Below are 105,277 nucleotides of genomic sequence, written 5' to 3' on the forward strand. Positions count from 1 at the left end.
CAAGTAAGCTTGCTGAATTTCTTCCTGTAGCCCCTTTTCCTCATCTGTTTTCTTTCTTTCTTCTTTTTTAAATTTATTTATTTGTATTTCATGTACATTGGTGTTTTGCCATGGGTGTTGAGTCTCCAGGAACTGAAGTTACAGACCGTTGTGAGCCACCATGTGGGTGCTGGGAATTGAACCAGGGTCCTCTGGAAGAGCAGTCAGTGCTCTTGACCGCTGAGCCATCTCTCCAGGCCCCCTCATCTGTTTCCAAAACCTCAGCTCCATTCTCCGGGTTTGGGAGCATCAGGTTTGCTCTTCTGTTTTATTATGCCACCATTTTACCACTCGATTACGCCAAGTCCGTTGTCTTGTTTTGTTTGTTTATTTAAATTTGTTGTAACTTTTTATTTTTAGTAATTTTGCCTTTGTGTATGTGTGTGTGTGTGTGTGTGTGCGCGCGCGCACGCACGCACACACACACACAGGCACACTCGTGACACAGCACTTGTCTGGGAGTTAAAGGGCAGCAACTTTCAGGCATCTCCTTCTAGCCTATTCCGGAAATCAAACTCAGATCAAGAAGCTTGCTCGGAAGTGCTCCTACCCACCGAGTCATCTCACTGGAGCAAGTCTCTCTCTAGTCTTAAAAGTCCACGTTCTTAGCTGGGGATGGAGCCACTTGGGAGGCAGAGCCAGAAGGATCGCCACCAATTTAAGGCCAGCCTGGGCTACAAAGTGAGACTTTGTCTCACAGCAACGACGACGAAGAAATCCACATTATTATAGAGATGACCCTGGGTCTGGTAGTAGGCTTCCCGGTAGAAACATGGGCGCTAGGACCCTAGAAGCTTTGGGGATTGTGGGAGTGGATAGTAGGGCAGCGTCGGTCTGGATTTCTTTCTTAGAAGCTTCATCTTCAGATTTCTGGTAATAAACTACCAGGGTTTGGAGATGGGCTGTCAGGTGGTAGGCATCTGGACATCATAACCTGGATCTCACACACAGACTCACACACTAACAAGCCCCACCCCAGAAACAGAACAGACCTGTAGTGTAGTGTGACGTTAGTGATCTGGAGGGCATGCGCGGCCACCTTGCTGAGGCTGGTTCTCTGGGGGCCACTATCATCCTTTTGCATCTGAAAATCTGAACAGACTGCATGGCTGCAGTGGTACTGGGACCACATGACTGCCAGTGTGAGGCTACAGCCAGAAATTGTTTTTTTGTTTGTTTGTTTGAGACTAGTTTTTTACTGCCAAGCCCAGGTTGGCTTGTCACTCAGGACCCTCCTGCCTCAGCTTCCCCAATGCCAGGATTCCTGTCACATGCTACCACACCTAGTTCAAGCCTATACTGCTCTGAGGTTCTCTCTGGCCCTGAGGAAGAAATCCTTGGACATCAGATCATCTTTCCATCTCACGCTGGCGGGCTCTCTGTCTGGGAAGGAACATTTTCCAGTAAAAATGAACCCTCCATTGAATGGACTGGCTGGTGTAACGATGGCTTAATAAAGGCCAGCTCTGTTTGAGTCACTCAGGAAGTGTTTCATTTTAAAGGAAGTGCCATCGAGAATGGGTAGAATGCAAAGAAAGAGAAGGGAGGCAGAGATGGGAGCGGGCCTGCAAGCTGGCTTTGTTCATCTCTTTATTGGCCCATAAAGAATACACCCATTAGCTGAGGGCCGCTGGGCAAATGTACAGAAACATTACTACAGTCCAATCCAATGAAATTAAATCCAGGGACTAAATACACAAAAAATTCCCTTAAAAGGCAGGGAAAGACAGGAGAATTGCATGAGGCGGGGTGCAGGGGAGGGAGAGGGAGTGGTGTGTGTCCAGCGATGAAGTAACGGCCAAACGCAAAACTTGGAATTGGTCGCCAGCAGACATATGTCCTCAGGAAACCTGGGCTACAGAACATTGTATTTGTCCATCAAAGCTCAGTCTCGAGGCTGTCTCGTCCCCCAAACCAAACCTGGTCCCCTCTGTATCTCGCCAAGCTAACTTTATTTATGTAACCTCCTCCTTTTCCTGAAATTCTTTCCCGTATCTCTAATCTCCATTAGGCTGAGAGTTCCTTGATGGCAGAGGCTGGGTCTTACTCATTACTAGCTGACATAATGGTTAGCACATGAGAACCTGAACTTTGACTAATTGGATTAAGTGGAGCTGGAGGCTTGAAACAGTAACTTCAAATACTCAGAATCTTAGGCAGAATCTGGAGGCCAGCGTTTTAGGGGAGTCAATGGTTTGAGAATGCACAGGGAGATCAGGGAGATCTGGAATGCAATCAGCAGCTAACATATGGAGCCATGGGAAGCCAGCAGAGCAGGAGGGGAGCGGCGGCGAAGTCAGACGGCAGCCATGCTGGAAGCAGAGGAGTTGTTCAGGGAGGCTGCAACAGCATCACTGCACATAAAACGTACAATTAAAGACAGAATAAGATAATGGTCGGTTACAATCCCAGCACTCCAGACAACCACTCAAGAGGATCGCAGGTTCTAGGCCACTCAGACCCAGCCTCAAACAAAACAATGTAAAACCGATCAACCAACCAACTCCCAAACTCTCAACAACATAAAAAAAATTTTGAACAGTCTGATAAAACGGACAACTTACATAAAATAAAATAACTGCATTAGGCAAAACAAACAAACAAAAAAAACCCCAAAAACCTGACAATTTACAAAATAGAACAAGTCCTAGAAATTTGTTGATGAAAGGGAAACATCCAGGGGTGGAGAGATGGCTCAGCCGTTAAGAGCACTGGCTGCTCTTCTGGAGGACCTGCATTCGATTCCCAGCACTCACCATTAGGTGGGCTCTGGGAATCAAGTTCAGGCACACAACCACCTACAACTCCAACCCCAGGGGATCTGATGTTCTCTTCTGGCGTCCAAGAGCACTGCACACACATGGTCCACAGACATACATTCAGGGAAACACTCATAAAATAAAAATCTAAAAAAAAAAAAAAAAGGCTTTTGAAAAAGATGAACCTCCAATTTCTTTCTTTCTTTTTTTAATATATATTTTATTTTACAATACCATTCAGTTCGACAAATCAGCCATGGGTTCCCCTATTCTCCCCCCTCCCACCCCCTCCCCTTCCCCCCAGCCCACCCCCCATTCCCACCTCCTCCAGGACAAGTCCTCCCCCGAGGACTGCGATCAACCTGGTAGACTCAGTCCAGGCAGGTCCAGTCTCTTCCTCCCAGACTGAGCCAAGCGTCCCTGCATAAACTCCAGGTTTCAAACAGCCAACTCATGCAATGAGCACAGGACTTGGTCCCACTGCCTAGTTGCCTCCCAAACTGATCAAGCCAATCAACTGTCTCACCTATTCAGAGGGCCTGATCCAGCTGGGGGCCCAAACCTCCAATTTCTTATTCCCACCTGCCCAATACTCAAAAGCACCAGAGACGGAGAGATTGGAATTTGAAAATATGGGAGAGAAGCCCTCAGTGTATATAACTAATAAATAATCCTAGCTTTCAAAATCAATGACATCAGGACATTTACATAATTAATATGCAAATTTTACATGTGCTAGGCAGCTTCTAAGATGGTACCCCAGTGCCTTCCACCCTCTTTCTCCATGAAATCCTTCCCTCTGGAGTGCTCCTGCTTTTAAGGAAAAGAGGACAGCAGAAGCAATAGGGCACCCCAATATATTGTATACCCTAATAAACTTATCTGGGGATCAGAGGACAGAGCCAGACACTAGATTAGACATAGAGGCCAGAAAGTGGCAGCGCACATGCCTTTAATCCTATCACTCGGAGGCAGAGATCTATCTGGATCTCTGTGAGTTCAAAGCCACGCTGGGAACAGAGCCAGGCGTGGTGGCACACTCTAATCCCAGCACTTGAGATCTAACGTCTTTGCTTGGGAAAGACACACGCTTTTAATCCCAGGAAGTGATGGCAGGAAGCAGAAAGGTATATAAGGCTTGAGAACCAGGAACTAGAGGCTTTTTAGCCACAGTTCAGCTGAGACTCATTTGGGTGAGGACTCAGAGGCTTCAGTCTGAGGATTTGTGGAAACAGGATCGTCTGAGGAGTTGTCGAAGTAAGGTTGGCTGTGGCTTGTTCTAGCTCTCTGATCTTTCAGAATTTACCCTAATATCTGGCTCGTTTTATTATTATTATTATTATTATTATTATTATTATTATTATTATTACCTTTTAAAATTCTTGTTACAAAGATTCATTTTTAATAAATTATTCATAGATGTGTGTCTGTGTTGGGATAGGGTGGCCTTGAAGGCCAGAGGTGTTGGATCCTCTGAAGCTGGATCCATGGAGTTATGAGATAGCTGATGTGGTGCTGGGGATCAGAGGGAGGGCCTCTGCAAGAGCAGCAAGTGTTCTTAACCACCCAGCTGGCTCTCCAGCCCCCCCAATGACAGGCTATTAAGAGAGCTAGTGTTGATGGGTTTTGAGGTTGCTGTTTTTAATGGTGCTGCTGGTTGAGTTTGGGCAAACACTTTATCACTGAGACACACTCTCAGACCTAGTAACAGGCAGGATTTAGGGAGCCTTAGTTATGTTCTGGGCTATGCTAATCGTAATCAGTTTCCAGGAGGTCAAAAAAGAAGGCGACACAAATAACAAGAAGGAAAAAAGAGGAGAGAATGTGACAGTTTATTTTGGAGTGGAGTTTGGATCTTTAAGTTGCCAAGTAATTACTATGGATAAATAAAATTATTTTATTCATTTAATAAACAAGAGGATTTCTATACACTAGCTCTATTGGAATATAGAAGAAATAAGACACAACGTTTTGTTTACATTGCTTGCAGTTTTTAAAAAAGGTTTTTATTTATTTGTTATTATTGTGTGTTGTGTATGCATGCCACAGTTTGCCTGTGGGGGTCAGAAGCAAACTTGCAGTTAGTTCTCTCCTTCTACCTGGATCATGGGGAATTGAACTCAGGACTTTAGGCTCACGGGTCAAGCACCTTTATACCCCCTTGAGCCCATCTTCCCGTTCCTAGCTCCTAGACAGGATTCCATGCATCCCAAGCTAGCTGTACAATTGACAGTACAGCTGAGACTGACCTTGAACCCCTGACCCTCTTGCCTTTACATACCTTGTAGTGGGATTCTAGGTGTAAGCAACCATATCCAGCGTTGCTTACAATTCTGTAATGAAAGCTGTGGAAATGCTTTTTATGATACAGATTTCTATTCTAATGACTTGGCCTAGATATATTTCTAGAGGAACAACGGGTTGGAGGGTTAATAAAGGTTAGGAGCCGGGTCTTGGGTTCAGCACCACAATAACAACAAAAAAGTTGAGCTGCCGAGTGGTGATAGTGCACACCTTTGATCCCAGCACTTGGGAGGCAGAGGCAGGCGGATCTCTGTGAGATCAAGGCCAGCCTGGTCTTCAGAGTGAGATCTAGGACAGGCAGAACTGTTACACAGAGAAACCTTGTGGTAAAATTAAAATTAAAGTCTGGTTGGTACTAGCCTATGGGGCTTTCCTGGCTGGCAGAAGCCTTGCTCTCTTCCATGCGGTATTTCCTGCTGGTCCCCGGGACATCTGATAGCATCGCTGTGTATTAAAGGGAACACTGAGAACGGGACTAAGATGCTTCTGAGGCTTGGCTCCAGAGGTTCCACTGCCCAAGATAAGTCACAGAGTCCAGTCCAGTGAAAGGGAAAGAGAGCTAGATTCTCGCCCTTCCTGGGAGAAAGGGTCCAAACCACACTGGCATCTTTGGTCCATCAGAGAGCCTCTTAGGTTACGTTGACTCTTTCAACAGGCTGGGGTTAAGCGCCAAACAAGGAATATTTGCATTTTGCCCGTTCTCTGAAACCAAATTCACCTCTTCCCATAATTCCAAAGAAAACTTAACAAAGACCTCTTTGTTGTTCAATAAAAGGCACATTTCAGTACTATTCTCTTTAGTGCTAGGCACTGCTGGCGGCAACCCACGTCTTGAAATCGCCTCTTCTCTTGAATCAATTATCTGCATCAATTATGTCTTCTGACAAAAACACCAAGTATAAACTGATTTTTTTTCTCTTCCTTTTTTTCCCTTTTGCCCTGGCTGTCTTAGAACTCTATGTGGACCAGGCTGGCCTTGAACTCCCAAAGATCTGTCTGAGCTCTGGGATCCAAGGCTTGTGCCCTCATGCCCAGCCGCATTAAAAAAAAACTTAATGGATGCTGGGCATGGTGGAGCACACCTTTAATCTCAACACGCAAGAGGCAGAGGTAGGCGGCTCTCTGTGAATTTGAAGCCAGCCTGGTCTATGTAGTAAATTCCAAGACAGGTAGGCCTGTTACACAGAGAAACTGTCTCGAAAAACAAAGAATTTGATGGGGGGAAATTTATTTTGCTCAGAGGTAAAAGCCCATCATTGCTGGAGGGGCTGGTGGAACAGAGTTGCTCCCTGCATGGTGCCCAGGAAATAGAGAAAAAGATACAGTGTAGACAGGCCCCAGAGATATATTCTAGAGCCCTCCCTCCTGCCAATAGGCCCCTCCTCCTACTTTCTAGTACATATCATCTACTTTGTCTCCATCCATCACACTGAGGACTGTGGCACAAACCTGTAACCCTGGCACTTGGGAGGTAGAACGGCTGGAGGATCAAGAGTTCAAGGTCATCCTCTGCATAGAGCTTGAGACCAGACTGAATGACATGAGACCCTGTTTCAAAAAATAAATAAGAAAGGCTAGAGTGATATCTCAGTGGTTAAGATCACTGGCTGCTCTTCCATAGAATCCAAGTTCAATTCCCTCCTGTACCAGGGATCCAACGCCCTGTACATGATGCACAGACACACATTCAGGCAGCCATTCGTACACATAAAATAAAGGGGAAAAATCTCAAAATTAAAAATAACCCCCAATAGCCAGGCAGTGATGGCGCATGCCTTTAATCCCAGCACTAGGGAGGCAGTAATTATGACATCCTGTGGTTTGTTTTTCTCTTAATTCCTCCCTGTATTCCTCTTAGATTTCCTTTTATTTTTCTCTCAAAGGCATTTCTCAAAGCATTTCTGTTTTGTTTTTAAGATAGGGTTTCTCTCTCTTGTCCTACAACTCCCTCTGTAGACCAAGCGGGCCTTGAATTTACAGATCCGCCTGCCTCTGCCTCCTGAGTGCTGGGATTAAAGGTGAGCACCACCACCACCACGACCACCTGGCTCATCTATTTCTAAATGTTAGGAAATGCCACGGTCTGGTCCGAGCCTCTTTTCTGTCTCTGGGGTGCAGCAGACTCAACTCCAAGCCTCACACACACTAAGCCTGCATTCTAGCCCTGAGCTACATCCCCGGTCTTTTCCCTCTCTTGAGCAGTCCCATCCCCAACCTCTTCTTGTGCTTTCTCCGTCGTTAGTCTGCTCCCGAGGCTCCACTTGTCCCTGGGGCTGTGGCACCCAGCTAGCTAGCCTCCAGTCCAATCTCCTGGCTTTGGAGCTGAATGCACTGTGGTACTTCCTCACCGTGAGCAGGATCCCTGAAGCAGAGAGGGGAAAGCTAGAGAGGCATGTTCTATGCTGAGCTTCCAGTGAGACATACCAGGAAAAAAATCCGCTCCCTCCGCTGGAGGTTACCCTCCAAATCAGGAGGCCATCACCTGGGCGCTAGAACCTTGGCCTGCTAAAACCCACACTAAGAAAATGGAGTCCCAGGCTGGAGAGATGGCTCAGTGGTTAAGAGTACTGGCTGCTCTTCCAAAGGACCAGGTTTGGTTCCCAGCACCCATATAGTAGTTCACAACCACCTAACAGTTCCAAACTATCTCCTACATCCCAGCCTTCCCCAGCCTGCTCTCCAACATAGCAGAAATCTTTCAACTCGCTTTAGCACTAATTCGATTAAGTTACTCTCTGGTTTAAAATCCGTGAAGACAGCTGGGTATAGGGGTACACATCTTTAATCACAGCATTCGGGGAGGCAGAGGCAGGCAGATCTCTGTGAGCTCAAGGGCAGCCTGGTCTACATAGTGAGTTTTAGGCCAGGCAGGGCTACAGAGTGATAGCCTGTCTCAAAACAAAAACAAAAACAGAACAAAAATTAAAAAAACAAAACAAACCTAAACATCTAAACAAACAACAACAACAAAAACCTCCCAAACTGTAAAGCCTCCTCCTCCTCCTTAGGGTATGGATAAAATTGCTCAGCAGTCACTATATTACATCCACAATATTCTTATCTCACATTCAAAATTTGAAACTATCTACCTCAAAGCCCTAAGCTCAGGGGCTGCAGTGATGGCTCAGCCATTAAAAGCACTGGCTGCTTTTTGAAATGACCTGGGTTCGATTCCCTGAACCCACATGGTAGCTCACAACCATCCCTAATCCCAGTTCCAGGGGATCCAACAGACATACACATGGTGTGCATACAGGCATGTAGGCAAAAATTTATAGAGTAAAAAATAAATAAATCTAAAAATATTTTAAAGGGAAGTTCTAAGCTTTCTCCTCCTTATAAACTCTTACCTATGCTTCCACACCTTCCTAAATTCCCTGGTTTATCTGCTTCGCTAGACCACCTTCGTTCCCTGTCTTAGCTGTCACCTGGCTAATTTATTCAAATCTCTTCTCTCCCATCCCCTCACTTCTAAACTTCTAAGTCTTGTATAGACAAGAATGACCTTGAATTCCCTCCTTTTTCTTTTCTTTCTTTCTTTCTTTTTTTTTTTTTAAAAAGATACGGCTTTCACTGTTAAGCCCAGATCTTTGTTAGCCTGGAACTCTCTATAAGACCGTGCTGGCCTTGAACTCACAGGTACCTAGCTCCCCCCCTTGGATTAAAGGGCTGGCTATCAAATCCTGCTGATCTTGAATTCCTGGTATCTCCCCGACCCCCCTCCGCTTCTCCAGTGCTTACAGAAATGAATCTCCTCCCTCGCTAAACCTCAGCCTCCCATTCTCTCTCTGCTGGGAATTAAAGCCTGAGTGGCGGATGTGCGGTGACTGGTCACATCCTAGCCCAGGGCGAATTTCTACCCATTCTTTGTAACTCCTTTGGGCATTAGTATTTGTTGGATTATTTTCCTAAAAGTCTCTCTACAGTGTGGATTTACTGTAGAGAGGGTATCTTGCTCTATGTGGATGCTCCAAACGCAAGAGCTCAGAGTTTTGTGTACCCAAAAGACACTGTGAAAGCTGAGTGTGATAGTGAACACGGGCAATTCCAGACATGGTGTATTTTGCCTTGTTTTTATTGCCTAAAATTCTTGAAGACCCATAAATGTAACTAGTTTTTTTTTTGTCATTTATGATACATTCCTTATCTTTCACAAAGTTTACACCTGTATTTATGCTAATGAGATTAGATTAGTGAAGTAAGAAAGACCTTTTTTTTGGGGGGGGGGGTTGAGACAGGGTTTCTCTGTGTAGCTTTGCACCTTTCCTAAAACTCACTCTGTAGACCAGGCTGGCTCGAACTCTCAGAGATCCACCTGCCTCTGCCTCCCGAGTGCTGGGATTAAAGGCGTGCTCCACCACCCTCCCAGCAGGAAAGACCTTTGAATGAATAACCGGGAGATTACAGTTGGAATTTGCAGAACTGCCCCCTGCTTTCCACTGGGACGGTCTAGAACAACTCAGGAACAAATAAATTCTGGGTTAGTACTGTATCTGCTTTCAAAGAGGTTGGCAGGCACCAACACAAACCTACCCTGCGTACCTCCCCATCCAACTCATCATCTTTGAAGGGACTGCAATCAACTGATAAGCCAAGACTTCTTTATAAATTCTTCGAGAATGGTGGCAAATTCTCAAAGGCAGGGATTAAACTCAAATGCTGGGATTAAAGGTGTGCACTAACAGACCAGCTGTGATTAGCTTTTTTTTTTTTTCTTCCTTGGTTTTTTGAGACAGGATTTCTCTGTGCAACAATCCTGGCTGTCCTAGAACTCCATCTGTAGACCAGGCTGGCCTGAACTCACAGTGAACGGCGTATGCCTTAAATCCAAGCACTCAACCTGGAGGCAGAGCCAGGCGGATCTCTGTGAGTTCGAGACCAACCTGATCTCCAGAGCAAGATCCAGGACAGGCTCCAAAGCTACACAGAGAAACCCTGTCTCGAAAAACCAATCAACCAACCAAACAAACAAACAAACCCAAATCTGGTATCTTGCAACAAGAACAATGAGTTAGTGCTATGTAGTATGACAGATGATTAAGAAAATGAATATAGAACGCACTGTTGAGTCCAGTGTAGGTTTAACAGGGCAGGTAGAGAAGACTTGTGGAGAATCAGTTAAAAAGTTCAGTTCCTCAAAGTTACCTAGTGTATAAAGAATCCTCCTTTTTCTTTTTCCTCCTCCTTCCTTTCCCTCTCTCTTTCCTTCCTTTTCATTGTTTTGTTTAAAAACTTTTTTCTTTTTTACACTTATCATTGTCTGTGGTTGTAGAGATCAAAAGGTAACCCAGGGGACTTACTTCTCACGAGTTCCAGCGGTGGAACTCAGGTCCTCGGGCTCAGAGGCAAGTGCCCTTACCATCACCATCAGCCACCCTTGGTACTGTTTGAAGACAGAGTCTCATGTAGCCTAGCTTGGCTTCCAACACTTGGAGTCAAAGATGACCGGGAACTCCTCATCCTCCAGCCTCTCCCCTCCTGTTCTGGGATTCCTCTTGTGCTAGGATTGCGATCTTGCACCTCCATACCCAGTGCAAATGAAGAACCTTGAAATTTTCTCCTGGAGGGAGCAATTCCCTTTGTCTGGCAGGAGTCTTTACTTAGCAATTCTCTTCAAGGAGTCCTGGCTCAGGCTTCCCTACTTTGCAGCGTCCTTTCTCAGACTTGAGCAGATGTCTGAATTCCCCAAGGGCATGATAAATACAGATCTTGCCAGACAAATACAAGACGATCAATTAAATGTGAATTTCAGGTAAACAAGTAATGGGGGGGCATGTCTCAAGTAGTGTAATATTTGAGAAATCATCTTTATCTGGGACCAAATGTACCTTCCTGCCACGCATCGGTAAACACTTTCAGATTAGTGGTTTCCCTCTCCCTTGAGGCAGGTACTTTTGATGATTATCTATTTTGTCTTTTTAGGAAATTTCAAAAATACATAATCTTATTAGAGGGTTTTTCTCCATTACTAATTCTCCTATTAGCCTCACAGACAAAAAAAACCTCAGGAGAAATATTATAATCGTTCATATGTTCTGCTCTTTTGTTTCTCTTTAATTTTTAAGCCTGCCTCTCTGAGTTCCTTTTTGAATCCTCAGCTAGTGAGCACCACCATATGGACAGAAGTGGTAGCTCTCTTCTTCCAGACCTGAAGATTTCACTTTTTGTCTATGTGTGTTTGTGTGAACATATACCCCATGTGTACACTTTTTATCCATGTGTGTTTGTGTGAACAGATACCCCTGTGTACAGTTGTGAGCTGGCCAACATGGTGCTGGGGACTGAACTCAGGTTCTCTGCGAGAGCAGGAAATGCTCTTAACCCCAACCGTCTCCAGTCCGCCCCTTCCACGGTGCTGGAAGTGGAACTCAGGGCCTGGCACGTGAGGCCAATGGTCTATCACTATGCAACAGCTCTCCCCCGCTCCTTGGAGACAGGGTCTTAGGTTGGCTGGCCTGGCCTGGACCTTGCTCTAAGGCTGAGGAGAACCTTGAATTTCCGATTCTCTTGCCTCTATCTTTTACAGATAGGCATCAGCATCAGAGCTAGTGGTACAGTGCCGGGAACTGCACTCATGGCCTCCTGAATGCTAAATAACCACTCTACTGGATGAACGACACCCTCCTCCTTTTTGTACTTTTTTAATTTTGAGATGGCAGTTTTACTAACTTGGCCTTGACCTCACTCTGTAACTCAGACACCTTGAATTTGTTGGTCCTTTTGCCTCAGCCTCCTGAGTAGCTGGGATTACAGGCCTTCACCAGGCTGGTCTCCAGACCCAACTGCTTTTCTGGTTTTATCCGTAATCTCAATACAGTGAACTTTCTATCAGGGCCCTCTCTCCCTCTCTGCTTTTATCTTACAGATTGCATTTTTTTTCTTCTGTTTTTTTCTCCCAAGTGCTCTTTAATAAAAAAGAATTAAAAGCTGAAGAAATAAGCCCGAGCAGATTCTATTCGGACTGTCCTTTTGCTAGATTGAATTCCTGGTCCAGGCAAAAGGAACTTCAAGAAACTTGCCTTGCTTGAGGATTTGTCGGGAGATTGATGGATGGCAGGCAGTTAGAACTTGGGGCCGACTGCAGGAAGGAAAGCAGAGCCCAGCCAGGCAGCAGGAGGGGAGGGGGTGTCTGGAAGAAAGAGCCAGTCAGGACGGCTCAGGAAGGGGTGGAGAATGCGTCGCCTGTGTATGCAGCCGGCAAAGACCTTTCTGCAGACATTGTGCCTTTGTGAGCTAACTGCAGAGGTCTTGTGTAGGCAACATGTATTCGAATGTATGCGTTGTTTCTTTCTGATCATGGGTCTGTGCGAACTGCTGACCGCAAGAAACAGCAATGGATTGTTGAAAAGATTTTGCAGTCCGAGGGCTTGTTTGTGGTTCTGTGGTATGTGTGGCTGGCTTTAGGCCAAATGCGCTGTTTCTGGTTCCAGCTCTCTCTGAAAGTTTAGTGGATGGCTAACAGATTAAGCCAAGACACAAAGTCAGAATTTAGAAGAAAATACAGGGGCGGTGTGAGGTGGGATCAGAAGTAGAGAAAGAAGGAGGAAATGTAGAGAAAGGGAATGAGAAGCAGAAGATAAATAACAAGTTCTTTCCTTAGGATGGGGAAACATTTCTGAGTGGGAGGGTAATGAAAAGCACTACACACCAGACAGGGTGACCGACAACCCCAGTTTCCTGGTCCTGGGGGAGGGGTCTTCAGCTCCCTCACTTCTGGGCATGCTTTATCTTGAAATGTGAGTGTTATGTGTATATTTTGGTATACCAGGGTGTTTAAAATCTCCCCCTTCTTCCCCCCGGAGTTGAGGACTGAACCCAGGGCCTTGCACTTGCTAGGCAAGTGCTCTACCACTGAGCTAAATCCCCAACCCCATGTTTAAATTTTTTTTTTTTTTTTTTTTTTTTTTTTGGTTTTTTGAGACAGGGTTTCTCTGTGGAGCTTTGCGCTTTTCCTGGATCTCTTACTGTAGACCAGGCTGGCCTCGAACTCACAAAATCTGAACTCACAAAGATCCGCCTGCCTCTGCCTCCCAAGTACTGGGATTAAAGGCGTGTGCCACCACCGCCCGGCTCCATGTTTAAAATCTTAACAATTATTCTGAGAGGAGTGTGAACAGTTTTTCGGGGATTCCAGATTGTGTTGCTGGTGTTGGGTTGTATAGGAGGGTAATGAGTTGTTGGTTCTGATCTGGGATTGGTGGAAGAGGATTAGAGAATTGCTTTGGTGATAATGTCTGAGGTGCATGGCTAACTTCAAAAGCAGGAGATACTGAAATGCCTCCACATTCCAAGAACTGACATTATGGCTAATTTATTGAAATTTAACAGGGGCACCCACACCTGGAAGGAGATGTTTAAGGAGGTCTAACACCGGACAGATAACCACAGGAAGTGAATTTTTGCATGGGTGAGGGTGGAAGAGAGAAGTAGTTTGTTTTTCAGACAAGGTTTCACTGTTAGCCTTGGCTGGTCTGGAACTGGATCCGTAGACCAATCTAGCCTCAAACTCACAGATCCACCTGCTTCTCCATCTCAAGTGCTAGAAATAAAGCGCCATCGTGACCAGCTAGCTCCTTTTTTTTGAGACAGGATTTTTCTATGCAGCCCTGGCTGCCCTGGAACTCACTTTGTAGCTCAGGCTGGCCTCGAACTCACAGAGATCCACCTGGCTTTGCCTCCCGAGTGCTGGGATTAAAGGCGTGCGCCACCACCGCCAGCCTGGCTTATATTCTTAATTACAAATTCCAAAAGTGTCTTTCTTTTCCAGCACTTTGTTCCCGCCAGTTAAAGCTAGGACACTGGAAACCCCTACAGTGACACACTCAAGATGACTTGCTCTGTCCCTTAGTCTGCCTGCCTCCTCTTTCCTTCAGCTGTCATTTCCTACGCCGCTCCCTTCTAGTCTCCTGCTGTCTGGGCCATCTGATTAATTCCTGTTTTTTTTTTTTTTTTTTTTTTTTTTTTCCCTTCCTCTTTTCTAACCAAAGCTCAACTTTGGCAGGCCTGTCTTTCCCCCATCGCTCTCATGGTATCTTTGTCTTCAGCAGACTGGACTCAGAGGTAGGAAACAGGAAGGCCAGAGGGGGGACTTCTGCTTCAACCATCTCCACCACCAGCCTACAAAGGCTGTCTGAAAGGGGTCCCGCACAGCCTCTCTCTCTGTCACACAGTCTGGTGTGCAGAGTGTCTCCACTTCCCCACCTTAAATCCCACCCCTCCCCCACCCACCTCGTGACATCATTCTCCGCCAGCTGTGACTGTCAGGGACACTGACCTACTTTCCGTCTGTCTGTTAGACACCAGATCCTGGTTTTTCTACTCAGCTGGGTTTTCTGCTGAACCCCTCCTGTTCCCCACATGTCAGTGGGTCCCCTGACACCTTGAAATAGTTTATGGTCTCAGAAAATAGTTTTACTTTGCATATCAGAAGAGCAAAAGCCATAATGATAAACAAAAACTTCTATGACTTTAGCAAATCCACTTATGACTTAAACGGATTTATTTATCATCCATCAAAACAGAGTCTATACAGAGCTGAAGAATCATGCACCTATTAATTGTTGTTATTGTTGAATCTTTATAGGTGATGCTTGGCTAATGGATTCTTAGGTCTTGTGGCAAATCTGAACATACACCACCGTTTTTCATATATTTTTAAATTAAAGAATAGGCCTAAACAGTACGCACAGATGAGACAAAGTTAAGAAGTGAGAAAACCCTGAGACATGAAGTCTACAGTCTTTCGATGGATAGTAAGGAGAACTGGAATACTCTACAACAAAACTCAGCTCTGCCTGCCACTTACTGCTGTGTGACTTTGGACAAGATACTTAACATCTCTGTGTCTTGGCTTCTTTATTTGCAAAAAGAAGGTACTCAAACTCAGCAGAGTTGTTGGGAGACCTAAAGGGCTTAATGTATATGAAAGATTCTTAGAAATGACCATGGGACAGGGATAACTATGCATTCCAAGTATTTCTCTGGTTCTTTTGGTATGCTCTGAGGGAGCCCTTCAAGTGGAGTTACAGATCATTTTAGCCACTATGTGGGTGCTGGGAATTGAACCCTATTTTTCTAGAAGAACAACCAGTGCTCTTAAACACGGAGCCTGGGACTCCCTAGAGGCTCTTGCCTGGGTTTCCTGAGTCCTGAGATCACAGCATGCGACACCTCACCGGCTAATGCTATTTAGTTTTACTACAGTTATGAGTATTTTCCTTTTTTTGAGATAGGGTATCACGAAGTTTAGGCTAGCCTCCATTTGATAGGCAGCCGAGCAGGACCTTGAACTCTCTCCAAGCCCTGTTTTTCTCACTTTTCCTTCTTCCTTGCTATCTTGTCTGACTTTGCATTTGCCTGTTTAGGATAAAACTCAAACTGAAAGAGAAAAGGGGGTGTTCAGGGGTTCTGGAGTTGATGGAAGAGCAGAGGTGACAAATAAATAGCTCAGGGGTGTTTTGAAGCCCAGCAAGTAGAAATGATTTAAAAACAAAATGAAGGGACCAAGCAGTAGTGAGAAGCTGGAAACAGCTTCAGTCCTAGTACCTGGGAGGTAGAGGCACTCAGATCTACATAGTGAGACCCTCTCTCAAAAGAAGAAAGGCTTTGGGCAGAACACATTTTCTTTGCCTGGAGAACAGGGATGTGAATGAACTTCAGCAAGCTGCATTCCCTCATTATATTCTTTTTGTTTGTTTGTGTTTTTTGAAACAGGGTTTCTCTGTGTAGCCCTGGCTGTCCTGGAACTTACTCTGTAGACCAGGCTGGCCTCAAACTCAGAGATCTACCTGCCTCTGACTCTGGAGTGCTGAGATTAAAGGTGTGTGCCACCACACCTGGCTACTACATTCTTTCATTACACACACACACACACACACACACACACACACACACACACACACACACGACATAAAAATATACATATTAAAAATGACAAAGCAGACCTAATACAGAAAGTCCATGGATTACTGATAAAGGAACTATTTGTTGAAAGATTATATTGGGGGGAACAACTCACTAATGCAGGATATGACAAATTCAGTTGCAGATTCCTGCAAGGCTGAGAACTGGTCCCATGCTGCTTCATGCCACCTGATTTGGTCTCCACCCTCAGAGAGAGACAGAAAAGGGACCCTTGTATGTGGTCCCCAGTTCTTAAGCTACCCAAGAGGCCACGCCCTAAGGGCTGGTACCCCAAGGTCATAGGTGGAACAAATACTCACTTTTTTTTTTTAAATAAGAAAGTTCTAAACCTAATACAAACTACATACAATAAGAATGATTATCAAGTTTTGTCCAAGAGAAGGAAAAGGTAATAACATAAACAAAAATGGAAATACAACCAACAAGAACAGCACCTATCAAAAAACACATGCTGGGGCTGGAGAGATGGCTCATCGGTTAAGAGCACTGACTGCTCTTCCAAAGGACCTAGGTTCAATTCCCAGCATCCATATGGTAGCTCACAGCTGTCTGTAACTCCAGTTCCAGGGGACCCTCACACAGACATACAGGCAAAACACCAATGCACATAAAATAAAAATAAATAAATTTTAAAAATTGTTTAAGAAAAAAAAACACATGCTAAATGTCCAGACTATAGCTAAATGGCAAATTACAGAGACTACACCAATAGCTGTCCTATCCTGAAGAATCTAACTCTCCTACCTGATATGTTCTTAGCTAAGATATGAAAGGATTGTAACTGTAACTATCTAGCATTTACTCCATCAAAGACCTGAGAAAGAAATAATATTACCTGAGTAAACAGGAAATGCAAGCAAGCAACTTCCAAAAAATGGCAAGAAATTACAGAGACAGCTGGCAGCCTGGACAGTCACCCAAAGTTTCTCTGCCACGTTGGGGCATCCCTTTTTGGCTACAGGCCTAGAATATCTGACAGACCATCTTCAGAAACAGGGTATTTTGAAAGGCCATCTTACCTTGTCTTGGCAAGGTTCAGCAGTCACTTATCCTTTGTCCTGCTCGTCCGGATAGGACAGCGTGTTTACTGTCAGTAGTCAGGCAAGGGCAGTTCTTTGCCCAACAGGCCACTTTTTGCCAGGAAGAAGACAAATTCCATATGGAGTATCTTCGATGCCCAATATCCTCTTGGGAGTAGATCGGTGCTGCCAGGAGCAATTATATCTCATGTCAACAAAATTCTAAGTTATTAGAACATTTAAATGCCATATTCTCCAGGCTATGAAGTGTTTGAAGATTACCTATCCATCTGACATATTTCTGTATATCTAGGAAACCTAATTAACATGACTATAAATATGACATGGTGACTATTAACCTGTAAATCTTATCAACCTAAATAACTTAAAGACTAAGGCTTCACATTATATAAGAGTAAACAATCTGTAAACAGATGTATAGTATAAGGACAATGACCTTGAAATTGTGACAATATACAAAATATCTTAATCAGAGGTAGAAATGTATAGTGCGATATGACAATAATATCCTTATTATGTATCAACATACAAAATACCCTAAATAGAGGTAGAACATACATACAGTATGACAAATATAATTTTACATTTGTATCAATATACATAATATTTCAAGCATATGTACAATATGGCAAATACAGTTTTGTATTTGCATCAATATACAAGAATCCATACCAATGCAAATTATCTAAAGCTGATAGTTACTGATTTAGTTTACAAGTAGATACAATAATCCACCTTATTAGCCTATCCTATCTATTCCCCATTTTTCTTTCCCAAAAGAGAATCCTGATTCTAAAATTTATTGTTCTACCCCCAACCCTATTACAACTTAAATCCAGCCCCTAACAGATGACAATTATCCATAAGCTTGAGAAAACAAAACCTTTTTGGAGAGGGAACATAGTTTTCTTAGAATTGCTACCTGCTGTCTGGAGGGGGGGCAGCGGGTGGGACAACAGTATCTCTGTGGGATCCTGTGAAAAATAAAACAATGGTTAGGTCTCATAGGAACTGGCTGTAATATTTGTAGTCCATCTCCAAGCTATAGGTAAAGCTTATCTGAAGTTCTGGCGAGAAGTATAGCATGATGGACCATCTCAGTTAGCCATCTTGGAACCGTCCTGAACAGTTTGCAGTCAAAAGCTGATCACTGAGTGGCGTTTATTGGCCCAATGGCATCATTATGAACCAGGTAGAATTTTTGTTGTTGTTGTGGGGCCCCAACTTCCTTCTGGAGGCTTCAGAGATCGCTGTTAGGAGAATTTATTGTTCACTGTGGAAAACTTAAATATTATTAATATCAAAATGGAAAGTTTAAATTTTAAGATGGAAGATACGTAAAGAAGGTTCCAAAGAAGCAAGAATAGGCATGGAGAGAAATAGAATCTTGAAAACAATAGTCCCTAGATTATTTTTTGGCTTTCTTCTGTCCCACACCAGTTGGCTCTTCTGATATGAGACAGAAGCCTCTTAATTTTTTCTTTAGCAACATGCTTGGGTTTAGAGAAGGAGAGAGCCACATTCCAACTCTAAAGCCAGCTTGATTTATAATTGAGTCGGGACCACAACTTTTCTAGAAGTAAAGAGATTAATGTTAGGCAGTGAGATATTACCCTGTAGAGTATATTGGTACCAATAGGTCTGATATTGTTTGCTTGTAAATCTTTTCTATATAGCCTTTCCTTCTGCTTTAGACGTCTAGATGTCCAAGGCCTTTTGACTTCTTGAAGATGGGTATTTCTATTATCCTGTAAAGACAACAAACAGAACCCTGCTCCGAGCCTTGTTTGTTGAGTTTTCATACAACTTGTAGAGTTTTCATGACAGTGGATGAGCTATCACTTCTTATCAAGAGGTGTCTCCTGTTCGAATCCTATTTTTATTCATTTTGTGGGTATCCATAACTTTTCTTCTGCAGAAACAAAAGCAAAATCCCTCCCCCAGCGTAGCACATGTTCTGGTTTCCATTCTGAGGTCAACACATCTTTGACGCCAGATAATGCAGAAAGTCCACGGATTACTGATAAGGAACTATTTATTAAAGGATTATATGGGGGTGGGGGAGAACCAGTCCAACAGTGCGTCAGCTGCTTCACACGTCTCCACCCTCCAAGAGCGCTGGAGAGAAGGGACCTGAGAAGTCTCAAGCTGGCCTAGAGGCCACGCCCTAGGGGCTGGTATCCCAAGATCATAGGTGGAAGGAATACCCACTACACAGATCTGTACAATTGCGGTGGTGCCAGCCCTCTAGGGTGCCTGAATTAATGAAATCATTAGTCATTCCGGGTGCTGCTGGTGCCGTAGGTGGGTGACATCTGCAACAGCACTGTGTGAGAAGAGTAGAATCACTTCCATTCTTTTTTCCTTCCCCCTTTTAGTTGGCATTACCTAACCAGGAGAGAAGATGTTGTCTCTTCAAATTTCTTTACCCCATTGTTCCCCAAATTTCTTTACCCTATTGATCCTCTCAAGTCTTCCAAAATTGGTGTACTTGAGAATACCCCGGATGAACAGGCAGTCAAGAGAACTGGAAATGATCACCAGTGATTTAATCTCTTTGTCTCACCTTTCGGCTGGGGGGGGGCTAACAATGTTTACTCAACTTTATGAGGTTGCTGGAGGCTATAGTGAGTTTATAAATGTTGAGTGCTTTAAATAAACAGCATTTTTGCAGATGGTTATCTAGATCTCTTTAGGAACTTTCATGTGCACACTAATCATCTGGCGTGGTTATTTAAAAAATGCCGAGTTGGGGATAGTTTTAGAAGCTTAGTGGCTCAGGTCGGAGGTGGGGAACCACGCAGCCTGCATTTTAAGCAAGCGTCCCAGGTGATTGATTCCTCTGGGAGCGGGGAGGCGGGCGGGGGGTGGGGTGGGGCGAATCTCACAACCAGATGAAATTAAAGAAAGGAGGGGGGACTTGCCCCGTTAGATTTCCGTTCTCTCAACCGTATCATTCCGTGATTCTGCCGCTACGGGAGCTTTCCTTCCCTTCCCGACCCCACCTCCTTTGTGTCCTCTCTGAGCATTAGCATAGAGAGAGGCACACAGTTTAATGTGTAGAAACGGAGAGGAGAGCGGGGAAAGGAGGAGGGGTGTGGGTGGGGTAAGGCTTGACCAGTGTTTAGCTATTCTAACTGCGAAGTCTGTTGCCTGGCTGGTTCTAGCCGGCTGATTCTGGCAGTGGAAGCCGCGGGGAGAAGTAGATTCAGCCGCTCCTTGTTTGCGGATGGAGGTGCTGACATCAGACACTCGGCACCTTTTCTCTAGCTGCATGAATTTTGCAGTTAGATGCACCATAAAGAGCCCCATTTTTCGGTGTGGCGAACCACCTCGCGATTCAGAGATTGCATTCTACTTTGCAGTTCTCCTTTGCTATTTTGAGTCCTTCATTTTTAATCAGATCCCAGATTGTTTCCTTGTCTTGAACCTCGGATGAAGATTCGCAACAGATGGTGCCTACAGGGCACTTTAAAGAAAGAATTTTACTCGTTTTTACAATCTAGGAAAAAAGGAAAGGAGAGAGAGAGAGAGAGAGAGAGAGAGAGAGAGAGAGAGAGAGAGAGAGAGAGAGAGAGAGAGAGAGAGAGAGAGAGAGAGAACCCACAAATTTTACTGTTGCTTGGTGTGTGAAGTGCGCTTTTGGGGGGTGGGGGAAGGGGGAGCTGATATCAGTAGACATCTATGCTGAGAAGTAGAAACAAGAGTTACCAGGATCTGGGTGTGGTGGTCCATGCCTTTAATTCTTTCCCTTCATAGAGTTGGAGGTCAGCCTAGGCTAGAGCTTGTTCTCTCCAGCCAAACCAAACCTAACCCAACCCAACCCAAACCAATCACACACACACACACACACACACACACACACACACACACACACACACACACACTTGAGCCTAGTGTATTAGGGCACCCCTGTGATTTCAGCATTCAGGAGGCTGAGGCTGGAGAACCATGAGTTCAGGGCCGCCTAGGTTACGCAGTAGTGAGACTGAAAACTGGGCAGATAAATCTTATTTGATATCGAAGAGAATCAAGAGGTCCGACTCTTTGGGTAATATCTTTGATATTAACTCAAAGTTCATTTTCCCCCTGACCAAGCATTTCCAAACTTACTCTTCATAGATCCATTAAATCTAACTGGACAGAGATAGCATTTATTAGTTTCACACCCAAGGACACACATTCAAATATAATTATGTATACTGCTGTCATGTATATCTAAAAATATTTCTTTGCTACTCAGCTATTTTGGTATCAACTTGAATAATAGCCAATATTTACTGAGCTCTTGCTATGTTTGAGTTATGTTAAACTGCGTCAAGTTTGGGTAACTTTATTAATCCTCATAATTAATAAATCAGTGCTAATAAGATATTTATCCTATTTTTTTGGTTTTTCGAGATATTTATCTTATTAATGCAAAAAATTTTTGAGGTTTGTGAAGTTAATAAGCAACAGTCCCGTGTAGCTACTAAGTAAAGCTAGGGTTTAAAATAAGATTTATCTGACTCAAGGGTTGTCGTATTACCTATATAGTATGCCTTTGCAGAACAGTCAGCTGACCTCCAACCTTCAGAACAACATTAATTCACCAGAGAAAATCAAGTTGGGGGCTGGAGATTATTGCTCAGCAGTTAAGAACACTGGCTGTTCCTCTAGAGAACCTGAGTTCAATTCCAAGCCCTCACATGGTGGCTCACAACCGTCTGCAGTCTCATGGGATACAGGAGTGCACAGACAAACAGGCAAAAATCCATACAAATAAAGTAATAGTTTAAAATTAAAAAAAAAAAAAAAAGCCGGGCGGTGGTGGCGCACACCTTTAATCCCAGCACTCGGGAGGCAGAGGCAAGCAGATCTCTGAGTTGAGGCCAGCCTCGTCTACAGATCCGAGTTCTAGGACAGCCAGGAATACACAGAGAAACCCTGTCTTGAAAAAACTAAACCAAACCAAACCAGAACAAAACAAAACCCAGCGGGTGTATAATGAAGTCAAGACAAACTACCTCAAATACTTACAATAAAGCATATCTTGAAGGAAATATGAGACATAGCTGTTTAAGCAAACCAACCATCACGCCTCAGTGTTGTAACTGAATCTGTATGGCTGTTCTTAGCCTTAGCCAGATGGGAATGGTGGAGATTTCAGCCCCATTGCTTTATTCAGCAGAGTTAAATGATTATTTGTTCCTCTAAGTACTTTGGCAACATAACAGTTTAAAATGAGCCCTATCCTTAGGCAAACCTTAAGCAGAGTAATCTTGAGATATCTCTAAAATTCCATTCAGAAGTGCTAGGAATCCAGTTTAAGAGCTGCCTGTTGGAGAGAGCTGGGAACCAGTTTATATGAAGTGTCAATTGCTTTAAGCTTAAGGCATACCTAAGAACTGGAAATGGTCTCTAACACTAGGTTTTTACTTGTAACTTGCTGAGAACATTGAATATCCTGCCGTTTATCATACTTGTTTTTTATCTACCCCTCAAGGAATTTTTATGAACATAAAATGTATTTTGCTGTTCAGATATGACTGAGGAAAAAAAAGTTCCAAAGGATAGACCAGAATGCTGGCATTCTCTTTTAGAACTAAGCTTGGAGATGGTCTTTGTTTTCCTTTTCAATCTTTTCCAGGTCCCTTATGTGTGTCTTGGTTCTTTTTTTTTTTTTATCATGCTAAATACATAAACACACTAAGTATTAAGACAAAAGGCCATGCCATTGCTTTGTCCTTTAAAACAGCATTGCTTTTTGTCCCCTTTTCCATTAGCATACATCACAACCAATACTATACACTCAGACAGCACACAGGGAGTAGCACTATGGTGGCCAGCAGACAGCATTTCTAAATTGCAAGTGGCCGGGGAGTTGATAGAATACCCACAGCTTCACCTGCACAGCCTACTTTTTCTGGAAGGTATGTGGTTACTATCAACCGGATTCTGTTACAGCAGAAGGAATAAGCTATTCATGCTCTGTGCAACTTTTCTCTCTGCCAATGTGTGTGTGTGTGTGTGTGTGTGTGTGTGTGTGTACACATGTGTGTACGTATGCGCACAATCCTACATGTATGCATGTACTTGCTAGATTTTCATTGTGATCAAGTTTCCCTTTATTACAAAATGCTTTAAGAAAGCGTGATCTTTTCGTTAAACTTGGTTTCTGTCCCAGGAGGCTATCAGAGTAGCCCCTTCTGTGTTTTTTGTTTTGTTTTGTTTGTTTTGTTTTTTTCTGAAGACAGTGTGCCATACTGCACATTTGCTCCTCTAAATGTCCTCTGTGAAGAGGGTTCACTATCTTGGATTGCTCTCAATGGCATAACAAAGAATAGATATAGCCACTCATAATAAGCAGCTGCTTTGTCAGGAGGTGTCATGTACAGTCAGACTTCTTTGGTTTAACCAACTGTAAACTGAAAACACCTGAAAAAACTGCATCAGTACTGAATCAGTATGTTCAGGTGTTTTGTCGTTTGTATGGTATTTGTTGTATTCAGTATATCATCTAGAGATGGTTTAGGATGTGTGTAGGTTATATGCAACATTACCTACCATTATACATATGGAGCTTGAATATCCCCTAAGAGAGTCCTGGTCCAGTTACCATGGATATTGAGGAACTGCTGTGCTCACTAGCTCCTTATGACAATTCTAAATAAAGTAGGTAACTCCTTTTTTAAACCACTTTTTCCTTTTTCAGGCAAACAGGGTAAGAGACAGGGAGGTGAATTTACTTCAGAAGATCACCCAGTTAGTGGAACCAGCAACCCAATGCCAGCAGTGTGGCTCCAGTGGTTCCCACCCTGGTTATGGTACAGCTCTTAAAATGTACCTACTCTCTGTATACACACCTATAGAGAGAACGAGGTAGAGATGGGTCACACTTGCGGGAATTGGTCCCACTGAGCAATTTTGCCCAGCCTCTAGGCCAGTGATTCTCAACCTTCCCTATGACCCTTGATACAGTTCCTCAGGTTGTGGTGGCCCTCAACCATGAAATTATTTTCCTTGTTACTTCATAACTGTAATTTTGCTACTGTTATGGATCATAATGCAAATATGTTTTCATGTTTTCCGGTCTTAGGTGATCCCTGTGAAAGGGTCCTTTGCCCCACAGAGGGTTAAACCCATGGATTGAGGACCACTGCCAAGTCTTCAGGACTGATAAAATGATGAAATGAGGCATAGAGAGAAGTTGTTGTTGACATGATTTGAGACGGGGATACAAGCTGCTTGAATTGTAGCTCATGTCTGGGATCTCTCGTGACTGAAGTTACTGGGAATGAATTTTCAATGTAAAGAAGGGCGGTCACTCCTCACCCTTGGTTTCATTCACGGTGTAGAGAAGGGAGTTTAAGTAGTGGAGCATGGTCAAATGTTTAGCCACTTTTTTTGGACAATGATTTTTATAATGAAATGCTGCCAAGCGTATGATCTGTCCATTCTGACATCAATTCAGGGAGACCCTTGTATGTTCATACAGGTTTCCAAGAGGGCGAGCTGGCTCTAATCCCTGTCTGTCTTTGAACCTGCGAAGCCCACAGAATTTTACGATATCGTTTATTTTCTTTTGTGGCACACGGGTCGCCCGTGATGCTCCTGCCTCAGCCTCCCTTCTTAGCGTTAGCACGCTCGGCCGGCGGCCGGCGGAGGCTGCAGTTAACGCGCCTCTCCCCTACGGAGCGGTATTGTCTTCGTTCGGTGCGTTCGCGGATCGGGGCGATCACAGTTCCCATCATCTTTGTCCCCAAACCTCTGCCTTCTGGCGAGGCAGGGCGCCAGGGAGGAGGACGGCTGGCGCCACTGCGGGCCGCCGAGTCCCCGGGCCAGACGTGGCGCGGAGGCTCGGCTCGGCTCGGCGGGGTCGGCGGGCATCCAAGCGCGCCCGGCCGGCCGCAGCCCGGAGAGGGGGCTTGCGCGGGCGGGAGCGGCGCACAACGGCAGGGCCTACTCTCGCGGTGCGGCCGCCGAGCCGAACCAACCTCGCCCCCCTACCCGTTTTCCCGGCTCCCGGAGGACGGTTTGGGGGGGGGTGGGGGAGCTGGGGGCGAGGCGCGTCCTCGGAGCGCCCGCGTGGCTCCCCTTCCCCCCGCTCTCCCTCGCCGCCCCATCGCGAGCCGCGCGCGCGCGCGTGCGCCCCCACCCCCCCACCCACCCCTCCGTGCGTGGCTCGGCTCCGGCCGCGGGGCGGTCTCCTCGCAGGTGTTAGCCCGCGTGGGCGCGCTCGCCGCCCCGCCCCGCCCCCTCCGCCGCCCCCGCCCGCCCGCGAGGGGCGGGGCCGCGCGGGCCTCGGCTGGGCTCGGCTCGGGCGGGGGGCGCGCGGCGCCTCGGTCTGGGGACGCGGGGCGGCCTCGCCGGCGTCGCGCGCTGAGCGTGCGTCTGGTCTGTGTGTGTGAGTGAGTGAGTGAGTGAGTGAGAGCGGGGTCGCGCGCGCGCGCGACGGGCGAGTGAGGAGGGGGAGCGAGCGAAGGAGCGAGCGAAGGAGCGAGCGAGCGGCGGCGGGGCGCGTGTGAGCGTGTGGGAACGAAGAGCGCGGGCGTGGGGGCGGGGGGGAAGGAGGGAGGAGAGGCCGGCCGGCCGACCCACGAGGCCGTGAGAAAAGTGGGCGAGCGGGCGAGGACGCGCGGCCTGGCTGCGGGAGCCGGCGGCGGCGGCGGCGAGGAGAAAGGAGGCGGCTCCCGGCATCCCGCCCCCCTCCCCCTCCTCAGCGGATTTCCCGCGGCCCGCGCTTGCTCCGAGGCGGCGGCGGCGGCGGCGGCCCCGGCCGGGCAGACGAGGGAGGAGCCGGCGGCCAGGTGAGGGGCAGGCGGCCCCGCGACGGTGGCGGAGGCGGCGGCGGCGGGGGGCGTGGGCCGGGGGCGCGCCCTCGAGCCCGAGGCTCCGGCCGCGGCGCGGGGGCGGGCGCGCCGGAGGCCGGTGGTCGCTGGGTCCCCGAGTCGGCGGGGAGCGAGGCGGAAGCCGGGAGTCGCCTGCGTGCGGGAGGGGGCGGGAGGCGGCGATCGCGGCGTGAAATTCGCCTGGTTTCCCCCGTGTCGCCGAGGGGGTGTGGTAAGCCTGGGAATGCTCGCAGTCCTCAGGGGTGTGGTTGTCGCCGCGGTCCCTGGTTCCTTCGAAGAATTCGATGTGACCGAGGCAGGAGGATGCTGTGAGCCTCACCCTGATGCGACTGTGTCCCCTCCCAACGTGTAAAATCGAGAGTAGCGAGCAGCTATTTCCATTTTTTTTTTCTTTAACAGCCATCTGAACAATAAGGGCGACCAGATAATTGAAGGTTTGACTGTAGTAGAAATACTCCCTCCCCCACCCCACCCCCAAATTCCCGATAGAGGACAACTTCAGTCTTAATAATTTGATGTTTCTCATCGCAGGTTTGTAATCCCCGTATTCTGTCTGGTTTGTATTTATGAATAGAGATGAGGTGTTAATTCTGTTTTATCAATGGGGTTTTTATACTAACCAGGCTGTGTGTGTAACTTGAATGTAAATTCTTTCAGTGTAATTTTACTTTCCCAGAAATTGCCTACAGTTTTGTTTTCCTAGTGTTTCTGAAGCTGGGTTAAATTCCAAATCCATGTGGAAAGTGTATCAGTTTACTATGAAAGGTTTTCTTTTTTCTTTCTTTCTTTTTTTTTTTTGTTGCCTTTTTTTCCTTCTAGACATTCTTAATTACTAACCATAACCATGAAGATTTAAATGTCATTTAAGTCTCTTCCTTTTCACAATGGGTAGCTTGAAGGTTATTTCTCCTGTTGTTTTAAAATAATCTCTTAAGCAACTAATTGACAATACCTTTTAGGATACTTGGACTAAAACAAGGGAATTTCAGTCATGGAGATTAGAGATTTAACCCTTTACTTTTTAAAGACGCCATTGTTGATCTTTCCTAGTAGTTCCTTGGTTACTTGTGGGACGTTTTCAAGTAGCATGTTTCTTCATTGTCTGCTCCTTTTTTTGTGTGCCGTTGTTGTGTTAGTTTGGCAGACTTTCCCCCATGTCCCATTTCCTTCTGTTTGTTGGTAGCCCCTGTAGGTGCTGGAGTCCATGTGCTTTGTCTGATTCTGACAAAACAGCTAAGAGGTGAAGAGCAAGTCACATACAGTCCTCCACCAGGTCAAAAGCTACTGCTGCCGAATGGGTTAGGGAGCACAGTACCTAACCTAAATTTAACCCATTGTCCACCAGCTCCCATCTGGCTTCTGTTAGTTTATACGGGACAGTGTTATGGGAAACCATTTTTGAGTCCCCATTGAATATACTCACTTCAGTAGTTGCATGGGAGTTGGGGGGGGGGAGAATGGCAATAAGAAAGTACCCCCTCTCATTTCCTCGTTGACAGTTGGACCACTGGGCCCTGTTGAGGCAGGGGCTGAGGGCAAGGAACAGAGTTTCTCCACTTTGGAGAAGCAGAAGTAGCTTTCTTTACTTGTAGGGAGCAGGCATAGCAAACAAAAACTGAGTGGAAAAAGTGGGTGGAGGGAAAACTATGACGAAGTGTGAAGAGTGAGAAAAGCCAAATATAAAGGGAATGAGTTTTCTTCTAAGTTGTAATTGTTGTTTTGGGAGCTATGTAATAATGTGGACTCCTGGGGAGCCTTTGGCAGGTGAGTTTGTAGAGTATTCTGTAAATGGGATTAAGTCATAAACATTAAAAAATTACAATCGTTATGCTATTTTAAAATCTGAAGGAGAAAAATGTTATCTGTGCTGACATGCAGTTGTTCCAAGAGAAGCTGAGTAAGATTAGGTGCAGATGTTAGAGAAACTGTCTGTCTTTCCTTGGAATTTTCTTCTTGTATTAAGATTAACAATAATAATATGGAACCTCCAAAAATATCTGTACATACGTGCTACATGTATTTGTACAGTTTAGGTTTGTAGAAAGGACTTTATGCTAATGAATGTCAGGCTGTTTAACATTTTCCAGTATTTCCTTCTCAAAATTGGCTTAGACACAAAAGCTACAAGTAAGCTGCCCCATTCCCTTAGAGGCTGGAGTGCATGGAACCCCATGTGCTTTTCCCCCTTCCTTTACAAAAATTTTGGTATTGTTCTTCCAACTTGAACTGTTAAGACATTTCAGGGGGACTGGAGAGATGGCTCAGCAGTTAAGGACACTTGGTTGCTCTTCCAGAGGTCCTGAGTTTAATTCCCAGCAACCACATGGTGGCTCACAACCATCCATAATGAGTGCCCTCATCTGGCCTGAAGGCATACATGCAGGCAGAACACTGTATACTAAATAAATAATTCTTTAAAAAAAAAAAAAAAGACTATTCAGGATCAGATATATGATAATGGATAGTGGCATCAGGCTATTTAAAGAATTACTAATTTTTTTTTGAGACAGGGTCTCACTATACAACTCTGGACTGAACTCATTATGTGGACCAGGTTGTACTTGAATTCTGCCTCACAGGTGCTGGGATAAAGGATGTGTGTCACCATGGCAGCTACATTAGCCTTTTTTTTTTTTCTCCCCCAGTGCTGAGGATTGTACCTGGGCCTTTGTGTATGCTAGGCAAACTATCACTTGCCCCTTCTCATTAAGATAAATTGAAAAAATAAACTATGCACATTGGCAGTATATTATCTTTTTTTGTTAATGTAATACCTACATGAAGCAATTTAAGGGAAGGATTTAATTTGGTTTATAGTTCTAGATCAGTGGTTTTCAATCTTCCTTATGCTGTGACCTTTAATACAGGTTCCTCATGTTGTGATGACCCCAACCATAAAATTATTTGATTGCTACTTTGTAACTGTAATTTTGCTACTGTTATGAATCATAATGTAAATATCTAATATATGACCCCCCAAAGAGGTCCCAACCCACATGTCCAGAGCCGCTGTTCTAGGGGATACTGTCCCTCATGGTGGGGAGGCATGGGGGCATTGGGTCTGAAGTCAGGAAGCAGAGTGCAATGAGTGCTTGTGTTTCTTGTGTCCTTATTCAGATCTGGACCCTAGCACGTGTAGTTTTTCACTTTTCAGTTAAACCTTTTTGGAAACATCCTCATAGACACACTCAGATGCATTTCCAAGGAGATTCTAAATCCAAGTCGACAATGAAGGTTAACCATTTGTCTAGTATTTGATTTGTATTTCACATAGCCAACTCCAAATGGATTTATTTTCAGTTTTTATGTGTCTCTGTGGGTGCTCTTAGAGGCTCGAAAAAGTTGTTAGATCTGGAGCTGTAGTTACAGGTGAATGTGAGCCACACTCCTCCGCATGCATGCTGGGAACCAAAACTCTGGTCTTCTATAAGAGCAACAAGCTCTTGAAACTGCTGAGCTGTCTACAGCCCCCAAACACACAGCTCTTAAAATTTTATCCCTTAACTTGGCCATCTAATGTACTGTGCTCTGTCACCCACTGCGGGTAACAGCAGAGAATAAAACATGTGAGTTCTGTCTTTGGAGTTTGTGGTCTAGTTTCATTGATCACGGTACTTGTTTTTGTTTTTGAGACGGTTTCTCTGTGTAGCCCTGGCTGTCCTGGAACTCTGTAGTCTTTAGACCAGTCTAGCCTTGAACTCAGAGATCTGCCTGCCTCTGCCACCACCGTCTGGCTGATCACAGCACTTTTTAATCTGCCAGTTCTCCCAGTAATGTCAGTAGAGTATCAAATTCTCACAAGCTATATACCAACTGAATCGATGAGTTGGCTAAACAGTCTTATATGTTTATGTGCCTGATTAATTTTACTCCCACAAAATGTCAGTATGTTATGAATTGTGACAAGAAAAATTAAAGCTACTCATTGTCTAAATGCTTCCTACTGTCTTCTGTACCTTTTCCCCCTTCTGATGCTACTAGCTAGCTTCATGCTCTTAACAGCCATAAAGTCTGAAACAAAAACAGGGAATTGTGTGGTGTAAGACTACACACACACACACACACACACACACACACACTATCAAAAAACTGCGTTTTGGAAGCCCGTGTAAATTTCTCTCAATAGTATTGGTAATTCTTCCCTAGATGTTTTGGAGTGCTCAGTTTTTAGCTTATTCCATCGACATATAATTTAGTCATCCTGTTGGACTCCAATAAATGAGTAGCTTTCACATTCCTTTATCAAAGCACAGTAATGTCTGGAAAGGAAATTTGGGGAGGAAGTTTGGCATTTGTCTTAAATGTGAGGACCTTTGAGCTACACTGTGCATTGTATCTCAGAAACTTTTGAAACTCTGTGCCATCTTCTATAGATACTTTGTAACAACCCTCTATTAAGAAAACACATTAGAATCTTTGTTTTGATTTTAGAGATCTTTTATAGTTGGCTATAGATGATAGACCAAAGGCTGGGAATTTAGTAATGAAAGTCACGTACAGTTTAAGTAAAAGGTAATGTTTTTTCTGATTAGAGTTGGAAGTGTGTAAGAACTTGTAGTTTGCTTAGGGTTTTTATTTCATTTTTTTTCTAAATTTCTTGTATTACAGTAAACACTTTATAAACTTTTTAAGTGTAAAGTTTGTTTAAGGGCACTAAGGACATTCATTGTACACAATCACCATTTATTTTCAGGATCTTTCCTGCAGAATTGAACCTCTACCCATTTGATGACAGTTCCTTGTAATGTAGCCCCTTGATAATTACCATTCTGCATTCTGCCTCATGATTTTGACTAGTATCTCATACAAGTAAAACCATGCCTTGTTCTATAATTGTCATATTTGATTTAACATAATATCCTCAATGTTCATTCAAGTTGTAACATTTATCAAAGTTTCATTTTTATAAAGATTTATTAATTTTTTTTATCCTATGTGTATGATTTGCCTGCGTGTATATGTGTACCGCATATGTGTGGTTCCCAGTAGAGGCCAGAAGAGGGTGCCAGATCACCTGGAACTGGACAGAGAGCAGCAAGGGCTCTTAACTGCTGAGTCTCCAATTTTAATTTCTTTTTAAGACTGAATACTTTTTTTTTTGTACACACACACACCCACCCACACTCCTACCCCTTTAGCCTACTTATTCATGTGTCAATGACATTTAGGTTGTTCCTACCATGTAGCTGTTAGGAATAGTGAATGCTACTGTGAGTGAAGGTGTATAGAGACCTATTTGGGATCCCTTTTTTTTTTCTGAGTTGTAGCCTAAGCTGGCCTCAAACTCAACATCCTTCTGCCTTAGGCCCCCTGTGGTGGGAACACAGGTCTATATCACTCACTGTACACACTGCTTCATTATGGTTTGGGCTTGCACTTCCCTTACTGATGTTAAGTTTCTTATTCATAGCATTTAAAAAATGGTTTATTTTAGTTGTGTTTATGTGTTTATTCATGGGCTAGTCAGAGGACAACTTTTGGTTAGTACTCTTCTTTCCATCCTGGGTTCCAGAAATGGAAGTTGGGTCATCAGGGTTATGGCAAGTGCCTTTATTTGCCAAGCCCTTTTGCTAGCCCACTCAATGACAGTGTAACATCAGATTGTGTTGGTCTTTGTATGCTGACACCATGTCTTGTTCTCTGTCTTCAGTTTAGTATTAGGCAGATATTTAGTATCATAGATATTTAAATATTAATATATATTGTGTAATTGACTCCTCACTCTACCCACTTGTTTTCTTATTTTTAGTCTATTTGGAGTTGTGATTAATTTTTGAGATGGAAGTTTGTTCTTTCTATTCTGTGCATATTTGTTCCTACTTGTCCTCACACACCTCCCCCTTCTCTGTCTCTGCTTTCACCATTTAGCCCCTCTTCTGCTTTTATGTCACATGCATTTATTACCCTCTCTTTTCCTTCCTACCCCTTAAAGATTTCATCTTCCCTTCCATGGTCTCCTTTATAGTTCCATGACTCCTCCCATATGTGCACACATAAAAATTAGAACCTTAGATCTTCATACAAGAGAAAACAGTATTTGTCTTTCTGACTCTGGTTTATTTTATATAACATTCTAATTTCCAGTTCATTTTTTTCTGTAAATGCCATTTTTTACAGCTGAATAAAATTCCATTATGTGTGTCTGTATCACATTTCATTATTGATTCATCTAGACTTTGTTCCATTTCTTGCTCCTGTGAATAATATAGTTAATAAACATGGATATGCAGATATCTCTGGTAGGATTTAGAGTTGCTTGGGTATATATCCAGAGTGATATAGCTAGGTCATATAGTTCCATTTTTTTGTTTGGTGGTAGTTGTTTTTTTGAAAACCTTCCTACTGTTTTCTGAGTTGCTGCACCAGTTTGTATACAATAGTATACAGTAGTGAATAACCATTTCTCTTTTCACCTTATCAGCATTATTTGTTGTTTCTTTACTTAATGACCGTTCTGAGTGAGGTGAGCTAGAATCAAAAGTAGTCTTTTTTTGTTGTTTGTTTGTTTGTTTCGAGACAGGGTTTCTCTGTAGTCTGGAACTCTGTAGACCATAGTGGCCATGAACTCAGATCAGCCTGCCTGCATCACCACTGCCTGGTCCTCAAAAGTAGTTTTAATTTGCATTTCCCTGATGACTCACAGTATATTGGCCATTTTTGTTTCTTTTTGAGAACTGTCCTCAGTTCATTTGTCCTCACAACCTCCCACCCCCACCCCCCCTTTTTTTTTTGAGACAGGGCCTCTCATTAACCAATTTATTGATTGGAAAATTCTTTTTGTTGTTGTTTTGCTTTGTTTTTCAAGATAGGGTTTTTTTTGTGAAGCCTTGGCTATCCTGGAACTCATTCTATAGACCAAGTGCTGGGATTAAAGATGTGCCACCACTGCCTGGTGATTGGAAGTTTTTTAAAAATTATTTTTATTTGTATTTATGAGTGCCTGCCTGTATGTATATTATACCACGTGTATGCTTAATGCTGGTAGAGGCCAGAAGGCATCAGACCCTCTAGAACTAGAATTATGAATGGTTGCGAGGCACTATTTGGGCCCGGGTAACTGAACCCATGACTGCTGTAAGAACAGCACATGCTGAGCCATCTCTTTAACCCCGTGTGTGTGTGTGTGTGTGTGTGTGTGTGTGTGTGTGTGTGTGTGTGTGTGTTTGTGTGTGTAAAGAACTTTTGAAGTTCTTTATGCAGTCTAGATATTATCATCTGAAGTATAATTGGCAAAGATTCTCTTCCATTCTGTAAGGCTGTCTTCACTTTGAATGTTTCTTTTGCTGAACTGCTTTTTAATTTCTATATAATCCTGTTTGTGCTACTTCTTGTGCTATTGGAATCCTTGTAAAGTTCTAACTTAATATTTTGAAGTGTTTCCCCTAACATACGGCTCAAGAATTCCTTCTTAGAGCACTGGCAGACCCCAGTTTAAAGATGAATCTGCTGGGCATGGTGGATGCTGAGCTATATCGCCAACTCTGGAATTTTTTTTTCTTTAAATGTTTTCAGTCCTCAGTTGAATCACTAGAATGTGCAGATACAGAGGGCTGATATATTAAAGAACGTTTGCATAAATACAATTAGACCATCTGGCTTAGAGAACCAGTGGAAGAGCCTGGCGTGGTGGCACATGCCTTTAATCCCAACCTGGTCTACATAGCAGTATCCAGGCCAGCCAGGCCTACATAGTGTGACCCTGTTTCCAGGGGGGAAAAACAACAACACATAGTTGGCATGATAAATGAACAGGAAAGGGTGCTTGCTGCCAAGTCTAGCAACCTGAGTTTGATCAGAACCCACATGGTGGAAGGAGAAAACTGACTCTGTCACATTGTCCTCTTTATGAGTGTATTGGCACATTAAATGTAATAAAAATATATACTCCCAAGTTATAGTGTGGTAGTGCTAGAGTATGGATATAAGAGTATACTGGGCATTTCTAATATGATATAGACTGCTAGAGGAAGGAGGAGTCCAGAAAAACAGCTTTGTCAAACCTCTCAGCCCAGAATATACTAAATGGGTAGGTCTAGAGTATATTTTCAAGTAACAGGAAGTATAGGAGAATAGATTAAAATGATTCCAGATTAGCAAGTGTAGGTGGCCCCAAAGCGCAGTACAGAGAAATGCTCGAAAAAAAAAAAAAAAAAAAACAATGAGGTGGTGCCCCAAGGGCAGTGCTAAAATATTCTGGGTGTATGATGAATGAAGAGACTAGTGAAATTCAGGTATCACAAAAGTAAAATTAACATTGTGTGCATGTGTGCCTTTGTGGAAGTAGCAAAGGAAAGATGGAAACAGATGGTGACTAAGCTTCTGAATTGAGTATCATAGTTAGGCTAGGTATGTCAGCCAGTGCTGGCCAGAAGAAAAGAGTAACTACATGAATGGATGATTGCAATGTATTGTAAGGTTGGTAAATCCAAATCTGTAAAGATGGCTGATCGTCCATAGACACATGAGTTGGAAGTTGCTGCCTTAAAGCATACTACGCAGGTTGGAGGTGTAGAGGAAATTTTGGGACTTTTTCTGTGAGACCCAAGTCTTGGCATAGTTTTTTCACTTAAGGAAGGTCTTCTTCAGTGCAAAATTCTTAATCCAGTTGATTGGATGAGGCTTTTTTCACATTTTGGAAGATAATCTTTTTAAGTCAGTAGATTATAGCTGTTAATCACTTATACAAAATAACTTGGACATACAGACCAGTATACGGTCAGACAGATGGGCATTATAACCTAGCCAAGCTGGTCTAGGAGTTTGAATGGTCACAATGGGTGTGTATGTGCAGAATATAGGTACTAAAGCAGACATGTAAATTAGAAAGTATAAGCTCAATGAGGCGAGAGAGGATGGCATTTAGTTAAGGAAGCCCAGTAACTTCATTTCAATGGGATTTAAAATTCAGTCATGAGCTCATAATGGGAATGAGATACTTAGGTCTGTATTTCAATAACTGCTGAAATCTGGATGAAAATGACATTTCTAGGTAGTAGAAAATGGGTTTAGAATGAAAACCTGAGATTTATGAACAGGAGAGCTCCCAGAGACAAAGGAGACTCTTGAAGGAGTACCTGAAACTCAATGAATCATTTGTTAATCTCCACAAACCAATCTAGCTCCCATTTCTCACATAGAAGTGGATGGCATCACTTGGACAAGACGGTAGCCATTTCTGGATTGTTTAAATGGTATTAGAATTTTATTGTAGATTATAGTAGAGTGACATACAAATTCTGTTCCATAATGTACGGCCATCCCTTTCTATCCAGTTGAGGACTGGAAACATTTGAATAAAAGTCTGCATTGAATGTGTTTGACATATACAGGCATTTGGATATTTGGTCCCTAATTGGTGGCACTATTGGGGTATGTTTAGGAGATGTGGCCTTGCTGAAGGAAGTATGTCACTAGGGCAGGCTTTTGGGAGTATTAGAGCCTTACTTTATTATTCCCAGTTTGCTCTTTCTGCCTGTGACCCAACATGTGAACTCTCAGCTTGCTACTCCAGATGCCATTTGCCACTTCTGACACTATGATGGACTCTTATCTCTCTGGAATCCTAAGCCCTAATATACTCTTTCTTCTAAAGTTAGTTGCCTTGGTCATGGTGTTTCATCATAACATAGAAAAGTAACTAGTATACCCAGAAATAAGGTATATGAGAGAATGTTCATTGGTTATATGTAAATACCATTCCATTTTATATGAATGACGTCAGTATTTAGGATTTTGTATGCTAGAGAGTCTGAGTGGTGGCTCCTAGAAACAAATCTTCCTTGGTTACTGAGGGTTGAGTGTATATTTTTCTTACCTAGCCTTTATTTTTAGATTCTGAACTCATGTATTAGAGCATTATATGGAATGAAAGATTCACTGTTTAAATTTATTATTTTTTATGTGTTCTTTGCACCTTGTGTGTGTACCTGCAGAGGTCAGAAGAGGACACCAGAAATTTGGGACTGGAGTTACAGATGATTGTGAGCCTACATTGTGTGGGTGCTGGGAATTAAACCTGGGTCCTCAGTAAGAACAAGTGCTTTTAACCAGAGTCGACTCTCTAAGCCAAGGAGTGAAAGGTTTTTTTTTTTTTTTTTTTTTTTCCTTGTAGAAGTGTTTTAATATCTTTAGAGAGTTCATTATGGCTCTGTTCCCTCTTTTCCTCCCTTCAGCCCCATCCTGAAAGGTTTTGCTAGTGCTGCTGAACCCTGTCATCCTCCCCTTCTATTTCTTTTTTTTCTGCTTGAGACCACACACCTTGGGAGAGGGAGGGGATGTGGTATCCTTGATTTACTTTTTCTTTTTTGTGATGTTACAAAAACTGTCTTATTCTGTAGTGGATAATTGTAGCTTTCTGTGTTCATGAGCTCTGTTTTCATGAGCTCTGTGTGTTTATAAGGTTCAAGGATTTTAACTTTAAATTTTGAGAACATTTGTTTATTAAGGAGATAGTAAGAATTAGAATGCTAAGCTTTAGATCCTAGAGTGTTTTAGTTGAAATTATTTGAAAGCTAAAAAAGAAAGTACTTTTAGCTTTTACTGTAGTGTGAGAATTAAAATTTTGAGAAAATAAAATCATACTCTAAAAATACTTTAAAAAGAGTCTAGAGCTAGGTATGGTGACATTTGCCTGTATGCCAGCGCTGGGAGATGGGGTTGGGGCAGGAGGAGGGTGGATTGAAGTCAACCAGCTTGAGCTACATACTGAGATCCTTTCTTCAAAAACAAATCTAGGCAGTCTTAAACACTGAAACAAATGACTTTCTCATGATGGAGGAAATAAGTGAAGAACTTCATTTCTTTTTTTCTTTCTTTAAGATTTATTTATTTATTTCGTATACAGTGTTCTGCCTGCATGTGTCCCTTCAGGCCAGAAGAGGGCATCAGACCTCATTACAAATGGTTGTGAGCCACCATGTGGTTGCTGGGAATTGAACTCAGGACCTCTGGAAGAACAGCCAGTGCTCTTAACCTCTGAGCCATCTCTCCAGCCCCCGAAGAACTTCATTTCTTGTTTTTTGGTTTTTTGAGACAGGGTTTCTCTGTGTAGCTTTGCACCTTTCCTGGAACTCACTCTTTAGACCAGGCTGGCCACAAGCTCACAGAGATCCGCCTGCCTCTGCCTGCCAGAGTGCTGGGATTAAAGGCATATGCTACCACCGCCCTGCAAGATTTACTTTTTTACTGATGGCAAAGTGTCTTTACCTGCTAAAGCCATCTCACTAGCCACAATATTTACTATTTTAAAAGGTAAGAGTCTCTGTAAAACGAAATGGCTATCTAATAAATGTAGCACGAATCTTAAATGGTCTTATAAGAACCCGGAGACAGGTATTGGGGTGAATGCTAGAAGATCAGAGAAGCAGAACAAGCCACAGTGACATCACCTTGCCAGTTCCTCAGCTGATCTTGTTTCCTCAGACTGCTAGCCTCTGAGTCCTGATCCAAATGGATCTCAGCTGAACTGCTTCTCGAAAGCCTGAAAGCTTAACCAGCTCTAGTTCCTGGTCCTCACGCCTTATATACTTTTCTGCTTCCTGCCATTACTTCCTGGGATTAAAGGCGTGAGTCACTTTTCCTGGCTGTTTACAGTGTGGCTTTAAACTCAGAGAGATCTGGATAGATCTCTGCCTCCCAAGTGATAGGATTAAAGGTGTGTGTGCCACCATTTTCTGGCCTCTATATCTAGTGGCTGTTCTGTTCTCTGACCCCAGATAAGTTTATTAGGGTGCACAATATTTGGGGGAACACAATATAATCACAAATAAAATCTGTGGGAAAATACAGGTATAAGGTAAATGGGATGTCAGCAAATGTCTATAAGCATAGTAGACCCACCCACCCTTTTTTTTAAAACAGAATCTTACTAAATAGCCTCCAACTAGCAATCTTTCCATCTCTATCTCTAAAATATTATGAATACAAGTGTGCACAATCACAGTCTACTCCATTTCCTCTCTTACACTGTAAACTCAGGTTAAGTAATTCCTATCACTTTTTTATTTCTTCCAGAGTATCAAGGAAAATAACGTATAAAATACCAAGTTATAAACTCCAGTGGAAAAAAGTAGGTTTTAGTTTAATTTTAATGTGTATGAGTGTTTGCCCACATGCTTTATTATGTGCACCAAGCCCATGCCTGGTGCTTATGGAGGCTAGAAAGAAAGCATCAGATAATCTGGAAATGGGAGTTATAGATGGTTGTGAGCTGCCAGGTAGGTGCTGGGAACCAAACCTGGGTCTTCTGCAAGAGTACCAACTGCTCTTCACTGCTGAGCCACCTACAGAGACTTTATATCTGACAGTTTTCCCTTGCAAGCTCAGCATCAGCTTGCAAAACAACAACAACAAAAACAAACAAACAAACAAAAAACCACTGTCTAGAATACAAGGCTAAAGAAATGAAGTTCTGCCGGGGCGGTGGTGGCGCACGCCTTTAATCCCAGCACTCTGGCAGGCAGAGGCAGGCGGATCTCTGTGAGTTCGAGGCCAGCCTGGTCTACAAAGTGAGTTCCAGGAAAGGTGCAAAGCTACACAGAGAAACCCTGTCTCGAAAAACCAAAAAAAAAAAAAAAGTAAATCTGAGTATTCCATGTACACAGCATTCAGTCTTAAGCGCATGAGGCAAGAATGTGCCCTTTCCCTGACTAGAACCCAAGAACGAGCTACAGGACTTCAAGATATAACACTGACCACTAATAGCTGTATAGCTGTTGAGGAATATGTGTGCTCTCCACAGATCTGTATCTGTTGTTTTTCTGGTCAGGGAGCCGAGAGTGCAGCACCCCTGTGATGCCCTTCAACTAAAGTTTTCCCTTCTGCCTGTGCTGAGACTTCGTGGGGTTTAGCCTGGGTTGCAGGTGTCTAGTGGGGGTGCTGAACAAGTGTAAAGGCCGACGTCTTCAACAGTACCTGCTATCTAGAGCCTTCTTGTGGAAAATGAGTTGCCAACCTTTTTTATCTTAAAGGGAAATACTTTATTTATAGATAGTAACTGAAAAAAATATCGAATGTAATCTCTAACAGTTGGCATTACTATTGACAAAAGGTTTTGCTCCCCCGATAGCATTTTATTATGATTGCTGGGGCAGCAACTGTTACTCATAGGAAATTCCTTCATGCAGTGAAATTAGTCATCCCTGAAAAGATGAGGTTCAAGAGCCCGAGTGTCCCGGGCGGTGGTGGCGCACACCTTTAATCCCAGCACTCGGGAGGTAGAGGCAGGCCGATCTCTGAGTTTGAGGCCAGCCTGGGCTACTGAACAAGTTCCAGGACAGCCAGGGTTTTGAAGAGAAACCTTGTCTGGGGTGGGGGTGGAGTGGGGAAGATCCCGAGTGTTAGACCAGGTACTGACATGGCTCCAGAATAAAAAAACAAACAACAAACAAAAAAAAACAGTGACTACAAGTATTTGTTCTTTTCTCAAGGGAAGCTAAGACTTCCGTAGTTACTCTGTTGTGATTTTTCTTTGTGGCCTTGCCTTCTGAGTGAGACCTTCTCATGTAACCTTGAAAGAAAGCCCTGTGTGATCCTAACTTCTTAGTGAGCACTTGGCGCCATCTGCAGCAGATAGAGTGCCTGGTTGGGTACACACTGGCCTTCTGTGGTTTTCCACAGGGAAGAGAGTGTAACATAAGCTCTCGGAAAAACATCTTCTAGTGAAGATGACAACAATGTAGGTTTGCTTTATAAGTTTTCCACAGCTATGGTTAAAGGACAAATCTTTATGCTTTGTAGCTGCTGGTGGTGGTGGTGGTGGTGGTGGTGCTGCTGCTGCTGCTGCTGCTGCACACCTTTAATCCTAGCGTTCTAGAGGCAGAGGGAGGTAGAGGCAGCCTAGTCTACAGAGTGAATTCCAGGACAGTCAGGGTTACACAGAGAAACAAAAACAAAACAAAAATTAAGAAAAAAGCTTGGTAGAAAAAGTGTTTTGGCTAGACAGGGTGGCATGCTTGTAATCCTAACACGTGAAAAGTTTTGCAGGAGAGTTGTGTTTGAGGTCTCTGGGCTACATAGTGAGACCTTGTCTTAAAGCAAAAAACAAAATAAACAAACAAAAAAAAACATACAAAAAAACCTTTCTGTTAAGGAAAGGGAACATAAGTTTGTAACTTGTAGGTTATGTAGGATATCCCATATGGGGAATATAAAACAGTTTGTATTTCTATCATAATGGGTGGTTATCTTCTAATGAGATTTAAATATCTTTTTTTTCCTAAGATTTATTTAATTATTATGTATACAGTGTTCTGTCTTCATGTATGCATGCATGCATGCCAGAAGAGGACACTAGATCTCATTATAGATGGTTGTAAGCCACCATGTGCTGGAAATTGAACTCAGAACCTCTGGAAGAGCAGCCAGTGCTCTCAACCTCTGAACCATCTCTCCAGCCCCTGAGATTTAACTATCTTAAACTAGCACAATCATTGTAATTTATAATTTGCCAAAATTAGGAATGGTATGGTATTGTTGGCTAGATTTCTTCTTAGCGTAAATTGGATTATTACTGTATCTAGTGGAGATTAGAACAGTTGTCTTAGACCTTTGAAGAAATGGTTGGTGTAGGGATTTAGGCGTCCGTGGATGTGTCAAGATGGTCATGGCAAGCCAAAGTACTGATGGTGTGTACTTCGATATCTGGGAGGTCATGAAGTTGCTGATCTGCCTTGCCTTGCTTACTTGTAAGTGTGACCACTGGACAAGACACTTGAACAGTCATACTTCCTATGTTCACACACTCTGTATCAGTGGCTTTACCTAATCAAGAATATTTACAGAATAATTACCAGCTTTTTTCTTGCTTTTTGAACAGTACAAGTATTACTAGCATTTCCACTGTATTTGATCTAGAAATGATTTAAAGTATACAAGACAGTGTATACAGCTTATACAGAATACTTCATACTTTACTATAAGGACTTTGAACATCTGTAGATTTTTTGGTGTGCTCTGGATGGAAGTGAGGAATATGGCTGGGATTTGGGAGTCTAGAGGTAGCCCTCTCTCAGATCCAGGATGCTGTGGGCAAGGGATAGCTGTTCTCAAAGTTTTTTAGGGTTTTATTATTAAAAAAATTTGGGGGGTATGACGGAGACAGGATATCACTTTGTAACCCAGGCTGGCCTGGAATTCACTGTGTAGCCCAGGCTGGCCTCAAACTCACAGAGATCTGTTTGACTAAAAATGACTTAAAACTTTCTCCTCTTTATTATCAAACTCTGAGTGGTAAATTAATTGCTTTTTAGGAAGACAGTTTTCAACTGTTGACTGATTCATGATTCAGACTCATAATTTCAGACTCAGTTTCACTCTGGGAAAGGTATCCTTTTTTTTTTTTTTTTTTTTTACACTCTTAGTAAAATATGTTTGTTTCAAATGTGCCATTTAAAGAAGGGAAATAGTGGCACACAGTAATGGACATGGGTGTTTGCTTGCATTATGTAGAGAGAGCTCTTTGTTCATTCTCCAATTTTTAATTTTATTAAAATTACTCCTAAAATGCTAGTTTTTGCTTATGTAGTAATACAGTTTTTTTTAAATTATCTACATAACAATTTTAAAGCAAGAGAAATTTCAAATATAAAACTACAGATAAATTTTTTTTTTTTTTTTTTTTTTTGAGACAGGGTTTCTCATGTAGTTTTGGTGCCTGTCCTGGATCTCACTCTGTAGATCAGCTGGCCTTGAACTCACAGAGATCTGCCTGCCCCTGCCTCCCAAGTGCTGGGATTAAAGGCGTGCGCCACCACTGCCCGGCATAAAAATAAACTTAATGAGTTATCTAGTGATGGGGAAGTGGGATAATATTGTCAATGACGTTTAATTATTTATTTTTGTTTTATGTGCATTGGTGTTTTGTCTACATTTATGTCTGTGTGAGGGTGTCAGATCTTGGAGTTACAGACAGTTGTGAGCTGTCACGTGGGTGCTGGGAATTGAATCCGGGTCCTGGAAGAGCTCTTAACCACTGAGCCATCTCTCCAGCGCCGAATATTGTCAATGATTTTTTTTTAAAGATTTATTTATTTATTATGTATACAGCATGTATGACTGCAGGCCAGAAGAGGGCACCAGATCTCATTACAGATGGTTGTGAGCCACCATGTGGGTGCTGGGAATTGAACTCAGGACCTCGGGAAGAGCAATCAGTGCTCTTAACCTCTGAGCCATCTCTCCAGCCTGTGTCAATGATTTAAATATGACCCATTTTTATACCAGGAAGGGAATTGGATTTTATATTATCATTAAATTTTTTTTAGATTTATTATGCTTATGAGTGTTTTGCTTGCATGTACATCTTTGTACCGTGTGCATGCCTGTTGCCCACATGTGACACCCTTTCATAAGAGGGTATTGAGTGGAACTGGAGTTATAGATGGTTGTGAGCCAGCATGTGGATGCTGGGATTAAACTCAGGTCTTCTTTAATAACATGTCAACTGTTGAGCCATCTTTACTGCACCTAAGAATTGGAATTTTAACAAAAGGGATGAAACAGTGAAGCTAGAAATAGGCAGTCAGATTAAGTGTATTCCTAGACAGAATTAATACAATATTAATATAGGGAAATTGTAATGGAAGTAAGCTGTGTGCCCTGTTGTGCTGCCAGCTTCCCCAGGGAAGATGGAGAAATCTTTCTGGAGGATGTCCATATTTTTAGTGGTATACCAGCAGGGAGAAGGCATAGTATTTCTCCTCTGTTTTTGTTTGAAGAAGGGTTACTGGGGCTGGCCTTAAATTCTCTGTGCAGCTAAGGATGACACTGAGTTCCTGAGTCTCCTCCCTCCACCCCCTCAAAGTACTCAGGTTAGCTGGAAGTGTCTCTCTCCACTTCTTGTTTGTTTAGTTAGCATAAAACTACATTTATTTGTGAAATCTAGAAATCTGTATGATTTCATCAATCTCATGTGTATTTTCTTTTCCATCTAGATAAAATTTTATATTTAAATAATCCAGAAAAGGAAGAGCAAGCAGATCGAGATGTGTAGCTCCGTGGCTGCCAAGCTGTGGTTTTTGACAGATCGACGAATCAGAGAAGACTATCCGCAAAAAGAGATCCTACGAGCTCTGAAGGCCAAATGTTGTGAGGAAGAATTGGACTTTAGGGCTGTAGTGATGGACGAGGTGGTGCTAACAGTTGAGCAAGGAAATCTGGGTAAGACTATACAAGTGCTCTTTCAGATTTTGTTTAGAATGCTGTGAGTTGAAATTCTGGAATAATGAGAAGTGAAGTCATAACAGCCTTATCATAAGTGCCATCACTCACAGGAAGTCTGTTTACAGAGACAAGAGCACCAGTATTTCCTAAATTATAGTATGTATGGAAGAGTGGAAAAGAAACTAGAATAAAAACTTTCTAGTTTTATGAATATTTAGCTATCTGCCAGGCATGGTGGCACATGCTTTTAATTCCTGTCTCTTTCTTTTTCTCGAGACAGGGTTTCTCTGTGGAGCCCTTGCTGTCTTGGCTCTATAGACCAGGCTGGCCTCTGCCTCCCCCAATGCTGGGATTAAAGGAGTGTGCCACCACTGTCTAGCTGAGAAACCCTGTCTCAAAAAAATAATACAAAACAACAACAAAAAGGATTTGACTCAGCTGGTGATACATGTATTTCTAGTGTTTCACGTGTGTTCAGAAAATAGCCTGGGCATGGTAGTGGTGGCTCATTAGAGTTGAGGCCAGAGTTCAAGGACAGTATGAGCTACAGAATAAGAAAGAACCTATCCCTACAAACAAAAATAAATATAATAAATAAATGAACCAGTTGGTAGCCTTTGGTTTTCTAACCTTTAAAAATGTTAAGTAACAAAAATTTGGGGGGTAGACTTGGGCATCACTCTGATGGTTAGTGTTGTCAGCTTCACAGGATCTAGAATTTTCCAGGAGATGTGCTTCTGTGCATTTCTGTGAGGTGTCTTAACTAGGTTAGTTCATCTGGCAAAGCCCACACTAACCATGGGCAGGCCATTCCTTGGGCAGGGATCCTTCATTAATGGACCTCTTATGGATCCAGACATTTTTAGTCTTGTACACTTTTAATATTTTTAGATTATTTTATTTTATGTGCATGGGTGTTTTGTCTACATGTATATATGTGTACCATGTGCATGCCTGGTGCCTGCGGAGGTCAGAAGAGTGCATTGGATTCCATGTTGGTGCTGGAAATTGAACCCTGGTCCTCTGCAAGAGCAACAAGTGTCCTTCACTGCTGAGCCATCTCTCCAGCCTTTTATACTATATTAAATGCCATCCTCTTGTAGCGAGGTAATGAAACAGCTTTCACAGAACTCTTTTCTCTCTCTCTCTCTTTTTTTTAAATTAGAAATAATGTTCTTCAGGATTTTCTCCTTTGGAACATTTTCCTCATTATATGCCTAATTCAGGATTTTTTCCTTTGGAACATTTTCCTCATTATATGCCTAATTGCAAAGCAACAAAACAAAAAACTATAGTGTAACCCTAAACGAGTTGGTTGGCTCAACTGGCCTGTGGGTTTCTGTCCTTGGGCTGCCAGTTTTATATTTTCCCTGCTTATCTCTTAGTTTTACTGACTGTGGTTTGGACTTCAGGCTCCCTGATTCATTTCAAAGCCACCCCGTTTGATAGCAAGTCTCCTTGTTTTCAAAATTGGCATACTTGGGTCAAACTCTTGTGTCAGCTGACCTGTAAGGAGAAAGGGAATGAAAACAACCTTCATCAAACAAGTGGTTGATTTCCATTCTGCTTGTTTATAATGTGGGATATTGTAGACCAGGCCACCTCATTTCTGCTTGCTTATAATGTGGGATATTGTAGACCAGGCTGCCCTGAAACATCTGACCCCCTACTTCACCCCTCAGTGCTGAGATTAGTGGCATGAGGTACCTCTTGTGGCCCTCCTAGATGTAATTTATATGGTATATTTTTTTATGAGTTTTCTGCTCTGAAATGGCACCTGACATTAATTTGAGGAAAAGTCATAGTTATTATTTATAATACTTCTGTTTATTTTTCAGTTACATGTACTTTATGCTACATATGAATTACACTTCTTGTTGCCATCCTGTAGTTTTTAGATAATCTTTCTTTAAAAAAAAAAAAAAAGAAAAGAAAATTACTTTTTATTTTTGGATGATTGCCATGATTATCAAGTTCTGAGATTAATTTCTCTGCTAAGTCCAGTGTAGTGAAGTTTCTATCAAAGACTTTTTTAAATTAGTGTTTTCCATATGTACAACTTTTTGTTTGTTTCTGCCTGTTCCTGCATGCTTTCTGCTTTTTCCATAGAAAGTCTTATACTGGGGCTGGATTGATGGCTCAGTAGTTAAGAGCTCTTCCAGAGGACTTGAGTTCAGTTCCCAGCACCCACATGGCAGCTCACAACTGTCTGTAACCCCAGTTCCAGGGGATCTGACACCTTCACACCAATGCACATAAAATAAAGTTAAATTATTTAAAAAGAAAGGAAGTCTTATACTGTCAGTCATAGTGCTTTCACTCTAGCCTAGGCTGACTTGGAACTCTGTGTAGCTCAAATTGGCCTAAAAGTTGTGGAGATTCTCCTGTCTTAGACTCCCATGTGCTGGGGTCACAGGTGTGAGCTACTGTACCCAGCTTCCTAGTGTTTGAAAATCTGACACTCTGTGGTACCTGACTCTGGTTCTGATGCTTGTTTGCTTTCTTCAGACTATTTTTTTATCCTTCTATTGGTGTACTAAAATACTCCAGCCAAGATCCTCAACTTCAGGGAGAAGTGGGCTTATTTTTAGCCTGCTGTTCAGTACAGCTTTGGAGGCAAGTCAAGGCAGGAACTTGAAATTGCTAGTGGTATTCACAGTCACAGGTAGAGTGAATGAATGGATGCTGAAGTTGTCCTTTGTTCTGAGAGTGAATCCAATCCACCTGGCAGTTCCATCACACCAGGAAGCAGGGAGAAGGGACCTGGTGACCCCTCCCTTTCCTTTTAAGAGGTCATGTACAACAGCAAGAAGCGATGCCTCCTTGGGCCTATAGCCCAAGGCCATGGGCAGAGCAAATGCCACTGCACTGTCCCTTATTGAGACTCTTACCAGGTGAATCTAGGTTATTAGTATTTGTCTGAAGGTGAAAATTATGTAGAAATTCATCTTCAGATTTTATGATTGTCATCTCATTCTTTAGTGGTGAGCTTCTAATCCCCTTTCATGCCAGGGAGAAGTTAAAAAGTTGAGGTATGGGTTATGAGCAGACGGTACCCAGTGTGAGCACCTGAAAGGGCAGTGTGAACTCATTAGTTTAGAAAATGTTACTTTGTGTTCTTACTTTTTTGCTGTCAGCCATATTTTTATATTTATACTAATACAAATCATAGTTGAGGCACATGACCTGTTCCTGTTTTTGTTTGTGATTTCTGGCTCTAACTTGTACCCACAGTATATTTTTTATAGAATGAAAAGTTGTTCAGGAAAGGATTAATCATGACATTTCTTAAACCATTTTAAGAAGGAAGTGAGAATAAAATCTCTAGTGTAATTTTAAGTGATGGGAGACATTTATGTTAAAGAATATGCAAAAGTCTTGATTTTTTTTTAAAAAAAGGTATGAATTAGATGACCGTGGAGAAAAGTAATAGTACGCAGGGTGGTGGGTGGAAGGTAAAATGTATCTTGACGTTTTATATTTGAGTGTTTTAAGCAACATGTACTATTTTAAAATCAAAAGATTTTAAGGAGTAATTCATATAAAAATCTTTCCTGTATTGCTTATTGCCTTCTTAAATTCAATTTAAAAATTCATCATAGAAGCAGATGAACTCAAAAACTCACACAAAACACAAAGTAGAAAGAAAATTGCATGGAGTACAGTGTTGAAATTTCCTGTTCTACTTTATTTTTACTTTGTTGCCTGTCCTATGGAAGTCAGCCCAGTCATTTACTCTTTCAGAAATTTTGTATTTATATATGTGCAAATAAACTTATTCTCAAATGTCCCCTTAATAGTTCATTATATATTTGCTTTTTCATTTCTGAATGTAAATATATTATGCCATCTCTTTAAATGGTAGTGTATATTATACTGGTGTGTATAATTTAGTTAATAAGTCAGTTGAGATTTTTGCTTTTCTTAGAGAAGAATGTCTCTATTCTGGTCTAGTATTAACAACACAATGCATTTGATTTTGAGATATAAACTTTGGTATTTTATTTTAATTTATTTATTTTGGTTTTTTGAGACAATGTTTCTCTGTGTCACCTGACTGTCCTGGAACTCACTCTGTAGACTAGGCTAGTCTGAAACTCACAGATTGGCCTCTCCCTCCCAAGTGCTGGGATTAAAGGTGTGCATCAACACTGCCTGGCTTGTTTTGGTATTGTATTGTTCCTTTATATTATTATTACTTTTTTTACATTTAAAAATATTATTTAGATTTGAGATTATAATATAATCACATTATTCCTTTTTCTCTTTCCTCCCTCCAAACCCTCATATCCTTGATCTTTCAAATTCATGCCCTCTTTTCATTAAGTATTGGTACATGAATTGTGTGTGTGTGTGTACATACATATTCCTAAATACATAAAATACAACCTGCTCAGTCTATATAATGCTAACTTGTATGTTTCTTTAGTATTGACCATTGGTATTGGGAAACTAGTGTGCTCTTTCTTGGGAAAGACTATTTTTCTGGCTCTCAGCATTCCTTAGTTGCCTGTAATTCTTTGTTTAGGGTTGAGGCCTCTTGGGCTTTCTCCTGTCCACATTAGCATGTCTGTTGCTATTGCCCTTATTCAGCTCATGTTTAAACAGTCATGTTGATGAAACTTAATGGGTGTAGCTTCTGACATTACTAGGAGACACAGTCTTACAGCAAACTCCTTGATCCTTTGACTCTTAAAATCTCATGGTCCCCTCACAGTGATCCCTGAGTCTTAAATTAAGTGCTGCAGAGTTGTTTGTAGATATGTCCATTGTGATTGAGCGCCACAACTCTTTTAATTTGATTGGTTGTGGTTTTCTATAATGGTCTGTCTGTTGCAAAGAAAGAGAAGTTCACTTATCTGTGGGTGTAGAGACAAGGATTTATAAATTATTGTTAGGGATTATGCTGACTTAGTATATATAGACTGTAGGTTGTCCTGCAAGACCCATGAGTTCACTAGCCCTGGGTAGTTGGCTAGGTTTCTGATACTAGGAATGACTTCCCCTTTGTTGAGTGGACCTTAAGTTTAGCTAGAGAGCTGTCAGTTACCACCAAATTATACATGACACTACTGCACTCTTAGCATTATTGTGCTATGCTAGTCATTGTTGTTCATAGGTGTCATATCTGGGTAGAACTGTTTTGCTTCTCATCCTTTGGAAGCTTGCACGACACCTTCTGGTATAATGGAAGTTGGTCCTCAGGGAGGAAGCTTTCAGGTCTGTTCCAGTTCAGGAGCCTCTTGACCCTGTCTTGGTGTCTTCAGCAATAGGGAATTACTTGTACCTCTAGGAAGCAACCAACAGCAGTAGCAATAGCCTGTAGTGATTTTGGGTCTCTTGGACAACCCTGGCTGACAACTCAGAAGAGGGCTTCTCATGTCTGGCGTTGGGCTTTTTATTAGGTGGTCTTTGGCTCTAGGAGGGAGCATTGTCAGCCCAGATAAGAAAATTTTATTTAAACTATATATGTGTATTTATACCTAAACACATGTATCCTATAGGTTTTTCTTGATCACTAATAGTATGATTCCTTATGGCATTTTCAAACATCCTTAACCATTATTCCCCTCCCCTCTCTTTCTACTGTGACTGTCTTCCTTCTTCCCTGATTAGAGCCCCATCTTGTTTTTCCCATGCCCCTGATGCAGTTGTCTATACTCTGCTATTCCCCACTTTATTGCTCCCTACCCCACCCTCTACTCTGGCAGTGAGCCCTTTTTTACTTTCCTGGTTTCTTGTGGTTACTCTGGAAAATGTAGTCACATTTGGATTTGGAGCTGGAAGATTTGGAGCTGGAAGGCTCAGCTAAGAGAGAAGATGCAATGTTTTCTCAATATGATCTTTCTTAGTTTCATTATTTTCTCACAAAGTTCATGATTTCATTTTTGTTTTTTACTGCAGAAAAGCATTCCACAGTGTACATATACCACATTTTCATTAACTGTTTGTTGGTTGAAGGACATTCGGGTTATTTCCATTTTCTAACTATTGTTTCGTTATTTTCCTAATTGGTAGGGACAGTGAACATCTTTGTTGTTGTTTCGTGGTTCCATCAGAGTTTTTGGATAGTTTTTTCTATTTTGTGAAGAATGAGATGGGGATTTTGGTTGGAATTACATTGAATCTAACTTTTTTTAAATTATAAATAAATTACATAAAAGAACTTACAAAGAAAAACTAGGACCTCATTCTCTAGTCCTGGCCTTGAACTCCTAGAGATTCTTCTGCCTCAGTCTCATAAGTGATAGAATTGCTGGATTGAGCCACCATGTCCTCTTTTGTGTTGCATACTCCTTCCAGTGGTTTTAACTTCTTTATTATTATTTTTTTTCAGGTCTACGGATCAATGGAGAGCTAATCTCTGCCTACCCACAGGTGGTGGTAGTCAGAGTTCCAACCCCATGGGTGCAGAGTGATAGTGATATCACTGTTTTGCGCCACCTAGAGAAGATGGGGTGCCGATTGATGAACCGACCTCAAGCTATCTTGAACTGTGTTAATAAATTCTGGACATTTCAAGAGTTAGCAGGCCATGGTGTACCTCTGCCAGATACTTTTTCTTATGGTGAGATCACAAATGAGAATGTATAATTGAGGGGGAGGGGGCCTAGAGAGATGACTCAGCAGGTAGTCATCTTGTGAAGAGTGCTTGCTTCACAAACATGAGAATCTGAGTTCAGATCTCTGGCACTCACGTAAAAGATGGGTATAGTCATGTGTCCTGTAACCACACTGCTGTGGATGGTGGACAGGAAGATCACTGGGTGTTGCTGGTTGTCAGCTCCACTTTCAGTGAGAGACCCTATCTTGGGGAATAAAGCACTTTCTAGTGCTAGACCAAGACACCTAGCATCCTTCTGACGTACACATACGTTAATCACACACACACAGAGAAACATAGTAAAGTGTTTAGTATTCCATATTTAACTGGTAGAATAAATAACTGATGCTAACTATAATGTTTAAACAAGTATATCTCTATTCCAATAAAACTTTCTTGTAAAATCAAACAGTAGGCCAGAAATTAGCCCACAGGCCTTGGGTTTGAGGTAAAAGACAGCTGTTCAGTATTTCTATTTTATGTCTTTGTTATCATTTTCATACTCTTTAAGAAAATGACCTCATTAAAGAAGATGGGCAGTATGCTTTAAAGTAGCACTCAACTGTTCTCTGACAAAGGGTCATTTTAAGTCAGTTTGATGTGCATTAATACTAAAGTGAAATATAGTAATTTATACAGCCAATAAACTGAAAAAGTTTCCAATCCTTTTGGACTTGATCACCTGCCAATAACAAATGTGCCACAAGAGGCACATTTTGAGTAACACTGCTATAAATATTATCATGCTAATTTTCTGCCCTTCCATTTGAAAAAGAATGATGCTTTTCTTTTCTTTTCTTTTTTGTTAATATTTTGTTTGTTCGAGACTGTTGGCCTTGAACTTGCTGTGTAGATCAGGCATTCTTCAAATCCTCCAGCCTTTCTTTCTTTAGTGCTAGAATTACAGGATTGTGCCACCACACCCAGCTTTCTACAAAAATAATAGTTTTCTACAAAAGCATTTCTTCAAATAATGTTCAATAGAATACTTGGAAATTTAATGAGGTTTTAAAATGAATTCCTTATCTTACTATAAAGAACAGAACCCCATATGTGTGCGTTTATATAATTACTGCTTTTAGTATTTACACAGGACAAAATTAGTGTGAATCACTTAAAGGCTGATTTTCTAATGCTCTTGGGGTTTTAGTTTGGGAAGGAGAAAAGGGCTCACTAGCCAGTAAATTGTACCTTTAATGGTGAGGGATTAAAATTTTATAAGTGGATAATCTTAATTCAGTAAATTGCAAATTGTTCCTATTGTACTGGTGTCCCTAGGCCTTTTTCTGTCTTAGTTTTTTCTGTGATCGTACTGATTGTTTTTACACGTACAGACCGTTCCCCTCAGTTTGCTGCTCTGTCATTTTCTTCTGAGCAGTGGAAACAGTAAGACGCAAGTAAGGGTGGCCAGGCATGGAATGAATGTGTCTTTAGTCCCAGCACTCGGGAGGCAGAGGCGGGCGGTTCTCTTTACATAGCGAGTTCCAGGACAGTCAGGGCTACATAGAGAAACCCAGTTTCGAATAACCAAAAAACAAAACAAAGCAAAAAAAACTCCACAAAACAAAAAGCAAAACTATACTGGACCTAGTGGTACAGGCCAGTAATCCCAGCTACACAGGAGGTGGAGGCAGGGGAATCACATGTTAAAGCACAGCTTGGACTACAGAGTGAGTTCAGGGCCAGTTTGGCACCTTAGTGAAACTTTGTCTAGAGTAAGAAATGAAAAGAGGGCTGGAGATAGAGCTCAGTTGATCTTTGGGTGCTTAGCATAAATGAGACTGTGGGTTAAATCCTTGCTGCTGCAAACAGAAGCACTGACACTAGAACCGATGTGCCCATGGGATACAACAGAGGACTCAGACTCATTTAGTACAGCCGTCTGACTCTCACAGAAAGGATGGCCAGAACGTGCATTGGAGAAAAGACAGACCATTGCCTGCTGGGAAATCTAGATAGCCACAAGTAGAAGAAACTAAATCTATCTCACCCTGCAGAAAAATCATTTCAGAAGTGATCAGAATCTTAGTGTGAGACCTGAAACCATGTAACCACTAGAGGAAAACACTTTAAAATATAGGTGTAGATAATTAATCTCTCTCTCTCTCTCTCTCTCTCTCTACACACACACACACACACACACACACACACACACACACACACACACCCGTACCCATGTAGTTCTTAAATTTTTAAAATTATTTTATGTGTATGGGTGTTTTATCTGCATGTCTGTCTGGGCACCAGGTGAGTGATGTTTGTGGAGACCAGAAATGGGTGTTGGATCCTCTACAGCTAGAGTTTTGGACAGTTGAGAACTGTTGTGTGGGTGCTGGGAATTGAACTAGGTCATCATGAAGAGTAGCTAGGGCTTTTAACTACTGAGCCACCTCTCTAGCCCCCAAAGGTGCTGTTTTCAATAGGTAGTCATTTATACGTAATTTCTTCAAGACAAACAGAAATTAGCCATCAGTCTTTTGCTTTCACCTCCCTTGTCCTGTGCTTTAAAATTGGTCCCAGCATACTTTTGCTATTAGTCTTAAATTTATTTTGTCCTCACCAGGTGGCCATGAAAACTTTGCTAAAATGATTGATGAAGCAGAAGTGCTGGAGTTCCCAATGGTGGTGAAGAACACTCGGGGTCATAGAGGTGCGTAAAATTTGTGGATGTGCTACATAGTTTGAAATTGCTTTTGCAAATTAACAATTTAAGAGCAACCAACAAGTGTTTGAGACCACAAACATGTAAAAGATTTCTACAAGTTCACTTTGGTGAGATGCAGTTTCTGTTTAGAGGTTATGGTAGAGATAAAACATGCATGACTAGATCTCAAGTTAATGTTTCATTTCAGCTATGCATAGTCTCTTAATTTTCTTAACACAAACTCATTTGGCACTCTCCAAGGCACAGTGAAATTAAAAGCATTTTAAATCTTAAAATATATTTTTCTGTCCTGAGTGCAACTTTAGATTGTAAAAAAATGAAACTTAGTTGGCTGAACTTTGAGTCTTCAAGTTACATACCTGTATCATAAAACTGAGGTTAGGGATTTGTGCAGAGAGTTAACCATGGTCCTGAGTTATCAGCCAGACCTAACAAGAAAGACTGGCACAGCAATTAGGTTGCTTTGCACCTTTAACCTTGGTTCAACAAATCAGACAGCTGGCTAGTCTGTCCTTGTGAACTAGACTGCTTTTCTAGGAATAGTTTATCTTAAAAACCATTAGCAAGGCATCTGGTCTAATCTAAAGCTACTTTGAAGCTAGTACCACTTAATTGTGTTCAAGAAACCTTTGACTTTATATCTTCCGAAGGACCTGGGTTCAATTCCCAGCACCCACATGCAGCTCACAGCAGTCGATTACTCCAGTTCCAAAGTATCTGACACCTTCACACAAACATACATGCAGGCAAAACTCCAGTGACCATAAAAAAAAAAAAATTAAAAAAAAACACATACCTCCATTGGAATAAAAATAGAGCAAGGAACAGATTGGAGAATTCAGAAACAAATTAAGTCTATGATACTGCTATGTTAGTGTATTGTAATCATAGAATGTTAATATGTAATAATTTATGTGTATTTTAACTCAGAGGAAAAGGGTTTGCTAAAGAATGAGGTTAACATTGGCTAATCTTTGGAGGAATACAATGTAGCTCCTCTTTCTCATAAACCCAAATGGAATAGTTAGCCACAAGAATTTGTTTGGGGAAATAATAGATGACTATTAAGTTTGACCCCATATATTTTTCACATTGTCTTACTAATCATAATTAAAGCACTTTAGTCAATAGTTATAGCAAAGAATACTTCAAAAACATACAAGTATAATTGCTTCTAAAAGAGTATATGGAACCCAAGAATGTGTATTTATCACTATCCACAATTTCATGACTTGCATGTGTTGTATATTTTTATTCTTTTTAAATCCTAGGCAAAGCTGTTTTCTTGGCACGAGATAAACATCATTTAGCTGATCTAAGCCATCTTATTCGGCATGAAGCTCCATATCTGTTCCAGAAATACATTCAAGAGTCTCATGGAAGGGATGTGCGAGTCATTGTTGTGGGAGGTCGCGTTGTTGGCACCATGTTACGTTGTTCGACAGATGGAAGGATGCAAAGCAATTGTTCACTAGGTAAAGACAAATGCAGAACCTTTCTGTTGGTATATAAAGTGAACGTGCTTTCCACATGGAAATTGTAGCCCTACTGTCATTGTTGGTTTTCTCCTTATTGAATTAGATTTCACTGATTATGAATTTACTTTATTTTTTGTGATAACTTAAATTTTTCCATTTCTGTTCAAGCTTTTCATGCTTGTGTATATTGTATTTAGCATATTCCTCATACACAGCCACTTTTATTTTCCTTGCCTCTCTCTTCTTCCATTGGTCCCCTTGTCACCTTAGGACCTCTGCAGGAGCAACAAGTGTTTTTAACTACTGAGCCATCAAAGTGGGCCTTGTCACATCATCCAGTGCTGGGATTAAAGGCATGTGATTGATCCCACACCTCGCTACCATTCCTCCTGTTAACTTGGATTTTAATAAGCTCTACAAGTTCTAGAAATTTTCTGTTGTTCGTTATAAAGTGTTTTTTGTTTGTTTGATTTGGTCTTTGGACACGGGTTTTTCTGTGTAACCCTGGCTGTCCTGGAACTCACTCTGTAGATAAGGCTGGCCTTTAACTCTCAGAAATCCATCTGCCTCTGCCTCCTAAGTCCTGGGATTAAATGTGTGCACCACCACCACCTGGCTGTGTGTGTGTGTGTGTGTGTGTGTGTGTGTGTGTGTGTGTGTGTGTGTTTTATCTGTGCACCATGTGCCCACAGAGGCCTGAAAAGGGTATTGGATCCCCTAGAGATGCAGTTACAGTTGTGAGCTACTATGTGGGTGCTGGGAATCCAGGCTCTGTCAGAGCAATCAGTGTTCCCAACTGCTGAGTCATCTCTCCAGTGTCTCCTCCCCATTGCTCTCTTTGTTACCTCCTATCCTCCATCTATTTATTATTCTTCTGGAAGATTTATTTTCTGATTTAATTCCCAGATTTTCCACTTTGTTTAATGATTTCGTTTTAAGTTTTTTGTCTGTGCTTTAAAAATACTCCCTATATTTGATTAATTCTGCTTTTCTTTTGGTTGTTTGTTTTTTGTTGTTCTGAGACAGGGTCTTGATGGATAGCTCAGGCTGGCCTTGAACTCTCCTCCTGCCTCAGCCTCTAGACTGCCTTTCACCACACCCTGCTCCTCTGATTGAACTTTCACAAACGACTGTAAATTTTGGGATATTCAATCACACTGTGAACTCCGAGTTTACATTTGCATTAATTAAATAAAATCAGCCTTGGAGGTTAGGAGGAGGAGCTAGCAACTAGTTGACAGAAAGTAATCAGAGTCAGGGGTGTCTGGAAGATGGACAGAGAAATGCACAGGAAGTAGTAGGGAGGGTCTTTACATGGAATGGTCTTTTTTGGTTTGGTGGAGTGAAAGGTTGCTCTCTTTCTGAGATAGCAGTGAAGAGGGAAGGTCAGTTGTTCCTCAACCTCTCTGAGCTAGCGGGTTTTCACCCTAGGCTCTGACTCCTGAGTATTATTGGTAAATAGAACAATAGAGGTTTAGTTAAAACTACATTTGGTGGCAGCGGCAGGAGGCAGATCCAGCAGAACATGAAAGTGACTTCAGAGACACAGTGACTGCTGAAACAGCAGTAGATTCAGGTTCGACACTGTGCCAATGGAAAAACAACCATGCTGTCCTTCATTTCCTCTGTGGAATGTTGAGTTGCTGATCAGTTTTGTTTTAGCTTCAGAAAAATCTTTTTGACTGGGTGGTGGTGGTGCAAGCCTTTAATTCCACTACTTCAGAGGCAGGTGGATCTCTGATTTCAAGGCTAGCCTTGTCTGAGTTCAGGACAGCCAGAGCTTCACAGGGAAACCCTGTCTTGAAAAACAAAAAACAAAACAGAAATTAAAAAAAAAAAAAAAACCTTTTTATTATTGTTGTTGAACTTGAATTTATTTAGGGTATTCTTTCTTGTATTAGGTATTTATCTTGTCACACCTGGGCTTATTCAGATTTGTTGGGTTTTTTTTTTTTTTTTTTTTTTTTTTTTTTTGAGCATGTATTGCTTTAGTCTTCCAGCTGTTGGGAAACCATACTGGTTCCTGTACTCTTCTTATCTTTCCAGCCTCTGGGTAATGAGGACTCAGCTTCATTTGCCTATCTACTTTGGCCATTATGCACGACATTCCTGTGGATGTTCAGAGCTGCTACACCCAAAGTCTTGCCAGGCTTCTCTATTTGCTTTCTAGTCTTCTTGAAGCTAGTTTCCCACATGAGGATGCTCTTGTGTTTTCTTACTCTCACTCTATGCTAACAAAGCTCATTCCTTACCTATATGTTTGGCTAGTGATATGAAGACTCAGAAGCCTTTTTCTTAGGAATAGAACCCATAAAGAAAGAGTGCCATATTTGGATTGCCATATTCCCAGTATGTACCCCATCCCTTGTCCCTGTTTTGTGTCTGTATTAAATAAATTATTTTTGAGACAGAGTCTCACTATGAAGCCTTGACTAGCCTGGAACTTGCTCTGAATTCCAGGCTGCTTCAAACTCACAAATTCGCTAGGCTTCTCTACTTGCTATATATAAAACCAGCTGGTGGACTGGGGAGATGGCTCAGTGGTTAAGAGTACTGGCTGTTCTTCCAGAGGACCTGGGTCCAATTCCCAGCAACCACATGGCAGCTCATAACTGCCTTAACTCCAGTTTCAGGGAGTCCAACACCTTCACACAGATATACATGAAGGCAAAATACAAATGTGAATGAAATAAAAATAAGTAAATTATTTTTAAAAAAATCAGATGTTCTAATTATACAAACATTTTAAACACAGTCTTTCATATTTGCAGATTGGAATGATTCAACTGAGAACATAAAATATTAAAAAAAAAAAAACCATAGTCCAGAGTTGGTGACTAAAGCTCAGTGTGTATATTGCTTCCTAAAAGTTCCTGAAAGCAGAACTTGGCAGAAGCCAAACACTGTGCTAAGTTGGCAGGAATCAAGTACTAGTCAGTCCTTCTCTACTTGAGTCTCATGGGCTCCTCATCCTTTCCCTGGCACTCTTTGAGTGTTGTTTGAATTGAGTTTATGGATGGAAAGTTGAGCCTACAATGGTTGCATCTGTATTGAACATACATTATCATTGTTCCTAAGCAATAACATTTTAGCAACTCTTGGGTGTTTCCATTGTATCAGGTATTGTACTACAGAGCTGATTTAAAATACACAGCAGGTTGTAGGCACTACAAACTCTGTTAAGGGCTTGTGACCATTTGTAGATTTTGGTGTCTGGTGGGGATGGGAGGTTCTGGAAACCCTTGTGATGTTGAGGGACACTGGTCCATGTTATCATAGACACGATAGACCTTAAGGGAAGTTTAATGTCTTTCTAAGACTTTCTTTCTCTTGGAGTTCTTTCTCACTTTTCTTTAATCTCTGTTCAGGCAGATTTAAAACTTAAATTTTAAGCCAGTGGTGGTAGTGGATGCCTATAGCGCCAGCACTCAGGAGGCTGAGGCGTCCAGATTAAATAAATAAGCTTTAGTCTAACTAGGACAAAACAAACCAGTTGTACACTAGCGTTGTTGTTGGTGGTGTTTCATTACCCATTTAGAAGAGGCCTGTGTTAAAGCTACTCCGGAAGTTGGTAACCCTCCTTTACCTCTCCTTTTCTTTGCCAGGTGGTGTGGGGATGATGTGCTCCTTGAGTGAACAAGGGAAGCAGCTAGCTATCCAGGTGTCTAATATCCTGGGGATGGATGTCTGTGGCATTGACCTGTTGATGAAAGATGACGGCTCCTTCTGTGTCTGCGAGGCCAATGCAAATGTAGGTTTCATCGCCTTTGATAAGGCTTGTAATCTAGATGTAGCTGGTGTCATAGCAGACTATGCTGCCTCCCTTCTGCCCGCTGGCCGGCTCACCCGGCGCATGTCCCTGCTCTCTGTGGTGTCCACGGCCAGTGAGACTAGTGAGCCGGAGCTCGGTCCCCCTGCCAGCACTGCTGTCGACAACATGAGCGCAAGTTCCAGCTCTGTCGATAGCGACCCTGAAAGTACCACCGAGCGAGAGCTGCTCACCAAGCTCCCAGGGGGGCTGTTCAACATGAACCAGCTGCTAGCCAATGAAATCAAACTCCTGGTGGAGTGACTCCACCGGTAAATAATTAACCAACAAAACCCTTGTAAAACTGTCTCCCCTCCCCCACCCCCTCCCCCCTTAACCAACTTGCAATGCTGTTCATGGAGAATGCTCAGGAGGTTGAGAGAAAGATATAGTAAGATTGGTTAGAAGAAGGGAAAATAGATGAGACCTCTGATAGTAACACTTAACCTGGTTCATTTGCAGAGTCTACAGAAAGGAAGAATAGGTGATATACAGAGAAATGGCAGGCTCTCTTGCTAACCTTTTCAGTGACTAAAACCCTGCTCTTAGGCCATGAGGAACCTGAAAGTTTCTTTTTCCATGGTCTCTTGCTTTTGTTTTTATGTAGAATGGTTTTGATTCAAGTACTTGGTAGCATGACTTCACACAGTGTCAAGATTTGTAAAGAGGAAACATCTGCTTAAAAATAGAAATGTTTTAGTAGCAATCTGAAAATTCTGCCATTTCTCTCAGCTAGCATTTAAATGCACATAATTGTTTATGAACTCTTAAGGGGCTCTGACCGGGACTTCTTATTTTCATGTTCATCCTTGTTTTTTTCCCCCTTAATTTGGGTGGGAGGGTAATGTGACTCTAATCCAATAAAGATTTTTAATAACAAAATTGGCATGTTTGCATGATGAAAGGGAAATGAACAGTATTGCAATGTCTGGTATACAAAGTAACATTTACTCAATGTAGATAAAGTTGCACTAGTTAAAGTTTGTGCATTGACTTGTATTTGTTAGTGTTTTAGTCTTTTTTGAAGGATATATGCTCTGTTAATGTTGCATTTTTAATACATGCTGGTAACATCCCTTGCTCTATGACTTCATCTTTAACAATGGCCAAAGTAAACAAAATGCTACTTTTTTGGTTAACAAGACACCGACTCAACATACACATTTAAAAGTCTTCGTGCCCCCCTTTTCTCTTGATGAGTTGAACATTTAAAGGATAAGTACAGGGACATCATTTTGGGGAGGCAAGTAAAGGTCATTAGGTATAAAGCTGAAATGATTTCTTAATGCTATTTTTTGTATTTGCATTTTTCACATTTTAGGAGGGTTTATATATTTGTTGCATGCAAGTGTATGTGTTTTATTTTTTGTTTACACCAAACAAAGAATAGATTCTAGAGAATGGCATGATGGGAAGCAGTTTTTTCCTTAAAACGAAAGAAAACAATTGAATTGCTTTAGACTCCAGTAGTGTAGAGATACTCCCCTAAGGACAATAGGAAAGTAGATGTTTCTTAGGCATTGTGTGTGTGTGTGTGTGTGTGTGTGTGTGTGTGTGTGTGTGTGTGTGTGTTTTGTTTGTTTTTATTTGTATACTGTTTGGCATATGACTTACTCAAGGCTACATGCTTTTATTTAATGTTATGACTGTGCATTTTCTCTTTATACACTTAAGATTTGGAGGGAGGTGGACTGGATGTTTTAATGCGATTTATTTAACATAATTGAGTTTCATATAGCCCTATCCTTAAGCCTTCAGTACTGACCACTCTATATTCCTTTTTTGAATTAACGAAAGCCCCCAGTCTGCATATAGTATGAGCCTTTAAGACAAGGATAAAGCTATTCCAGTGATTGAGTCTGGAAGATGTGTTAAGATGGCGATGCTACAGGGTTCAACATACTTTTTAAACAGCAAGCTCCATCTCCCTGCAAATTCTCTGCAGCTTCCCCCAGCTTTTCTTACCTCTCCAGTGCTGCTTTCCTTCACATGGACTGTAACACAATTTCTTGGACACTACTTAGAGACTTGAAGGTGATAATGAAACATCAGTATTATCCAGCTCCAACAGAGGTTTGATCATGATTAACTGTACAGTTTTCCCCATTTGAAAAAGGAATGTAATAAAACTTGGTTTCCCTCATAGAATTAAATAATATTAAAATGGAGTGAAAGGTTGATTGTTGACAAATAGAATAGTACCTATAATCTGTGAACTCTCTCATTTCATCTCAGAAAAAGATACATAAGGAGTTCTAATTTATCTTTAGGATATTCTAATTGCATCTGCACGATTTGATTTGCACAGGGTCCTTGGGAGTCATAAGTACCTCTGATTCACTAACAGAATAAAAGTACTTGGTACTTTGCTGAATGATCATATTTTGGAGGGTGCTTACTATTTGGTATAGAGAAATAAATGAACAGTCGTGTAATCAGATCCTAAAATCAGATCTGGTTGCCACATACATTATGATACACATGTAAGTCCATGCATTTAAAAACAAATAGAACATCTTCATTTGAAAAGTTCATCTTGTTATGGTGGGATAAAGAAAGAGGAAACTTAGAGTTATCCATTCTAAACCAAGCACTCTGTAAGGAGTTTTCACTGGCAGTTCCACTCCCGGTTCATGCAGCCACTGTGCATCAGCCAGTGCGAAATGTAGCCCTTCACCAGCCACCTTCTGGATATCACACTCACACAGTAGATGAAATTAACAGGGTTGCTCATCTTGAATTCTCTCAATTAAGGTAAGAATAAGAGCATTAAGGTAAGAAGGAGAACTCAAAGGAAATGAGTGATAGTTGACTTATTCTAATTGTTTTCACAACTTTTGTATAATCTTCACCTGTGAGAAAAAATGTATTTATCAAATCTGTGTAATCATGCCAAAATCTGTATTACTGTAAATTTTTTGTATGCTGTTAAAATTGTAATTGTTAATTGTATTTTAATAATTCTCATGTTTTTATGTTATCTGCAATGAAAATTGGACTCTAGAGATGATCTATCTATACATATGAACTATGCCACTTAAAATTTCTAATAAGTATTTTTTCTTTTGATACTTATAATTGGTCATTTCTGCTGGCTTTTCTCCAATGAACTTTGAAATCTTTCTTTATGCTATCAATAAGAAACTACCCTGGAACATTAGAAAAAAATCCAACAAGAGACTTGCTTTCATCAAGCACTCCTCAGACTTTAAGAAAAAGCACTGACGGCAATGGAGACGGCCACTGACTGTCAATCATCTCCTTTTTCTCAAGAAGGAAAACATGGAAAAGCAAGCCTCTTTTCAATGAACCCCTAGCTTGGGGTTGGGGGTGTTAGAGACATTGTGAAATGAAACCTTGTGTTATATTTTTCTCCTGGTTCGCTGTTTTGAGAAGGTTTGTGGGCTATTTGGCTGGTGAGACACGCTCCCTTCCTAAGAAAATGTAGGTGCTCAGACAGGTAACCTCTGCCGCTGTTTGTTTGTCTGTTTGTTCGCTTTATTCACATTGGCTTCTGTTGTGCTAGGATATAAAACATGTAATACATCGTAGGATTTATAACCAGGGTCACTGCTTTCTTTTGTTTCTTAAAAAAGTTTCACATAAAATACAGTCTAGGTCCCTTGGATTTGGAATGTTTAGTGATGGACAGAAGTCTGCTGTTGGAATCATCTAGTATTCCAGATTAGATTGGAAATGTTTTCATTTTGTTTTGGTTTGGGGGTTTGTGTGGTATTTTATTTCCTTTATCCCAATGCACTTTGCCATGCCTCCTGGGATGGCTGCCTAACTCTGGTGACATTTTTTTCCATGTTAACAAAAGTTTGGTTTTTAAAAATTCCTTAATGTTTTACATTTTAAAAATTGTTTTTGAAGAAATATTCTAATTGCTTGCACTGTTACTGTTCTTTGCCAGCCTTTTCAGGAGCCAAAATATACAAATACAAACAAACAAAAAATACTCAGAGAAAACACTTTCCTTCTTCCCCCCTCCTGATGATGAGTGAGAAGTTTTGAGAGCTTTGGGGTCAGTGCCCTTCTAAACTTCCCCTCCCCCAATAATGCAGCTGTGCAGTGGGTGCTAAGTGCAGCGGCTCGGACCAGGCACAGCCCAGCCTGCTGGCAGGTAATTGGACTCTCCTTTATTTCCTTCAGAAGGCTAACGTTCTACTGTTCTAAGTTTTCTTTCTGTAACACTTTAAAGGCAAACATGAGTTTATCATAACTTGATTTTTACAAATAATGTATAACTATGGTAGCAAATAATTTAAAGAAGAGTTTGTGGGATAAAGTTTGAATCAAATGGGATGAACTCAGCACTTGGGATTTCATTTAGCTGTTTAGATACTCCATTCCTTGCATATATGTCTATAATAAGTTTTCAGAGTGTGACTTTGGCTTTGTTTTGTTGTGGGTTTGTTTGTCTCTTCCATTGTGCTACTCTGGCTTAAGCTTTTTCAGGGGTTGGTGTTCCGAATACACAGTGAGCTCACACTTTAAAGACATCAATTAGGAGTTGACAGGTATGGAAAACTAGAGGTGTGTAAAACTAGGTTCTAGGTTATATATATGGTTTAAAGTACACTGCGTCCAGTTGGCCTTAGTGACGTGCACGGGGCTTGTGAAACCAATAGAGCTTTCTAGTCACCTTAGAAGTGATCACTAGCCTTTCTGATACAGTAGTCCTAACAGATGTATGTGAATAGCCGAAGACTATCAAATTCTAAAGAGTATACATTGTATAGATTGGAACATATAGGGTAGCATTTCTGAAGCACAGCATGGTTAACCAGATTAGCCAGGGTCATAAAACAAAGTTAGTGGCAGAATGGAAATAGTTTGTACAGTTTGGTAGTCTTCTGTTAGATACCGCTTTCCTTTATGTCCATCCCAGTTTGCTTACTGTTTCCTCCTTCCCTGTCCTTTCTAAGGTTTTCACTCTGAAAGCTAGCTTTATATTTTACATTAGAGCAGTAATCTCTCTTTAATAAAGGGTTTCAGAGACAGTAGCCAGCACCTTCCCTTTATTTTTTGCATAGTTTTATCTGGTAGTTTGTAATGTCCTACACTAAGAATGTATACATTCAGCAGACCTGGTTAGTGAATAAGAAACCCTGGCCTCAACTAGAGGCTTGTAATAAATGATTAGCCTATTCTGTGCTTCAGTTGACACATGGGGTAGGGACATCCTCTGGCATCTTAAGATGATTATCTGTTGAACTGAACTGAAATTGACTTACTTGTCCAGGAATTCCACCTGCACTCCTACAGGGATGTGTGAGGTGGTCTGAGAAGGACTCCTTCAGGAGACTTGTTCTCTGGCCTATGAGAATGGCTACCAGTAGAATGTTTGCATTGCACAGGCTGTAGAGAGTTTAACAACCCCTATTCTGATGCCCCATTAATACTGCCGACTTGTAAGGAATCTTGATTTTATTGTATTCAAACTTACTAGGTGGACCTCATATAGTATATTTACCTGGCTGCTATTTGGGATTTGGGGAACATGAGGGGTGGGGTGAACTGTTGTTGTTTTAGGTTTCAGTCAGACAGACATCCCTGTGCCTCAGTTCCCAGAAGCACAGCAGGCCTCTAGGAGCATCCGTGGGAACGGCGCAGTCCTGACATCTCCAACTTCTCCTGCTCAGGCTCATCCCATATGCAGAGGTCAAAAGGGTGGGGTTTGAGATGGGGGAAGGAATGAGAAAGTGGAAGCGATGTCATTGCAGTGCTGCTGTCGACCAGCTCTTTGGTGCTGATGTCAGTGTTTGTTATTGTTTTAAGTTGCCAAGTCTGTACATCTATTCGGGGAGAAGGTAATGGGAGGGTGGAAAAAGGAAGCCGTTATTATTGCTAGTCTCTTCTTGGATGTAGTTCCTTAGTGTCGAATAGAAAATTTCAAATGTAGGCTCCAGTGACAAAGAATGGGAATAGAAGTGAATCTTAGATTTTTAAAAAGCATTAGACATCATGCTGTGTTAATTCCCAATTCTCTTAGAACTATTATTTTTGTCATTCCTTCCCTTCCCCCTAATTTTTTTTATGTATGTATTAGTTTAAGGAAATGTACATTCATGATCAGCCCTTTCTAAGGGACTTAATGAATATTAACTCTTTTGCAAAACAAAATACCCAATATGGGCATACAAATGCTACCCTATTTTAAATGTAGGTGGCGTATGTGTTCGTGTTTTATTGTATTCAGAGCCATTGGGCAATAAGCAGTCCAGAACATTGAAATCTCAAGCAGGTAAAGCACCTAACACCCTTAGTTTCTAGAATTACTTTAAAGGCTTTGTATTGATGTGTCTTCCATGGTTCTTTGGGTAGTCTCTGAGTTTGGAATTTGTAGGAGTTGTAGACTACCTAGTTAATTTAAATCATGTACTTATTTATAGCTCATAGGGATACATAGGGAAGGAAAACAATGAAACAGAACATGGCTCTTTGAGATAACGACCACTGAGTGTATAATCGTTCCTCCTCCTTTCTTTCTGTTTTTAATTTTCCTAGCTTAGCATGAACATTGATCATACGTTATTTGGTTTTCTATGATTGGGTTTTTTTCTCCTGATTATTGAGGTGGGATGGGCAATATTTGAAAATGTTGATTCACGTGTTAAAATATGAAGTGTTAAAGCATTTGTTTAATTTGAACAATAAGCAAGGCCTTTTTCTATATGCCCTTCTGCTGCAGCAGAGAGATAAACGGGTAGGTGGCAGCAGAGAAAGGAACTCTTGAGAGTGGCTGTTGACGTTAAAACCTGCATAGGAGAAGAAAGAGCATGTGACATACTGAGTGGAGCAAGGAAGGGCAGAGATGAAAGCTGCATTTAGGATGGCTGCCTCCTTACTCTGAATGGTAAGTTATTTCCAACCTGGAATGTGCTTTTGGTGTGATACCAGTGTTGTGGAAGGTGCATTGTTGCGGCCTGTGGTGGTGTGTAAACATGGGTATCCGTCACTCTCTACTTTAGGTTAAATCTGTTCCTACTGGTGCATTATCAGTCCCTGTTTTGAAAAATTTATACTAACACTATGCAAAATCCCCAATACATTGAAACATTGACCTTTAATGATGGCAAAAATTATGTTGAATATAAATTCTCTTTTAAAAACTCTTTTATGGAGTTAAGACCTCCCCATTTAGTAGGAATGCTGGAGGGGTAGATAAAGAATGTAATAATTAAGCAGGGTGGTGGTAGTATAGGCCTTCAGTTCCAGCACTTGGAGGCAGAGACAGGGGGATCTCTTTCTCTCTCTCTCTACAGACCTGTCAGTTCTTCTCTCCTGCTCACGTTTCTGAGTCTTTTCCTCTTTTTTTATTTCTCATTTCAGTGTTTGTGTGTCTCTCTCCTCCCCATTCCTTTTTCCCCCTCTTATTCTCCCTGTTGCCTCAAGATTTTTTTTTTTTTTAATCCAATGTTGCCCTGCTGATTTTTTATTTTGTGACAGGTTCTCTCTACATAGCCCTGGCTGTCCTGGAATTCACTATGTAGACCGGGCTGGCCTTAAGCTCAGAGATCAACCTGCCTCTGCCTCCAGAGTGCTGGGATTAAAAGCATGTAATCTTTTGTTTGGGGGTGGTTTGTTTTCTTGCTTTGAGATACAGGGTATGTAGACCTAGCTGACTCACCCCTATGGATCAGGTTGATGTTATTCACAAAAGAGCCCAACTGGCTTCCTCTGCCATCACGTCTATGTCTGTCTTTCCTTTTTTTTTTTTTTTTTTAATTTAGGTTTAAGGTATTGACACTGTGGCACTGCATTTCTGTAATCCTAGAACTTGGGAAACAAGCAGAAGGAGCAGGGATTTAGGGTCATCCTTGGCTGCATTGTGAGTTGAGACCAGCATTAGCTATATGAGAGAAAAGAAGGAAGAGAAAAAGGGAAGGGGATGGAGAAGAAGGGAAAGATTAGACAAGAATTTGGCTAGGCTAAGTAGAAGAAAGTAAATGGGATTTTGAAGTCTACAAGAATTAAAGAGTAAAAAAATCAAATTTTTTTTTTTTTTTTAAAGCTCAGGACTGAACCTAGGGCCTTGCGCTTGCTAGGCAAGCGCTCTACCACTGAGCTAAATCCCCAACCCTCAAATCTTAATAAGCAGACCTATTTACTTAAACATTTAAATGGACTATCTTTATTTCTGGCGACCAAATTGTTTACAATGATTTTAACAGAAATGAAAGGACAATGCGTCATTATTCACGTGCACACAGGCCTCATTGCTGACCCAGTGCTCCACCACTGAGATAAAGCCCAGCCTTATTTAGACTTTGGCTTCAACCTACCTTTGTTTTGGTAGGGGCAGGGGTGTTGAGAAAGGGTCTCTCTGCAGCTCTGCCTCATGAGCCACATATTCCCCCCCCCCTTACCTCCTGATTTTTAAATCTAAAGGAGCTCTACTCATTGTGAAACCTATGTATTAGAGATGAAGGTTTAGTTTTTCAGATAAAACTTGTTTGTTTGTTTGATTTTTTGTTTTGTTTTATGTCAGGCTGGCATTGAACTCCTAATCCTCCTGCTCTCCCATCAAGTGCAGACGTGTGCATGATGAATGGCACAGAACAGTGGTGACACTAATGGGCCTCAGTGTTTCCATAGAGAATAATGTTTCTCAGAAGCACATTCATTAGGGAGGGGCCTTGGTATATGGAAATCATGTTCTCAAGTCATACAACAATAAAGATAGGATATCCAGAGATGGGTGATTGGTGATGGCGCCTACTAATCTAATAGAATGAGTTCCTGGTTTACAAAAACTTACCATAGACATTTGCAAAGATTAGTTACTTCATGTAGTCTTGAATTCAAACTCAGGTTAGTCAGGCTTGTACTCCAGCACCTTTACATATTGAGCTATATCTCAAGTCTTTAGGCAAGTCTTCTAACTCCTGAACTTGAACTTTATCCCTGGAACCCATGGTGAAAGGAGAGAACCAGCTCTCTAAAGTTGTCCTTTGATTTCTGCATGTTCATGTGCTCGCATAATGAACACAATAATAATTTTTTTTAAATGTTTGTTTGTTTATTATATATACAGTGTTCTGCCTGCATGTATGCCTGCATGCCAGAAGAGGGCACCAGATCATTATGGATGGTTGTGAGCCACCATGTGGATGCTGGGAATTGAACTCAGGTCCTCTGGAAGAGCAGCCAGTGCCCTTAACCGCTGAGCCACCTCTCCAGCCGCCACAATAATAATTGAAATAGATTAGAAAATGATTTCCCAAGATTTCAGCCAGAGCTGAAACCCAACTCTGTAGTTTACATTATATCCACTCACTCCATCAGTAGTTACTGGACACCTGCTCTGCATGGGAGCTGGCCTTACCCAGGGTAAGCATGGGGTTCTTTTCAGAAAGCTTATTGAGATGGCTGTAGGAACCACCTTCGGGTGTTTGCATGCATATTTACTGTTGACATTTGAGTTTACTTGGCTCAGCAATTCTTCCCAGACCTGAGTGTGGTTCTTACTCAGTTCCCAGCATCCATGTCAGGTGGCTCTCAACCACCTGTAACTCTAGCTCCAGAGGATTCAACTTTGGTGGACGGACACACACACACACACACACACACACACACACACACACACACACACAATCTTTTGGGTAAGGAAAGATACAAAGATGCCTTTGTGCTCTCTAGAATTTCTGTTCTAAGGAGAAAGCATTCCTACTCTGAAACCTGCCTCTCTTTTGCACATTCCATTCTATTCCAGAAAATGATTCAGACTGTCACAGAGATGAAGTCTATATTCTCAAGTGCCTTCTTTTCATTGTAGATTGTAAAACCAGAAGAGGGACAAGCAGAGTCAGTAGGATGAATAGTAACAACAGTGGAACAACTGTCTAAATATGCAGTGAATTTTGTTGTCTAAAAAATGTGTTAAAGTGATACCACCTGTATTTAAAAAAATTGTCCTAACGTTGAAAAATGTTTTACTGCCCTAAACAGTTATGTCCCAATCAGTAATTTTGGCTAGTATATAGAAATGCTAAAAAAAATTCAGGGCTAAAAAAGATGACCAACTTGAATATTAATCTGAATTGAAATTTATTGTAAATAAAGTATTGAAAATTTAGGGGATAAGAGTAAGAGAATTAAAGTTGAACTTTGTTTGGGGCCTTGTACAGTAATTTTATTTAATCTGTAAGAGTTTTCATTCCCGCTTCAGTTTCTTGTGCTGGCACAGTTCTGACTGTAGCCACACTTTCCTCTCTAACAGCACTGTTAAGAAATAATACTAACCAGGCGGTGGTGGTACACACCTTTAATCCCAGCACTCGGGAGGCAGAGGCAGGTGGATCTCTGAGTTTGAGGCCAGCCTGGGCTACAGAGTTCCAGGACAGACTCCAAAGCTACACAGAGAAACCCTGTCTGGAAAACAAAAAAGAATACTAATAAGACTGTGATGCTAGTTTTAAAATATTATGACCATTCAGTACTTCAGATTGGATTTGAGTTTTATAAATTATTTTTGTTGGGTATCTTTATTTTTTAAACTATTTTTATTTTGTGTACATTGGTGTTTTACCTACATGTGTTCTTTGTGAGGGTGTGGGATTCCCTGCAACTGGAGGTACAGATACTTGTGAGCTCCCATATGGATGCTGGGAATCGAACCCGGGTCCTCCGGAAGAGTAGTCAGTGCTCTAAACCATGGAGCTATCTCTCCAGCTCCCCTGTTGGGTATCTTAATCTCTGAGAAAACATGCTTAACTAGATAATCTGCTTAAAATAAGTTATAAACTGTAGGAAAGGAAAAAAGCAAAGTTTTAAAAAAAGCTGCAGTACTGTGGGGTATTTTTTGGTAGCATCTCGGTTTTGTGAGCTGGAGTCTTCTGTGTAGCCTGGGTGGCGAGTCACTCATTGCGTTGCTTCGGTACCTGGAGCTGGTAGGCCATCCTGCCTCAGCACCCGAGTGCTGAGATGGAAGGTGCAGCACTGTGCAGCCCGTTGGCAGTACTGCGGATCCATGTGCTTATTCAGGATTTAGAAGAGTTTCTTCTGGAGAAAATAAATGTATTTATAGTAGTAATAGTTATGCTCACTAAAGTGTTAGGAACATTAACTATTTTCCAAGTTATAATTAGAGTATATGTCTTTGTTAACTCAGATCACCAAGTCAAAGAATGGAAATAACAAAAGAATTGAAGTACAATTTGTATATATTGTAATGTTGGTTGGCTTCCTTTCCTTCCTTTTTCTTTTTTCCCTTATCCCCGTGACAGATACTTAATCTGTGATTTCAGTGAATTTTGTTTTTCCCCAGGTTCTCTTGAAATAACCAGTGCTATTCTGGATGAAGACAGATTGGAGTTCACTGTTTAAAGTAGAAGAATAACACAGAATAAGAAGCCAGTAGTTCTACCCTGTTGGATTCAGTGTGGTTTCTTTTTCTAAAATAAAAGCACTGAATGGAAATGAAACACATGGAATGTGCCTTGTTCTTTTAGCAGCTATTATCTCTACCCACTCCATCATATATGCTATTCACATTAGTCCAGGATACTAGACTCAACTACCCACTCCATCATAGGTGCTGTTCACATTAGTCCAGGATACTAGACTCAACTACCCACTCCATCATAAGTGCTGTTCACATTAGTCCAGGATACTAGACTCAACCGAGTTCTTTTATTCTTCCCACTAGTTGTCTTCGGCAAATGAAATCTTACATTCTTTCCTTCTGACGGAATGCTCCATTTGGCACATAGGCAGGTACTACAGCGGTGTTGGGTAATTTCCTCTGGGTCCCTTTCCTTCAACACTGAATGATCATGCCGAATCGCTGCTGTGGTTGTTAATCTCTGAAAGGAATGGTCATACTGTCTCAGATTTCAATTCTAGCACTTAATGGTTACATGGCCTTTGGACACATCTCTCTCCATGATGTAGAGTATTTATTTCAAAAGAAAGTAATTGAATTTAGTTAGATTAATATGTAAGGATTACTAGAATATGGTGTAGCACTTCACCTATTGTTGAATGTTTAACACTGTCAATCTTATGCATTTGGTTATTGATAACTAATTCAAAACGACTGAATTATTTAATTTGCTGAACTTCAACATGGGGTCTTGCCCATATTGGCAAGCACTCTACCACTGAAATAAATGTATTCCTAAGATTGGTGTTTCTGTTTCAGTTCTTAGAATCTTAAGGACATGCCAACAGGTCAGACATTTGCTTCAAAGTGAAAGTTACTAAGAATGGAACAAGGCATTTCAGAAGTTACTGATAGAAGCAAATGGACTGTTGGGAGAAAATGAAGAGTGTGATGGTGAGACAACCCTGTGTACACTGATTACCGTTCTTATTGCTGTGACAACACCCAACCAAAGTAGCTCAAGCAGGGGGGCGGGGTTAGGGTGTTCGTATGTGTGTGCAAAGGGGTGTGCAGCACAGCAGGGGAGGCGAAGTGCGGGGTATGTGCATCCTGAGTGCTGGTGTCTGCTTGCTTCTGATTCAGTCAAGGACTCCGTTGGAATGGTGCTGCCCTCATTTAGTACATGGGGGAAGAGGGTAGGGGTGCCTCCCACCTCAGTTAATGCAATCTGGGAAATCCCTCACAGGCATGCGCCGATGTTAACCGTCTGGTTAACAATACAGCAATACAGATCAGTGGAACCCTGAAGCAGCAGGCCATTATTAGCAGTCCAGTGAGAAGTATCCCAGAACCAGCAATATCACAGCACTGAAATGATTTCTCATGTAGATGCTGTAACCTTAATAGACTGAGTCTGGGGTTGCCATGATTTTAAGGAGTAAAAGTCATTTTTGGATCCTGTTTTTTAGAAGACATATCTGTTGAAGATTAAGTAGATTGAATGTCTTATGAAATGACCCATGATTTGAGACTCTAACACAGCACAGTCAAAAAGGAATAAGGAGTTGATAGTTGATGAAGTTAGCCTAATTAAACCAGTAAATAGAAAGCCACCCTTCATGGTAAGATACTTGAGTATAACAAAAAGCACTAAAGGCATCAAATTTCTTCAGAGTTCTGAAGACTAATAAACAATCAGTAAATGTCAACTTCCTTATTAAAGATGACCTTTGACAGGTTCAGGGGTTTTTGCTTGTTTATGGCAGTTCCCTATAGTCACCTCCAGTTACACAGGAAGACTAGATTGAGGGCAAGGCCTCATTAGGTAGGTGGCAACAGCTCTCTTAGCTTGTTTATGACATTGATACATGTATGGATAGAAGAGTGCTAATGAAACCCTGGTAGTCAAGAGAGAGTTCTGAGGAAAAGATAACAACGGAAAGGAAAAAGCAGTAGACAGGAATGCTTTTGGAGAGCAGAGAGAACAGACTTCATGTGCAGGTAAGCCCACCAATCTGAGCAGGTTGCCCATTGGATGCTTTAGTACTGCTTGGGTAGAAGTGGCCTGACTAGTATGCGGGAGGAATCCTCATTGGACCTGTGCAAAGGGTCAGGATTGCTAGAGGCTGTAAGTCTCATGTACTAGTTGCATCCACTTTTCTTTGAAGACACTGGGTATTATATCCCCATGGCAACCATGTTCCACTCCTTAACACTACAGAGACCTACTTCACACATTTAAGGAACCTTTTCATGATTTCATGGTTCGCTGAAATTTCTTGTGTCATTACCACTGACATGTTTTGTGCTTTTAGAATTTGCCTCATACAGTTCAATTTGTAAGGCCTACTCAGATTTAGCAATGTCTCCCAATCATTGAATATAAAGAAATGTTGAAGCAGTGTTTCTGGGTGGGTTGTGGTACCTCCACCAGGTAGTGTTAGCTTCCTAATAACAAGTGATGAGAAGTGTAGGCACATTTATTTTATAGGGTGTGTTCCAGCATACCTTGACCACTGGCCTTCTAAAAATATTAGAGGAATGGCGGAATCCTACATCTTTGTAGACTTTACATCTACAAAGAACACATCTCATACTCATTCTACCCAGTTAGCACATCACAGAATGGATTTTATAATCCATTATCCAAGGAGCTTAATGTCCCAAGAATTCCTGAAACAACAGATAGTACTGATTCCTGTATATTCTGGTCTTTCCAGAATTAATTTGTCTTTCCGAATTTTGTGTCTTGGTACCTCCTTGCATCATCAGTCTTGTGCTTTGGGCGATTATTAGTGAAAGAAAGGTTACTGAGACACAAGCATTGAGTGATATAGCAGCCAGCTAGTGAAGCAAGATAACTACCCTCCCGAGGAAACAGGTAGTATGCACAGCATTGGTATGCAACTAAAAGGAGCCGCTTAGGGTTGGACAGCAGGATAGCATAAGATTTTGTCTTGCTACACAGATGTGTGCAACTTAAAACTTGGGAGATGGAGTGTAGTTCTATGGTAAGGTGCATACTTCACTTGTACCAGGGGTCTCATTCTCAATGTTCCAAAAATAAAATTTAGGAAATGTTGACTCCTGAGATATTCCGTTTAATACTTTTAGACCAGTTGATTATGGTTAACCAAAACTGTAGATGGTTGAAGGGATGTTTTGTGGGACATACTTGAATATCACTGATGTAAAGATAACGCATCCCCAGGACAAAACTAAATAGTCTATGCCCCAGGGGTGGGAACATTTCTGGTTCTCTTTCTTGATAGAAAAAACAAATCCCAGATTTACTAAATCAAAGGCTATATGTGTTTTTATATAACTGGGACCTAATATTACCCTGTTCTGTGCAGTTCCTGGCTCTGATTGAATCAACAAATTGGCCTTTGGGTACTGAAGTAGATCCCAAAAGTAGAAGCTAGAAGCCAGCTAGCCAACTGCATTCCTTATCATTTATTTTATTTTATTTTTTTTTAAGATTTATTTATTATGTATACAGTATTCTGCCTACACACCAGAAGAGGGCACCAGATCTCATTACAGATGGTTGTGAGCCACCATGTGGTTGCTGGGAATTGAACTCAGGTCCTCGGGAAGAACAGTCAGTGCTCTCAACCTCTGAGCCATCTCTCCAGCCCCATTTATTTTATTTTTGAGACAGAGTCTCATTGTGTATCTCAAGCTGGTCTGGACCTGGTTCCATAGACCAAGCTGACCTCAGACTCACAGAGATCTGCCTCCAGAGTGCTGGGATTAAAGGTAGGTACCAATGTACCTGGCAAAATTTTATTTTTTGTCAAGACCTTTAAAATAAGGGGTTGGAAAAACTTGGTGGTTTAAGAGCAACTGCTGCTCTTGCAGAAACTCTGTTTCTAGCAGAAATAGCAGGTGACTTACAGCCACTTGTAACTCCTAATTCATAGAATCAGATGACACCCACTTCTGGCCTTCACGGGCTCGCTCGCTCTCTCTCTCTCTCTCTCTCTCTCTCTCTCTCTCTCTCTCTCTCTCACACACACACACACACACACACACACACAATTTATTTTTCAAGACAGGGTTTTTCTGTGTAACAGCCCTGGCTGTCCTGGAACTCTTTTTTTTTTTTTTTTTTTGGTTTTTCGAGACAGGGTTTCTCTGTGTAGCTTTGCGCCTTTCCTGGAACTCACTTGGTAGTCCAGGCTGGCCTCGAACTCACAGAGATCCGCCTGGCTCTGCCTCCCGAGTGCTAGGATTAAAGGTGTGCGCCACCACCGCCCGGCTATCCTGGAACTCTTAACCACTGAACCATCTCTCCAGCCCCGGGAACAGATTTCTTTAAAAGACCCAATTTCTGTTCTTTTGGATAAATACCTTAAAGTGCAATTGCTGGACCATTTAGTAGTTGTATTTTTAATATGGGAGTGGGGAAGGGAACTCTGTATTCTCTACACTGTAGCCCCACTGTTTCTCAGTGAGCTTTCTTGTTTGGTTTTGGTTTTGTTTTTCAAGACAGGGTTTCTCTGTGTAGTCCTGGCTGTCCTGGAACTCTCTGTAGACCAGGCTGGCCTCGAACTCACAGAGATCTGCCTGCCTCTGCCTCCCAAGAGCTGGGATTAAAGGTGTGCACCACCACTGCCTGGCATCAATGAGTTTTCTTACAGGATGCTTTAGGACTTACATAGACACAATTTTCAGTAGAAGAGACTATATTAAAGTACATAGTTGTTACTTCTGTTGGTCTTACTCTAGAGCAGAGATTCTCAACCTATGGTTCGCGACCCCACAACACTTTCACAGAGGTCACCTAAGACCATCAGAAAATACAGATACTTACATTGCACGTCATAACAGTAGCAAAATTACAGTTTTGAAGTAACAATGAAAATAATTTTATGCTGGGGGGTCACCACAACATGAGGAACTGTATTAAAGGATCGTAGCATTAGGAAGGTTGAGAACCACAATCTAGAGGAAATCACTGTTTAGCATTTTCTTTTCTATTTTTCAGCATATTTATGTTTCTTTATCTTTCTAAGACAATATCTCATGCATCCTACATAGCAGAGGCTGGCTTTGAGCACTTAGTCTAGTTGGCGTCACCTCTCAGATGCTTGTGTCACATGTGTAGCACTAGGCTGGATTGTTTCGTATTTCTTCCTTGTAAGTGTGGGTGTTTTTGAGGCAGGGTCTAATGTAAATGTAGCCAAAGCCGGCCTCAAATTCCCTACATAGTTGAGGATGCACTTGAACTTCCCTTCTGTTTCCATCTCCTGAGAGCTGGGGTGCAGGTGTGCACCCCACACCTGTATGGAATATTCCTTAAACCAATTGAATCATTATAAAAGCAGTGTTCCATAGCTTGTCTCTTGAATATTTTGTCCTACAAGCAGGTATACTGCTCTCTCAACATTTTAAACAGCATGTGATGGTCATATTTGCTTCTATTATAATTTACCTTGTCCTAGCTACATGTAGTATCATACTCTTTTAGTAAAACTCCCTCTTTTTCATTTTTCGAGACAGGGTTTCTCTGTGTAGCTTTGCGCCTTTCCTGGATCTCACTCTGTAGACCAGGCTGGCCTTGAACTCATAAAGATCCGCCTGCCTCTGCCTCCCGAGTGCTGGGACTAAAGACGTGCACCCCCACCGCCCGGTGTAAAACTTCCTCTTTGCTTAAATCTTTGTTATTTTTAGATGCATCCAAATAATTCTAATATAAGAACATTAGCTTTACTTAGAGTCTTTAGGGTGACCAATTGAAAATTATTTGAACACATTACCATTATTGGAGAAATTCCTTGTGGTTAGGATTCTGTACACTTATATTTGAAAAACAGCACCTGGAAAGCTGTGGAGAGTAACAAGGATCATACCATAGTGAGGTTACAACTTGAAAATGGTCATATGGTCAGTTATCAGAATTGGCAGAAAAGATACGGGTTAAAAAAAAAAGATTGCTTCTTTTCTCTACCAACACAGTCAGGAATTGTCCTGGGATCTGGCCCAACACAGCTGGAGGATAATGGATGTGACAGGAGTTAAGAACTGCCAAGTCTAATTAATATCTAGCGGCTGTAAAGTACCAACAGAAAGAGTAAAGTCATTTGCACTTGTTTAATAAAATCAATTGAATATTTGAACACACACTTGGGGGATATAATCCAACCTCATATTTAGTGTAACTATAGGATATGAGATCATAATGAAAGCCTGAAGGAAAGAAAGGCTGCCAAGAATTCAATGCAATTTAGTTCCAAAGCCATTTTTATAGTCTTAAATATTTTCACTCCATTCCCCTATTCCATCCCTAACTCTACAAGATAATTCATTTGAGTGAGAACACAATGCTAAGATCAGCCAGTCAAAAGTAACATGTGTTTGTGTTAAATATTTGTTGGCCACAATGAACAAATTCAGTTTATGTTTCATCTTAGGGGTCATGATAATTCTAGACCATTTCATGTATAGAATCTCTGAGAACGAACCTGAAGTCTAAATCTAAGTGGCGTCTGGTCTGACTGAACAGAGCCAACTCTTGGTAGCATAAATACAGCGTTCTTGGGGTTCCCAGCTTGACAAGTTCCTAATGAAGCCAGTTAAGTGTACTCTGTCTTTGTTAAACTGACCTAACTATTTGACAGATCTATTGGGTAAATTCCAGTTAGAGCTGAGTCTAAATTTCAGCTTTAGCTGGGCATGGTGGTGCACACCTTTAATTCTAGCACTCAGAGGCAGGAAGAGCTCTGAGTTCCAAGCCAGCCTGGTCCACAGTAGTAAGTTTCTGGACAGCCAAAGCTACATAGTGAGACCATAAAATAAAATAAAATAACAAAATAAATAAAGGGTGAAATGGAATTTTGTCTATATCGGAATATACCCACACACATATAAAACAAAATAAAAACAGACATTTTGCAGAAAAAAATGGACCTGGCTACATGATAACTGACATATAGAGGGTTAACAGAAGTTAGAAAGCTGGGCACATGTTTGGAGAACTGTGGGAAACTTGCTGTATTCTGTAGTTAAGGGGATATAGACAGAAGTGCAGTTTTGCAGAGGCAAGGACAAGGAAATTGTTTAGATTGTACTAGCGATTAGTTACCAAGATGTCCTTCCACCCTTTTCCTATATTAAAATTTTATTGCAAGAATTTAAATTATTTTAATTTTATATGTGTGGATGTTTTGACTGCATGCCTATGTCTGTACACCTCATGTATGCAGTGTCTGAGGAGGCCAGAAGAGGGCGTCAGGTCCCCTGGAACTGGAGTTACAGATGGTTCTGCCTAGCCATGTGGGTGCTGGGAGGGATCAAGAACATTACTTACTCATGATTAAGGAACCTAGAGGGTGCTTTGCACTAATCTGCCCTGAAATCAACAGACTGAGAAAGTAAACGGAAGTAGGCATGCCCCAGTGTCTGTTCATGGGCAAAACTGGCCTCATTCTGCACCTTCCAGTCCTGCAGCAACACCGTATCCTGTGTGTTTGTTTCCCAGGAACTTCATGAGAAGTCTGGCTAGAGAAAGGAAGAGAAGCTTTCCTGTGGTGACTTAAGACTCCCATCACTGAAAAAGGAGGGTCAGAAGCCAAAGCAGAAACCATTACCTCTGCCCAATGCTTTCTCTTTGCTCATAGTTCAAACTTAAGGGGAGTATGAAGTCATGTCCTCAAACTGGGAGCAGCGGACATTACCCATGTGCTACCCCATGCCTACAGAGAATAAACTTCCCAGAAGTCTGAGGACATGCTATTTTGTTGACTCCCACGGACTATCAGCCAGGTCAGGAGACAGCTTCTAGCATTATACTTGTGATGACTCCTAACGGAAGTTTTCTACAGCCCCCGTGTTTCATTTCTCAACAGTCCACTGATCTCAGGTCTGCTCTAAGGACTACCATTGGTCTGATAAACTAATAGAGTTTGTCCCAAGAAAACAAATGCATTTCAGGGAGTGTAACAAAGACTTAAGTTCAAAGGTATATTAAAGCCCAGAAAGCTACTATAGAGTCTGGGAGAAGGTCAGAGCTGGGGCACGAGTGCATTCTGGGTAGACAGTAATGACCCCAGGACTAGGTTAAGGGTGCACACAGGCTGGGTTTTCAAAACTCAGGGAAAGCCCGAGACTCAAGGAAGTAGGTAATATGCTTAGGAGTTGCTCTATAGAGAATATAGAGAACTCTATATCTGGAGTTCTACAGATATAGAGGCAGATGGATTAGAGGGTCATAGTAAAGTAGACTGAAGAATGATGCCAGAATCCAGTGGATGAGGAGACCAGGTTTGTGCTAACTCAGGGAAACTGGCAGTGGACTCTTAAAAGATGAACTTACAACTCTTAGTTACCAGTCACATAGAAGAAAATAGCATCTCAGCCACCCTACAATTTAGTCCTCTTCTAAACATCGTATCCATCCTCCATTGAAAGAAGGGATGTGAGGGGCTGGGGAGATGGCTCATAGTTAACAGCATGTACTGCTCTTGCAGAGGACTTGATTTGGGTTACCAGCACCCATGTTGGGTGGCTCACAACAGCCTGTAACTCCAGGTATAGGGTATCTGACACACTGACCTCTGATTAACACATGCAAATGATGGAAATTTTTAAAATCTTAAAAACAACAACAGTGGCCGGGCATCAGTGGTGCACGCCTTTAATCCCAGCACTTGAGAGGTAGAACCAGTGATCTCTGTGAGTTTGAGGTCAGCCTGGTCTACAGAGCGAGATCTAGGATAGGCACCAAAACTACATAGAGAAACCCTGTCTCAAAAAATAAAACAAACAAAAACAAAAACAACAACAGTGGTTTGAACAAAAGGACTCAGCCAACAAAGTGAACCAGATGTGCAAGTTCCAGCATAGAAATATAAGCAACATGGAAAACAACAGTAACATGCCCCTCTCCCAAATTACTAGCTCTCTAGCAATTCACCCAATGAAAGTGACCTGGAAGAACTTCTGAATAATTAAAAAAAAAAATGACTACAACTGTTTTCAAACAACTCAAAGAAGATATGAATATACACCAGAGAACAAAACTCAAGCTGAGGATTGGGGATTTAGCTCAGTGGTAGAGCACTTGCTTAGCAAGTGCAAGGCCCTGGGTTCGGTCCTCAGCTCTGGAAAAAACAAACAAAAAAACCTCAAGCTGAATGAAATAAGGTGGTCCATTCAAGATACATAAATAGCCAGGCAGTGGCACTCAGGAGGGGAGACATCCAGATCTCTTGAGTTTGAGGTCAGCCTAGTCTATAGAGCAAGTTCCAGGACAGCCAGGATTACACAGAAAAACCCTGTCTTGAGAAAAAGAAAAAGAAACAGAAACAAACAAAAAACCCCAAACAAAGACACAAAAATAGAGTTCAATAAAGAGAGAGAACTGCTAGAGGAAAGCCAAACTGAAGTGATGCTGGAAATGAATACCTCAATAAAACAAACATAGGCCTCCCTCGTTTGGCAGCTTCGTGTATAATAGATCATGTGGAAACAGTGTTAGGGATGGAAGACAAAATAGAGGAATTGGATCACTTGACCTTCAATCATTGACCTTCACTAAGTGATCCAAAATGATACATTTACAAAGAAATGTGAACAGAACATTTGGGATATAGTTTAAAACAAAACAAACTTTCAACTTATGGGCATAGATGAAGAAGATAACATTAAAGGCATACAGAATATTTTCAATAAAACCATAGAAGAAAAGTTCTCACAAGTAAAGAAAGAGCTGTCTATCTGTGGTAGTTTGAATGTAATTGACCCCCATAATCTCACAGGGAGTGAAAGAGTGAACACTATTAGGAGTTGGGGCTTTGTTGGAATGGGTATGGCCTTGGAGGAAATGTGTCACTATGAGGGTGGGCTTTGAGGTTTCCCATGTTTAGGATACTGCCGGGTTTGTTGGTTGACATTCTGTTGCCTATAAGATATAGGACTTTTAGTTGTAGCACCATGTCTGCCTGCACGCTTGCCATGCATCCCCACCATGACAATAGACTGAACCTCTGAAACTGTTAGCAAGCTGCTGTGGAACAGTCTTTGTACACTGTATATATGTATTACTCTCATTGGTTAATAAAGAGATAACTGGCCTATAGCTGGGCAGGAAGAGATTGTGTGGGAGAGCTAGACTAGGAGGCTGCTGGGAAGAAGGGCAGAGTCTCAAGGAGATGCAGATAATGCAGGAGATAAACATGCCATACTGAGGTAAGGTACCGAGCCATGTGGTAGAACATAGATAAAATATGATGTCAAAGCTAGTTGGTAACAAGCCTAAGCTATTGGCCAAGCATTTATAATTAATAATAAGTCTCTGTGTGGTTATTTGGGAGCAGCTGGCAGGACAGAGCTGACTGGCAGTCTGAAGAAAAACTCCACCTACAGCAAGCCCCTTCAATTAAATGTTTTCATTTATAAGCGTTTGCTGTGGTTATGGTGTCTTTTCACAGCAATAAAAACCCCAACTAAGATACCATTCAAATATAAGAGGCCAGCAGAACATCATATACTCACGATCAGAGAAGAAGCTACCCATGACGTATTATAGTAAGATTACTAAAAACACAGAATAAAGAAAGACTATTAAAAGTTTCAAGAGAGAAAAACCAAGACACTTATAAAGACAGGCCCATGAGAGTAACACCTTATTATTAAATAGAAACTTTTAAAGCCAAAAGTTCCTGGAAAGATGTATTCCATGTTCTGAAAGACCACAGCTATCAACCCAGCTATTCTACCCAGCAAAACTATCTGTTAAAGCTGAAGGAGAAATAAAAACTTTACATCACAAAAACAAATTAAAGGAATGACCCATAAACTATCTCTACAGAGAATACCAAAGGAATTCTTTGGACTGAAGAGAAAGATAGATACTATCAAGGGGCCATAAAGTGTAAATAAACAATTCCAGATCTGTTAATCAAGAGAAATCTAAGAAAACATGTAGTAGTACTTTCTTGTCAGCTGTCAGGCCCCAGATAATGACACGGAGACTTATTGTTAATTATGAAAACAAAACAAAACAAAAAACTTTTGCTTAGGCTTGTTACCAGCTAGCTCTTAAAACTTAAATTAACCCATTTCTATTAATTCATGTTCTGTCATGTGACTTTTTACCTCTCTTCCATTCTGTATATCTGACTTGCTCTGCATCTTGTTGGCACTGTGCTTCTTATGTACCTAGATTCATCCGAGTTCCACTTTCTCCCCAGAAGCCCTGACTATTCTCTCTTGCCTAGCTATCGACCATTCAGATCTTTATTAAACCAGTCACAGCAATACATTTTCACACAGTGTACAAATATCCTACAATAAGAACACCACAAAATTACAGGAATCAAGGCATAACCTTGGATAATAACTCTGAATAGCAATGGTCTCAATTACCAATTAAAAAGAAATAGACTAACAGATTGGATTAGAAAAGAGGATCCATCTTTTTGCTTCCTCCAAAAAAATTACATCTCAGTGTGAATGATAGATATTATCACCTTAGAGTAAAAGTTGAAAAACAGTATTCCGAGTGAATGGAAGCAAGAATGCAGGAATGGCTAGTCTAATGTCTGATAAAATAGACCCAACTAAAGCTAATCAGCAGAGAAAAGGAAGGTTATTATATATTCATTAGAGGAGTGATAAACCAAGATGATATTAACAGTTCTAAACACATATGCAATAAATACAGGTGTACCATCAAACAATAACTACTTGTTGTAAAACCACAGGTTAACCTCAATACAGCAATAGTGGATGACTTCAGTACTCCTTTTTACCAACAGACAGCTTGTTCAGACAAAAACAAAATAGAGAAATACTGGAATTAAATGATATCATAAACCAAATGAACCTAACAGAAATGCATAGAACCTTCCACCAAAATACTGAAGAATACACATTATGTTCAGCAGCAAATTTGGAACTTTCTCCAAAATTGACACATATTAGGGTACAAAGAAAAATCTCAACAAATACATGGAAATTGTAATAACTTCCTATAATCTGTTTGATCACAACAGAATAAAACTGTATACCAACAGATATAGAAATCACCAAAAGTTGAAAAAAAAAACAACTTATAGAAACTAAATAATGTGCTACTGAATAAAAATTGGGTCACTTAAGAAATAAAAAAATTCCTGGACTTGAATGAAAATGAAGAGAATACCAAAATCTTTGGAAAATAATGAAAGCAGTTCTAAGAGGAAAGCATATTGACTTGAATGAAAATGAAGAGAATACCAAAATCTTTGGAAAATAGTGAAAGCAGTTCTAAGAGGAAAGCATATAACACTAAGTGCCTACATAAAGAAATTGAGATATATAAAATGAATAACTTAATGATACACATAAGGCCTTGGAAAAACAAGAACAAACCCAAACCCAAAGCAACAGATGGGAAGGCATCATCAGAATCAGTGCACAAATTAGTGAGTGACATTACAAGAGATAACAGTGAAATTCAGGAAATCATAAAGACATGCCTCAAAAACCTCTATCCCATGAATTGGGAAAGCTAAAAGAAATAGATGAACTTCTACAACATAGAACATACCGAAATTACAACAAGAAGAAATAAATGATTTAAGCAAATCCATAACCAGCAAAAAGATTGAAGCAGCAATAAAAGTTTCCCAACTAATAAAAGCTTGTGAACAGATGGATTCACTACAGAATTTTATCAGCACTTCAAAGAAGAATTAACACCAATACTATTTGAGTTATTCCATGAAACAGAAAAAGGAAGGTGCCCCAATTCTCGTTAACGTGATACCAAAAACAGATAAAGACAACAATGAAAGAAAATTCCAGACCAAGCTTCCTGATAAATGCAGATGCAAAAATTCTCAACAAAATACTGGCAAACCTAATTAATTTAATTAAGATCACCGAAAAAGATTACTCATCACAACCAAGTTGACTTTATTCCCAAAAAGCAAGGATGGCTTAATATATATGTCTTAGGGTTTGTTTTTTTTTTTCTTTATCACTATGAAGAGACATCATGACCACAGCAAATCTTATAAAGTAAAACATTTAGTTGGGGTGGCTTGCTTACAGTTTCAGAGATTCAGTCCATTATCATGACAGGGAGCATGGTGGCGTGCAGACAGACATGGTGCTGAAGCTGAGAGAGCTACATCTTGCAGGCAACAGGAATTCGACTGACTGACACTGAGGGAAGCTTGAACAAAAGAGACCTCAAAGCCTGTCCCCACAGTGACACACTTCCTTCAACAAGGCCACACCTCCTAATAATGCCACTTCCTTTGGGGGCCATTTTCTTTCAAACCACCACAATATGTAAATCAGTAAATGTTATTCATCATGTAAATATAATCAAACACAGAAATCACATCATTTCAATAGAGGCAGAAAAGTCCTTTGACAAAATTCAGGATTCCTCTGCAATAAAAGTCATGAAGAAGCTAGGAATGAGGGGAGCATATCTCAACATAATAAAGGATATATGTGACCAGGCTATAGACAATATCATGCTAAATGAAGAAGGATTCAAAGCATTCTCACTAAAGTCAGGAATAAGACAAGAGTGTCCACTCTCCTCCACTCCTATTAAATACAGTGCTTGAAGTCCGAGCTAGAGCATTAAGAAACAAGAAGGGAAAGTATCTCCATTTGCAGGTGGTATAATTCTATATATAGGAGATCCTGGGACTCAACCAAAAACTCTTAGAGCTAAGTGGCAAGATACAGAATTAACACACATAATCAGTAGCCTTCCTATATACCAATGTCAAACACACTGAAGGCTTTATCAGGGGAACAATCCCGTTCACAATAGCTACACAATTAATGAAATGCATAGGAATAAACCTAACTAAGGAAACAAAGACTTCTACAATGAAAACCTTGAGACACTAAAGAACGAAATCGAGGAAGACACCAGAAGATGGAAAGGACTTCTGTGCTCATGGATAGGAAAAATCAATACTATAAAAATGACCACTCTACCTAAAGCAATCTACAAATGCAACGCAACCCCAATAAAAATTCCAGGGTGATACTTTACAGATGTAGGAGAAATAATCTCAAAATGTGTATGGTGGCACAGAAAGTCAGTCTGCAGCCCAGGCTGCCAGGCTGAACCCACCTGCAGATACAGTTGTACCCTAAGATAACTGTGGGTTAGGATTCAGCGTGAATTTGCAGAAGGAAACATAATTTAACCCACAACACTGTTCAAGGAATATGTATTGACAAAGTATCTTTCTCTTACAGAGTAACCTGAGCACATGATATCTCTGCTTCGCTTTCCATCATCTAACACAACCTTTCTTTTCTTTCTTACTTTAAGGAGTGAACTGTATGTTCTCATACCACCATCTAAGCTGGAGTAGAGTCAATACCCATCTCATTAGCCTTCGTGCATTCATTTGGGAACTTTGGCAGATTGCAGAGGGAAGAGACTAGAGTCGAATCTGTAATTAGTCAAGGGTGGAGGGGGCACAGAGGGATCAGGGAGTGGCCAACCTTCACTGACTCTTCCTTTTCTTTTCCTTATATTGTGATTGGTCATAACTCCAGTTCTCCAGATGAAGTCTTGAGTCAGCATTTCTGGAGTGAGACAGAAAGAGGCCTCTCTTCTGCTCACCTCTGGAATGAAGAGAATAAAAACCTGGCTGCCAAGAATTCCACCCCACCCCCGGCAGGAGGAACTAGGATGTTCTTGGGGTATCCCCAAGTGATGTGGATTAGGAACCTTTTTGACACCACATCATAGAGAATGAAAACACTCATAATATATATTTGCAAGTATGAGACCAATGGTATATGTGAAAAATGGAAATCATCCGGAGAAAAATGAGGAAATAATACTCTATTAGAATACTTTGTTTTAGAATGCTCTAAAACAAAGTATCAAATACATAGTGGTCTGGTGATGTGGCTTAGTTGGTAGAGTGGATGCAGAAGTCTCTGGGTTTGACCCCCAGCACTACACAAGACCGGGTGTGATGTTACCTGCCTGCATATCAACACAGGAAATGGAGGCAGGCAGATCAGGAAATCCACGCCATCCTCGGTAAAAGGAAGCTGGGGTGACACAAAGATAGAAGAATACATTAAAACAAAGCCATTTTATTTTAGCTGTATTGATTGATAAAGGTTAGTACCACTGGGCTGGGAGTGCAGCTGGGTGGTTGAGCACTTGCTTAGCATGCATAAGACACTGAGTTCAGTTCTGTCTGTCTCTGTCTCTCTCTCTCTCACACACACACACACAGAGTACACTGTACATGCACACATGTATGTAGCACTCACTTTTCTAAAAGGAAGTTCACTATTATTTTTATTTATTTATCTATCATCTGTTTGTCCATCCATCCATCCACCCATCCATCCGTCCGTCCGTCTGTCTATCTGTCTGTCTATCTACCTACCTATTTATCTGAGTGTTGAACCCAGGGCTTTGTGCATATTAAGTAAGCACTTCATCATGGAGCTTTAGCTTCCGCCCAGGAAGACTACTCTATGCAAGAAAAAAATTAGTCTCTCTCTCTCTCTCTCTCTCTCTCCCTCCCTCCTCCCTCCCTCCCCCCCCCCCCCCCCCTCTCTCTCTCTCTCTCTCTCTCTCTCTCTCTCTCTCTCTCTCCCTCTCTCTCTCTCTCTCTCTCTCTCTCTCTCTCCCTCTCTCTCTCTCTCTCTCCCCCCTCTCTCTCTCCCTCCCTCCCTCCCTCTCTCCCTCCCTCCCTCTCTCCCTCCCCCCTCCCTCTCTCCCTCCCCTCCCCCTTCTCTCCAGGGTCTTTCCTGGTTCCATTTTTCAAGTACTAGAATTATAGCTACGACCTACCATATCAGCAAAAATGAATCTCTTAGGGGACGATAGTTGATGTCTGGTAAGAGTCTGAAGAGTAAATAAGCCTCCATCCATTCTCCATACACACCACTTCAATTAAATGCAAACACACACACACACACACACACACACACACACACACACACACACACACCATGTTAGTAGAAGGATGTGCTGGTTAGTTTTCTTGTCAATTTTACGCAAAGGCCTTTTCCACACCTATTAAGATGATCATGTGATTTCTTGTTGTTAGTGTATTCTGGTGCTATTTTACATTTATTAATTTGAATATGTTGAGCCATCTTTAGATTCCTAGAATGAGAGCTACTTAATTATAGTGTATGATTTCTCAATATGTTATTGAATTTGTAAGTATTTATTGAGAATTTCTGTGTCTATGTTCATCAGGAGAATTATTATGGCTTTCTGTGGTTTTGGAATTGAGGCAACATTGGCTTTATTGAATGTTTTCTCGTGCCTTTACATTTCTCTTTTATGGAAAAGTTTAAGAATCATTGGTATTTGTTCTTTCAGGCATGGTAGCATTTGGCTTTATCCATACAACCTTGGCTTTTCTTTTTATACTGCTCCATCTCATTCTAGATCTGCTTATATGCTTTTGATTTGATTTTGTAGACAATATGTATTTTAGAATTTACCCAGTTCCTCTAGATTTTTCTATCTTTTTGTAATACAGCTTTTCAAAATATTACCTAATGGTCTTCTAAATTTCACTGGTGTCTGTTGTAACCTCCTGTGAGGAGTGGATGAAGTCCTAAGTGAATCTGTATTATTGACATGTCAAAGACCCCAATACCTAAGACCCATGGGGCTGGCCAGGTCTTCCCCTCGTCCAAGTACAAATGTTGACAATGTGTGTAGAAATATGAGCTACAGCTTCCTCCTGTAGTGGATGACTACAGCCTGAGACTGCTCTCCTACAGAGACCCCTACCAAGATTGGCTAATTCGCCTCCTTCAGCTGTATGTAAGAGTTTCTGGGGTGCTAGTGTGTTTCCATCAGAGTACACAGTCCACCTGACCCCAACTTTCTTTGTATGTATGTCTGTGGTGTCTTTATCCCCAGTGCCCCAGACAGTCAATCCCAAAGCCATGCAGGTCATGGCAACATCCCATTTCCCATCTCTACTTTTATTAATTTGGCTCTTTCCTTTCTTTTGGTTAGTTTGGATAAGGGTTTGTTGATCTTGCTTAGTTTTTCAAAGAACCATATTTGTTTTATTGAGTCTTTGTCTCTATATAATTAATTCATGCCCTGGCTATTTTTTAAAAGTTTTTTTGCTCTTTGGAAGCTGAGGGTGGGTAAGGAAGAAGATGAGGAGAAGAAGAAAGAGAAAGAGAAAGAAAGGAAGGAAGAAAAGAGGAAGAACTATATCTACCATTATTTGCAGGTGATTGTATACTTATAAAAGCTAAAATAATTTGTAAACAAACTATTAGACTTAATTAGTAACTTCAGCACAGTATCTGGATTTAATGTCAATATGCTAAGATCCATTGCATCTCTAAATACTAGCAAATAAAAAGTTGAAATAAAAATAGAAAAGCCATTTCTAGCAGTATAAAAAAGCCAGCACCAGGTTGAGCTGAAATCCCAGGGAGTCCTTGCCCTGAAGGAGATGGGAGTGGGGGGTTAGGCTGCAGGGAAGGGGGCAGGAGGGAGGACAGGGTAATCTGTGGCTGATATGTAAAATTAAATCAAATTATAAAATAAAATAAATAAAAATAAAATTTAAAAAAAGCCATCACCAAAGACCCTGTCTTGTTTTGTTTTATTCTGTTTTTAAGACTTTTTAAAATTTATGAATGATAGTGAAAATATAGTAGATGTTCCAATGGAATTTCACTGAGCTGTAAAGAAAGATGGAACTATAAGATTTGCGGGGAAGTGGATGGAAATGGAAAATAATATATGAAGTGGGGTAACTCAGGCTTGGAAAGACAAATGCCACATGTTCTCATTCAGATTGGATCCTGGTTTCTAACATTTATATGTGTGCTTTTATGTGGGAGTGACTATGTGCCCAGGAAAGTGTAGAAACCGGGAGAGGGGGAAATAAGTTTATGGTATGTTGGGTGTCTTTGTGTGTAGTAGAACAATGTAAATTAAAAGTGGAAGGGGGAATCCTAGGGTTGGAAAAGTATAAGTGGAGAGGTGGTGGGGGATGGAGAGAGAAGGGTAGAGGGAGAATCAACTAATACTATGTATGGAAGAACAATAAGGAAATCTAATCCTTGTTAAGCTAATAAAGATTAAATTTAAAAAAAGGTTTTTTTTATCAAAAAAATTAATTAAAAAAGTGGTGGTTTTTTTTTTCTGTCATATGTATGTGTGTGGGGATGTGTGTGAGAATGAAGGTGCCCACTTAGGCCAGAGGCATTGGATTCCCTGAGCTGGGGTTATAGGTGAGCTGCCTGATATTGGTGTTGCAAATCAACCTGGTCCTCTGGAAAAGCAATACATACTCTTAACCCCTGAGCTATCTCTCTAGCCCAACCTTGACCATTACTTTCCAAAACTAATGCTGCCTTTGACTTGCTCTTGTTTTTCTAAGGCCTTGGGGGTATATCCTCACATTGTTACCTTGAGAGCTGACTTTCTAATGTAAGCACTCACAGCCATAAACTTTTCTGTTAGTGCTCTCTCTCGTCATTGTGACAGACACCTGAAAGAGGCGATTTAAGGGAGAGAGGGCTTGTCTTTGACCCACGGTTCAGGGGGTAAAGTCTATCATGGCAGCAATGTGTTCATGTTTCTTTTACATTCTAAAATGTGATCTGTTTTAGAGAAAGTTCCCTAGCCAGCTGATAAGAATGTGGGTTCCATAGCTGTAGGATAGAATATTCTGTGGGTGTTTGTTATGATCCATAGTTCAGATTAACGCTAAAGATTTTTAGTTTGTTAGCTGGTTGGTTTTAATTTTTTTTGTACATAATATCTATTATAGAGAATGGAATGTTAACCACCACTATAATTTTTATGGCCCCGTTTTTCCCTTTATGTCAAATAATGTTTGTTTTTTGATATTAGGTACATAAAATTTTGCTGAATATGTATTTATAATCATTATTCTTTAGACAGAGTTTCACTATGTAGCCCTGGCTGGCCTGGAACTTACTTTGTGGACCAGGATGGCATTGAACTCACAGAGATCCACCTGCCTCTGCCTCCTGAGTGCTCATGATGCCCAAGCTGAGGAGAAATTCCAGGATCTGGGTAAGGCTCCTGAGGTTCTGTCAAACAATGAAACTTGGAAACAGTGTGACACTTACAGTGAAGTAGGCTTGAAAGATGGTGGTCAGAGCTTTCAAGGACACATCCCTCCCCCCCACACACACACTGCTTTGGAGGTTTTGGCTTTATGCTTGGAGGAACCCCTTGTCAGCAGCACAGAAAAAAAACTAAGAGGAAGTGACGTCATCATAGATGGAGAAGGCACTTTGGAAGAAATGTATGCAGGAAATTCTGTGGAACTAGTTAGAAACAGGACTGTAGCCTGAAAGGCTCCTGGGAAATGGAAATGCAACCATTGACAGGAGGGGGATGTGAACCACACAGCTGGGCCTGGGTGCTTCCAAATGACCCAAGAGGTGGGTTGTAATGAGTCCTCTAAAGTCAAACCAGGGAATGAAGAACACACACTTGAAGTAGAAATAGAATCTGGGGTAGAGATGGCACGGAGTACCCCTCTATTGGAGACAGCGATCCTCATGTGGATGGGGAATACAGAGACCAATGACTCCAAATCAAAGTTGTCAAGCACCAGATATTTGAGAGGAAAGGCGATGATCGTACAGAAATGTCCTCTCACTAGAGGGGGCTGTGGTTGCCTTTGAGGTGTACGGTACTTACTTAGATAGTCACAAATACATATTTCCCAGCATATTTCCCAGGATGAGCTTAGCAGTCCAGGAGCCAGGCTATGGAGAAAGGGGAAGGCTCCCCACCTTGACAACAATAACATCAAGGGTCCCTTGATAATTGCTTTCAATGGGGATTTTCCAACGGAACAGCTGACAGGAAGCAAACAAAGGTGTCAAGCAGCTGCTCAAACAAGAATCAGTGCAGAAAGTCCAAATGGACTGGAGGGTTATTAGCAGTGAATTAAACTGGACATGGTTGAAACAGGTAGCTCAGGGATATTTACTGTTTACAGGGTTTTTGTGTGTTTTCATCATTTCGATATGCAAATTTGACTTAAACTCCCTGCCCCCTATAATCATCACGACATGAATAGTAAAGAGGCTTAAGAATCTGTGTATTGCATTCAGAATGAGCAGCAGAAGGTTAGCTAACACCTCTCCCTCTGGAGATTTAATGTCTGGTGCTGCACTCCCCCCTCCCCCCAGGTTCAAGGAGTAGTCTCGAGAGGACGCCAGAGAAAGGAAACCAGATGACGGTTAGAGACAATGGTTAGCTGTTTCAGAATGTCAACTGGAGAAGTCTGTTTTTAAATATACCCTGGTTATTCTTTTTCCCGTGAGCTGGATGGGTAGGCCTCCCATGAGGCACGGTGCACATGCAGCATGCAAAGGAATGGTGAGAGCCCAGGCCCCACTGGACACACACGGTGTCCAACAACCAAGAGCTCAGTGCACTGACTCGATTAGAGACTGAGCTACGTGAACTAAGGTTACAAAAGATCTCATTGTCTTTGGGAGAATGCATTTTCTCATTTTGTTTGGTAATAATAAAATCTGATATGGGTATTTTACTGTGAAAAACATAACTCATGGACTTGGATGTTGATTTCTTTCTCTAGACAGGAAAATGTTCATTATAACTTCATTGAATAGTTTCTTTCTATGATTTTAGTTCGCATTTTAATTTCTTCTTCTACTCTGGGGATTCAAGATTTTTATCTCTTAATCATGTTCCAGAGTTTTTGGAAATTGTGATCACACTTGCTTATTACTTTTTCATATATAATTTTATTTTATATTTATGAATATTTTTCCTGCATGTATGCCTGTTTACCACATGTGTGCCTGGTGCCTGTGGAGGCCAGAAGAGGGTTTTGGACCCCCTGGATCTAGAGTTACAGACAGTTGTGAGCTACCACACGGGTATTGGGAAGTGAGCATGGATCAGCCAGTGCTAACTACTGAGCCATCTCTCCAGCCCCAAAAAACTTTCCAAAAGACACTTTCCAATAAAACAAACTATATATTTGTTGTTGTCCTGACTCTTCTCAACCAGCATAATGCATGGAGGCACCTTCTAATCTACCATTTTATTCCAGAAATCCCAAGTTTTGGATACCACTAAGTGTGAATTGGAAATGTATGATAGTACTGAATAATGATTACAGATTGAATGGATACAACAGTTATACCTAAGGCAATATACAGTATATGTTAGTGTTCTATAACCATAACAAAATATCTGAGATAGTTGATGTGTAAAAAAAAAAAGAAAATTTTCATTTTTGCTGGTAGTTTTGGAGCTTCTTGTCCAAGACTGGGGAGTCTTATTCTTTGGGCATCTGGTAGACCTACTGGATGGAAATGACAGAGAACGTGTAGTAAAAGAAACTGTTTATCTCATGGCCAGAAACAAAAGAAGAGGAAATCGAGGGTCCTACAGATATCTTCACGAGCACACACCCCAGAGACTTAAGAACCTCCCACTCAGACCCACTTCCCAAAAGTTTCATCACTTCTCAGTAAATTTACCTTTAAGCACAGATTCTTGGGGGAACTTGATGGTTCATAATGCTTGTCAACTTGACAGGATCTAGAGTCATCTTAGAAACAAATCTTTTGCGGTATCCATGAGTGAGTTTGTAACTGGGTAAATGGAGATGGAAGAACCCACCCTAAATATGAATGGAATCTGTAGGTGGAGTTTCTTTGTGTCCCAGCAGCTGCTCCCAAATAATCACAGAGACTTAATATTAATTATAAGTGCTTGGCCAATAGCTCAGGATTATTACTAACTAGCTCTTACAACTTAAATTAGCCCATTTATATTAATCTACATTCTGCCATGTGGCATTACCTCTCTTTCATCTTGCACCTCCTGTTTCCTCTCCATGTCTTGCTGGTGACTCCTCTGACTCTGCCCTTCTTCCCAGTGTCCTTAGTCTGGTTCTCCCACCTAACCTTATCCTGTCCAGCTATTGGCCAGTCAGCTTCTTTATTAAATCAATCATAGAGTGTAAAGGAGTAATTCCACATTTCTCCCTTTTTGTCTAATTAAAAAGGAAGGTTTTAACTTTAACATAGTAAAATTATATACAACAAAAATAGCTATTAAGTAAGAATTACAGTTACAATATCAAGTCCATTTATGGTTAGTAAATTTAGAGAAAATATTCTATTATTTATCTTTGTGACTCTAAAGTTTTATACCTAATTTATCTTTTGTCATAACTAAGGAAAACATTAACTATGTTTGTTTAGTCTTCAACTCCGTCAAAGACCCCAGAAGGATGAAATGTTACCTAATGACAGGGAAATCTGGCTGTCTGGACAGTCACTCAAAGTTCTGTAATATTGAGGCATCCATCTTTGGCCTACAGGCCTAGTATATCTGACAGGCTTTTCTGAGAAGCAGGAAATTTTGAAGGACTGTCCTACCTTGTCTTGGAAAAGTTTGACAGTCACTTTCTTTTGTGTGGGGCATTTACCCACCACCCCCACAGCTTCCCAGAGTTTTCTTGAGTGCGATCAGCAGGAAATATTAGATAGAAGGATTTATTGCGAAGAATATTGCGGAGATAAACAGATAGAAAATAAAGGATAGCCTCGAGAGGGCCTGGAACCTATTCCAATGGGCCGGGACTGTCTCTGGTCCAGGGTTTTTATAGAGACGCCAAGGGGTGGAGCAAAAGACCTCCTCCCCCAGCACAGCCAAGTGCAGACCATCTCAGACACCTGCACTCAGACCCATGGTCCTGATCATCCTCTATTCGGACCTGCTGGGTAAAGCCACGAGGAACCCCAGAACGGGCTCCCACACTTTTGCATCCTTCTGGTCCAGTTTGGACAGTATACTGTCAGCAATTGAGCCAAGGGCAGTTTTTTGACTAGCTTTTACCATAAGGAAAGCAAACTCCATATGGAGTTTCTTTGATGCCCATTATCTTCTCTGAAATAAATTGGTGCTGCCAGGAGCAGACCTGTCTTGTGGGATGACTCATCCCTAACAGGCTCTAGGGCCAGCCAGTTCAAACCAGTAATAAGATACTTTCTGAGAGACAACCTGGGTCTGCCTAAGGGTCTTAGCAACAGCAACTGAGACATGATCTGAAGATGACCTGGATCAATGAGAGGCATCTACATCACACTAGCAGATGCATATTCATCAGACCTTCCCCCAGGGTGGAGTGGAGGGTATATAAATTTTGCCTCTTCCTGAATAAACTGAGTTTGTTGTTTCAACATTCTCCTACAGTCTGTGTCATTGACTCTGTGCCTACTTGGCTCCTCCCCAAAGGGAACAACAGCACAGGACCCTGCCACACTGTCTCACTATTAAGACAAGTCTTATGTCATTAAAACATTTTAAATGCCACATTCTATAGGTCTTTTAGGTGTTTGAAGACCATCTACCTATCTAAATATACCTGTTTAACCTTGAAACATACCTAATATGACTACAAGTTTGATTATTATAGATGACTAACTACTAACCTTATTAAAGACTATTGAAGTCCAACCTCTAATAGTCTTTTTCCCAGGGTTCCAGAAGAGACCCTACTAGTGGTGAGAATTAATCTGAGGGATACTCGAATGAATCTAAGTACACCGAGCTCTTTAGTCCATACACTTTATTTTCTGAGTCAAAATCTATCTACACAGATTCAGTCCTGTTCTCATACTTAGCTCCTCTCTGTCCCTTCCTCTCCTATCCTTTCATTGTTCTATCTCCTTCCATCTTCCTCCCTCATCTTAGCTCTCTCCTCATCTTAGTTCATTCTTCTAGTCCTCCCTCTTTGAGGTTCTCAGTTACATACTCATACAAAGCAGCAATTCTCTGGCCAAAGCATGGTCACAAGGATTGAATTCTTACAGGGTCATAAAGGCAGATAAGAGTTTATCTCGGCAGTGACTGTCAAGCTTTCTTTTACAACCCAAAAGGGGAGTGGTTAACGGAGGTGGGGTCAACTAAGAGCTTGATCAGTTAATATAACAGAAAAAGGGAATTTGTGTGCTCAAACTACATTCCTAGAAGTGGTTAGGTAAAATGTTAAAAGTCTACAATGTTAGTATAAATCCTGAGTAAAATAAAACTGCCTATTTCTCTTTAGGAGCCATAACTGTCTCTGTAAAACTCGGCTGTGTCATTGTCTGGCTGGGTGGGGGTAGGTAGGCAGCCTGTGTTACAGCTTGATGTACCTGGTATATAAAAAGTCCTTTTGTTCTAAGTTAAATGTCAAAAGGGAAGTCTAGAGATACCACTGAGGCTGTGTAAGAGTGGAAGGTCTGAGCTTAATTTGCACAAAAAAACGAAGCTATGTACCTAATGTCCACCTGGCCTAGGTAGTGTCTCCATATGGATATTTACCTTAATTCAGGAGACTAGCAAGTGGTCTGGAATGCTTATTCTGTCTACCATTTGTCCTAGGATGATTGATAGGTATCTCAGATAAAATGTCCAGAGCTGGCCCTAGCCTTGAATGCTAGCTAAAGGAGATAGTTACAGAAGGCAGATATCTGAATCTAAAACTAAAAAAGAGAAACAAGCTTGGAAGAAGGAAGCCTTGCCTATGTGACTGTTATTCAAATTCCTTAATTGTATAGGGAAAACCTATGCCCAAAGAATGATCAATCCACAATGTTAGTTCTAAGGAAGAAGAATCAGGGGAAGCTGTGATAGCACACGTGAAATTCATAGCAGAAAACAGCTGATATATTCAAAAGCCAAATAACACCAAATGCTCCTTGAGCCTTGGCTTCCTCTGGAAAAGCCCTTGACTCTTCCAGGTAATAGCTTTAGCATAGTCAGCTGAATTCCTACTACATATTTCTGTGGCTCATAGCATAACCTGTATTCCATAACTATATATTACATTTTTTCTTTTCTTTCTTTCTTTTTTTTTTTTTTTTAGATTTATTTATTATTTATACAATATTCTGCCTGCATGTGTCCCTGCAGGCCAGACGATGGCACCAGATCTCATTACAAGTGGTTATGAGCCACCATGTGGTTACTGGGAATTGAACTCAGGACCTCTGGAAGAGCAGTCAGTGCTCTTAACCACTGAGCCATCTCTCCAAACCCTTCTTTTTTATTTATTTTTTAAATTACACTCATCACTCATGATATTCATTACTTACACTCATGATATTAATCACATTTGTGGTATTCATAGATTACATTAACAGTATTCATTCAATTATATATATAAATTTTAAATGTCGAATGTCATTTCTTGAAGGGGGTAGGAGGTTAAATACAGGCTTACAGCACAATGGGAGGACCCCGGAGGGCAGAAGTTCGCTACTGATGTTTTACAATCTTGCATCTAAGCTGTTAATGCCCATTATTCAGGATACACAGACAAGGAACTTCCCTTAAGCATTCAGGAGGGTGGAATCTGGCAGGGAATTAGCATTGGGAGGATATCAAGGTCAAGGTCCGCAAGCAAGGCAACAGTTATTCAAAACAGGGGCCAGGGCCCTGCAGGTCCCCCTTTTATTAAAAAATGAGCTTCTGCCGGGCGTTGGTGGCGCACACTTTAATCCCAGCACTCGGAGGCAGAGCCAGGCGGATCTCTGTGAGTTCGAGGCCAGCCTGGGCTACCAAGTGAGCTCCAGGAAAGGCGCAAAGCTACACGGAGAAACCCTGTCTCGAAAAAAAAAAAAAAAAAAAAAAAAAAAAAATGAGCTTCTGACTTGGGTTGCATGGGACGTCAGCAGGTCACCTTACCCATCATGGAGACACCTGCCCAGGCCACACAGGTGCTCTGTCTTAGGTTGGTGAGTGCCCCCAGGCATTACCTGTTATATATTACATTTTTAAAAGAATTGCATAAGTACAATACCCAAAACAAGAGTAAAACCATACATATAGTATAGCAAAAATAACTTTAAATTTGTATCAATAAACCAAAATCCATATCAATGTAAAATATTTAAGACTAGAAGTTGCTCTTTTAGTTTAAAAGTAGATTCTATAATCTACTCTTTTACCTTTTTTTTTTTTTTTTTTTGGTTTTTCGAGACAGGTTTCTCTGTGTAGCTTTGCGCTTTCTGCGACTCACTTGTAGCCCAGGCTGGCTCGAACTCACAGAGATCCGCTTGGCTCTGCTTCCCGAGTGCTGGGATTAAAGGCGTGTGCCACCACCGCCTGGCTACCCTATCATTTCTATATCCCCCCTTTTTCCTTTTCTGAACAAGATCACTGAATTTAATCTCCTTTGTTTAGCTTTTTTCCTGACTATTACCAATAACAACTTGTAACCAACACCTGCCCTTAAATGATAATAAACATCAATAACCCATCTTTTGGGAATGTGGGTATCGTTTTCTAGAATACTTCTTGTTGTTTGAGGGTATTGGTATCTTTGGACCCTGAGGAAAATTAGGATAATGATTAAGTCTTGACTGGTTGGCTGGAGTAGTTTGTGAGGCTGGATAATCTCAGCCAGCAGCCTTGAAGCTGCTCTGGATGCAAAACTCTGAGGAAACTACAACAGAGGCCTTTTGAGATGCTGGGTCATCTGGTCCATTTATTTTTATTGGTGTCTGGTCCCCTTGCCCTGAAAATACATAGATGTTTAAAGGTCACATACATATCTGCATTAGTATAACTATAGACTATGTGTTGTACACAAGGTAGCCAAAGATAACTTTCTGTTTTATGTTTGAGCAGGTAAAATATACATCATGTGTTTTGTAGTTTTTTAGGTCTTTTTTTTTTTTTTTTTTTTTTTTTTTTTGTTTTTTTGTTTTTCGAGACAGGGTTTCTCTGTGTAGCTTTGCGCCTTTCCTGGAACTCACTCTGTAGCTCAGGCTGGCCTTGAACTCACAGAGATCCGCCTGGCTCTGCCTCCCAAGTGCTGGGATTAAAGGCATGTGCCACCACCGCCCCAGTTTTTTTTTTTTTTTTTTTTTTTAATGTTTGTAGTCAGGATTTTTTGGGGGGTCTTCCTTGATCAAGCCTGATCATCCACAGCCTCTCATTTCCTGTGGAAATAAAAGCATAACCTTTCTCCTAAAGCAACATACCTTTTGACTTCCATTTTGAAGTCAAGATATTTTTAATATATATAGGTTGGTTTAATCTAGCAGCTTTTATAATCCAATGTCTTTTTGTAGCCAAAAAAAAAAATTTAAAGACAAGAGAATAACATACATGATCCAGACTGTGTATTTTCCATCTTTATGTGGCTTTTATATATGTATATATTACTTTACTCCCTTTTAAAGGACTTTATTATTTTAAAACTATATTTTTTAATGACTGTCTATATCCTTTTCCTTTTCTCTCCCAAGGCTTTGCACATTTTTAAACACACTGTAACCCATTTAGATTTTTCCCCCCAATCTGGATCTGTCTTTACTGAGCATCTGTAACCTTTTGCTGAGCAAAACCCCAAACCTGCCATGCAGCATGCTGGGAGAGCTCACCCTGGTGGTTCAAGCCTGCAGGCAGCCTCTGAAAGGCACCTCTCTGTACTGCAGCCCATGTGAGAGGCTGAGGGAGCCTGACATGCAGCTTAGCTTATGGTGTACTGGCAGCTGCCAGGAGATGTGTGTCTGTACTGTGGCTGACATATGAGACATGAGACTAGGAAGTCATGTTTGGCTCTGTTTTTGTGTGTTTAGAGCCTTTTAAAAGCTTTTTTAGGTCTTATGTGGATGTAGGTGCTGGACATTTGAGCATTGTTTTGTGAATATATGTCACTGATTGGTTTAATAAAGAAGGATGACTGGTCAATAGCTGGACAGGATAAGGTTAGGTGGGAGAACTAGACTAAGGACACTGGAAAGAAGGGCAGAGTCAGAGGAGTCACCAGCAAGACATGGAGAGGAAACAGGAGGTGCAAGATGAAAGAGAGGTAATGCCACATGGCAGAATATAGATTAATATAAATGGGCTAATTTAAGTTGTAAGAGCTAGTTAGTAATAATCCTGAGCTATTGGCCAAGCACTTATAATTAATATTAAGTCTCTGTGATTATTTGGGAGCAGCTGCTGGGACACAGAGAAACTCCACCTACAGGCATCATTCCATAAACTGGGGAGATTAGATTGGACTATATAAAAAATAGAAATTAGGAATCAGTGCTGTTTTCCATAGCGGCTGTATGAATGTGCACTCTCCCCAACAGTGGGCAAGGGCTGCTCAGTGTAGTCTCTACGTAATCTGCCAGGAAGGGGTTTTGAGTCAGCCTCACTTGGAATTACTTAAGTAGACTTATTTTCCCCACCAAATTCCAGGCAGATAATCTGGTGATGATTGCATTTAAAGAGAGACTTTAGAGCAGATCAGAAGAGATGGAAGCAATTAGGGGGACCCGTTGTCTGGTGTGAGTGGACAAACAGCTCCCCCTGGAGGCCACTTGGTCTCCTAGAGGAGGTGGTGGTAACCGGCCTGGGTGCTTCCCCAGGCAGAGTGGCGGGACAGAGAAAATCAAAACTTACCCTGTGATCGTTGGTGTGTTTCTAAACATGCTGGTGTTGTGACCAAACCTTATTCATGGGCCCTCTGGAGTTTTCCTACTCTGAAGTTTATTTCAACTGCAGTTTGATTTAAACTGAAAGCAGACATGGAGGGATTCTCTGATTAAAATCCAAAGCAGGTGCTAATCAGATAGTAAATGTAGTTGATTGGAAATTACTGGGTTTAATTAATGCCATCTAGCACTTAACTGTTGATGCATATTTGAAGCTTCTAAGAGGAAAGATTGACCTGGGCGGCAGTTAAAAGCCATGTGAATACCCATCTTTCATGGACACCCTAAGAAGGGCAGAAAGTAAAAAGAAAACTTTGTGTACGTGTCAGAGGGCTTTCAATTGCTGTGATAAAATATCCAAGAAAAACAAGTTATACAGAGGACAAGTTGTAACACAAATCTTAAAAGGTCTTATTAATAAAAAACAAGGGAGCCAGATATTGGAATGAACACTGAAAGATCAGAGAAACAGAACCAGCCACAGCTAACCTCACCTCGCTAATTCCTCAGCGGATCTTGTTTCCTCAAACTGGAAGCCTCTGAGTCTTCATCCGAATTATCTCAGCTGAACTGCTGCTAAAAGCCTAAAAGCTTAACAAACTTAGTTCCGGGTATTCATGCCTTATATACCTTTCTGCTTCCTGCCATTACTTCCTGAGATTAAAGGCATGAGTGGTTTCCAGTGTGGCCTTGAACTCACAGAGATATAGATGGATCTCTGCCTCCCAAGTGATAGGATTAAAGGTGTGTGTGCCATTTTCTGGCCTCTATGTCTGTCTAGTGGCTGTTCTGTTCTCTAACTCCAGATAAGTTTATTAGGGTGCACAATATATTGAGGAACACAATATCACCACGAAAAGTCCATTTTGATTCACGGGCTCAGAGGTTTCAGTCCATAGACCTGGGGTGAGGCAGCCTATCCCTGGGGCGCCTGTGGTTAAGCACAGGTGCCCAGACCATGGTGGTCAGGAAGCAAAGGTACAGAGAGGAGATGGGGTCATAAATTGCTTTCAAAAGCATAGCCCAAATCAAATCACTTCCTTGCACTAGGCCACACACTTGTACATACACACATTTTATATATATATAGTTTGCCTATGTATGTGTCGAAACTTCATATAAGTTTACAGATAAGAATTCTTTGTAGTAGGCAATTGTTCGAGAGTTATTTGGTATATATCAAAACTTTAATTGGATGTACTAGTTTCCCTTGTGCACAAGTCAAAAGCACCAGGGAGAATCTCGGGGCCTCCATGTTAGTAAAGAGCGCTAAGATGAGCATGTCTGCTCTGCCCATGGTGTGCATGTGGCAGGGGAGTAAAGAGAATTACCAAAGGGTTGTCTTGGAATCGTAGAAACAAGGTCCCCAAGGTTTGTGCAACAAGGTTCTGAAGGGACACTTAAATCATTTATACCTAATCTTATGCATGCACACGCACACACAGATATGTAATACACACACACACACACACACACACACACACACACACACACAGTTATACCAGTATTAATTGATAGCTTCCAGATACCATACAATTCTTGGGAGACAGAATTAGCCAAACATGGTCTGCGCGGGCTCCAAGAATTGCCCAGAGGAAAGCTTTGCAAGAATGTTGATTTGAATCACATTCTGGGCCTTCTGAGGCAAACCAAAGACCCTAAGGTGTGGATTAAATTTAGCATTCATTGTTTTTACCATGCATCACTGCTTATAGGGATGTGTTTTAAAAGAAAATTATACACAATAAAAGCTTGAAACAATCCCTCATAGTTTTGAAGTAACTCTCTTTCCCATTAAAGAAAAACACATCTGGATCCATTCCATGGAGGGCTCATTAATACTGGTACCTTGTTCCTTCCACCCCACATGGTTACTATTTTCATTTCCCTCTGGGGAGCAGAGTCCCAATCTGAAATTGCTGGTAATAGGGATAATAAGCTCAGAGACGTCCTGGGAGGAATAGACTGAAAACAGTTTCCTGGCCTCTCTCCGTTGGCTATTGGAAAGGGAGATGCAGAGATAGGGTGGGCTTTCTGAGAACTTCCGCTCTGAACTCCAGGAGGCCTTTCTGGCCACTGCTCCCTCTTACACTCAGCGTTACAGCAGCGGTTCTCAAACCAGCAACACCAGTTCCGCTTGAGAGTCTGACTCATGCGTGTCCAAATTCTTAGGCTCCACCACAGAACAATGGATCACAGACCCTAGCACTGGGACCTAGGAAAATGTGTTTTACCATTGTGCCGTGTCTCCATTACTCATAAATTAATTGAGACAAAAGCTGCATTCTCCCCACATTCTCTAGTCTAGAGTATCTGATGTTAGTTGTCAGAATGAACAGTTAGAATGCTAGCAGTCATAATTTCACCAGGCAAGCGCTCCTAACACAAAGACTGTGGAGGGGGTCTGTGGGAGCAGGAGTAGAGGGAACGGCTGTGGAGGACACGGAAAGGCAGACAGGAAGTGGGACCCTCCTGCCCTGTGCTCTTCATTCAGACGCCACACTGAGTCCTCAGGCTTGGGAGAGAACGTGGAAAAAACGGCGGTTGTCACCCTAAAGGGTTTCATAGTGTGGTCAGGCAAGGAGTCACACTGATGAAGGGGGACAAGACAAAGTGGCCAGTGCTGTGGTCAGGTTCACAAGGTACTGAGGCTTGGGGCATAGACAAAGGAGGAACTAGCTCTGCCCACAGCAGCGGAGCATGATGGGTTGAGTTGAGGCCAGGTGTGGTGGCACAAGCCTGTCATCTCTGCATTCAGTCCTGCACAGCACCTTCCAGTCACTCAAGTCTAGTGTGGTGGCACAAAGCAGTTGTAGGTAAATGCAGATGAGTAGGTAATGCACAGATGAGTAGGTAATATAGATGACTTATTCTTACTGATTCCATCAAAACTTTACTTATAGCCGGGCGGCGGCGCGGCGGTGGCGCATGCCTTTAATCCCAGCACTTGGGAGGCAGAGGCAGGTGGATCTCTGAGTTCAAGGCCAGTCTGGTCTACAAAGCAAGTTCCAAGACAGCCAGAGTTACACAGAGAAACCCTGTCTGGGAAAATAAAATAAGATAAAATAATTTTTATTTTCTAGGCTAGAGAGATGGCTCAAGGATCAGGAGCACTAGCTGCTCCTGCAGAGGACCTGTGTTCGGTCCCCAGCACCCACACGGTGGCTCAGCAGCATCGGAAGCTGCAGCTCCAGGGGCTCCGACACCCTTTTCCAGCCTCCATGGGCCACAGCCATGCATGTGTTGTACAGATATACAGGCAGGCAAAACATCTATCCATACACAGAAAATAAAGACTCTCCTCTCATAGTAGGAAGACACTTTTGCTGTACACAGCATTTTGAATCTCCAGGTCTCTTTCCTTTAGCATTTTAATGTTATAAGTGGTTTTCCTGGCTTGTGTTGTTTCTCATGAAATGTGGTGGTGTGGGTTAGTACCTTGAATTCTTACTGTAATGCTTCTATACGTAGTGTGTCTCTCTTCTTTGATCTCCTTCAAGATTTCCTCTTTCAGGGTTGGGGATTTAGCTCAGTGGTAGAGCATATACCTAGCAAGCGCAAGGCCCTGGGTTTGGACCTCAGCTCAAAAAAAAAAAAAAATTTCCTCTTTAGTTCTCATTTCTAACAGTTTGAATGTGTGTTTAGGTATATTTTATTTTATTCTTTTGGTTTTTTAAGACAGGATTTCTCTGTGTAGCCCTGGCTATCCTGGAACTCAATCTGTAGACCAGGCTGGCCCAAACTCACAGAGATCTGCCTGCCTCCACTTTGAAAGTGTTGGGATCAAAGGCGTGTGCCATCACACCTGGCGACTACCCTATATTTTTACAAAAGAGACAGTTGGTGTTTTCCTCTTGTTTTGGTACATATTATGATTTTGTTTGTTTTTGGTTTGGGCACGGTTTGGAGATCAAACCCATATGGCCAGGTACATGTGAGGTCATCTCCATCTTCCCATCTGAAAGTTGTATTTGAGGGCAGGCGAAATGGCTCAGACAGCAAGACGACTTGTGGCCAAGCCTGACGACCTGACCTCGATCTCCAGACCACATTTGGTGGAAGGAGAGAACCAACTCCTGGAAGTTGTCCTCTGACCTCAATCAACGTGCTGTGGCCTGCTCCCTCCCCAGCTCCCCTCAAATAAACACAATTTTTAAAAACTTTACTTTGAGGCACTGTCTCACTATGTAGTCCAGGCTAGCCCGAGACCTCATGCTGTCCTTCCTGCCTTAAACCCTCCTGCGTAACTGGAATTATAGGCATTGGACACCACCCCAAGCACATTTTACAGTTTGTTCCCCAGCCCTGGGCATTGAATCTTGGGCACACAAGGGAGGCAAGCTCTCTGTCACTGAGCAACAGCCCCGCCCTTGGATGTATGGTTTTTGATTGAATGTCCAGCATCTTGTGTAAAATGAAACAAAATTAAGAAAACAGTGCTTGTTCCTGGAAATGAACACATCTTTCCACAGGTAGGTAGTGCAGGAGGCTGAGTCAGTCTCCTTAAAAGGTGTGCTAGAGTGAGATTTGGCCAGGATTCCTCTCACTGTACCACAGCTTCCCAGTTTCCCTTACACAGCCTTATGCTTAGGGCGGTGTCTGGAATGAAGCAGGTTTCTCAGCCCTCCTGCGGCATGGAGCTCAGGACTCCCTGTGTACATACATGATTACACCACACAGGAACCTCTCCGTGTTCTTGCCTGGCAGTAAGAGGCGTACGGTTAGTGCTTTGACAACTGCTGCTTTCACTAGGGTGAAGGAAGCAGAGGCAGAGGCCAGAAGAAGGCACTGGATTCTGTGGCACTGGGCTTACTCACATCTGAGAACCACTACGTGGTGCTGGGAATCCAACCGGTTCTCTGCAAGGGCAGCCAGTGCTCTGAATGTTCGGCCGTCTCTCCAGCCCGTTTGGCTTTTGTTATCCTCAGAGAGGGAGCGATGCTCACATTTTTCTAGATTGTGAGTGAAAGCAGAATTTCAGACTTCCTGATTTGTGTCTTATTAATAGGGAAATTCCATTCAATCAATATCAGAGAACAATATTATTATGATTTTTGAATGCTGAGGATTAGCCCAGAGCCTCACACACATAAAACACACGTTCTCCCCATTGAGCACACACTTCTGGGTATGTGACAGTCTCACCCTGCTGCCCCGCTGGCCTTGAACTTGTGCACACATGAGCAGCCCTCTTGCTCAGCCTGGCAAGTAGCTCTGACTACAGGCCTGAGACGTACAGTATATGGCTCAGGAAACAGTATTTCTTTCTTTTCAAAATGTATTTTTATTTCATGTGTATGAATTTTTTTAACATTAAATTTTTTTATTTTATGTGGATGGGTGTTTTGCCTGCAAGTCTGTCTGTGTATCACTTGCATGCCTGGTGCCAGAGAGGCAGACACAGATACCCGGGAACTGGATTTACAGATGGTTGTGAGCCACCATGTGGACACTGGGAATTAAACCCTGGTCCTCAGGAAGAGGAGCCTGTGCTCTTAACAGCAGAACCAGCCCTACAAAAACAATATTTCTGATTTTAATTTTTTTTTTAATGTTTGAGATAGGGTCTTACTATGTAGCCCAGGCTGACCTTGAACTTGAAATCCTCCCCTCAGCCTTCCTACTGGTGGGATTACATGCATGGCCACTGTACTTGGCCTAAGAAGCATTCTTAAAATTATTGTTATCAAAAGGGCTTTGTTTGTTTGTTTTTACACTTACTTGTGTGTGCACACATGAACATCTGCAAAAGTGTACAGATGGCGGCCAGAGGACAGGCTATGGCAGTTAGCCCTCTCCCTCCACCGTGTGGGCCCTGGAGATTGACCTTGGGCTATCAGTCTTGATGGCAAGCTCCTTCATTTGCTGAGCCATCTTCCCAGCTCCAGGAGCTTTATTTTTTTCAGCAGCTTCATGGCACTGCTGTATGTTCAGATGACAGTTTGTTCAACCAAACCTGTATTATTGCGCCCTGTATAGACTGAACGCTGTGTTTTCGAGGCATCTTGCCCCAATTTGCCTCCTCTGGTAATTGTCTCTGCTTTCTTTGGGGGAGTCTTCCCTTGCCAGCTCCATGGGCATCTAGCTGGGTCGCCAATCCTAGTGTGAAGGCCTAGACTTGACTTTACAGGCTCCATCTTAGGGAAAGGGCCACCATCTTAGACCACCTGCTGTACTCAGTTCCAGGAAGACTCTCAGAATGTGCCATGACAACAGATACAGGGCAGTAAAGTTTAAAGAGATCCAGATGCTCCTGCTGACATTCTGTCTGCATTTATGGCCCTTGAAGATATCCAGATAACCCTGTCATCAAGTTGTGGTTCCCAGCCAAAAGTCTAATGCAATGGTTTCAAATAGAGTTTTGCATCGAAAGTCTAGACCAATAGTTTTCAAAAAATCACCTTGCCCCATATCCCTTCTACCCAATCCCCAAAACTGCCAAGGCATGTAATTCCCAGCTTATGGTCTTTTCCTTTAAACCCCCACCCCACCCCTGAGACCTGGGCTGCTCCATTTCCCTCCATCCTCTGTGTCAGAGCATAGGTTGATGGCCCAGTTTCGAACCTGACAATAAAGAGACCCTTGTGTGCTTGCATCGGAAACTGGCTCCTTGGTGGTCTCTGGGGGTTTTGAGACATGGCCTGGCCTTAGGGTGAGCAGGAGGCACAGGCCCTGCTCAGCATATCACCTTGGCTACAATGACTGATTCAGAGCAAGCCAGAGGAGGAACAGAGCTTTTGTCAGTCGGAGCCACCGAGGCAGAAGAACATGTATTGTGGATGCAGCAGCCATCTTCCTTACCTCTTGAAGAAAAGCCTGAGTGTGCAGCACAGAACAGTCTGGCCTGAGAGTGGGAACTTTGGAGAGGCGAGGCCTGACAGCCTAAGCCCAGATCATGAATAGTCTTTGGTTGTCCTGCTTCTTTCCATTCTTGCTTCATGCCTGAGGCACCCCAGTTACTGGAAGGCTTTTTTTGTTTAAGCCGTTTGGTACGGCTTGGTCATTGTGCAAGAAAGTATCTTCACGACTTATAAACCGTATAACCTGTATTATAAAGACGAAATGAAGTGGCTGCATCTCCTACTCTCTCCCCCAGTAAGATGCATTCCCAGATGAGGAGATGATGCAGAGGCACATCTTAAAGGCTTTTGTTGCATGTGGCCAAGTTGCTGTCAGCAGGCTATACAATTTATTCTTTTCTCTAGATCTACATATGTCCCTGTTTCCACACAGTCACACCAATACTAAATAGCATTGAAATAAGAAATAAAGCCAACAACTCCTAATCAGGGGCTGGGAGGGAGCTAGCTTAGCTGGTAGAGCGCTTGGCTAAGGGGCATGGAGGCCTGGGTCGGATCTCCAGAACCACATACACCAGGCATCTCAAGAAAAACAAGTTCTTAGTTAGAGGATTATTGCTTCCCACTTCCTTCCCTCCCCTCCTTCCTTCTCCACTTCCCTCCCTCCTTCCCTCTCCCCTTCCCTCCCTCCTTCCCACTTCCTTCCCTCTCCATTTCCCTCCCCCCCCCCCCCCCCCCCCCTCCCTTCCCTCCCTCCTTCCCACTTCCTTCCCTCTCCATTTCCCTCCCCTCCTTCCCTCTCCACTTCCCTCCCTCCTTCCCACTTCCTTCCCTCTCCACTTCCTCCTCCTTCTCCACTTCCCTCCCCTCCTTCCCTCTCCACTTCCTTCCCTCTCCACTTCCCTCCCTCCTTCCCACTTCCTTCCCTCTCCACTTCCCTCCCTCCTTCCCACTTCCTTCCCTTCCCTCCCTCCTTCCCTTTCCACTTCTTCCCTCCCTCCTTTTATCACGTCTTTCTTTTCTTTTTGGGACTGGGTCTCATGTAGACCAAGCTGGCTTCAAGCTTACAACTCATCCAAGACTGG

At 41.7% G+C, this 105,277-nt stretch overlaps 1 protein-coding gene and 1 pseudogene across 2 annotated transcripts; both read left to right on the forward strand.

Annotated features, from left to right (window-relative positions):
• Positions 1 to 25,622: 25,622 nt before the first annotated feature.
• On the forward strand, positions 25,623 to 69,047 carry Rimklb (ribosomal modification protein rimK like family member B). 2 transcript variants are annotated; one of them, XM_028857814.2, is made up of 8 exons: positions 25,623 to 25,854; positions 42,828 to 43,053; positions 49,394 to 49,624; positions 52,224 to 52,310; positions 53,597 to 53,800; positions 57,409 to 61,737; positions 64,309 to 64,473; positions 68,887 to 69,047. In XM_028857814.2, the coding sequence occupies exons 2-6, from the start codon at positions 42,879 to 42,881 to the stop codon at positions 57,873 to 57,875; spliced, it is 1,164 nt and encodes a 387-aa protein (XP_028713647.1). In that variant the 5' UTR covers positions 25,623 to 25,854; positions 42,828 to 42,878; the 3' UTR covers positions 57,876 to 61,737; positions 64,309 to 64,473; positions 68,887 to 69,047. The 2 variants fall into 2 exon arrangements, with proteins under 2 accessions (XP_028713647.1, XP_037060064.1); XM_037204169.1 differs by lacking the exon at positions 25,623 to 25,854 and adding an exon at positions 26,032 to 26,107.
• A 16,521-nt stretch (positions 69,048 to 85,568) lies between these two features.
• On the forward strand, positions 85,569 to 88,860 carry LOC114683488 (annotated as a pseudogene).
• The last annotated feature ends 16,417 nt before the right edge of the window (positions 88,861 to 105,277 follow it).

The sequence above is a fragment of the Peromyscus leucopus genome, chromosome 3, assembly GCF_004664715.2.
Source record: "Peromyscus leucopus breed LL Stock chromosome 3, UCI_PerLeu_2.1, whole genome shotgun sequence".
Taxonomy (NCBI): Eukaryota; Metazoa; Chordata; class Mammalia; order Rodentia; family Cricetidae; genus Peromyscus; species Peromyscus leucopus.

Coding starts and splice junctions, on each gene's coding strand:
- Rimklb (XM_028857814.2), top strand. CDS start 42,879: ATGTGTAGCTCCGTGGCTGCCAAGCTGTGGTTTTTGACAGATCGACGA. Junction 52,311..53,596: donor GAACACTCGGGGTCATAGAG/GTGCGTAAAATT, acceptor TTTAAATCCTAG/GCAAAGCTGTTTTCTTGGCA. Junction 53,801..57,408: donor GCAAAGCAATTGTTCACTAG/GTAAAGACAAAT, acceptor TTTCTTTGCCAG/GTGGTGTGGGGATGATGTGC.